Source organism: Perna viridis, chromosome 12 (genome assembly GCF_037379345.1).
Source record: "Perna viridis isolate PV_CMFRI_1.1 ecotype Kerala chromosome 12, ASM3737934v1, whole genome shotgun sequence".
NCBI lineage: Eukaryota > Metazoa > Mollusca > Bivalvia > Mytilida > Mytilidae > Perna > Perna viridis.
This window is the reverse complement of record NC_142456.1, coordinates 23,413,130-23,557,308: the sequence shown is the minus strand read 5'-3', so window position 1 is coordinate 23,557,308 and position 144,179 is coordinate 23,413,130. Positions and strand designations below refer to the sequence as shown.

The following is a 144,179-nucleotide window of genomic DNA, read 5'->3' as shown; positions in this document are numbered from 1 at the left end:
TATTTTTCTTGCCGCATTAGAATCTGTCCATTTGAACCACTAAAAAAAGTCCACTAAAAAATTGGCTGTTGACTTTTGTGACATTTCTGTGTTTAAATCAACCACACAGTTATATGGCAACTCATTTTAGCTATTTATTTGAAAGAAAAACAAAAAATAAAAAAAATATTCATTTTTTCATATATAAGAGGCAATGTATGGAAAATGACTATTTTCAAGTCCTAACCACATACTTAAAATGTGTTGTAACTTGAAAACTATCCTTTATGCAGGAGTATTACTTGCTTTAGGTTACATGAATATAGATATGCTCATCATAAACAGTCAAGATAATAATTTTATTGAACTGATATTATACAAATTCATGAAAACAAAATGCATTTCCAAATTTGGTAAAGATTAACCATAAATGCAAAAAACCAGAGCTACCATAAAAAATCAGGTTCAAAAGTTGGCTAATTCATCTTAAAAGTGTTACCTGCATTGGGGTACTACTTTTTCAGCTGGTAAAGACCACTTGCTGAATATCCAACTTTACTTGAAAAACTGGCTTACTAGGTCTCAGTATCGTATTAATTTTTCCATAGACTTCTATAGTTAAGTGCATATTTTTAGGATTTTTTAAAAAAATATGTAAATTGATTCAATAAAACTTTCACTTATGTAGCATTTCTAAGGACATGTGAAAAAATAATTTCCCGCAAAGAAAATAGGGTGAGTCCACGAAGATGGGACAGAAAAGTAGTCTTGAACTATAAATAGCCATTTTCCCTACTTTCACTTTCGTTTTGCACTCACCAAACCAACCTTTTCAGTGGAACATTTTTATGATATTATGTTAGATTTTCTTTTAAAAAAGTTCTTCATCTTACAGTGTGATGTTTGCTCTATTTTTTAAGTCATTGTTCATGTCTTTTGACAAAACATTAGTTTGTAGAGAGGCAAAAAGAAAATGCACTATATTTTTATGGCATCCATGTTTTGACGTACACCCGCTCAGGGATATGCAATACGATACTGGTACCTATTACTAATAAACATTTCAATATAATCATAAAAGTTGTTGTTTTTCTGCTAGAGTATTCATTTTCATACTGAAAATTCAGAACATCATTGCCCTGCTATAAACATGAGTTTTCTATTAAAATTTTTATATAGGTACCCTATTCCAGGCATGAGACTAATATCTCAGTGTTAGCCAGAAAATATTACTTTTGATAAAAAGCTGCTGCATTAGTCAAACTAAGCAAATTTGTGGTTTATTCTGACATGGTAGATACATGAGCTGTACTATGAGTTCCAAATCATTATTTAATCCCCACTTGTGACTTCCATATATGGAAATATTAATATTCGAACCTCCGTTTTTGTCTTTAACTCAAGGGAGCCTCTTGTTTAAAGTAAAGTATAATGACTGGTACAACCATCTGTTTTAAACTATAGATATGGTCATTTCAATAATAATAAATCCAAAAAAAATTATACCAATATCATAGTTTTAAAAAAATATAGCTTTTCATATGCAGAAAATACAGATTTTAAGCCATTTTGGTACCCCAGGCAGATACAAAAGGACCTCAATATGACAGGAAAGGGACTTTTTCTTTAAAACAGATAGCTATGATGCAAGAAAAATAGTTTATTGGTATAAATATTATAATAACAACTGTCTGCTTTAGATATTTTTTTAAAAAATTCAGTTTTTATATGAAAAAACACCTATATTTTTCTTGCCGCATTAGAATCTGTCCATTTGAACCACTAAAAAAAGTCCACTAAAAAATTGGCTGTTGACTTTTGTGACATTTCTGTGTTTAAATCAACCACACAGTTATATGGCAACTCATTTTAGCTATTTATTTGAAAGAAAAACAAAAAATAAAAAAAATATTCATTTTTTCATATATAAGAGGCAATGTATGGAAAATGACTATTTTCAAGTCCTAACCACATACTTAAAATGTGTTGTAACTTGAAAACTATCCTTTATGCAGGAGTATTACTTGCTTTAGGTTACATGAATATAGATATGCTCATCATAAACAGTCAAGATAATAATTTTATTGAACTGATATTATACAAATTCATGAAAACAAAATGCATTTCCAAATTTGGTAAAGATTAACCATAAATGCAAAAAACCAGAGCTACCATAAAAAATCAGGTTCAAAAGTTGGCTAATTCATCTTAAAAGTGTTACCTGCATTGGGGTACTACTTTTTCAGCTGGTAAAGACCACTTGCTGAATATCCAACTTTACTTGAAAAACTGGCTTACTAGGTCTCAGTATCGTATTAATTTTTCCATAGACTTCTATAGTTAAGTGCATATTTTTAGGATTTTTTAAAAAAATATGTAAATTGATTCAATAAAACTTTCACTTATGTAGCATTTCTAAGGACATGTGAAAAAATAATTTCCCGCAAAGAAAATAGGGTGAGTCCACGAAGATGGGACAGAAAAGTAGTCTTGAACTATAAATAGCCATTTTCCCTACTTTCACTTTCGTTTTGCACTCACCAAACCAACCTTTTCAGTGGAACATTTTTATGATATTATGTTAGATTTTCTTTTAAAAAAGTTCTTCATCTTACAGTGTGATGTTTGCTCTATTTTTTAAGTCATTGTTCATGTCTTTTGACAAAACATTAGTTTGTAGAGAGGCAAAAAGAAAATGCACTATATTTTTATGGCATCCATGTTTTGACGTACACCCGCTCAGGGATATGCAATACGATACTGGTACCTATTACTAATAAACATTTCAATATAATCATAAAAGTTGTTGTTTTTCTGCTAGAGTATTCATTTTCATACTGAAAATTCAGAACATCATTGCCCTGCTATAAACATGAGTTTTCTATTAAAATTTTTATATAGGTACCCTATTCCAGGCATGAGACTAATATCTCAGTGTTAGCCAGAAAATATTACTTTTGATAAAAAGCTGCTGCATTAGTCAAACTAAGCAAATTTGTGGTTTATTCTGACATGGTAGATACATGAGCTGTACTATGAGTTCCAAATCATTATTTAATCCCCACTTGTGACTTCCATATATGGAAATATTAATATTCGAACCTCCGTTTTTGTCTTTAACTCAAGGGAGCCTCTTGTTTAAAGTAAAGTATAATGACTGGTACAACCATCTGTTTTAAACTATAGATATGGTCATTTCAATAATAATAAATCCAAAAAAAATTATACCAATATCATAGTTTTAAAAAAATATAGCTTTTCATATGCAGAAAATACAGATTTTAAGCCATTTTGGTACCCCAGGCAGATACAAAAGGACCTCAATATGACAGGAAAGGGACTTTTTCTTTAAAACAGATAGCTATGATGCAAGAAAAATAGTTTATTGGTATAAATATTATAATAACAACTGTCTGCTTTAGATATTTTTTTAAAAAATTCAGTTTTTATATGAAAAAACACCTATATTTTTCTTGCCGCATTAGAATCTGTCCATTTGAACCACTAAAAAAAGTCCACTAAAAAATTGGCTGTTGACTTTTGTGACATTTCTGTGTTTAAATCAACCACACAGTTATATGGCAACTCATTTTAGCTATTTATTTGAAAGAAAAACAAAAAATAAAAAAAATATTCATTTTTTCATATATAAGAGGCAATGTATGGAAAATGACTATTTTCAAGTCCTAACCACATACTTAAAATGTGTTGTAACTTGAAAACTATCCTTTATGCAGGAGTATTACTTGCTTTAGGTTACATGAATATAGATATGCTCATCATAAACAGTCAAGATAATAATTTTATTGAACTGATATTATACAAATTCATGAAAACAAAATGCATTTCCAAATTTGGTAAAGATTAACCATAAATGCAAAAAACCAGAGCTACCATAAAAAATCAGGTTCAAAAGTTGGCTAATTCATCTTAAAAGTGTTACCTGCATTGGGGTACTACTTTTTCAGCTGGTAAAGACCACTTGCTGAATATCCAACTTTACTTGAAAAACTGGCTTACTAGGTCTCAGTATCGTATTAATTTTTCCATAGACTTCTATAGTTAAGTGCATATTTTTAGGATTTTTTAAAAAAATATGTAAATTGATTCAATAAAACTTTCACTTATGTAGCATTTCTAAGGACATGTGAAAAAATAATTTCCCGCAAAGAAAATAGGGTGAGTCCACGAAGATGGGACAGAAAAGTAGTCTTGAACTATAAATAGCCATTTTCCCTACTTTCACTTTCGTTTTGCACTCACCAAACCAACCTTTTCAGTGGAACATTTTTATGATATTATGTTAGATTTTCTTTTAAAAAAGTTCTTCATCTTACAGTGTGATGTTTGCTCTATTTTTTAAGTCATTGTTCATGTCTTTTGACAAAACATTAGTTTGTAGAGAGGCAAAAAGAAAATGCACTATATTTTTATGGCATCCATGTTTTGACGTACACCCGCTCAGGGATATGCAATACGATACTGGTACCTATTACTAATAAACATTTCAATATAATCATAAAAGTTGTTGTTTTTCTGCTAGAGTATTCATTTTCATACTGAAAATTCAGAACATCATTGCCCTGCTATAAACATGAGTTTTCTATTAAAATTTTTATATAGGTACCCTATTCCAGGCATGAGACTAATATCTCAGTGTTAGCCAGAAAATATTACTTTTGATAAAAAGCTGCTGCATTAGTCAAACTAAGCAAATTTGTGGTTTATTCTGACATGGTAGATACATGAGCTGTACTATGAGTTCCAAATCATTATTTAATCCCCACTTGTGACTTCCATATATGGAAATATTAATATTCGAACCTCCGTTTTTGTCTTTAACTCAAGGGAGCCTCTTGTTTAAAGTAAAGTATAATGACTGGTACAACCATCTGTTTTAAACTATAGATATGGTCATTTCAATAATAATAAATCCAAAAAAAATTATACCAATATCATAGTTTTAAAAAAATATAGCTTTTCATATGCAGAAAATACAGATTTTAAGCCATTTTGGTACCCCAGGCAGATACAAAAGGACCTCAATATGACAGGAAAGGGACTTTTTCTTTAAAACAGATAGCTATGATGCAAGAAAAATAGTTTATTGGTATAAATATTATAATAACAACTGTCTGCTTTAGATATTTTTTTAAAAAATTCAGTTTTTATATGAAAAAACACCTATATTTTTCTTGCCGCATTAGAATCTGTCCATTTGAACCACTAAAAAAAGTCCACTAAAAAATTGGCTGTTGACTTTTGTGACATTTCTGTGTTTAAATCAACCACACAGTTATATGGCAACTCATTTTAGCTATTTATTTGAAAGAAAAACAAAAAATAAAAAAAATATTCATTTTTTCATATATAAGAGGCAATGTATGGAAAATGACTATTTTCAAGTCCTAACCACATACTTAAAATGTGTTGTAACTTGAAAACTATCCTTTATGCAGGAGTATTACTTGCTTTAGGTTACATGAATATAGATATGCTCATCATAAACAGTCAAGATAATAATTTTATTGAACTGATATTATACAAATTCATGAAAACAAAATGCATTTCCAAATTTGGTAAAGATTAACCATAAATGCAAAAAACCAGAGCTACCATAAAAAATCAGGTTCAAAAGTTGGCTAATTCATCTTAAAAGTGTTACCTGCATTGGGGTACTACTTTTTCAGCTGGTAAAGACCACTTGCTGAATATCCAACTTTACTTGAAAAACTGGCTTACTAGGTCTCAGTATCGTATTAATTTTTCCATAGACTTCTATAGTTAAGTGCATATTTTTAGGATTTTTTAAAAAAATATGTAAATTGATTCAATAAAACTTTCACTTATGTAGCATTTCTAAGGACATGTGAAAAAATAATTTCCCGCAAAGAAAATAGGGTGAGTCCACGAAGATGGGACAGAAAAGTAGTCTTGAACTATAAATAGCCATTTTCCCTACTTTCACTTTCGTTTTGCACTCACCAAACCAACCTTTTCAGTGGAACATTTTTATGATATTATGTTAGATTTTCTTTTAAAAAAGTTCTTCATCTTACAGTGTGATGTTTGCTCTATTTTTTAAGTCATTGTTCATGTCTTTTGACAAAACATTAGTTTGTAGAGAGGCAAAAAGAAAATGCACTATATTTTTATGGCATCCATGTTTTGACGTACACCCGCTCAGGGATATGCAATACGATACTGGTACCTATTACTAATAAACATTTCAATATAATCATAAAAGTTGTTGTTTTTCTGCTAGAGTATTCATTTTCATACTGAAAATTCAGAACATCATTGCCCTGCTATAAACATGAGTTTTCTATTAAAATTTTTATATAGGTACCCTATTCCAGGCATGAGACTAATATCTCAGTGTTAGCCAGAAAATATTACTTTTGATAAAAAGCTGCTGCATTAGTCAAACTAAGCAAATTTGTGGTTTATTCTGACATGGTAGATACATGAGCTGTACTATGAGTTCCAAATCATTATTTAATCCCCACTTGTGACTTCCATATATGGAAATATTAATATTCGAACCTCCGTTTTTGTCTTTAACTCAAGGGAGCCTCTTGTTTAAAGTAAAGTATAATGACTGGTACAACCATCTGTTTTAAACTATAGATATGGTCATTTCAATAATAATAAATCCAAAAAAAATTATACCAATATCATAGTTTTAAAAAAATATAGCTTTTCATATGCAGAAAATACAGATTTTAAGCCATTTTGGTACCCCAGGCAGATACAAAAGGACCTCAATATGACAGGAAAGGGACTTTTTCTTTAAAACAGATAGCTATGATGCAAGAAAAATAGTTTATTGGTATAAATATTATAATAACAACTGTCTGCTTTAGATATTTTTTTAAAAAATTCAGTTTTTATATGAAAAAACACCTATATTTTTCTTGCCGCATTAGAATCTGTCCATTTGAACCACTAAAAAAAGTCCACTAAAAAATTGGCTGTTGACTTTTGTGACATTTCTGTGTTTAAATCAACCACACAGTTATATGGCAACTCATTTTAGCTATTTATTTGAAAGAAAAACAAAAAATAAAAAAAATATTCATTTTTTCATATATAAGAGGCAATGTATGGAAAATGACTATTTTCAAGTCCTAACCACATACTTAAAATGTGTTGTAACTTGAAAACTATCCTTTATGCAGGAGTATTACTTGCTTTAGGTTACATGAATATAGATATGCTCATCATAAACAGTCAAGATAATAATTTTATTGAACTGATATTATACAAATTCATGAAAACAAAATGCATTTCCAAATTTGGTAAAGATTAACCATAAATGCAAAAAACCAGAGCTACCATAAAAAATCAGGTTCAAAAGTTGGCTAATTCATCTTAAAAGTGTTACCTGCATTGGGGTACTACTTTTTCAGCTGGTAAAGACCACTTGCTGAATATCCAACTTTACTTGAAAAACTGGCTTACTAGGTCTCAGTATCGTATTAATTTTTCCATAGACTTCTATAGTTAAGTGCATATTTTTAGGATTTTTTAAAAAAATATGTAAATTGATTCAATAAAACTTTCACTTATGTAGCATTTCTAAGGACATGTGAAAAAATAATTTCCCGCAAAGAAAATAGGGTGAGTCCACGAAGATGGGACAGAAAAGTAGTCTTGAACTATAAATAGCCATTTTCCCTACTTTCACTTTCGTTTTGCACTCACCAAACCAACCTTTTCAGTGGAACATTTTTATGATATTATGTTAGATTTTCTTTTAAAAAAGTTCTTCATCTTACAGTGTGATGTTTGCTCTATTTTTTAAGTCATTGTTCATGTCTTTTGACAAAACATTAGTTTGTAGAGAGGCAAAAAGAAAATGCACTATATTTTTATGGCATCCATGTTTTGACGTACACCCGCTCAGGGATATGCAATACGATACTGGTACCTATTACTAATAAACATTTCAATATAATCATAAAAGTTGTTGTTTTTCTGCTAGAGTATTCATTTTCATACTGAAAATTCAGAACATCATTGCCCTGCTATAAACATGAGTTTTCTATTAAAATTTTTATATAGGTACCCTATTCCAGGCATGAGACTAATATCTCAGTGTTAGCCAGAAAATATTACTTTTGATAAAAAGCTGCTGCATTAGTCAAACTAAGCAAATTTGTGGTTTATTCTGACATGGTAGATACATGAGCTGTACTATGAGTTCCAAATCATTATTTAATCCCCACTTGTGACTTCCATATATGGAAATATTAATATTCGAACCTCCGTTTTTGTCTTTAACTCAAGGGAGCCTCTTGTTTAAAGTAAAGTATAATGACTGGTACAACCATCTGTTTTAAACTATAGATATGGTCATTTCAATAATAATAAATCCAAAAAAAATTATACCAATATCATAGTTTTAAAAAAATATAGCTTTTCATATGCAGAAAATACAGATTTTAAGCCATTTTGGTACCCCAGGCAGATACAAAAGGACCTCAATATGACAGGAAAGGGACTTTTTCTTTAAAACAGATAGCTATGATGCAAGAAAAATAGTTTATTGGTATAAATATTATAATAACAACTGTCTGCTTTAGATATTTTTTTAAAAAATTCAGTTTTTATATGAAAAAACACCTATATTTTTCTTGCCGCATTAGAATCTGTCCATTTGAACCACTAAAAAAAGTCCACTAAAAAATTGGCTGTTGACTTTTGTGACATTTCTGTGTTTAAATCAACCACACAGTTATATGGCAACTCATTTTAGCTATTTATTTGAAAGAAAAACAAAAAATAAAAAAAATATTCATTTTTTCATATATAAGAGGCAATGTATGGAAAATGACTATTTTCAAGTCCTAACCACATACTTAAAATGTGTTGTAACTTGAAAACTATCCTTTATGCAGGAGTATTACTTGCTTTAGGTTACATGAATATAGATATGCTCATCATAAACAGTCAAGATAATAATTTTATTGAACTGATATTATACAAATTCATGAAAACAAAATGCATTTCCAAATTTGGTAAAGATTAACCATAAATGCAAAAAACCAGAGCTACCATAAAAAATCAGGTTCAAAAGTTGGCTAATTCATCTTAAAAGTGTTACCTGCATTGGGGTACTACTTTTTCAGCTGGTAAAGACCACTTGCTGAATATCCAACTTTACTTGAAAAACTGGCTTACTAGGTCTCAGTATCGTATTAATTTTTCCATAGACTTCTATAGTTAAGTGCATATTTTTAGGATTTTTTAAAAAAATATGTAAATTGATTCAATAAAACTTTCACTTATGTAGCATTTCTAAGGACATGTGAAAAAATAATTTCCCGCAAAGAAAATAGGGTGAGTCCACGAAGATGGGACAGAAAAGTAGTCTTGAACTATAAATAGCCATTTTCCCTACTTTCACTTTCGTTTTGCACTCACCAAACCAACCTTTTCAGTGGAACATTTTTATGATATTATGTTAGATTTTCTTTTAAAAAAGTTCTTCATCTTACAGTGTGATGTTTGCTCTATTTTTTAAGTCATTGTTCATGTCTTTTGACAAAACATTAGTTTGTAGAGAGGCAAAAAGAAAATGCACTATATTTTTATGGCATCCATGTTTTGACGTACACCCGCTCAGGGATATGCAATACGATACTGGTACCTATTACTAATAAACATTTCAATATAATCATAAAAGTTGTTGTTTTTCTGCTAGAGTATTCATTTTCATACTGAAAATTCAGAACATCATTGCCCTGCTATAAACATGAGTTTTCTATTAAAATTTTTATATAGGTACCCTATTCCAGGCATGAGACTAATATCTCAGTGTTAGCCAGAAAATATTACTTTTGATAAAAAGCTGCTGCATTAGTCAAACTAAGCAAATTTGTGGTTTATTCTGACATGGTAGATACATGAGCTGTACTATGAGTTCCAAATCATTATTTAATCCCCACTTGTGACTTCCATATATGGAAATATTAATATTCGAACCTCCGTTTTTGTCTTTAACTCAAGGGAGCCTCTTGTTTAAAGTAAAGTATAATGACTGGTACAACCATCTGTTTTAAACTATAGATATGGTCATTTCAATAATAATAAATCCAAAAAAAATTATACCAATATCATAGTTTTAAAAAAATATAGCTTTTCATATGCAGAAAATACAGATTTTAAGCCATTTTGGTACCCCAGGCAGATACAAAAGGACCTCAATATGACAGGAAAGGGACTTTTTCTTTAAAACAGATAGCTATGATGCAAGAAAAATAGTTTATTGGTATAAATATTATAATAACAACTGTCTGCTTTAGATATTTTTTTAAAAAATTCAGTTTTTATATGAAAAAACACCTATATTTTTCTTGCCGCATTAGAATCTGTCCATTTGAACCACTAAAAAAAGTCCACTAAAAAATTGGCTGTTGACTTTTGTGACATTTCTGTGTTTAAATCAACCACACAGTTATATGGCAACTCATTTTAGCTATTTATTTGAAAGAAAAACAAAAAATAAAAAAAATATTCATTTTTTCATATATAAGAGGCAATGTATGGAAAATGACTATTTTCAAGTCCTAACCACATACTTAAAATGTGTTGTAACTTGAAAACTATCCTTTATGCAGGAGTATTACTTGCTTTAGGTTACATGAATATAGATATGCTCATCATAAACAGTCAAGATAATAATTTTATTGAACTGATATTATACAAATTCATGAAAACAAAATGCATTTCCAAATTTGGTAAAGATTAACCATAAATGCAAAAAACCAGAGCTACCATAAAAAATCAGGTTCAAAAGTTGGCTAATTCATCTTAAAAGTGTTACCTGCATTGGGGTACTACTTTTTCAGCTGGTAAAGACCACTTGCTGAATATCCAACTTTACTTGAAAAACTGGCTTACTAGGTCTCAGTATCGTATTAATTTTTCCATAGACTTCTATAGTTAAGTGCATATTTTTAGGATTTTTTAAAAAAATATGTAAATTGATTCAATAAAACTTTCACTTATGTAGCATTTCTAAGGACATGTGAAAAAATAATTTCCCGCAAAGAAAATAGGGTGAGTCCACGAAGATGGGACAGAAAAGTAGTCTTGAACTATAAATAGCCATTTTCCCTACTTTCACTTTCGTTTTGCACTCACCAAACCAACCTTTTCAGTGGAACATTTTTATGATATTATGTTAGATTTTCTTTTAAAAAAGTTCTTCATCTTACAGTGTGATGTTTGCTCTATTTTTTAAGTCATTGTTCATGTCTTTTGACAAAACATTAGTTTGTAGAGAGGCAAAAAGAAAATGCACTATATTTTTATGGCATCCATGTTTTGACGTACACCCGCTCAGGGATATGCAATACGATACTGGTACCTATTACTAATAAACATTTCAATATAATCATAAAAGTTGTTGTTTTTCTGCTAGAGTATTCATTTTCATACTGAAAATTCAGAACATCATTGCCCTGCTATAAACATGAGTTTTCTATTAAAATTTTTATATAGGTACCCTATTCCAGGCATGAGACTAATATCTCAGTGTTAGCCAGAAAATATTACTTTTGATAAAAAGCTGCTGCATTAGTCAAACTAAGCAAATTTGTGGTTTATTCTGACATGGTAGATACATGAGCTGTACTATGAGTTCCAAATCATTATTTAATCCCCACTTGTGACTTCCATATATGGAAATATTAATATTCGAACCTCCGTTTTTGTCTTTAACTCAAGGGAGCCTCTTGTTTAAAGTAAAGTATAATGACTGGTACAACCATCTGTTTTAAACTATAGATATGGTCATTTCAATAATAATAAATCCAAAAAAAATTATACCAATATCATAGTTTTAAAAAAATATAGCTTTTCATATGCAGAAAATACAGATTTTAAGCCATTTTGGTACCCCAGGCAGATACAAAAGGACCTCAATATGACAGGAAAGGGACTTTTTCTTTAAAACAGATAGCTATGATGCAAGAAAAATAGTTTATTGGTATAAATATTATAATAACAACTGTCTGCTTTAGATATTTTTTTAAAAAATTCAGTTTTTATATGAAAAAACACCTATATTTTTCTTGCCGCATTAGAATCTGTCCATTTGAACCACTAAAAAAAGTCCACTAAAAAATTGGCTGTTGACTTTTGTGACATTTCTGTGTTTAAATCAACCACACAGTTATATGGCAACTCATTTTAGCTATTTATTTGAAAGAAAAACAAAAAATAAAAAAAATATTCATTTTTTCATATATAAGAGGCAATGTATGGAAAATGACTATTTTCAAGTCCTAACCACATACTTAAAATGTGTTGTAACTTGAAAACTATCCTTTATGCAGGAGTATTACTTGCTTTAGGTTACATGAATATAGATATGCTCATCATAAACAGTCAAGATAATAATTTTATTGAACTGATATTATACAAATTCATGAAAACAAAATGCATTTCCAAATTTGGTAAAGATTAACCATAAATGCAAAAAACCAGAGCTACCATAAAAAATCAGGTTCAAAAGTTGGCTAATTCATCTTAAAAGTGTTACCTGCATTGGGGTACTACTTTTTCAGCTGGTAAAGACCACTTGCTGAATATCCAACTTTACTTGAAAAACTGGCTTACTAGGTCTCAGTATCGTATTAATTTTTCCATAGACTTCTATAGTTAAGTGCATATTTTTAGGATTTTTTAAAAAAATATGTAAATTGATTCAATAAAACTTTCACTTATGTAGCATTTCTAAGGACATGTGAAAAAATAATTTCCCGCAAAGAAAATAGGGTGAGTCCACGAAGATGGGACAGAAAAGTAGTCTTGAACTATAAATAGCCATTTTCCCTACTTTCACTTTCGTTTTGCACTCACCAAACCAACCTTTTCAGTGGAACATTTTTATGATATTATGTTAGATTTTCTTTTAAAAAAGTTCTTCATCTTACAGTGTGATGTTTGCTCTATTTTTTAAGTCATTGTTCATGTCTTTTGACAAAACATTAGTTTGTAGAGAGGCAAAAAGAAAATGCACTATATTTTTATGGCATCCATGTTTTGACGTACACCCGCTCAGGGATATGCAATACGATACTGGTACCTATTACTAATAAACATTTCAATATAATCATAAAAGTTGTTGTTTTTCTGCTAGAGTATTCATTTTCATACTGAAAATTCAGAACATCATTGCCCTGCTATAAACATGAGTTTTCTATTAAAATTTTTATATAGGTACCCTATTCCAGGCATGAGACTAATATCTCAGTGTTAGCCAGAAAATATTACTTTTGATAAAAAGCTGCTGCATTAGTCAAACTAAGCAAATTTGTGGTTTATTCTGACATGGTAGATACATGAGCTGTACTATGAGTTCCAAATCATTATTTAATCCCCACTTGTGACTTCCATATATGGAAATATTAATATTCGAACCTCCGTTTTTGTCTTTAACTCAAGGGAGCCTCTTGTTTAAAGTAAAGTATAATGACTGGTACAACCATCTGTTTTAAACTATAGATATGGTCATTTCAATAATAATAAATCCAAAAAAAATTATACCAATATCATAGTTTTAAAAAAATATAGCTTTTCATATGCAGAAAATACAGATTTTAAGCCATTTTGGTACCCCAGGCAGATACAAAAGGACCTCAATATGACAGGAAAGGGACTTTTTCTTTAAAACAGATAGCTATGATGCAAGAAAAATAGTTTATTGGTATAAATATTATAATAACAACTGTCTGCTTTAGATATTTTTTTAAAAAATTCAGTTTTTATATGAAAAAACACCTATATTTTTCTTGCCGCATTAGAATCTGTCCATTTGAACCACTAAAAAAAGTCCACTAAAAAATTGGCTGTTGACTTTTGTGACATTTCTGTGTTTAAATCAACCACACAGTTATATGGCAACTCATTTTAGCTATTTATTTGAAAGAAAAACAAAAAATAAAAAAAATATTCATTTTTTCATATATAAGAGGCAATGTATGGAAAATGACTATTTTCAAGTCCTAACCACATACTTAAAATGTGTTGTAACTTGAAAACTATCCTTTATGCAGGAGTATTACTTGCTTTAGGTTACATGAATATAGATATGCTCATCATAAACAGTCAAGATAATAATTTTATTGAACTGATATTATACAAATTCATGAAAACAAAATGCATTTCCAAATTTGGTAAAGATTAACCATAAATGCAAAAAACCAGAGCTACCATAAAAAATCAGGTTCAAAAGTTGGCTAATTCATCTTAAAAGTGTTACCTGCATTGGGGTACTACTTTTTCAGCTGGTAAAGACCACTTGCTGAATATCCAACTTTACTTGAAAAACTGGCTTACTAGGTCTCAGTATCGTATTAATTTTTCCATAGACTTCTATAGTTAAGTGCATATTTTTAGGATTTTTTAAAAAAATATGTAAATTGATTCAATAAAACTTTCACTTATGTAGCATTTCTAAGGACATGTGAAAAAATAATTTCCCGCAAAGAAAATAGGGTGAGTCCACGAAGATGGGACAGAAAAGTAGTCTTGAACTATAAATAGCCATTTTCCCTACTTTCACTTTCGTTTTGCACTCACCAAACCAACCTTTTCAGTGGAACATTTTTATGATATTATGTTAGATTTTCTTTTAAAAAAGTTCTTCATCTTACAGTGTGATGTTTGCTCTATTTTTTAAGTCATTGTTCATGTCTTTTGACAAAACATTAGTTTGTAGAGAGGCAAAAAGAAAATGCACTATATTTTTATGGCATCCATGTTTTGACGTACACCCGCTCAGGGATATGCAATACGATACTGGTACCTATTACTAATAAACATTTCAATATAATCATAAAAGTTGTTGTTTTTCTGCTAGAGTATTCATTTTCATACTGAAAATTCAGAACATCATTGCCCTGCTATAAACATGAGTTTTCTATTAAAATTTTTATATAGGTACCCTATTCCAGGCATGAGACTAATATCTCAGTGTTAGCCAGAAAATATTACTTTTGATAAAAAGCTGCTGCATTAGTCAAACTAAGCAAATTTGTGGTTTATTCTGACATGGTAGATACATGAGCTGTACTATGAGTTCCAAATCATTATTTAATCCCCACTTGTGACTTCCATATATGGAAATATTAATATTCGAACCTCCGTTTTTGTCTTTAACTCAAGGGAGCCTCTTGTTTAAAGTAAAGTATAATGACTGGTACAACCATCTGTTTTAAACTATAGATATGGTCATTTCAATAATAATAAATCCAAAAAAAATTATACCAATATCATAGTTTTAAAAAAATATAGCTTTTCATATGCAGAAAATACAGATTTTAAGCCATTTTGGTACCCCAGGCAGATACAAAAGGACCTCAATATGACAGGAAAGGGACTTTTTCTTTAAAACAGATAGCTATGATGCAAGAAAAATAGTTTATTGGTATAAATATTATAATAACAACTGTCTGCTTTAGATATTTTTTTAAAAAATTCAGTTTTTATATGAAAAAACACCTATATTTTTCTTGCCGCATTAGAATCTGTCCATTTGAACCACTAAAAAAAGTCCACTAAAAAATTGGCTGTTGACTTTTGTGACATTTCTGTGTTTAAATCAACCACACAGTTATATGGCAACTCATTTTAGCTATTTATTTGAAAGAAAAACAAAAAATAAAAAAAATATTCATTTTTTCATATATAAGAGGCAATGTATGGAAAATGACTATTTTCAAGTCCTAACCACATACTTAAAATGTGTTGTAACTTGAAAACTATCCTTTATGCAGGAGTATTACTTGCTTTAGGTTACATGAATATAGATATGCTCATCATAAACAGTCAAGATAATAATTTTATTGAACTGATATTATACAAATTCATGAAAACAAAATGCATTTCCAAATTTGGTAAAGATTAACCATAAATGCAAAAAACCAGAGCTACCATAAAAAATCAGGTTCAAAAGTTGGCTAATTCATCTTAAAAGTGTTACCTGCATTGGGGTACTACTTTTTCAGCTGGTAAAGACCACTTGCTGAATATCCAACTTTACTTGAAAAACTGGCTTACTAGGTCTCAGTATCGTATTAATTTTTCCATAGACTTCTATAGTTAAGTGCATATTTTTAGGATTTTTTAAAAAAATATGTAAATTGATTCAATAAAACTTTCACTTATGTAGCATTTCTAAGGACATGTGAAAAAATAATTTCCCGCAAAGAAAATAGGGTGAGTCCACGAAGATGGGACAGAAAAGTAGTCTTGAACTATAAATAGCCATTTTCCCTACTTTCACTTTCGTTTTGCACTCACCAAACCAACCTTTTCAGTGGAACATTTTTATGATATTATGTTAGATTTTCTTTTAAAAAAGTTCTTCATCTTACAGTGTGATGTTTGCTCTATTTTTTAAGTCATTGTTCATGTCTTTTGACAAAACATTAGTTTGTAGAGAGGCAAAAAGAAAATGCACTATATTTTTATGGCATCCATGTTTTGACGTACACCCGCTCAGGGATATGCAATACGATACTGGTACCTATTACTAATAAACATTTCAATATAATCATAAAAGTTGTTGTTTTTCTGCTAGAGTATTCATTTTCATACTGAAAATTCAGAACATCATTGCCCTGCTATAAACATGAGTTTTCTATTAAAATTTTTATATAGGTACCCTATTCCAGGCATGAGACTAATATCTCAGTGTTAGCCAGAAAATATTACTTTTGATAAAAAGCTGCTGCATTAGTCAAACTAAGCAAATTTGTGGTTTATTCTGACATGGTAGATACATGAGCTGTACTATGAGTTCCAAATCATTATTTAATCCCCACTTGTGACTTCCATATATGGAAATATTAATATTCGAACCTCCGTTTTTGTCTTTAACTCAAGGGAGCCTCTTGTTTAAAGTAAAGTATAATGACTGGTACAACCATCTGTTTTAAACTATAGATATGGTCATTTCAATAATAATAAATCCAAAAAAAATTATACCAATATCATAGTTTTAAAAAAATATAGCTTTTCATATGCAGAAAATACAGATTTTAAGCCATTTTGGTACCCCAGGCAGATACAAAAGGACCTCAATATGACAGGAAAGGGACTTTTTCTTTAAAACAGATAGCTATGATGCAAGAAAAATAGTTTATTGGTATAAATATTATAATAACAACTGTCTGCTTTAGATATTTTTTTAAAAAATTCAGTTTTTATATGAAAAAACACCTATATTTTTCTTGCCGCATTAGAATCTGTCCATTTGAACCACTAAAAAAAGTCCACTAAAAAATTGGCTGTTGACTTTTGTGACATTTCTGTGTTTAAATCAACCACACAGTTATATGGCAACTCATTTTAGCTATTTATTTGAAAGAAAAACAAAAAATAAAAAAAATATTCATTTTTTCATATATAAGAGGCAATGTATGGAAAATGACTATTTTCAAGTCCTAACCACATACTTAAAATGTGTTGTAACTTGAAAACTATCCTTTATGCAGGAGTATTACTTGCTTTAGGTTACATGAATATAGATATGCTCATCATAAACAGTCAAGATAATAATTTTATTGAACTGATATTATACAAATTCATGAAAACAAAATGCATTTCCAAATTTGGTAAAGATTAACCATAAATGCAAAAAACCAGAGCTACCATAAAAAATCAGGTTCAAAAGTTGGCTAATTCATCTTAAAAGTGTTACCTGCATTGGGGTACTACTTTTTCAGCTGGTAAAGACCACTTGCTGAATATCCAACTTTACTTGAAAAACTGGCTTACTAGGTCTCAGTATCGTATTAATTTTTCCATAGACTTCTATAGTTAAGTGCATATTTTTAGGATTTTTTAAAAAAATATGTAAATTGATTCAATAAAACTTTCACTTATGTAGCATTTCTAAGGACATGTGAAAAAATAATTTCCCGCAAAGAAAATAGGGTGAGTCCACGAAGATGGGACAGAAAAGTAGTCTTGAACTATAAATAGCCATTTTCCCTACTTTCACTTTCGTTTTGCACTCACCAAACCAACCTTTTCAGTGGAACATTTTTATGATATTATGTTAGATTTTCTTTTAAAAAAGTTCTTCATCTTACAGTGTGATGTTTGCTCTATTTTTTAAGTCATTGTTCATGTCTTTTGACAAAACATTAGTTTGTAGAGAGGCAAAAAGAAAATGCACTATATTTTTATGGCATCCATGTTTTGACGTACACCCGCTCAGGGATATGCAATACGATACTGGTACCTATTACTAATAAACATTTCAATATAATCATAAAAGTTGTTGTTTTTCTGCTAGAGTATTCATTTTCATACTGAAAATTCAGAACATCATTGCCCTGCTATAAACATGAGTTTTCTATTAAAATTTTTATATAGGTACCCTATTCCAGGCATGAGACTAATATCTCAGTGTTAGCCAGAAAATATTACTTTTGATAAAAAGCTGCTGCATTAGTCAAACTAAGCAAATTTGTGGTTTATTCTGACATGGTAGATACATGAGCTGTACTATGAGTTCCAAATCATTATTTAATCCCCACTTGTGACTTCCATATATGGAAATATTAATATTCGAACCTCCGTTTTTGTCTTTAACTCAAGGGAGCCTCTTGTTTAAAGTAAAGTATAATGACTGGTACAACCATCTGTTTTAAACTATAGATATGGTCATTTCAATAATAATAAATCCAAAAAAAATTATACCAATATCATAGTTTTAAAAAAATATAGCTTTTCATATGCAGAAAATACAGATTTTAAGCCATTTTGGTACCCCAGGCAGATACAAAAGGACCTCAATATGACAGGAAAGGGACTTTTTCTTTAAAACAGATAGCTATGATGCAAGAAAAATAGTTTATTGGTATAAATATTATAATAACAACTGTCTGCTTTAGATATTTTTTTAAAAAATTCAGTTTTTATATGAAAAAACACCTATATTTTTCTTGCCGCATTAGAATCTGTCCATTTGAACCACTAAAAAAAGTCCACTAAAAAATTGGCTGTTGACTTTTGTGACATTTCTGTGTTTAAATCAACCACACAGTTATATGGCAACTCATTTTAGCTATTTATTTGAAAGAAAAACAAAAAATAAAAAAAATATTCATTTTTTCATATATAAGAGGCAATGTATGGAAAATGACTATTTTCAAGTCCTAACCACATACTTAAAATGTGTTGTAACTTGAAAACTATCCTTTATGCAGGAGTATTACTTGCTTTAGGTTACATGAATATAGATATGCTCATCATAAACAGTCAAGATAATAATTTTATTGAACTGATATTATACAAATTCATGAAAACAAAATGCATTTCCAAATTTGGTAAAGATTAACCATAAATGCAAAAAACCAGAGCTACCATAAAAAATCAGGTTCAAAAGTTGGCTAATTCATCTTAAAAGTGTTACCTGCATTGGGGTACTACTTTTTCAGCTGGTAAAGACCACTTGCTGAATATCCAACTTTACTTGAAAAACTGGCTTACTAGGTCTCAGTATCGTATTAATTTTTCCATAGACTTCTATAGTTAAGTGCATATTTTTAGGATTTTTTAAAAAAATATGTAAATTGATTCAATAAAACTTTCACTTATGTAGCATTTCTAAGGACATGTGAAAAAATAATTTCCCGCAAAGAAAATAGGGTGAGTCCACGAAGATGGGACAGAAAAGTAGTCTTGAACTATAAATAGCCATTTTCCCTACTTTCACTTTCGTTTTGCACTCACCAAACCAACCTTTTCAGTGGAACATTTTTATGATATTATGTTAGATTTTCTTTTAAAAAAGTTCTTCATCTTACAGTGTGATGTTTGCTCTATTTTTTAAGTCATTGTTCATGTCTTTTGACAAAACATTAGTTTGTAGAGAGGCAAAAAGAAAATGCACTATATTTTTATGGCATCCATGTTTTGACGTACACCCGCTCAGGGATATGCAATACGATACTGGTACCTATTACTAATAAACATTTCAATATAATCATAAAAGTTGTTGTTTTTCTGCTAGAGTATTCATTTTCATACTGAAAATTCAGAACATCATTGCCCTGCTATAAACATGAGTTTTCTATTAAAATTTTTATATAGGTACCCTATTCCAGGCATGAGACTAATATCTCAGTGTTAGCCAGAAAATATTACTTTTGATAAAAAGCTGCTGCATTAGTCAAACTAAGCAAATTTGTGGTTTATTCTGACATGGTAGATACATGAGCTGTACTATGAGTTCCAAATCATTATTTAATCCCCACTTGTGACTTCCATATATGGAAATATTAATATTCGAACCTCCGTTTTTGTCTTTAACTCAAGGGAGCCTCTTGTTTAAAGTAAAGTATAATGACTGGTACAACCATCTGTTTTAAACTATAGATATGGTCATTTCAATAATAATAAATCCAAAAAAAATTATACCAATATCATAGTTTTAAAAAAATATAGCTTTTCATATGCAGAAAATACAGATTTTAAGCCATTTTGGTACCCCAGGCAGATACAAAAGGACCTCAATATGACAGGAAAGGGACTTTTTCTTTAAAACAGATAGCTATGATGCAAGAAAAATAGTTTATTGGTATAAATATTATAATAACAACTGTCTGCTTTAGATATTTTTTTAAAAAATTCAGTTTTTATATGAAAAAACACCTATATTTTTCTTGCCGCATTAGAATCTGTCCATTTGAACCACTAAAAAAAGTCCACTAAAAAATTGGCTGTTGACTTTTGTGACATTTCTGTGTTTAAATCAACCACACAGTTATATGGCAACTCATTTTAGCTATTTATTTGAAAGAAAAACAAAAAATAAAAAAAATATTCATTTTTTCATATATAAGAGGCAATGTATGGAAAATGACTATTTTCAAGTCCTAACCACATACTTAAAATGTGTTGTAACTTGAAAACTATCCTTTATGCAGGAGTATTACTTGCTTTAGGTTACATGAATATAGATATGCTCATCATAAACAGTCAAGATAATAATTTTATTGAACTGATATTATACAAATTCATGAAAACAAAATGCATTTCCAAATTTGGTAAAGATTAACCATAAATGCAAAAAACCAGAGCTACCATAAAAAATCAGGTTCAAAAGTTGGCTAATTCATCTTAAAAGTGTTACCTGCATTGGGGTACTACTTTTTCAGCTGGTAAAGACCACTTGCTGAATATCCAACTTTACTTGAAAAACTGGCTTACTAGGTCTCAGTATCGTATTAATTTTTCCATAGACTTCTATAGTTAAGTGCATATTTTTAGGATTTTTTAAAAAAATATGTAAATTGATTCAATAAAACTTTCACTTATGTAGCATTTCTAAGGACATGTGAAAAAATAATTTCCCGCAAAGAAAATAGGGTGAGTCCACGAAGATGGGACAGAAAAGTAGTCTTGAACTATAAATAGCCATTTTCCCTACTTTCACTTTCGTTTTGCACTCACCAAACCAACCTTTTCAGTGGAACATTTTTATGATATTATGTTAGATTTTCTTTTAAAAAAGTTCTTCATCTTACAGTGTGATGTTTGCTCTATTTTTTAAGTCATTGTTCATGTCTTTTGACAAAACATTAGTTTGTAGAGAGGCAAAAAGAAAATGCACTATATTTTTATGGCATCCATGTTTTGACGTACACCCGCTCAGGGATATGCAATACGATACTGGTACCAATCGAAACTACTCGCGATCGGCTATTTCCGCTATACCGGTTTTTCTTTACAGTGAGGAAAACAGTCTGCGTAATTCCGAATGTTTTATTAATGAAAAAGGAGCTGCAAACCAAAAAGACATCCTCTTTTTTTTTATTAAAAAAAAGGGGAATTATCTTGATTGAAAAAAGAAAATAAAACTATTTCAGAATCATTGTTGGACTTTATAATAAAAGTTTTATTTAACTTTTTACTCCGACTGCTGCTGAAAATAGTTTCGCGCTTGAGCGAGACCAATTTTCTTACTCAACATAAAATCCAAGATTCCAGAATCTGTGATTCGGTTTTGGCATAGACCTGTAAGTAGGTCTCTGGTTTTGGCAAAATTATACAGAAGCGTCAGCATTCGTCAATATCCAAAAAAAACATGGTAGTCTAAACGCGAACACATAACTTGGGGAAAAATATTTCATGATTTGTTGATTACAATCAATTAAGGCTCATTATGGAATGAATTATCGAATTCAAAATGCAAAAAAAAAAAAAACAAAAACAAAAACAAAAACAAAAAAACGACCGACTTTAAGATGATAGCAGAAATTCTGAATTGTACATACATTTGTAAAGCTACTGCCGCGTTCTCGTGGATGATAGTTAATAACTCTAGAAATTCACAATACGACCGAAATTTCATTGTTGCTGTTTTCTTTATATATCTTATTTTATTTAGAACTTGTATTAAACATTAAAATTGATATGCAGATATGGGGCCTATCCATCATAAATTTAGCAGTATTGTCAGAACTAGGTCGCTTCACTTTGATATTATCAAATCGATGATAAAATATTGGTATAGACTAGAAAATTTACAGTCGGACTTTCCATTGCATCAACAGGCCTATGCAGAATCTAAAAATTTGTTTACACAAAATAAACCCTCATGGTATGGATCAATAAAATACATTATGAACATTGTTCAGGATATAAAAGATAGTCTAACAAACATGACTCAATTCTCATTTAAACGAATCTCTACATAGTCCGAATTTCCTCTGACCCTGCAACCCTCCTCTTTTTTATTTGGATATTGATATGTTGGGTCAGAGGAAATTCGGACTAATCTCTACACTAATCCTTTCTCAGCACTATAGAGAGACGTGGGTAAGAAATTTGAGAAAGAACAGTGAAGGCAAACTTAATGTTTATGCTAAAATTAAAAACAATTTTGGGCTAGAGAAATACTTATCTCAAGTAAATTTTGAGCAAAGGAGAAAAATTACAAAGCTGTGCATCTCATCTCATATACTAGAGATAGAAACAGGGCGTTATCATGGTAATCCTAGACAAAATAGATTATGTCGCAGGTGCGGCTCAGGAGAAGTAGACGATGAAGTACATTTTCTTTTTTCATGCTCATCAAATAAAAAAGAGAGAGATATACTATATGAGTTAATAATATCTACATGTCCACATTTTATTAACCTCAGTGATGAAAACAAATTGATATGGATCTTAAATTGTGAAAACTCTATTATTTTATCTGGTTTAAGGGATCTTGTTATATCAAGTGGTGTTTAAATTATAATTTTTCTTTTTTTCTTTTTGTATGTTATTTATTATTATTTTTTCATCTATCATTAATATCTTCCCATATCTTTTTCTGCTTATATTGTAATATGTAATGTAAGAAATTTGGGTAATTCAAAGCCAAGTATATGCAAATTTGATCCTTAATTTTCATACTTGAAGCCTAGAGCACCGTCCCTTGGTGTCCTTTGTCTTAAAGAAACGCAAAAGACTTGCTTCTCTGCACTGGGCACAAGGAGACTTCTAGTGAGAATTATGTCCACTGCATTTATTTATTTTTTTATTTTTTTTAATGCATTATTATCACTATTGCAAATAGATATGCCCTTAAGTGAATATACATTTACATTCTATATTCATATAATAATATGATGATCATAATTATAATCTCCATTATCATAATCCAATTTTGTAAATGAAACTGAGGTGTGCCAGTATGATAACTAAACATTGTGTTGATTACTATGATGTATTACTCATAACGCAAGTAAAAGCTAAAAAAATGTGACAATTATTTAGTTTGTAAATTAACTGTTGATATTATATGTTATTATATATGTTCAATCAAAACTGCTGTATGTAAAAAAAATATATTGTAATCATGCCCTATATGGGCCCTTTATTGGTGAATAAACAGTTCTTCTTCTTCTTCTTCTTCTTCTACATGACCTATTTCGTCAACTCTACGTGGTCGACCAGTCTTAGCCTCACATGGATGTCGGTTTTATATAACTTTTTTTCCTGGAAACTAAATCTGTTTTGATAATTATAAACTGTGAATTTCCTCCATGTGTTGTTAACGTCTGATTGAATGTCTTTACTTTTTACTTTAAGTACCCAAACCTTGAACGAACGCATGCATGCTATGATACCTATCCATATGTGGGTCCTTCCGCCGCCTTTAGCCGCACAATTCAAAACTTGGTATGCGATTCCAATATATTTGACAATTCTAATGTGCGATTCCAGTTGCTTGTGATATGACAACAACGCCTGCAACTCGTTGGATTTCTTATGTTTTTGTTTTATTTTTCGTTTCGTTTCGTTTCGTTTCGTTCCACAGTTTATCGATACCCGTAATATCACTACGAATTTATTATTATAATTTAAAATTTAGAAACGGAATATGAACAAAATCAAAATCAAATATAAAATAACACAGTTATGTAAAGTTTGGATTGTTATCCTGGAATTGTTAATTGTTTATTTTATTGTTTATTAGGCCACAGGTACTGGGAGTCCGGATTTTTTTATTGCTAAAGGCTAAAAACCACTAATTCCACTTCCCATAGGCTTCTATGCTAATTTCACAATATTCAATGGCTTCTCTGGACTTTACCTTAACTTTAACCTGCAGATGACTATATATCAGCATGATTCTACATATGTCAGCTCACAATCCTCAGAATGGCATGTGGGGTTAGCAGACTTGCAGTGCAGTACTGGTCACCGGAAGTGAAGGGTCTATAAATAGCATGGGAAATCCCAGTGTTTTCACAAGATAGGGGTATATTTAAAAATCATTATGGAGATTAGGCTTCACATCACAAGAAGCAAAATGCACCTATAAAATGTACAGAAATGTTTTTCCTTTCAGAAACTCTTTAAATTTTTAAAATAAGATGAGAACTTTTTTCACAGCACTAAGAGGAACAGGGGTAATTTCTGCGTAGGACTATTTTTGCGTACGTTCCAAATGCTCATTGGTTGAATTGGTGGTCTGTAACCTAAAGAGAAAAAGAAAGAAATTATGTGTTACAACAAAAAATAATATTGTACTGATACTATCCATATGAATCTTTCTGATATATGGGGTTCTGTTCTGAAGACATGATTTCGTATTTTTTCTCTTTAAAAAGGACCCTAAGTACATACCTACATGTATTTTGCTATAAACTGCTAGTTGACACTAGTACCCCCTTCATAATACATGAATCTTTATTACGAATCCTAATGAATGATAAATTCTTAATCATTCACAAGCATACATTCGTATTAATTTAGCTTGCCTTGCCGAAAGTAGTAAATTACTCTTTTTAAAACAACACGTAGACCGTGGAATTCGCAGGCATTTGTATCAATTCGAAAAAAGATCAATAGTTTTTTTTTTTTCAGAAGCTGTCAGAATTTAAAAAAAATATTTGAAAATCTACATTGTTACTTAAGTTATGGGAGAAACTTTGAATCATATTTTTTTTCTGTCTGAGCTAAAAAAACAAAATTGCTTAAATTCGCAATTATAATTTTATTATTTAACAAAAAATCATAAGCAACCCTCTCAGTATACAAATGGTCGGTGCCTAATTCATGTACAATCTAAAACCATAAAATTAATATTCATTTAACATGTATATTGACTACAAGAAATCAAGGTTTTTTCTAAAATACTGCCAATATCGCAAACCATCAAATTCAATTACAATAGTACGTGGACTGGGATAATTAAACCCCCCATGCACCCTCCCCTCATTCACCAATTCAAATGTGATTTTCAGGTTCCATAATTCCTATCACTTACCAAGGATTTCTATATAGCTTTTAACTCCTTGCATTTACGAATCAATTTGTCGCTAGATATAAACTGAAGCATTTCTTTATTTTTTCCCACTTTTTATGCCTTGTTGAGGAAAAAATCCAATTATTTTTATTCTTTAACATTCTACTTTCTGTAGAAAGAAATAATTCACATATATAGGACCCAATATCTCAGCTTTCTAGTGGTACCGCAAAATTTGCGACAAAACCACTATCGTATAGAGTATTTATGCTTCAGTAAAATGGCTCATTTGGTATTTTCTGTTAAAAGGTACCCTATTGATTCTTCGGAATTCTTTAATAACTTGTGGCGATGTACAGTCAGAATTTATAAAAAATGGCTAAAAATAGGGATTTTCGATTTCCCCAAAATGGGCTGTAAAATACGACTCTTTGGAAAACGTCTCCGATTTGGTGTCATTCGATAGATATTTTATTATGCTACATCATGAAAACCAAGGCATTCAAGCTAATTTTCTTGAAGGAATTTTCATAGAAAATATAACATATTAGCCCTATACCTTTAGAAGACAGGTCTCAGCATGAAACAAAATGCTCATTCAGAGCATAATTACGCTTTAAATCTTACATTTTTGGTATTTACAATAAAGATACTGATGTATCCAATACATCTGCATGCTCAATACATTTTTTGGCGACAAATCGATTTGTAATTGTGAGGTATAAAGGTCATCATTATGAAGTTGAATGTGTATGTGTGCACGGTGGACCCTCCCCGTCCATTGACTACAGGCATATGGTACTACAACATTCAAAATTTAGATTTTTTAAAGTCTTTTGTAAAATGAGACATGTAACCTATAGAGGAGGTCACCACCCTGGGCACTTTTCAATAAATTTTGAAAACATATGATGAGGGCAAAACTTTTTGTAGGTTTAAAATGGTCTAGATTTGGAGATGGTATGTCAGTGAACTCCTAGAAGACATTTGTTTGTGCATTTGTGTAACATTATAATAATCAGTTTTTTATATCTGTTTTAACAAGGAACTAATATATTTTTGAACTAATTTTTCGGTATGTTTAATTGTTTAGTATTTTTTCCACAGTGGCCAGATTTAAAAGGGGGAGAGTTGTAATCACGCCAAAGAACTTTAACCCCGCCATATTTTTTGCGCCTGTCCCAATGTTCCTTTTTTCATTTTCAGTTTAGGTTTATGTTGCTGAAGAATATGGAGGCAACTCTTTCGCTGTACCTGTGTATAATGTTGTTTTGCAGCCGACCAGCTGCAGCCTGCCCTGTGTTGTCATTCATTTAAGACCCATGGGTGGGCTTGAGCTGACAGTTTTCATTCCGATGGGGTAGTTGTCGCTTTAACATATTCACCATATCCATTCTGGCTACTAGTATATTATAGTGTTTTGCCACCCCCTAATTCATACCTGACAAAGCAAAATTAAAACAATCCTACGGCACGTGCATGGGCTGATATCCATAAAAATTGATGTGGCAAGTTTAAACAAGACACCTCTTTAATGACTGTTGTATAAAAAGTATGATTACATTTTTTAATTAAACAGATAATATGGTTCCAATTTGCGTACGAAATAGTATGATATTTAACATTCTTATTTTTGAAGTAACTCTTTCAGTTTAGCTTGTTTGTCATAAGTTCGCATCATGTCCTTATCGAGCGCCTGAAACGTTGCTTGTTTCTGATAAACAGCTGTTCTATCAGCTTTGTATAACTCGTTATTAAGTCTGCTAGGATCCAGTGTTGTTTTATACCGTTTTATAACCGGAAGTCGCGTAGCAATCCTAACATTAGCATTACTAGTAGGTCTAGGTACAAAGGCCTTGTTAAAAGTATCAGTGAATCTCACTGGTCGAGGAATATAGTTCCGCTTCGCATTTTCAACACCATCGGCTTCTTTTTCCAAAGGAGAAGTTGTCTCGACAGCCCTTTTGAACTGAGCATTATGAATATACCGATCTCGTGAGTCACCCACAAGTGGTTTATAAAAAGCGTAAGTGTTGTCATTACTTTCGTCATTCAGAAACTCTCTGCTGTTTTCTGGTACTCCATTAGGATCCGGACTTCCAGCTGTTACACTGCTCCCTTTGATAAGGTCACTACGCTCGTCTTCCTCTTCTTCAGTATCTAGAACTATATCACTTAAATTGTAGTCGTTAACACTGGTATTCCTTGTGCTGCTTCTACCTCTTTCTGAATTAAAATACTGGTAGTCATTTCCGGAAAAATGTCTTGCTAATCCAAGGTCGGAGTTGCTCCTGTATATCCATTTGGGGTTAGGATTCATGACTCTAAGCAACGATGCATTGGGGTAAGTAAAGTCACGTTTTGTCACAGACTGATATTCCCCACCAGAAAAACTCGCAGTGGTAGCCGCCGGTGCTCTATAGCGTGTTAATGAATTACGTCTCATCGGTTTAATGTTGAAAGTTGACCTTCGCATAAGATCTGAATGCCGCTTGTTCCTGCTCGTGAACCGAGTTCCGACTGCAAAATTGATTTTAGGGGGCTGAACGAATGGCACAGCACTGGAACTTTTCGTTGGGTATTGTTCAAGCATAACACTATCCATTGTTCATAAAGAAAATTTCCACAGTGATTTAATGAAAAAAGAATCGTATGAACTTCAGTTCTGGATCGTGAATAGAGTCAATAAAAGCTGTCTTTCCATTTCTGCACAGTTAATGCAAATATAATACTCCTCTGCATGGATTTGGATGGTAGAGAAAAGAATCAAGTCAGGAAGGATTTCCACACACTATTCCATGTTTAACTTGTCTGGTACCCTATGATTAAACCAGTCTAGTGAACTTGCAGTCATTAAGTAAGATTAAATAAATCTCTGCAGAATGCATTGGTTTTAAAACCGATAATAAAGAAACAATTTGTTTGTTTAACCCACAGTATCAAATTAAAGTGATTAAACTGTTTAACAACCAAACCATTGTAGCCTGTTAAAACTTTCTATTTTCTTTTAAATTTAAAACAAAAAACGAAATAAAAACCGCTTTATTAAACGCGTATTGAATTTCAAGAGATCTATAATATAAAGTTAGTTCATTCTTAATTTTTGTTTGTATTGTTTTAGGACAGTTCATTAAATAAAACATACACAAGTTTCCACCCTTTTAATTTCAGTTTGAGACATGGCCAAACGAAATAAATCCGAGCGATAACATAGAATAAGCATAGCTTTCTTTTTTTGTGTTTCTGCCCTGACCAAGGTTATGTGAAACGACCTTTATCATACCAATCTCTAAATATAACTTTAACTTGACAACTATTCAAGTACAATTATGTCGCTTACAACATGAACTTAAATTTAACCATTCTAAACGAATACTCAGGTCACGTTTTTTTTTTAAAAAACTGAGAAATAAATATACATGTTTGTCAAAATATCAAAATTGTAAATCTCTGCAAGCAAAAATCTTTGAACGGTCGATTAATGCATTCGTTGAACTTCACAGGTTTGAAAAGTGTTACTACTTGTATAAACTACATGCATACTAAAGCAAAGCGATGCAAAACGCAAATGATTGTTTTCATTTTATACATACAATGACACACATTTGTTTCCAGAAAAGCAGAGGACGCTTACCCTACCGGTGCACCTGGTCCGAGTTGCTCATTTACTTTTGTTACTTTGTATGTATGATTTTAGTTACTTTATGTTCTTTATTGTGTATGTCTGTTTTCCATGTCTGGTCTTTGTCCCTGGATTACATTCTTTTGATTACCGCTATAACCTTGGTTCCCTTGATTACTCTTTGTTAAATAATGAAACAAACTTTTGTGTATAAGCCTTTAGGGTAAAATTCTGTGAATGCTACTCGCACCTTGCCAAAAGTTCAATGTGTATCAAACTAATAGCTAAGGTTAAAGCACTCGATCCCCGAATATTACTGAAAGAATTGCCGATGTGTTAAATACGTTTTCCTACACAAGTAAATGTTGATATCTTCAGCATCGCTCCACCCTCTCTAAGAATGGAAGAGTTATCAAGGGAACCAAATTTCCAGCGGAAATCAAAAGAATGTGATCGTAAGACAAAGACCAGACACGGAAAACAGACACACACAGTGCAAAGAACATGAAATAACTAAAATAATAGAAAGTAACAAAAGTAAATGAGCAACTCGGCACCAAAAACTGGGAGCATGGACCAGGTGCACCGATAGAGTAAGCGTCCTCTGCTTTTCTAGAAACACACGGAGAGTTGCTCATAAAAAGTCAAATCCGGGGTAGAAGAAAGAGGACAGGAAAACTATGACCCGTTGAATAAATCAGATTTTGATGGTGCAGATGGATGCACCGTAACGGTCCCCGAGTTAATGATGACGACCATAAAACTTCTGTAGTAATGACTTCAATCTTGTTCCATAACCCTGTTCCATAAGCCTAATTGTAAGTAGTTTAGCGCGATACAAAAAGTCTGCGTAATTACTATAAGCTCTGGCATAACGTATGAGTTGTGACATGAGAACTCCATACTCAGGTTCTTAGGAGTGTTGCCACAGACGAAAGGCTAGTGAACAGTATGGAATGAAAAGTCATCGCGTTTGTCGTATAGTTTGTTCAATAGTTTTCCTTCACCATCTATCTCAAAGTGGAGGTCAAGGTATGAGGCTGTCTTCATAATGTCTGTAGCATCCTTTATCTCAAGTTCTTTGGGGTAGACAATACGTCATCTATATAGCGGAAACTGAGAATAAAGGATCTTCCTAAACGATTTTCCTTCTTTTGGATCAAATTACCTATAGTAAGCCTCATAAAAGTGAAGGTATTGTACAGCAAGTGGAGGAGCACAATTTGTTCCCATGGGAATACCGACCTGGACAAATATGTTGCCGGTAAAAAAATCCTGCATTTCGAAAACATGTTCTGCTGTATATTTGGAAGATGATTTGGAATGTTTTCTTAACAAAGTATGCGGAATCTCTTCCAAGAACTACATATGTATACAATGTATCTAGTTGTACCGTCAATTAAAGTTTTAGGTAAAGGGGGAAACCAATTTCTTGACAGAATATATCATCTGCGAGGATCCAAATTTGCTAGGGGGGGTTGGGGGCATGCTCCCCCAAGAACATTTTGAAATATTAAACCTCAAATCATACATTCTGAGGGTATCTTGAACAATTTTTTCCACAATTCTTAAAAATTGCAATTTTCTAATGGGGTCCTGGATCTGCCACTGACAGTCCGGAACTTGTGGAGATTGTGGATACCGAGATGTACATACGTGTGCATGCAAGTACAATATCAGCTATGGTCAGAGCTATTTTTATACGCCTTATCAATACCTTGGCTATAACACATGTGTACAGAAATCGACTAGTGATAAAGAAGAAAACAGTTCTTACACTAAACCGGAAGAATAAATAAAAAAAATCGTATAAGGTGAGATAAGATAAAATAGTTTTATTCACCAATCATGACTCTTGCGGGAAGACAATAATTAATACAATGATAACAATGATTAAAAAAATAAGCATGAACGTTCCTCTAAGTTCGAAAAAATATTTCTGCTCAAGGGTTGTTCCCCTTTGTATATATTTTATGTGCTCAACACTGCTTTAATAAACTGTTAGTAAATAATTTGTAAATAAGTTTTTTTTTATCTAAATATGCGTTTGTTCGACCTTTCCCAACAAGCCTTAAAATGACCCATAATACTTGTATATTAATAAACAATTCTGGCCTGGGTTTTATAAAAAAAATATCTTGAGTTTAGAATTTCCTCAACTCTTCGATTTCAAGTGATCTATTTGGTCGAAATTTAAATTGAGGAAAAATTTTAGGAAAATCTCAGTTTAAGATGTTTTATGAAACCGGACCCTGACAAGTTAGTAGAACATGTATAATATACAAACTTTTCAATACGATACCTGCTATAAATGTCCATTATAAAATGAATTTGGAACAAGCAAATGTGTCTTTCCATTCAGGACTTCATCTCTCCAAAGTTTTATCAATTGTTTTGTTAAAACCTTTAAAAAAATGAATAATAAATACGTTTTATTAAGAGTCGCAAGAAATACATGATAATAAACATAGGCTCTATTGAGCTTTTGACCGACATAATATAACAACGAAGCATGCAAATAAATAATAAACAATACAAGAGATGCATATATGATAAGAGATGGCAACCATAGCAAAACAAAAATATATAGCACTAAAACCAAAAGCAACTAAAATTAAGGTGTTTCATCTAATTCAAAATCATTTTAAAATTTTTACAATAAAAATTGATCAATGAATATAAATCAGGGTGTATGTTCTTGTAAAACGGACATTTATTAAGAAATGAACTTCATTTCAATGTCATTTTGAATGCAGAAATAGCATATTCTCAAATACCTGCTCAAAGGTTTACTTTCATGCATTTTAAAAATTTTAGAAAAATATTAAAAATAGAAATGTCAGATAAGGAAGCATTGATACATGCATTATCACCGGTACATTACTATTGTCCCCCGGAAAATTTCTTTTCTCTAAATAACATTCTTTGTCAAAGTAGATTGGCCAATGACAGATAAGATTATTGAAAAACGAGCGTGTTTCTATCACTAATGTACTGGGGGTAAAGCATACCAATGTGATAGGAAACCGATAGATATGTTCACGATGTGGTTCGTTGAATATAATGTGAAAACAATAATCATCATTTTCATAAATCATAAGCATATTTTACGTTCAAAATACTCAGTGATATCCAGAATCCCCCAAACCATTTAAAAGGGTGCGATTCCAGAACCTACTAAAATTTAGTTGGATCCAGAATCATCTTAGGGCAAATCGAGATATCCCAATTTTCATAGGACAAATTAGAATTCAAATTTTCCTTAGGAGGATTTCGGATCCTACTGGGTATTCCAATTTTCCCTGTAACATACACATGTACAAAACGAAATGCACGTCCTGCGACTTGTTTGATCTCATGTTTGTTTTTGTACCAACTGGAAGCCAAGGACAGTAATATAAGCTACATATACTGAGAACATATAGATGAAATATTGATGCAATCAGGGGCGGATCCAGGATTTGAGTTTGGGGGAGGGGGCGTGAATTAAATGCCGAGCAAAGCAAGGCAAAAAATATTATGGGGTGAAACTTGTGGTGAAAAAATGTTTTCTTATCGATTTAGGGTGGGGGCGCCTAGTACGCCCGTTACGCCAGTCCTTGGATCCGCGCCTGGCAATAGTTGCTTATATCGAGGGCCCTATCATGATAAATTGACTGCCCACAGGCCAGTGATATTGCTAGAAACATTGATAATGCCATGAGCCTCAAAAAATTACCTCGACATGTATGGCAAGCCAAAGTAGACAAAAACTTCATTTTCTAGGTGTTCGAAGGTGTTTTTCTATTCACCTGCTTTTATGTGTAATTGAATATTATTTTGTTTGTAGACCGTCTCCGATTCTTGATTCAACGTTTTAGCAATAAACTTAGATTCTCATGTCTCTTAGTTAATATTCTATTTCCGACGCTTCTGTATTTATTTTTACCGATAACTAAAATAAAAAAAAATAAAAAATAAAATAAAATAATAATAAATAAAAAAAAAACAGTTTCTGGATAAGACACAGGTGCATACACAAAATTTATTCCACGCGATCAAGTTTTGATGGTCATTATAATCTGACTGACTGTCATTTTACAATATCAGAACGATTTTCATGTTTTTCAAAGACGTTGTTATTTTCTCTTACACCGGGCATGTCCTACAAAGGCGTCGTGCGGTAGATATCTTGCAAAAAGCCAGAACAGTTCACACTTCCGGGTCTGGAGATAACCCCAACCCTTGGATTTTAGTGATTTAGATGGTTTGTACTGTCCGTTTCTACAGTAACATTGTGTTACATGTAAGTGTTAGTTGTTTCTCTACCATTTGTCCTTCGCTATTGCCCTCATTTCCTGTAAAAAAATATTCAATAACAATTTAAGGATGCTTCAGGTGCCATTTCGTAAATTTTTGTGTCTGTTGAAATATGCCTTAACTTTAAATTATTTGTACTAAATTGCAATTTTCCTGTGTAGTTTCTTTTGATATCCACAAATAAAATGCATTAAATACGTGAAATAGGTGTCGTTACATATATTGTGTTGCAAGACTAAAAGTCGACCTAGATAAAGCTCGTATTAATGTACTTATGGTGACTTTAATCCGCGAATGTGCTGTAAGGGTCGATTCTTAATAAATAGGTCTGATCGCAAAGCGAAAGTGGTTAATCAACGGCAAAGAAGACCCGCTTCTTTGACGGACCCAAGCCGTAAAAGAAAAAAAATTTCGAATGTAACGCAAGGATTCTTTTTTAATTCACGTGAAGTGATATAATATGGCGCAAATGTGGTCAGTAATTGTCATCATTTATTTGAAAAATAAACAAGAAATAGATGAAATTAAATGAAAACAATAGACCCTTTTGTGGTAAGTTGGTGAGCATGCTCAATATACACTTCCTCGAGGTAGAGCTTAGGTAGAACAAAAGAATTTTCCTCGCGGAAGTGTATACTGAGCATGCTCTACGCATGCTCATCGACTACCCGAACGTTAGCACAAAAGGGTCTAGTAAGACTTGTAACATGAATCTTCTTTTTTCCTTTGATCTTTTTATGGAATAACATAGAGACGACAAGCATGTACCAAAATGTATGCTCTAAATTGAAGCAACCAAATAATATTGCATGAAAGGTCACATGGGCCTATATAATGCAATGAGGAAACAGCCATGAAATAACCAAAACACTAAAACCAATATTGCATGGGTAAGCTCCGCCTCTTTGGGAAAAGATTACGCCTACAAAAAAGCACACGTACAAATGTCAATTTTATTAGGTTTCATATAATAAATACAAATCTTTAAATCTCTGCAGGTTTTCTTTGCCAGACAGAGAACAAAAATATAATGTCTACTCATTAATTAATAACCCCCCCTTTTTGGGTCCCAAGGTAAAACAATAAAATCTTTTCACTTGCGGATCGTGTGGATAGTAGAAAAGGTATTGTAATCGACTGGTTATGGAGTTTTGAGACTTGTTATATGCCTACATATTGTAGAAAATTGTAAATATGGAAAAATAAATAGATTTTTTTTACATTTGGGCCAAAAAAGGGGGTCCATGCCCCGAATAGTTGTGTTTAAAAGCCTTCAAAAAGACAATTAGCGTAAATCAGTCTAATTCAATTAAAAAATACACACCTGAGAGAGAACCAAATCATCGCTTTCTACATTTTCAATGTCAAGCCAATCTGGTAGAGAGAATGCGTCTGCCATACTGCCTACTGTGCGGGTTATTAGATTTTCCCGCCAAACGTTATTTTTTTCTGCACGGATTGTCATGGGCGTGTCATTCATGTTACAAATCATTTATAGCAACGCCTTCCTCGTTAGCCAAATAAACTTCTCACGCTGCGCGTTCGAAAGTTTATTTGTCTAACTCGGAATACTATGCTATAAATATAACATGTGCTTACCTGTGTATCCGTAATAATTGCTATTTTTAACCTAGGTGAAAGTATTTTTAACCCAGGTGAATGTCCTGTCTGTCATCTTCGGAAGTAATGGCGCAGAGCTATCGATCTTCTTTGATTAAAAAAATGTTGTTTTCACAATATTCTGTAGGTATTATCGATATTTACTGCTTCAATTTCATTACTACTAACTTTTTTTCATTGAATCAGCAAAATTCAGTAGAATCAAAACTAAACAAATTTGGCAGTCCTAGCTGCTTTAACAATTTGACATTTAAGTGAAGTTTGTCATAAGTTGTTGCACGACGTGTTTTTTTAATGTTGTTTCGAATTAATGAAAATACCAAAGCATATGCTAATATAGGTAAATATGAGTCAAGCGCTACTGATTCGACCACAAAGAAAGACAAAGTGACCACTTAAACCCATTTTCGGAAAGCCCCACTCACTGCAGTAAGAAACTGCACAGGCAAATGTGCCACACATGAGAATTATATGGTTTGCATCATATGATTATCATAAGCATTGAGCACCATATGATAATCATATGTTTCAGTTAACATATGATAGTCTCATGGTTATCGTATGATAATCACATGTTTTTTACAAACATGTGATTATGATATGTTTTCAAGCCCATATTATCATATGAGAATCATATGATTATCATATGACTACCACATGATAAATATCATATGATTTTCATATGATTACCATATGATTTTCATATGATTACCATATGATTATTATATGAATCGAGCACCATATGATTACCATATGTAGCACATTTGCCGGTGTAACCGATATAGTCACCGAGCAATAGAGTAAAATTCTAAAGCTTTGATTCATGATGGTAACATTCAAATATTGCTCAAATTACGAATTGTTGTGATGATTTGGAAAATATATTGAACGACAAACTAAAATCATCTGCATTAGTCGACAGATTAGAGAGCATAAACTGTGAAAACAAAAGCCCGGGAATAAGGCGTTAAACACTCATCTGATATTACCAATTTTCTAAAGATGTTCGTAAGCACCAACAAACAATGAACTTGGAATATTACAGAATTAACATCATACGAGACCAGTGTTGTCTTTGATTATCATCCCTTAAATCACATCAAGAAATGCCAAACCACAAAGTAAAAAATCTTCTTATGATAAAGACATGAAAAATATGAATTGAAATATCATTGTAGTCTGTAACAGAGACGTTAACATGGTAACCAACAAGAATGATGACTTCAAAGGTTGTAAGCGAAATTGAGTTGATAGATACTTTGTCAGCTGTACATTTAAATCGTCTACTGAATTGGCAATGCGTCTACTTCCTTTTCCAGAGAAAAATTAAGATCACATTTTTACGTTTCTTCGATTATCAAAATTCAGTAACAAGTTCAGTCCTGTTGAATGTCTCGTGTAAAGCAGAAAGTTTGTTCACAATTGCTCTTTTTAGCCAAGAAGAATTGGAATTCGAAAAAAAAAATGAATTCCTTGGAATTTAACGACTCGGGACAGATCATTACTCCTTCCTCTGTGAATATAAGAACCGAATTATGCATGACACTTTGAATTTGATGTCAAGAAACTGTAAGGGGATGATCACATCTTCATTATACCCAAATCAGTGCCTAGTGAATAACAATATTCACTTGTGTGCTTTACCTGAATACTGGCTTAAATTTTGTAACATTCATTTTCTACAGCAGAAGCATACAGGTTACATACAAGGAATCCATCCATACGTCTTGAATCCAATAACGCATTGCAAGACAATCACTCAGCTCTGTTACGTAAATGCTCTATATGGACGTGTGCAACACCGAACTTTTACTGCTTGAACATGCTCAACGTCATGTTCTTAAGTACATACAAGGGCTGTGGAAACGAACAAGAACTGATGCATGCACTTCCCTTCTTGGAAAGACATCTATTGAGTGTGAAATTGACTAAAAAAGCTGATATTCCTTGGGTTACTGAGTTACCTTTCTTCATGACGTTTGCCGAGGCAGAACAATTATGTGACGTTAGAGCACTCCTTTATAGCTGACATTTATAGACTCTTATGCAAATATGGCCCAATGAATTTCGTTAACGACCTTGTAAGACAAGACATCTTTTCGATCTTACCTCAGTGAAAAATAAATCGTTAAAGATGAAGTTGTCTGACACGAGAAGCAGAATTTAAAAGAATTCCTTGAATTAAACTATTGCTTTTTGTATTTGAAAACTAATCATAATAGTGTTGAATTACACCGTGCCTGGCGTGTAGCTAATCAGCATGAATACTTAACGTAGCACAAGTATGTCGTATTTCTTTTTAGTCGAGAAAAAAACCTTGGGCCACAAAGTGTGAACGACTGTGCCAAAAGTTTGGATATTTCTAAATGATTCCATTATTCATGTTTTAGTATCCTGCACATCTGAATCGCTGCTGCGAGACGAAATCTTTGCGAAATTGTGTCACGTAACATGGACATGGACAATACCACCATAGCTCTAAACATTCTCAGTGTTGTGTGTGTTGAATACATTTATATGATCTGCCAAAGTTATGGACTGTAACTTATAATTCCATCATCCTATTCTATGTCTCCATTGATCAGCTAACTTGTTACATTACGTAACGTATATAAATGATTTTTTCGTAATACATGTATAAAACTGTATATCTTGCTGTTTGCGCAGTTTTCAATGTCACATAAATCTTAAGTCTTTTTTTAATGTAGTAGTTATGTTTTAATCACTTTCATTCAAATTCGGAGATCGAAAATATATACTAAGTGATATAGAGATTCTGACTTCAAGGACGAAGGTTTGAGCATGATTAGGATAGCTATCGATACAATATATATGTAAACGTCTCAGAATGTGACGACTCTATTCGCCACAATGCTCCATCGGATCAAATTGATATAGGGAAAATATGTAAACGTATAGAAAGGGCAGGTGGCCGAGTGGTCTAGGGCGCTGGACTTCGTGCAGGCGGTGTTGACAGTTCTAACATCGTTGGGAATTTTTCAGACCTTTCTATACGTTTACATATATATATATATACATTATTATATATTAATATGATGGAGAAACAACCCTAATTAAAATACAGTTTTTTTGTTTTTAGTACTCTCGACACTTTCTATTGTGTATTTATCATCAACTTAAGAGTTTTCAAAAGTCCTTTTTTTATAATTAGGGAATGCAAGTCATTTGAGAAAGTTGTTCAAAGTGACGTTACCATCAACGTTTACGGTCTCGTTGGGGGAAAGGATGAATAGTTAACACTTTTCTTTCAAACTAAAACAATTTTCAATCAGTAAGTACATAAATGATTTGAAATAAGTTATTTTAAAGTATCCAAGTACTTATAGCAGTCCCAATGAATCAAATATTAGAACTTAAAGTCTTCGGCAGTACATTGCTCCAATCGGACAGTGAACCAGTCTGTCGGGTTGGAGAGTTACTTCCCTTGGCTAAAAAATGTTTCAAAACGAAGTCAAAGTCCAGAATATGAAAAAAGGACTATTACCAGAGTAACGTCATAATTGAGCGTTGAAGTAATTAAGAACAGTTTTAACACAATTTTTAAAGATATTTTACTGTAAGTGTGTACATACTGTGAATTGAGTTCACTGTGTTTATTTCTACATTGATCTTGAACATTCTATATTTAATCAATGTACACGACGATTACAAGGTAGAAAAAGCTGCATATTTAAACTTTTGATCGGTAAAAATACAGTAACGCGTACTTTACATTATTGATAAATAAATGATAAAAAAAACCTATGATATCTATATAAAAATACATTTTTCGCTTACCCAAAAGATAATTGTACAGTACATGTATATAAATACGACTTAACAACATGAACTAATCGATTATGTACAATATAATATAGTTTTTAAAATGGGTTTCAAGCCGATACTTCCCAACAATAATGCTAGCTCCATGATGGACGAATCACAAAACTTCTTTTCGGCTGCGATCAAGTCAGTCAGTTCTACGCTGTCTGTTATGGGGCATAATTCTAATTGCATCGTATTTCCATATTCCTGAGACACGGAACCCGGTACGACACATGCTAGTCGCCTTAACAGTTGCAGACATATGCTCTGCTTTGGGTTATGATATTGGCAGTACTTTATGGTATATATATATATGGACAAATCTTGTCATCTAAAGCATGGTGCAAGGCTCAGAGCTTCGTCACCACATTTTCAAGTATGGCCTCATTTTTCTGGACTACTTTCTTTGCCATTTACTTTTATATTTGCATTTATGGAAGGCAGAAACATATTTTGACAAACAGACGATTATATCTTCTTCATGATACAGCATGGGGAATTCCAGGTATGGCAAATCCTATAATCGACGTGTGAGCCTCTCCTATATATCATAAAAAAATATGTGTACTAATTAAATGTTATTCGATAATGAGAATCATGACGGAAAAAAATTATATATCAATTTTATAATTGTTATGCAAAGCGAAATTTTTAACTGCGTATGACAGCTTAGTTAATCTGAAGGACAGCCTAGCTCTGCACTGGCATTTTTTTAAAAAAGAAAGTGTTTCCTTGCAATATGTTCAAATATGTGAAAAAATGAAATAACAGCCCTATGCCTCTACATAAGGTGGATTATTTCGGGGAATGTAAAATTTTGTAATTTTTGGACAAAAAGATATACGAATTAATAGTCATTACTAATTTTGGCGATTGTTGGTTCTGCTTTTTAAAAGTACTTTAGGTAAGGGTAAACATTTTTCTAAATTTGTTTTGGTTATTTTTGGCGTTTTCAGACAAACCGCTAAAATACGCCGAAATAAGCAACCTAGAAAATTATTAAATTAAATAAGTGGATTTCAGAACCAAAAGTTCCCTTTTTTCAAAATGTTTATATCGGTATAATGAGAATGATTTGTATGTACCGACGAACTTATCTTTAAATGGCATAACCATTTATTGACCACATTGTATTGGTGTATATAAAATTTTGCATATTTTATAATGTTGTTAAATAATTTTTTCTCTCAAATTTTTGATGAGGAAAGTTATGTTATTACTGATTAATGTGTTTAATATCCGGAATAATAACCATGACAACTCTGTCATGTGATGTCCTCGGGAGCAATGACGTCAGTACAGGTGTATGGTGCTGGATCAATACTTTGTCGGAATGGGCATTTTTGCTGGTGATTATTTCTGGGAAAGGATGGAAAGTTCTCATGTACCTCATTATAACTATTCTGTACTTGACAATGAAGATCACTAAATGTTTCAAGGTAAGCCTATTTACACTGCACTATAGAGGTTAACTCGATTTAAGCATATCATCATCTTAGTTTTGGCATTTAAATCAGTCAGACAAGTTTTATATATGAATTGAAAGTTTCACTTTTGATGTTTAATTGAAGTGTGAAACCGTGGACCGTTGTACATTTTAAGGAAGAGCGCATTATATCCAAAATGTGCGACCAATCAATGCCTTTACACGACGACGATGATTCATCAACAAATACAACACCATGTTTAAGCCTATTATCTGGTACAATGATATGCATAGTACATGCTATTACTGCAATATAAAACAGTCAAATAGAACTAAACAGAAACTTATTACGGTTGGTGTTTCTGTTCATCTTTATATGTACGTTATCGGTTGTAAGAGTAATCAAGAGAATCAAGGTAATAGCGGTAATCAAAGAGTAATCAATGGAATCAAATTAATAGCGGTAATCAAAGAGTAATCAAGGGAATCAAGGTAATAGCGGTAATCAAAGAGTAATCAAGGGAATCAAGGTAATAGCGGTAATCAAAAGGATGTAATTCAAAGACCAGACATGGAAAACAGACAGACACAACAAAGAACATAAAGTGACTAAAATCATACATACAAAGTAACAAAAGTAAATTAGCAACTCGGACTCCACTAAAAACTGGGAGCATGGACCAGGTGCACCGGTAGGGTAAGCGTCCTCTGCTTTTCTAGAAACACCCGCCGAGTTGTTTATAAAGTCATGTCCGGGTTAGACGAAAGAGGAAAGGAAGGTTAACGTCATTTCAGGAACCGAGATATGCCCCAATTACTTCAACCAGTTCTAACCTTTCGTCATATTAAAAGAAGTTGAAGATGTAATACTCACCGTATTCTTTGAAGTTTCTATGTGACTAAAAAACGTCCAATATGCAACGATTTGTGAAACCAACTATTGGTATCCAGTGTTTCGTTGTAATATTCGCTCGTCATTGTTCTCCAGTAAATAAGCAAGTGGTGTCCCTTTAATATGTAGTGGTTCTAATGATGATTATATCAAAATCAATTCATCAAATATTACAGCAGGTGTTCTGTGATATGGCGCATATTCCAGTTGATCAAGTATTTGTCAGTGAATCTCTAAAGGTAGTTTCTATTATTTAAGCTTAAAATCATAATACATAAAAATGAATGAGCTTTACTTTTGTAGCAACTAAAAGGAGGGCAGTTAATATGTACTAATAAATGGAGTCAGATATCGAGTGAACTACGGACAGAGGACGAGCTCTTTTGTTTTACATGGCTAATAATTTATTGCTTACGTGTCTGGGATACAACAAGATTTATTTTGGACGCACGTGGTACACAGGTTGATTCCATGGAAACTATTATTTTATCTACAGTCTTATGGTGATAGCGCACAGGCTTTCTGGAACTTCATTCTGTTCTGTGTTTGTAATACACTCATTTTATTTTTCATTCAGAACTAGTTACACATAACCAGTTTTATTTTTTTCATTTGGGCATTGAGGGTTTTTATTTCTTATTCAGAATCAGTTACAGACCACATAACCAGTTTTAGTTTTTCATTTGTGTTTTGCGCTGTTGAGATAAAATTCGCATAGATTGTGCATGGAATTAGAACTTTGCAAGAGTTGTTCTTTATTTGGTCTGATTTAGTTGATATTATCGTGAGATGAATGTATGGTTCTCTCAAATGTACAGATTTGAATACAGAAAAGACTATTGTAGCACAAAAATGTAGCATCTGAAGACTGACAAAAAAAAAATTGTTTATTGCGTGGGTTTTTGTAGACCATGAATCACTTGTATTATAAGCAGTATCAGAAATTAATTTGAAGTAGTAACTAAAATGATGATGTATGACTTACATGGTAAGAAAGTTTCAAATAACTTTGAAAAGCTGGACACAACATTATTGAAGTTTAAAAGAAGATATATTTTAGTGTGCCAATCATATTTATTGTTAAAAATTTTGTTCTATATGTTTTTGTAGATCAACGTATGAAAACTTCGATAAATCATTTTACACCGACGGAAGATAGTTTTCATTTGTTACAGTTCCTCCTACCTATAACATTCTCACTTATGTGTAATTTTACTATTTTATCGTTGACAACCTCTTTTCCGTTCGCTCGGATCTTATATATTACTTCATTGTGACTGAAAAGGCCATGAAGAACATGTTTCTAGGTATAACCCAGCATCAGCAGCATTAGAACCAAATACTTTAGAATTTCAAGATAAAAAATAGTTATATACAAGAAGTAAACAATGCCATGAATGGCTAAACCAGGAACAAAAAGTTCTACAATGTGTTATTTATCAGGAAAAAAGCTGCAATAGTTTAGGAATTTAGAATTTTGTACTATTCATTCAACAACCATATACTGGATTGAGTCATGAGGCTAAAACACTTAAACATGATCATGTTTTGAGAATAAAAAATGCTGAAAAGAGAATTATTAAATAAATAAGAATGTAGAATATAATAAACGTGATTTTTCTGTAAAAACTTTGAATTTTGAATTAAAATTCATTATGTTTTTCATGAACATATGATTATCATATGTTTCCAAGCCAAAATTAACGAATGAGAATAATATGATGATCATGTGACTATCATATATTAAATATCATATGATTGCCATATCATATAGATTGATCACCATACGATTATCATATGTGGCATATTTGGCTGTGTATATAACAAAGAATATCCTTTTGTTTATTTGCATTTAACGTACCAAGGAAATACGCAGAAAAATAATAAACAAGCATGTCCTTCTTCACCATCTCCGCGAAGAACATCCGTCACATTACAAGTGAGCAAAATACTTGTAGCTCTATAATTTTAAGCATTAAGTTATGTTGGTTGTCACTGCGTTAAAATGTGAAATGTGCCATCGCCTATTATCTATACCCAATAGTCCCCATCCTAATTCCTATAGGGTATGTAAGTCTTGTTCTAGTTTCATTTTCTTTACCGGAATTTCCGATGTAGAACGTATTGAAAACCGAAGACCGATCTGTATTTTATTGTTTACTTCCGTGTACTTGAAACGCTGTATTTCAATTAAAAATCTTCTAGTTTATGTTTCTTCTTACTATATCTATCATTTAAAAATATTTATTTGTCATTTTTATCGGTATTTTTTATACAGAAATATTTTTGCCCTTCACTCAATTCAACGCACTCTAAATGACAAATCTCTATGCTTTTGAATGGTAGACTAGGACCCATTCTCGTGAAATCACGGGGACACATGCCGAGACTTACATACCCTATTGAGAATTTCTCAAGGAAAAATTCCCACCCGCCATAGAATCCCCATTGCATTTTTCTTTAACAAGTATTTACATTATAAAATTGAATTTTATATTTGAAAATTCTTCGACATTCAAACTGTTATTTTTTTAATCAAATTTAATACATTTTCATATCAATAAACACTTTAAAAATTAATTTCCCCATCCGCCCGTTACAAAACCCCCATCCCATACAATATCCCAATCTCTCATATATAATTATAGAATGGGCAGTTTTCCCCCAGACAAGTTCTGTATGTACACAAACTTCACCTCGGCCAATCAAATTGTGATAGATATCTACAAAGATTGAAAACGCCGTTGTAGTACAGGCTTATTTGACTGTATTCCTGCTCTCATAATATGAAAAAAGTCAGTGTATAAATTACAATCACGACAGCGAAACAGTAAAAATCAACTATGAAATAAATGTATAGACATAGGCGAGGGATGTTGGTATATTGCCATTACGACCGGTGAAGTTTGAAATTGAAAGTCAAAATAATCACATTTGTCATTTAGTTTTGATTTCAAATAAAAAAATACATCTTTGTATAGGTGAAGGTCTTGGTATAAAGCTGTGGAAGGGGTATCATATGTCACTTTAATTTTAACTTTTTGAGGTACATCAAATGTAAGCATTGCATGAGTTACGATTATTTAGATATGATACACCATCTATATGACGCAAATAAAATTTCAGGATCGACCGGAGTAGTCACCTTTCCTTTTTCTGTAGTTACCCTTGTGAAAACATAGTCTTAATCAAATATAGAGGTGCGTTTATTTTCCTCCTGAAGGTATTTTTATTATGACACGTGTCATCTAAACTCTACAAAAGTATTGGCGATCTGAAATTCTATTACTTTTGTTTTATTCGGTAAAGTTGTCAAAAAAGCCTTTTTTCCTACCTAATACTACATACGCATGTCTTTCAGTCCCCTGTTTTGTATGAAAACATTTGTGAATAAACTCACGCAGTATTGTCATGAGCTTGTGATAACGAAGTGTGTTTCTAGGGGAGTCCGAGTTGATTCTTTACATTTGTTTCTTTGTATGTACTATTGTAACGGTTTAGACGCCTTTCAGTCCGAGTGGCTTATTTGTATTGATTAAAACAAAAAAAGGCCAAACCGAAACATTCATTTGCATAAATCCCTTTGATTTGGTATTTGGTTGATTCAATACAAAGTCAGGATAGGTTCATAACCTTTATATGAATAAATAATCTTCTTTTCAATACAACAATAACATGACAAAATCAGTAGCCTATTCCTCTAAAACCCAATTTGGTCTTAGTATCCTATCAGTACCTGATGTTGGTTTTGAAAATAATTTAAGCCTACAGAAGGTTTTATACAACTCATAGAAGGTTATCTGGTGAGTATACATCTACTAGAAGTTTATTTGGAACTTTGAATCAAATTCTCCCTACGGTATATAATTTCAACCAAGTTGACGGCTAACAGGGAAAACCCCAAAGGAGGATGACTCATCCAAGCATATGGCTAATTTGCATATGTGAGTAGGTATCATACCATTCCTATCTCAGATTTTCTCTGGTGGTTATCACTCATAGTGATACTAAGTCAAGATTGGTATGGTTCTGTTTATGGCTTCGGAAGTGACTGCTCAAGGAGCTATTGAGATTCAGAATCTGCTTGAAGCCGAAAGTAGGCCTCGTTTTATATGCTGATGACGTCACCCCTGACCAATCAGAATAATTCTTACAAACACGTGCAATGTCCCGGTAAAATGTAAACAGGAATGGCGATCGCAACTTGTGTTTTCTCCAGAAAGGAAAATGCAATATTTGCTAATAAAAATATAATACAAATCATACATATAATGATCTCAACATCTGGTAAGGATACTTTCCTAAGGAACCATAATCATAAATAGCGTCAACTAACCGTATCATTTCAACAGGACGTAAAATTAAGCGTTACGACTTGTAAATCTCAATGTAAACAGACCGAAATAGATCGATAAATATTACTAATCAAGTCAAACTTAAGGTAATATCACTTTCCATGACTAATATGACAATCGTAATCGAAATAAATGCATGAGGGGGTTACCAATTTGTAACACTATTTTAGTTACTTTATGTTCTTTGTTGTATTTGTCTGTTTTCTATGTCTGGTCGTTGTTCATGGATGACATTCTTTTGATTTCCGCTAGAATCTAGGTTCCCTCCCCTGATCATTCTTTCAATTGACCAGTTGAACAGAAAACACTCTTTTTTGAAGTTACACACCATCATTATATAGATAGCAGTGATTTACCGATTGTTCCAAATGTAATTTTTTTTTCGATAATTCACACTGTGAAATAAAGTCGGTTATTTCACTTTCACGCTTTCTCCAGCCAACACGTCACAACACGAATATCCGCCGTTCACAAAATTTTAAATTTGTGTTGAAAATACCTATGAATAATGGAGGAAATCTATATAATAAATAGGATAATCAATTGGTTATTCACACTTTCCAATTATCCTATTATTCATGACAATGTAAGAAACTATATATTACAGAATCCGATTCAAAATTGGAAAAAAATTATAAAAATGATCAAAGGTAGTGCATTTTAAACTTGATAATAATACGCGAATGTTTTCCATCCTTGATATATATATTCAAATGACGGTAAAGAAAGGTCAGTGTAATGTTGTCGATCTCCGCGTTACGAATATATGCTACGTGGTTAATAGATGCACTTGTTGTCGTTTTAAAAAAGCTTTTTATGAAATCAATGAATACACATTCAATTTGCATGATTTAGTTCACTTCTTTCGCTTCAGAACCAAAAAAATAAGGTCAAGGTCAGCATTTGACTTGAAAATGTGTCAATACTTTCACTGTAGATAAAAAGTTCAGTGTCATGGATGTTTTGACATTGGGTCGAAATAAGACGAACTAAACTACTTTGGTTTAAAGGCGTTAAATGCTAATTATTCTTTTTGTATTTTGCTTGTACATTGTTAAATTACAGACCAAGATGTATAACTATACATATATTCTTAAGTAAAAGATAAGATTTTCACAATTTGAACAGTAAATTTAGATAACGATTCCCGAAAATCAAACGAAAAAAATGTCATGTTTTTAATATCAATGAATGAATTAAATCAAGTACATACGGGTTGATTTGACAATGCGAAAAACAAACTTGTATAAGTTCCAAAATTCAAGCTTTTTTCGACTTTTCCATTAAAGAGATATTTAAGATTACTTTAATACATAGCATTATAGACAGTGTTAACACGAAAACACAAAGGCAAATAGTTAAGTACTGGTTGCTCAGTAATTCTGGTGAGGGAATAGTTGCAAACGCGCGAACTGGTCCACCGCTTCCATCATGAAGTTTAATTACTGGTAGAAAAATAGTACTACCTACTTGTGGAATAGCGTCCAAGTTAGCAACATTTTCAACACCAACTAAACCGCTTTTTGCAACAAGCCTATGTACTAAATATTCTGTTGATTGACCATAGTCATTCGACGGAGTGTCTACTCCTACTGCCTTAACGACACGGTTGTTGATCAACCACAGAACGGTATCGACATGCCAACCAGGAAAATGAAATGTTGTATGATCATCAAATTTTTCTGTGTTGAAAACTAAATTTTTGTTTGGGTAACGAGAATACCACCCAGAATTCATGACAACAATGGCACCGTCCGGTATTTGACCAAAGTTCGCTTCCCATTCCTTAAGATCTTTAATAGATACTCTGTAGTCGTGGTCTTTTTTTGACTTTTCTTGTACATCAATGATGACGCCGGGCCCTACCAAATCTTTCATTGGAATTTTCTGTATGCGCATCCCACCCTCGGAGAAATGGGAAGGCGAGTCTGTGTGTGTACCCCCATGCTCAGAAGATCCAAAATAATTGCTCTCAAACCTATAATAAACAGATAATATTGTAATGTAATAATCTATCTATAAGCTGAGTTCAAGTAAGCCGTCTCTTCAGGAATTCTTTGCTTCTCATTTTTGCTTGATTATTGCAGTGTCTAGAGTTTCGAATGTCAGTTCACTAATTGTCCACTTGAGCAAAACGACAAGTGTTTAATTACCCACGCAACTATATAATAATATAATTCTTTAGTACAAGTTATTATTCAAAAGTTATTATTTCTCCAAAAGTTTTACTTTTACTTGTAAATATAAATATCGAAGAAACCAAATTTTGTTAAAAAAAAAGCTTTGTCAAGCGCAGCATTATACGACCAATAATGTTGAATCCATCAGTAGCAAATGAGGGTACAGTATTATTTTTTGACGCAGTTCGTGATGGACACAACAACTGGTTTGAACACAATATTGGACAAAAATTAAAATTCAATGGAAATGGGAAAAAATCTGCCAAAAGGGTGCCAATCAAAGACCTTTGCTTCCGATCCCTGTATGTAACGAATCGTAAGAGATTTAAATCTTATTGAAAGTCGCAGGCGTCGATTTTCGGGAGGGATCCGTTAAAATAATTCAGAATCGGATATGGCGCGGTTATCTTTGGTCGAAAACCGTATGAGAGATATCTGAAATCAGAATAAGGTAGGAATCTGCATGAGGGATCTTTTAAAAATCTGGTCAGATATATAGAAAAAAATGGCGATTCAAAAGCTATAGGGCCCTCCGCCACGTATCATAATACAATATGATAATATTGAAAAAAAAATTCGGAAAGGTTTACATAAGTTATCGTAAATACACACACACCAAAAAACAAAAAACAAAAACAAAAACACCAACAAAAAGAAAACGGACACAAACGACAAAGACTACGACAACAGGGTTATATTATTTTTCGCTTGCAATATCTTTGTGTTCATATAAAAAGTGACAAATTAGAACTTATTTTTCATCCATTGATATCAACCATCTGATCAAACTGAACAAACTGAACAAAGTCTAAATTAAATGGTAATTTGTTACTTGTTCTTGTCATTAACAGTTTTGATTTCCGAGCATCGCGATTAATTTTGTAGATAAAAAAATGCCAGAATGTAAAAACAAATGATACTATAATAGTTATAAAATTATTATGAATTCAGAAAATTATGAAGTCTTCTTTTACTAGCTTCTTATATATTGCCTTCCAGAGACCAATATTAGAAAATATATATATATGTCTATTGGTAAAAAAAAATAATGACCCCCAATGCTTAATCAACCAGGAAATTCCATTTTTGCTTGACCTCTACAATTTGTACCATCCCCTGGAAATAAATAATGGCAGGTCCTTTAATGTTAGACTATATGACATTTTGAGGCCATGAAAAGAGGAACACTTTTTGTACTTGTATAATTTCCATATACTTTTCTGTATAAATTCTGTAAAAATGAGAAAAAACTTCAGCCGAACTTGATTGTTTTGCATTTATGCTAGAGCATTACTAACTAGTAAAGTTACGATTTTTTAAAGATAATTATGACTTTGATATTTCTACCGAAATGTGTTAAAAGAGTAATCAAGGGAACCAAGATTCTAGGGGAAATAAAAAATATAATCCAGGGATAAAGACCATATTGGAAAAAACAGACACATACAATAAAGAACATAAAATAACAAAATAATACGTCAAAGCAACAAAAGTTAATGAACATATCCGACTCAAATATAAACTGGGAGCATGGACCATGTGCACCGGTAGGGCAAACGTCCTCTGCTTTTCTAGAAATACCCGCAAAGTTGCTCATAAAAAGTCAGGTCCGGGATAGACGAAAGAGGAAATGAAAACTATGGCACGTTGAACAAATTGGTTCTCATGGTGCAGATAGATGGATACACCGTAACGACACACGAGTCCATGATGATTACTAAACTTCTGTAGTGATGGCTTCAATCTTGTATCAATATATCCTAGTTCCAGAATCTTAATTATAAATAATCTTGTGAGATACAATATGTTTGCGTAGTTACGACAAGCTCTTGGCATAACATACGAGTTGTGATAAGAAAACTCAACAGATGCTGAAGGCATGTTGCCACCAATGAAAGTTGATTATACGGAATGAAGCGTCTAGGTCAAAATATGAGACTGACCTACTAGTAGCTGTAGTATTCTTAATCTCACATTCGTTAAGTAGATGCGATGTATATGATCCCGAAACTAGGATTGTTTAACGATAATACGTGATCTACATAGCGGAAACTGAGATAAAAGTATCTGGCTAAACGATGTTCTTTCCTTTGGATCAGATCACTATAAAGTCAGCTCATATCTTAAAAAGGAGCACATTTATTAAAACGCTTAACATATACAGTTGTAAATAATTGATAGGGTTGAGAGTGAATTGTCCATGATATATTGCTTCAATTAGATATATATATATTGCGTAACTACTGCAGACTGATTGAACCTAAACCACCCACAATACCATCGAACGGTTATATTAATAGACAGTTAAACTATTTCTAAGTTCATCTTTTCCGATTTATAGATAACCGATATCATCCCGACGAAATTTTCAACGGTTAATTCCTGAGTGCCGAGACCATATATTGAAAGATACAATACACAAAGGACGTATTAATATACAAAAAATCTTGTAGCCGAGTAACTCTTGAAAACAACATGGTATGTTTGAGAAAATTGACTAATTTACCCAATTCAACAGTCGCTGTACTAAGATAATCGTAATTGCCATTACCATTAATAGTTTGATGCAACTGATTATAGAAATTTCTAAGTAGAGGACTATCCCTATTCAACACTGGAATATGAATAGACAAAAACAAAATCGTTAAAGAGCATAACACAGCTTCATTGTATTATCAAAACCGTACAATTTCAAACAATGGCATCAATTAGTTATTGCAATTTTGAAATTTAAAACATTTCCGTGCTTTAATGAATAGGTCATTCGAGTTAAAATAATATAAAAAGCTTTTTTTAACTTAGCAATGATTTTTGTGTAAAAAATCCATTTAGTATTTTGTAGCAAATTAGCCTTCATGTAACTCATACAATGTTACAGTTTATCAGTTTTCAGAATGGACAGTGGTTTGTGAAGTGTGGGACGAAACCATGGCTAAACTCTCAAAATTAAAAAAACAATTTTTATTTCTAAGTTGCTTTTTTTGGCGTTGTGTTCACCAAAAATGTATAAAGCAGAGGAGTCGCAACAAATGATAAAGATGTGTACAATCAAATCTTTGATGGTTCCATCAAGAGTATCGTACCTAAAAATAACTTCTCAACACCATTGGGAAATCGGCTTCATTTTTCACCTCTTATCAATAAACGATTTCGAGGAAACAAAACAGATACTGGTTATTAATGCTGCCATTGGTTTGCATTGGACAGATTCCTCTCTGTCGCGGAACCCGGCGAAATTTGGGAACCTAACACAACTACAAGTGGAAGTAAAAGACACGTGGGTTCCTTTGATCTCCCTTCAGAACAATGCTGACGATCTGAAGCCCCTCGGTCTTATTCGATTTTCCTGTGAATATATATAATGACGGATCAATAATTTATACCCCTGGAGGGACCTTGAAGGCTAAATGTGATACATATATATCTAAATTTCCATTTGACACACAAATGTGCAGCTTACAATTTGTCAGCTGGACTTCAGATAACACATTATTTAAATTTTCCAGCTCGAGACCTGAAGTTTATAGGAAACATTTCAAAATAAGTTCTGTCTGGGAACTAACCAACAATTCTGTTGAAGCGATCTATCACGGAGGTTATACCGAATACTGTGTTACTTTAACGTTGAAATGGAGATCGACATACTTCGCTTGGATGATTGTTGTGCCAGCGATGCTACTATGTCTTTTGATTCCAATGGTGTTCCTTCTACCGACTGAATCCAGACAACGCGTGTCATTTTACATGACAGTACTTCTATCTTACGCTGTGTTTTTAACAATGGCTTCATCTTCGATTCCAGCTACATCAAATCCAATGTGTTTTCTCCTAGCACTAATATCAGTGGACTCATAGTTGTAGCCGTCATTGTATCCGGAATTCATTACCATATGATATCGTATAGTCCAGTAACAGTAATGAAATTTGTTTGAAAACTGTTGTCGACAAATTGTCAGCAAAGAAAAGGACGCAGGTGGAAGATCCGCAATCCTCACATGTGGACAACATGTTTCAAATGCTCTAGATAGAATTTTTATTGCATTGGCATACGTTTTGAATTTTTCTATCTATAAGTATGTATTATATACAGATTTTAGAGTCAGGATGACTTACAAAATTGCGTAAAAAAAGCTTTAGTTAAAAAAACACCAGCATGTTATGTATAGAAATAATCATCTTTTCATTCATTGTGGCCTTAACCACTTATTTATTGTATATGGAAAAAAATATTTTAATATACTGTTCTGTTTATTGCAAATTCTTTATTGGTAATAAGAGTTCAGTAAAAAAACTTGGTTACCTCTTTGTCAAACGAAATGATATTATAATTAATTGTGAACATAAAAAAGTACTAACCTTTCCATAAGTACCTTGCATATTTTTTTAAATTCAAAATGGTCCACTGCAAGGCAGAAATGTCAAATGTTCTTGAAGGAATTGGTTTGAATCATGCGACACCCCCATTTGATATTTGTATAAAATATCCATGAAATCTCATTACTGCAGTGCTAGATCCCGTATTTAGACTCAAGTCGACCCGAATGTAACATGGTTATTAAATATAAAGTTTTAATTAACACAAAACTCTATTCCAAATGTCTTTACTACTCATTATAATTTGTTCACAGTTTTAGACATATAGTAGTCTTCTGAATAGAATGGTGACTTAAGCATGGTTTCTATCTTATAAGGAGTATAGATTTACATTGATCTACATTTGTATGGCAGACATATTTCATGCACCTCAGGGCAAGAACAATTATAGCAACGGCCCATAAGTAGGCATGTCAACCCACCCGGACACACTATTCTGATTTCGAGTTGTCGCCCAGTCTACACTTTATCTCTAACGTCACTCAAATAATCTTCAAATTTATCTTTGTATAACAAGAGACCGTTATTTATCTCACGAAATTTTACCTTCGCCATTGAAGGACTTGACGGACTACTCAGTGATGGACCAGTGCAAATGGATTACCACTGGAACACGGGAAGGCAATCATACCATAATTGAATAGAATCGGCTCTGATTTACTCTATTCCGAAAATACTCCCCCCGCTTATTAAAAGAAATTAATACTTACCAAATGTCTTGAGTTAAGTTTTCCCTCTTTAAGATAGTGAAATTGAAGGTTGGTATTCCAGGCCAATATATAGTAGATGAGTTTAATTCATGTGTCAGGTCAACTACTGTAAAGTCCAATGAGTAAACACATTGTACAGCTTTAATGACAATAAATACCCACTGCTGAATCATTGTAGACATAATTGTCTCAGTAGATTTAAGTAGCAGTCTCTATCAAAATATTACAGGAGGCGATTCATGCATGTCAAAAACGCACAAAATCATTTCTATTTATTATTTAGAACCAGTTACAAACCGCATTACCTGAGTGTGTCACTCGGTTGTTGCACATTCAAGATTAAAATTATAAGGACTGTGAATTTTCATTCAGTAGATTTAAGTACCAGTCTGTATAAAAATCAGACAGGCGGTGATTATTGCATTTCAAAGACTCACTGAATTCGCATTTATCTATTATTTAGAAACATTTACACACCAAATACTTGCCTTAGTTTGTAACTCGGTTGTTGCACTTTCAAGATAAAAAATATATCGATTTTGTATGAAATTGACACTTAGTGAAAGTTATTGTTCTTAATTTGGTTTGATTTGGGTGATTTTAGTGGAAGATGAATGTATAGTTTACTCTGAAATACAGATCTTAATTAGGGAAATGGCTATTGTTACGTGAAAATATAGCATATGTAACCGAAAAAGCATCGTTTGTTCGGTGCTTTTTTTAACACCATGAAACACAGATTCAAGTTCTAACTTTAAATTCAATTTTTGAAATTTAAAATTTGAGTTTAATGTCCGATATATTTATTTACTGGATCAAAAATTTAAAAAAAAACGGTTACGGGCAATGAACACCACTAAGTATATTTTTCATCGATGGTTTAATTTACATATGTTAAATGATACTGTTTAAAATTTAATTGAATTTATGTACCGTAAATCATTTCAGAATGTTATTGGGTACATTTGAGGACTAAAATCAGACGATTCATACATATGTTAAGTACTTCTCTGTTTAGAAATCATGCAAAATGTGTATAAGGCGTGGCATATGTAGACAAAAATGCAAATTTTATTGCTTCTTCCGAGTATTTATACCTAATAACCCACAGAAATGATCATCAAAGTGTTTGTAAAGTTTTAAGATATTGGTAGCTCAAATTTAGTTTAAAATGCATTAAGGAAAAATGGCAGCAAACTTTTCAAGGATTTTTTCCCTTATATAAGCAGTCCACAAATATCTACGTCACAGATGATTCAGGATTAATCAAATAGGTTTTCAGTTGTTACGACGTAATTATAAACACATTCCTCTATACGGAGCTCAAGTTTTTACCTTTTTCCTTTTCCAACATAGGAATATATAAATTGGAAATTATTGTAGGGAACATCTTTAAGCTATTTTTACAAATAAAATATTATTAAGTTCTAACTAATCATTACGCATCTTTTAAGGATGGGTTGGGAAGGGAAATTCGGGATGGGTCAAGGATTTTTAGGTCGTACAGAAATAGGAATGATCACAATCGACGCAGGAGGGATAAGATATTTCATTTCATCATTCATTTTCCTCTTCGCCATTTAAGGCCGTTCAGAGTCGGTAATGGTCGCATTACACTTGGGAGGGGTCCCAATTTCATTTCAAAATTCATTTCCTTATTCGTCGTTTTAGGTCACACAGAGTTGTGAATGGTCGCATTCGATTCGGGAGGGGTCAGATATTTCATTTCAACATTGATTTCATTAATCGGAAATTTGGATCGCAAAGAGTTGGGAATGGTCGCAATCGACTTGGGGTGGGACAGAGATTCTATTCCGAAATTCATTTCCTTTTTCAACATTCATTTTCTTATTCGTCATTTTAGGTCACACAGATTCGGGAATGGTCGCAATCAACACAGTATGGGACAGAGATCTAATTTCAAAACTAATTTCTTTATTTGCCATTTTAGGTCATACAGAATTGGGAATGGTCGCAATCAACTCGGGAGGGATCAGAGATCGATCTCAATTCAACAATCATTTCCTTTTTCAACATTGATTTCATTTTTCAACAATCATTCGTCATTTATCATTTCCATATTCGTTATTTGGGTCGCAATCGACTCGGGAGGTGTGATAGGACAGTGGTTAGACATTCTTGATTAAATGATGTTAGTCTTTGAGAAGAGGAGGAGAGTGTATGGACATTTTGAGACTTTATAACTGATATTTTATTATGTGAACATTTGATTAAATTAATATGTATAAGGGGTAAAACAACTATACAAAACATGAGAACAGGTACAAAATAACTCCCAATACATAATGAAATTCCAATGTGGACTAGAGATAATGAAACAAATATTAACCACATACTTGTACAAATCAAAAAGGTGTTATATGTACATATGACATACCTGTATACATAAACAAGAATACAACCACTAAGATGACAAGGGTACATAAGGAAAAATGGGGTTGAAGAGGTTCAAATACAGAGGGTACTATTAATGACACATAAAAAGTGGGGAAATAAACATGATAAATTAATCATAACATAGACATGAACAGGGGGTTTGACCAATACATAGTTGTTTTACATGATCGTTAGTATATATAGGGAGATAGGGAACTTAGAAAAGAGGACTAAGGAGGACTTATTAAAGAGAGAACTTAAGAGATTTAAGTTCAAGAGGGTTCGCCCTCAAGAATGGAGGCTTCTGACTATATCTCTCTTCTTATTGTTTGTACATTGCTATTGTATTGTGATGGCTGAATAATAAAAGTATCAGTCGAACGTGTGCTTATTGATCACGGCCATGTCCTATCACATTTGTTTGTTTATACCATAAATGACATCTTTGTTTGTATTGATACTCGTTTAAGAGTAAAAAGGGCATCATTTTTGTGTCCTTAAAGTGGTTAAAGTGTTAACCACCTGAGCTCATTTGAAAGCTTAAAGGTTAAAAAACTTAGAATTTTATTAAGTACAATATTTAGTAAAATGGTCAATTGTAGGTAAAATGGAAGAAAAAAAATGGTTTAAAGAATTTCAAGGATTTTTTTTAAGAATAAGGTTGTATTTTATATCGCCATGGACATGAAATAGTTCAAATATATTACTATGGGCTCATTTGAAAGTTAATATATTGTTTCAATGGACTTGAGTAGAAGAGAAATGGAAGTTCCCTGGACAAATTCATTCATGCATTCATGACCATTGTAGATGTAAGAATTGGAAATCATATCCTCTGACATTCATCTACCAATTTCTAGAATAAATAAAAATAACATTTGATTTTGATACACTGGTATAATCTGACTTGCTTTAAATAAAAAAAAGTAAAGTTTAAGACACTTGGGTTTCTTATCCTTCAGAATGCTTTGATGATGTGAATTCTCTCTGATTGATCTTGATCATCTATGTGAATATTTGTCACAATGTTCCCCCATTTTATTAGTTCATCTAACAATTCATGTGAAAAACCTTTCAAAGCCTCGTTGGAGTACTTAAGTACTTGAAAATATAGCTTTTGAACTTTCCTTTTTGCAATCTTAATTGTGTAAATTTCTAATACAAAACAACGTACTCGTGTAAAGTTAAAAAAATCTGTCTCTGTAGAGATCATTGGAACATTGGTAGATAGTTTCTGAGGTCTTATGGGCGATATCATGTTAAAATTAAGAAAAAATGATGAATTGAATTGTGGTGACAAATATGTAAATTAGAGGTAAAATACTTTACTTTATCCGTGAATAAGATGCTATACGTAACAGTTTTATCAGCGTTGGTCGGTTTTTCTGTAAATGAATTAAGAATTAAACACGGACTCTTTTAACAAAGTACTTGTATGTCAGGATTGCTACAATGTGTTCACGTAAGATTGCCGCCCGCTTATTCTTAAAGTTCTTTTTTTTATATTTAGCTTTATGCGATTTGTGTACTGTTTTTCTTATCATATATTTTCATTTCTGTTTCATGTTTTACAGTTTGACCATGTTATCAGATTTTGAAATCTCTGTATTTTTCAACCATTTTGATGCTTTGGTATTTATGTCGATATATCAAAAATTGATTTTCCCTCACAATTATTTTTTGTTTATGTTTGTATGTTTCCGTGTTGTTGTTAGTTGATGGCTACCTGCTTATAAAATGTATACGGAAAAGAAGGCACGTGATCAAAACAATTGAATATTACCCAGATCTAAATACAGCAGGAGACTTAGAATGTTGAAAAATAATTGCTAATACTAATGAGGTGTTAAGGGATGATGAGATAATTCTATAATTTGCTATATATCTGCCATAATGTTCGTTCAAAGAAATAAAACTGAAGTTGGAGACGTCTTCGTCAGTTGATTTGTCATTAGCGTCTTTTATTTTTTTTTATAAATTGAGCCTTATTCTACTTTCATTATACGGCGGATGTGATGTTGCGAGAAAACATAGGCCATGCGGTCTTCGGTACATGTAATCATGAAATTATAGTAAAACCCGTTTAAACCGACCCGCTTTTGGACTGTAAGGTTAGTTCGGTTTATACAAGCATTCGGTTTACCATGGCTCAAGAAACATTTAAACTCATATGAAGTGCCTTTAATAAGTGTCTATATTGGACAAGTATTTGGTTTATTCAGGATTCGATTTGGTCATATTTCACTGTAGTTACTTGAAAGAAAAAAGTATATTGATTTATTAACTACTTTAGATTAAACTAGAAAAATTGTGAGCACTAACCCCCACTCCCCTATTTTTTAACATGCACGTTTTGACCGCCATTTCGATTTGTATCACAATTAAAATAGGAGGGGCACAATCGGGCTATATAATAAAGACATTATGTGGTATATGAGTAGTAACGAGGAACACATGGGTACCCTTTTGTCCTCATATTAATAAATGACAAAATCGATGTTTTGCTGTGGGAAGTCCCAAAATTTCTTTGGATCGAAATCTAAATTGGAACATGTAATACAAATTCTGTTAGAAATTCATTTAATTCCTTTTAAGTAGTATAGTAGGGGTAACGGAATAGAGACCCACAACTGACAAAGTCCATGCTTATCTATATGAAACCTCCTAATTGAATTGAATCAAGATACACAATAGGAACATGTAATAAAGATTCTGTGAAAGTTGCATTTAATTTTATTTAGTGGTAAAGGAGGAGTAACGGATAAGAGATGGGTCCCCATGTCCCCGTATTCACATATGACAAAGTCCGTGTTTTGCTATGTAAAAAAAACGATCAAAAACAGAAATAGAAGTTGCACAATGGGAACATGTAATGAGGTTCTGAGAACGTTTCATTCAATCTCATTTAGTGGTATATCAGGATTAACGAATAAGAGATGGGTCCCCTTTGTCAACATATAAAGAAATGACAAAGTTAATGTTTTGCTATGTGAAACCCGAAAACTGCTTCGGATCAAAATATAAAATTGGAGGAGCACGATTGGAAAATTGAAAAAAAATGTTCTGTGAAAGTTTCATTCAATTACATTCGGTGGTATAAGAAGAGTTAAGGGTAAGGATAACAAAAAAAATTACCGAACACTAATCCGATCCATAATCAAGTCCAAAATGGATATCATACATCACCCGAGTAGCTGGTACCGCAATGATTCTGATTTAGTACAGGTATTTCAAACGAAATGGTGGGTTAAATCTAGATATTACCGCGAGCCAACCCTCCCTCTTCCATTGTGAATAAAAGATTGGTCCGTCCTGTATAACGGAACTACATATCACCCACTTTGCAAGTTGGTGTATAACAAAAAATACATTTCATTTCTGCAACAACCATGCCTATGTGGTGTCTCTCTAAAACGCTTATGTTTTTATGATAGGTCAATATATAGATACATACATAATATATTCATAATAATGATCTCTGCAATTAAAGCATTCAACTAAAATATATTAGTCGTTGAAATGAAATAGTGTTATTAAATGGGTATTCATTGCGCCTCGGGCAAATACAGATAACCTCAACCAAATACGACTGTACTTGGACTTTATACAAGATTAAGATGAAAATACCCATTTAATGACACCTTCATTAACTCACGTGTTTAAACACTGTACACATATTAGTTAAATTAATTTTTTTTTATTAGACCACTAAAAAAAAACCCAATAACCCTGTTGAGCTAAAGCATCATAGCGATAGATATCTAGAACTAGCATGTCCTTCATGTCTTCGCCATTGTGAGCATTTCTATCAGAAACCTTAACGGCAATGGCTGGCATCTGACCAGACTCCATGTTTTTGTTTTGTCTTGTTTTGTTTTGTGTTTTGTCTTTTGTCTTTTGTTCAATTTTTTGTTGGCTTCAATCGTTGTCAATTATGTAATCCATAGTTCAATCTTTCAAATTGATAGTTATGTCACAGTCTGTATCAAACTATTGTCGCCACTATTTCTATTGTATATAAACACATTATTATAGGATAAAACATTGTTTTTCCACATTTTATCGATGTGAAAAATCGGACCATTCACTCACAAAACAAATAAAAGTCGAAAGAACTTTATGTTAGGTTTGTGAGTGATAGTCCTATTTAACAAATAAATATATTCTGGAAAATCAATGTTTAATTCTCATAATTTCAATCCCTGATTATCTGAAATATATTAATAGTTTTTAAGCATATTAACGGTTTCATCTTTTGTAGAAACGATGGTAGAATGTTGTTTACGATAAGTACATGAAATGTACACCGTTGTGAAAAATATCATCACTGAGGTCGTAAAAAGGTGACCAACCAATCACAATACGTGAAAAAGGAATATGTTAATTATATGGAAATTATTAAATAATACTGAATATTGAATTGACCCCATCAAATATGAAATATAATCTGTGTGACCCTAATTTTAACTATCGATTAATATACAATTGAGTAACAGAAAACTTTCTTTGTAAAAACGTTTATGATTCTGCAGTGAAATTTTGTTTGCGAATATATGATTTTTAATGTAGTTTCATGTAGCAGTTTGATGTAGATTAAGTATCTCTTTTTAATAAATTACGTCCTGGAAGTTTGTACTTGAAGGGATTATCAACAGAGAAAACTTGAACTTTGAACAACTAATATTACAGTCTCGTCAAATAAATGAAAAAAGTGCGTAGCATTATTGATAGATTGATTGAGCTTCAATCTTCTTAGGCATTTGTAGCTGATCGGCTTTGTCCACAACAAAATGCTTCAAATATTTCGTATAAGATACTGTTTCGATTTCATATATACGTTATACATAATAAAAGTCACAGACGAAACTATTAATGATGGCAAGTTGACCTGCAAAAATTAATGAAAAACAGAGTTTTAGATTTGTCCTTTATATGAAATTACGAGCATTGTTTACAAATGTGCGTATTTATCAGACGTCGGGGTTTATGTATAGGATCGCATAAAACACAAAGTAAATAGTGCAATGATAGGAAATCTGCGGTTTATCTAAAAGAAATGTTCTGGTTGTCCTGGAGATATAAATGTGATAAAAAAACAATAAATCATAAGTTGTCTATTGGTGTTGTTTAAAAAAAATGGGTATTTACAACAACTGCAGTACTTTACATTCTAGCCAAACAAATAAGCTGCTGTAATTACGTCTCTGAGTTCTACACTGTCAATTATAGGCGGTCTTATCATCATTGCATCCTACTCCCTTATACCAGAGATTGAGAACCCCATTAGGTATATGCTTGTTGCCTTAAACATTGCAGACATGTACTGCTTTTGGACATAACATAGGAAGTGTTAACTGGTATATTCATAAAGAACCGTTAAACTGTACGTTATGTACAGAACAAAGTTTTATTACTACATTTTTCTGGACTACATTCATTGCAATATATTTGCTTATGTGTGTAATTTGTAGCAGGCGAAACTTTCTGACAACACGCCGACTGTATCTTCTGCATGGTTGTACCAGGTAGATCGAATACATACATACAATGACGGCTTACGATGAACTTTGTGCACCTTAAGCTCATGCTAAAATTATTTCCTTCGTTAAAATCTTTGTTCCTTAAATTGTGAGCTTTGGACTCGGACTTATATATTGTTTAATTCTATCCTACTTACTTTTCGATTCGATTTCGATCAAAGCATCAAAACAATGGAGACACAAGATATAAAAACAATCCACATATATAATGTAGACAATAGAATAAAATACAATGATATATATATATATAAAAAAATAATAAACGCTTGCAATATGAATTCCAGCATAAAAACCGATAGTGGCATCAGGTGCTTTGAAGGTTAGGATGCTCTGCCTGGCAAATTGCAAGTGTCAGGTTTTGGGATTATCAATCCAGGATAAATAGATCAAATATGTCATGAGGAGTTACTCATTTAAACACGTGTACAATATCGAAGTAAGCCATATATATTATAGAGGATTTGTCTGACCTGAAATATATCAGATTTTATCTATCATATCTATAAAAGTTTGCAGTATTATAAATTAGTACCTAAAGCACTAAGGCTTCATTCATTTAATTACACATGTTAGAACCTCTCGATGATGAATTTGGCTTCCCGTTCCGATATTTTTGGTTTTGAGTACTTCTTGTATACAAAATATTATTGGATTAAGATCTTTCTATATATTTGATTATAATGCTGCTGCTGTTATTTCTTAACAGACGTATACAGCAAAGCCAATTTAGCAATATATAGGATTGGTATGTTTGTATATAATGAAAGTGAACCATTTTTTTTTTTTTTTTGTACACTTTGTATATTCTTAGATTTGTCTTAATAGATTGAATAATAATTTTAATGATTTAGAAAATAAATATTTGATTTGCGATAATTCTTTTTATAAAAGAAATAGAATATATTTCACTATCTAAATAAAAATATTTTCCCGAAAGACCAATGATTTTGTTTTGTCTGCATTTTTAGATCGATTTAAAGAAAATTCAAAGTGAAAATGTTTTACTACTTAAAACAGATTTACTACTTTCTGCTTAACAATTATTATCGAGCATGACACAAAGCATATGCCACTAAAATTCTCGAGGAAAATGTTTACAGTATTTGTATTTACATGATCAATTACTTCAGCAGCAGCCCTTTCTCATGTCCTCGGAAGCAATTTTGTTAGTAAAGGTGTATGGTGCTGTATAGATTATTCATCTGATCATGCATTTATGTGGATGATTATTTCTGGGAAAGGATGGGAGGTCCTTATGTACTTCATCATCACAATACTATACTGGACAATGAAAATAACAAAATATTATGGGGCAAGTATACAGTTGCTAAAACATCATTCGATTTACTTTAAGTGTGTACAAAGGGCACTTATCAATGTTTCAAACTATTTATTTGACATATGAACCATTAAAAGAGAAATTATATAATTATTATTCAATTATCTTTAAAAAAAAAGATTAAGTAGGTTCAATGCCCGAAAGTGTTATTAGAAGAAACAATAAGCCGACGCAAGGTCCTTAAGTGATAATTGCCCCCTTTCGATTTAATTATTCTAGCTTATTACTGTAATTTGAGAGTGAGATGATGTCCAGGTGATTTACTAAAACTTTGTTCTTAGAAAAAAAATGTACGTCTCGAATTGAATTAATACAAAATTCCTATTAAAGTGATTTCAAAGAATCAAAACTGAGAAAAGTACTGGTTGCTTGGTAAAAGTCAATAGATGAAGACAAAAATAAGAAGAATCAGATGTGCCAATTAGTAGCATAGTTTGCTTACACTTTTTGTCAGTGAAGAAGACGGACATGTCAAATTGATTTTATATGAATTGATCTTATCAAACACCACTTCGTTTTAAAATCATACCTTGGCATATTTGTTACTGGTTGTTTCAGAGTTCTTTTCGTTTGTCTATATGATGTATTCCATGGAGAGAATTTGATGTATTATTGAGTGAGTTTTATGATGTGTTTGTTTTTAAAGCTACTTTTGACCTTACATTAAAGGGGTAGTTAAGGTCTTATTAAACTAGTTAAACCCAATCACATGTGTCATGCGTCTGTCCACAAGCAGGAAATGTTAGTCATTAATGTGTCTTTTTTGCCGACCAATGGCATGCATTTATAAGAGTATTGAAACATCTTCCAATCAGATTTACATTTATATACAAGTGTATTCATCTATGCTAAGAGTATTCATACTAAAAAGTACAACAATACATAAAAACTGATGCCAATATGATACAACACCAAGTCGAGACATCTTTAAAACGGACGCATGATTAGAATAACACCACTTAACGTATGGTGCAACAGCTTTTTTACTTTTCCTTCATTGTTCGAAGGCAAAAAAATACATACCTTGAACCACGACTACCAAAATCACTACTGCTAGAGATATACCCTCAAGCTAAATGGACTTCGTCTACTATATATATATATATATATAGAAAGGTCTGAAAAATTCCCAACGATGTTAGAACTGTCAAATTTGCGATGCAGTTTTTGGGCGTTCCCTCCGAGGTATGGAGCCCAAACTTCAAATGAATTTTAAATTATTTTAAGTTTTTTTTATATATATATTTGTTCTTGATTTGCCTTAAAAAGCTCTTTTATTCATCAAAGCATATTGACATTCAATACAATACTGACCACGGGACATTTTCAACAACTTTTTCCAACTTAACTTCAGTTCCGTTCAAGCCAAAACGACAACTAGTTAAACACAACGAAACTGAAATGCCAACAACTACAAATCACTTTAAAGAATGCGCAATGACGTCCAGCAGATAATCAGCATTCAAAGAATAAAACCATAGAACTCAGAACTACCAATCGCTTGTTGGGTGGTACACATTTTCAAGAATATGATACAGAACCGACATTCTAAAATATTTTTCGTCCTTAGAGTAATTTGAATGACTATATACAGTACTAACCTACGGTGTATAATTTTATAATTTTATAATTTTTTTTTGTAAATTCTTTTTTAGTAATATAATTCATTTGTTGTTTTCGTATTTGGAGGACTAATTGCGATAAGCGAGACTTTTAAAATATACAGAGGAAAATGTTTACAAAATGCTGGAATTTTAAATCGACAACATATTTGTTGGTGAGGTGGACGTGTTTTTCAACAAACGATCGGCATTCGGGAACAAATTGTGCTCCTTTACCTGCTGACCTATTTCTTCATTTTTATGAGGCTGACTTTATAGCTGATCTGATCCGAAAGAAAGAAGATCGTTTTGGCTAGATCCTTTAATCTCAGTTTCCGCTATATAGATGACGTATTATCTTTAAACAATCCTAATTTCGGGGATTTGATACATCGCATCTATCCCAAAGAACTTGAGATAAAGGATACTAAAGACACTGTGAAGTCAGCCTCATATCTTGACCTACATATAGAAATCGATGGTAAAGGAAAACTATTGACCAAACTTTACGTGATGACTTTTCATTCAAAATTGTCAACTTTCCTTTCATCTGTGGCAACATCCCTTCAGCACCTGTGTATGGAGTGTTCATATCACAACTCATACGTTATGACAGAGCTTGACGAAACTACGCAGACTTTTTGCATCGCGCTAGAACTCTAACAAATAGGCTCCTGGAACAGGGTTATGTTGCTACAAGATTGAAGTCATCACTACAGAAGTTTTATGGTCGTCATCATGAACTCGTGGATCGTTATGATGTATCTATCTGCACCATGAAAACTGATTTATTCAACGGGTCATAGTTTTCCTTTCCTCGTTTGTCTACCCCGGACTTGACTTTTTATGAGCAACTCGGCGGGTTTTTCTAGAAAAGCAAAGGACGCTTACCCTACCGGTGCACCTGGTCCATGCTCCTACTTTTAGTGGAGTCCGAGTTGCTTATTCATGCTTTTGTTACTTTGTATGTATGATTTTAGTTCTGGTCTTTGTCCCTGGATTACATTCTTTTGATTACCGCTATAACATTGGTTCCCTTGATTATTCTTTCCCCTTTCGTCAACAGTTCAAGCCTATGAAGTATTTATAACACAGTTGACCCATTACTGTCGTGTACATGATTTGTACACTGATTATCCAGCGAAAACTGTCAATTAAGCTAGTAAGACAATGGCATGTTCAGTCGTTGTTGCTCCTATCTTGATTTACATTACAATTTGTATAACCGGAATAATCTCGCAGATGACACATGACGCTTTTTTTTCACTAGATTTAACGTATTATCAGATTATTTGACACTTACAGAGATTTACTGACTTGCAATGTAACGGGGACGCTGGTGAAGAAAGACAAGCTAATAAAATATATTATAACGACAATATAACCCCTCCCGAGTATCTTCTCAATCTTCAGTTTTTGTTTATGTATTTTGTGCTGTAATCTGTATGTTTTTTCACGTGTTTGCGATTCTGATGCCTGTTAATTGTTTCTGTGTTTTTGCTTTTGTATTTTATTCATGCATAACAAAGAAAACTGTGCAAAATTGAGCCAAAAAGGTGTTAGTTTTCCTAACTTGGAAAGAATTGTCAAGGGAACCAAGATTCTAGCGGAAATCTAAGGAATGTAATCCAGGGACAAAGACCAGGCACGGGAAACAGACACACAGAAATAAAGATCATATAATAACCAAAATAAGACGTAAAAAGCATCAAACGTAAATGAGCATCTCGGACTCCCCTAAAAACTCGGAGCATGGACCAACAAGTAAAAAACACTTGGTTTCATTGAATTTATCTTCGCAGGACATTTTGGCTACATCCTTAGACAACTCAAATGTTGGAACCATTTAAGTCTATTGTATCATAACAACTTTTGACAAAACATTTAGTTAGTTAAACCATGCGCCCAATATGTCGAGAATACACAGATTACTCCAGCCACCAATGCTGCAAGAAATGCTTAAAAGTTACTTAGAAGAAAAGATACTTTCTTTGTGATGTCAGTTTGACACGTAAATATAAAAACAGCGTATAACTCTTTTTGTCTGGGTGAAGTCATCGTTTTTTACACAAGACAATGCTGATAAGTGTCTTTTAATTGATTAAGCTTAAATTTTCACCATGTAATAGGACCGGAGTTGGAACCTGGTATAAACGAATCTGCCACTTTGTGACAATCAAAATTGCACCCTGACTTACCCATATGTATTATACTAGTATCAAAACTTTTGCTATTTCCTATTTATACATTCAAATCATATAAAAATCTGTAAACATATAACAATCAACTATTCAATTTCAGGCATTACGAGCAGGACACACATCTTACGTCAATATGTCAGATGTGGAATGAACTACGAACAGAGGACGAATTTTTCTGTTTTACGTGGCTAATAATATACTGTCTACGTTTATGGGGTACGACAAGATTCATTTTGGACCTAGTTTGTGTTAAGATTTCTGCCGATAATTCATTGGAAACAGCATTATTCTATTTACAATCTTATGGTGATAGTGCACAGCCTTTCTGGAACCTCATTCTATTTTGTATCTGTAATAAAACAGTGCGTTCTCGCATTCAACATCATCGGAATCGTGAAACATTCTTCAGAATGCTAACAGTTATATCGTTTAAGTTGTAATAATCAATGAAATAGACCAAATGCTCATAAAAATGTAGTTTTTATACGGTGTCTTACCTTTTTAGTTATTATGGTTATTTACCGGATCATCCTTAACTTAAAAAAATGTTATTCTGTATTGGGGTACACATATATATAACTAAGATGGTCCACTATGCCCCCACTCATAATCATGATTTTCAGGTACCTTTTGCGAATCATTTCTTATATTTAATAATATTTTGCAGATATTTGTTTCAGTTCAAGCTTATATTTCTATTATGATAATAACTTATATCTATTCACATTTCAAAACGAAAGTCTAAGAGGTTAACTGTAGGCGCTGATTAGCGAAGTCAGATCGTTCGACGCATCGTTTATCATATTAGACAAGTTGGTAAAATTACTTCATCATATTCTTATTATAAACAAAGGCAAAAATTTATCCCTCGATAAGTCTTCTAATGAAAATTAAAGCCACTGTGGGCCGATAGAGACCCACTTCCGGAATTTATCGCATGCCTCGTCGTCATTGTTTGGAAGCTTTATCACACCCTTTTCTAGTCATTTCCGGAAAATTAAAAATTGTTTACAAACATGTTTCCTAATGAATACCCACAGCAGGTCGATTAGGGTGCACTTCCGGAATTTATCGCATGCTTCTTTGGCATTCATTGGAAGCTTTATCATACCCTTTTCCAATCATTTCCGAATTTTTTTTAAAAATATTTACAAAGATGGACACAATAGAGGTAGTTCCAAGATATTTGATATTATTTTGGAGTATATGATCAACTGATCTGCATATAGTATTTATCACATAATATACTTAATAAACCCCAATCCTGTGATCATTACTCGAGCCCGACGGTTCTGGGGCTGATAATATGACCTCGGGCTGATAAGTGCATATAATAATGAACGCTGCTAAAGTACGTAATAATCTATATTTATTAATTACGTATACATTATGAAACATCTTAGTTTAAACATATTTATTCAAGTATATAAGCACAAGCAAATACTGTCTACACATTTACATACAAACTCATGGTAGGATTCGGAAAGAAGCTAGATAGCTTATACAAAGTTCCGTGTCCTTAAGAGTAAACTTGCAAGAATATTCTTATACATAAGATGCATGTGGAATGATTTTCATAATTGACTAGTAAATAAGACAAACGAATAGAAAAAACAGAAATGGAATTACAAAATTAGTGTAGAGATGCAGTACATGGAAGTCAAGCATTTATAAACCTATTACTTTTGATAATAAACTTTTGAACTTTAAGAAAAACTTCTACATTTTGTTCAGCATTTAGAATATTTGAGCCATACAACAATACATTTACAGTAATAGGTACATCAAGTGCCATAGAAAATATGATTTCATTTCGTAATAAAGTATATTTGGGACAAAAGAGCAAAATATGGGAAGTTGATTCGACATGACCAGAGGTGCAATTAGAGATATTAACAAGGTTACGACTGAACAGATGTTCGTAAAGTGAAGCACTGTTTATTCGCAGTCTGGCATGTAATATTTGCCGTGTACCAATAAAGTAAAGATTCGGGCATTTTATCAAATGCTATTAAACTTATTTCTAAAAATGTTAGTGGAACTAGAACTCCTGGTCCTCTGAGGAAATTTGTTCCACAGTTTAACTGTTGCTGGCAGAAAGTATTCAGAATAGAAGTTAGTTCTCGTGCGAATTTCTAATATATTTTGTGATTGTCTAGTATAATGTCCATGCAAGGAATCAACCGAGTTTGGAATTAACGATTGCAAATACTCTGGAGTTTCTTGTTGATAATCTTATATAATAATATGAGTCTATGTTTTTCCCTTCTGTCCGAAAGTTTTTCCCTTCCCGTTTCCTTATAAAGTTTATTGATAGATGTTAATTTGGTCCCTCCCGTCACAATTCGCATAGCTTCTATCTAAACATGTTCCATCTTGTTAACTAAGGACGTTGTCGAATTGTCCCAGATATCATCACCATATTCTAAAATTGGCCGAATAAATGAAAAATACATTTTCTCTAAGGTGATTCTGTCATGAATGAAACGCATCTGTCGTAAAATATTAATCTTACTATAAGCCTTTTTACTATGTAATCAATGTGGTCCTGCCAAGAACCATTATTTGAAAAAATGAAAGATCTTGTGTTTTTTTTTTTTTTTTGTTTTTTTTTTTTTTTTGTTTTTTTTTTGTTTTGTTTTGTTTTGTTTGTTTGTTTGTTTGTTTTCTTTTTTTTATCGTGTGTAGTTATGTGACTCTATGTCCAAATTTGACTACTTTAGCGACCTCATGTGACTTCTCAGTTGATGGAACATTACTCTCAAACGAAACTCTTTCTTCATTTTGATCTTCATGTAAGGATAGTAAAATCGAGAATGACTCGGTAATTATGGGCGGAACGAAATGCCAAGTTCAATATCAGATCCATATATAGTGGGCAACTTTGAACGTTTCTGGTTCTTGTGCCAACGACTCTTCCTTATCATTATTTTAGGTTAAGTGTTACTATTCACTTTTCATTCAAAGTACATTGTTTTATTCAAAATTAACTTCATCTTAATCTCAATATTTTATTTTATTTTGTTTTATTTAATTATTGAAATTTGATTAAGAATTAAGCGTAATTGGACTTCTAAATATAATATTTTTAACTACTGATGTTGTTTTACGTTATTACAGTTCGAGTTTTGGATTTGTATTTTGAAGGACTTTTTCTTGTTATTATATCTTCATAGTTTAATGTTTAAATTCTAAATTTTGTCAATTGTTCATTATATGTATTTATCAATTAAAAAAAAGAATTCATCAATTAAAGTCTACTGCTAATTACTATTTCGAATTATTATTTTAGCTGCCCAGGAACCGTTACCGGATACCAACCAAATTGTGACAGTGTGAGCTTTCTCTGGTAAGCCAAAAAAAAAAGCATGGTCTCGTGTAAAACCAGTTGACACATATACCGGTGAAAAGTCACAATAATTGTGGTATATGGTCCAAAAATCCTTCTTTTTGTGACTCAGTCGTTCGAAAATCTTTGTAATCCTCCTTTTGAAAAAGGGTTACCGTCGATATATCCAACAGAGCTCGAGAAAAAGGATATATATGTATACTACAGAAAAAAATCGTGTTCTGCATTTGTGATGGGAAATACATCTCTAATTTGACAACAATGGCTATCTCAGCAGTAAAACTTATGATAAAATAGTCGACGTTAATTTAAATATTATCGATTTTTCTTACCTGTGCTGCAATATACCTTCATCACCTGTATATGGTTTTTATATTTCACAATTGATTCACTATGCTAGATTAGGTACGATACACTTGATTTCACTGAACGTCATAAATATCAGCGTAACAGACTCCTAAATCAGGGGTAGGAGGAAATACGTCTTAAAGGGTCTCTTACAAAATGCATTTTTAGATAAAATTCCGTAGTTAAAAAAATACTCAGTTCCTTTTAAAACAATGAGTAATGATTGTTGTTTTTTTGCTGATATGACCGTAGATTTACCGATTAGCGTTCCAATGCTTTTTAATCATCACTGATATATACAAACCACAGTGGAAGAGGGGGGTTTAGCGAGCAGTAAAATCTGGATTCAATCCATCATTTTGTTTAAATTGCCTTGACCAAGTCGGGCTCATTGTGGTTCCAGCTGCTTCGGTGGTATATCTATTTTGCCAGATTTAGTTTGGGCTTGATTTTACTATGAATCGGATTATTGTTCGGTAATTTTGTTGTTAACATTATTGAATCATTAAGAAGTATTTACGATCGGATTGATAAATGCAGGCAGGGACTTTGATAAGGAATCAATAATAAAAATAATAATTAGGTTGAGTTTTAGGGGTACTGGCATAACTTTTAAGAGTTAAGATAAGCCTAAGCTGTAAAGAAATTATCGACACAAAATTTCAAAAGGAATTAACATCTTAGAATTGGCAACTGCATAATAAAAATCAGATCAACAATAAACTTTTCCCCTTTTAGCCCCTTATTCCCAAAAGGGGTGGGGTAAAAACCTCCAAAAACTATAGGGTCCTTCTTCGTGTCCATAGGAACAATGCATTAAGATTCCAAAGAAGATTATATATCTTACTCAAGTCCCCCCCCCACCACCAAAAAAAACTAAAACTACGGCTACCAATGATGACAAGTACGACGACGACGACAGGTGATACTATTGTACGAACGCTCACTTCGTTTAATCGCTTTAACAATTTAGATACATGCAAATCCTAATTGTTATGATACTGCACATTCAAACATTAATTGTCATTCTACTTATGTTAACAAAATAACATACTAAAAGTGCGCACCGAAAAAAAAAAACATTAAAAATACAATCAGATTTTATTTCAAATTATTTATCAGCCCAGTTATACTATTTAAAAAAAGATTATGGTTTCAACAAGAGGTATGAAAGAAAGACGGCCTCATCCGTTGCCTGGTATAAAATGGTCCGAAAATGACAACAGATGGTCACACTGTAGTGTAGACTGTAGTGTCCCCAGATTGGAATCTTAGCAGGCTCACATCTGATATGGATAGTGCCCCATCAATTTCAATTAAAAGTACCCCAATCACACATTCAGTCGGAAGACCATCTATTCCAGTACAAAAAAAACAATCATGCGTTCAGTCTGCAGACCATCTATTCCAGTACAAAAAGTACCTAATCACACGTTCAATCTGCAAGACCATCTATTCCAGTACAAAAAGTATCCAATCACACGTTCAGTCAGCTGACCATCTATTCCAATACAAAAAGTACCCAATCACACGTTCAGTCTGCAGACCATCTATTCCAGTACAAAAAGTATCCAATCACACGTTCAGTCAGCTGACCATCTATTCCAGTACAAAAAGTACCCAATCACACGTTCAGTCTGCAGACCATCTATTCCAGTACAAAAAGTACCTAATCACACGTTCAATCAGCAGACCATCTATTCCAGTACAAAAAGTACCCAATCACACGTCAGTCAGCAGACCATCTATTCCAGTACAAAAAATATCCAATCACACGTTCAGTATGCAGACCATCTATTCCAGTACAAAAAGTACCCATTCACATGTTCAATCAGCAGATCAACTATTCCAGTACAACAATTGTGACCATATCAAAATAATCAAACTATATTCCATCAATTTAAATTATATATTTGACTACAACAATGACGAACAACAATGTAATATATCAAAATGTGGTATTAAAAAAACATGCAACATTCTTATAAGCGACTCTTTCTTCACTAGTACTCTTACGAACAAAACCTTTCACACAAAATGTCACGATGACTTAATTGCAAAACAACAAACTTAATGTATGGATTATAATGCAACTTATGTGGTCTAGTGACACACATGAACGATTAAACAAACGAATGTGCGGTCATCGTTCGGGAATTAATACGACCTAATTCCCGACAGTTTATCAACATTTTAATCAAAAAGATCATTCAATGCTCTCTATGAAAGTTCGCTATCCATCATCCAACGAACAGTTCCGTTCTACGTAAAAACTATCGTAGGGAAAGAGAGGAATACTGGACATGCAGAATTGACACGCGGTAATACCATATGGGTGCAATAAGAACATACAAAGTATAGGAAACATTTCAAGCCAATATAACAATAAAAAAGTGTGATGAATTTATTTGACAAAAAACCAAGACGGGAAACGAGTCATGGTCGTCGCCACTATACGTCACCTAAGATATATGATTTCTACATGGATTGTCTTCTTTTATACAAAAACCTCTTGGACTTCATCACATTCGAACCAAACTCTATACCTCTCACTCTACTACACTCTCTTTACAAAACAAGTCTCGTCACACCCATTTCTGATTGATTGGTTGATTGTTGGGGTTTAACGCCCGAGCAGCAATATTTCAGCTATATTCAGGCGATGAACATGAAGCGGAAGATAAAATGAACATGAAATGATGATGAAATGAAAAACAGGATGGGTCACGAGGATAATAGGGTCGACAAATTTTGATTGTCACTAGAAATAGGGAGAGGTGGGTAGGGTCGGTCAATGTAGCTTCCTGTGGCGGAGCCCTATGGTTCCTACTTCGAGAGGACACCACAGTAGGGTCTTTCAACGTGCGAGGAATGTAGCATCTTTCCCAACACGGTGCACCACTATGGTTTGCGGTCAGGTTTTCAGTATTATAGCCTGACAACGCCAGCATGTAACACGCCAGGATTACCCCATTCCACCACCTGGGGCACACGACCCAGTTGCTCTCTGGACAGAGCGCCCTAGCCCCCGGCAAGGGTTCTGAGCACCCACCAGGGGCGTAGCTGCCTATACGAAAATACGCAGTTGCATACTTTCGGAAAATGTAAAAAAAAAATAAAAACACATATTTTAAAGATGAAATAAAGGTTATTTATCACATATGCATACCATGAACGTAGTATAGGCTCTGAAAAACTGGCTCCAAAATGGTTAAAATTCAGGAGTTTCCTTCAGGGCTTTGCCTTGTCGGACTCACTGGGGGCCTTGAGCGACCCCCCCCCCCCCCAAGCCCCTCGCCGTACTTTTGCGTGCAACTAAAACAGGCCTAGCTACGCCCCTGAGCACTATTTAGTCGCCTTTTACGACAAGCTTAGCGCTGCTCCAGGCCTATTCTTTTGACACCCAGACCAGCACGGGGCCACCCGTTTCTGAACCTACATTATCTCTATACACACTTGATGTCATCATTTCATGGTGTATCCACCTACACCATGAAAACTGATTTATTCAACGGATCATAGTTTCTCTTTTCTCGTTTGTCTACCCCGGACTTAACTCTTTATGAGCAACTCGGCGGGTTTTTCTAGAAAAGCAGAGGACACTTACCCTACCGGTGCACCTGGTCCGTGCTCCCAGTTTTTAGTGGAGTCCGAGTTGCTCATTTGTTTTTGTTACTTTGTATGTATGATTTTAGTTATTTTATGTTCTTTGTTGTGTATGTCTGGTCTTTGTCCCTGGATAACATTCTTTTGATTACTGCTTTAACATTGGTTCCCTTGATTACTGTACTATACATGACAATACGTTGTCGTTCCAGCAGACAAAGCCCCAAACAACATTGTTTTTGTCTGCAAAACGTATAATATCAAATGTTTAGTATCAAAGGTAGACATAGAAGAAAATATCAACTTCTATACTCACAGTTGTCAAAAATGGTCTCTAGTGCTAGTGTTACCACAACACTTATTACTCCCGTAGACGTAGTGACATTAATTCAATGTGGATTTGAAAAATTCGAAAGATCTTTTGGAGACCCTCAATACAAGATTATTTTCAGAATAGAATAGCATTAAAACCTATGATTTTTAACACTGAATACTTCTATTCCTCATACTCAGTTAAAATTCCGACTCAAAAACATTCTACGAAAAAAAAAGTACACGTTGATATATTTATATAGTTCTTGGTAGAGATTTCTCATACTTTGTAAACAATAATTCCAAATCATCTTCCAAATACACAGACGATGTTTTCAAAATTGTGAAATTTGTCCAGTGTGGTGGACGCGTTTTTAAACAAAAGGTCTGCATTCCAATAGGAACAAATTGTTCTCCTCTACTTGTTGACCTATTCCACCACTCCTAAGAGGCTGACTTTATAGCTGATCTGATCCGAAAAAAGAACATCGTTCAGCTAGATCTTTTAATTTCAGTTTCCGCTATATAGATGACGCATTATCTTTAAACAATCTTAATTTCGGGGATTTGATACATCGCATCTACCAAAAAGAACTTGAGATAAAGGATACTAAAGACACTGTGAAGTCAGCCTCATATATCTTGACCTACACTTAGAAATTGATGGTAAAGGAAAACTATTGACCAAACTTTACGACAAACGTGATGACTTTTCATTCAGAATTGACAACTTTCCTTTCATCTGTGGCAACATACCATTAGCACCTGTGTACTAGTGTCTGGGACTAGCCAAATAATCAATAATTGGTGATATTGTTCAGTATTTCAATATCGATTTTTGTTGAGTAAATGAGCAACTCAGACTCCACTAGAAGCGTGGACCAGGTGCACAGGTAGGGTAAACAACCTCTGTTTTGCTAGAAACACCTGCCGAGTTGCTCATAAAATGTCAAGTTTTTGGTAGACGAAAGACGACACTGTAACGATCCACAATGTCATGATGACACCCATTTAACTTCTGTAATGATGACTTCAATCTTGTAGCAACATAACCCTGTTCCAAAAGCCTAATTGTAAGACGTCGAGCACAATACAAAAAGTCTGCATAGTCACAGCAAGTCTGGCATTGAAATTGAGTTGTGGTATAAAAAATACTCCATACACAGGTACTGATAGGATTTTTTCCGCACGTAAAGATGTCCTAGCGATTTCACGGAGACCGTTAATTCGATTCATACCAAACTTGGCTCAAAAATCAAGCATGCTCAGGGGATGTTCATGTCACTTCCGGCATTTCAAAATGCTGCCGATTTCAAAATGGCCGCCAAAACAAAACCCGGAAAAATGAAAAAAATTCTATAAAATTAGTGGAACTAGTTAATCAAGTGAAAATGACTCAGAAGGCTGCGTATTTCCAAAAGAAGAACGAAGTTGACTGCAACTTTTATTAACATGTTAAAAGCGAGGATCTCAAAAAAATATATATTCATATATATATAGTATCCTTTCATGTAAAAATAACATTAAATCAATATCCAGCTTGACATAGGTACATGTATGTGTATGTCCAGTTAACCCGCATAGTGGTATGATTAATTGTCCCATTCAATTGTTCATGTACAAGTATTTCTTGACATTTATTTGTCCATTTCAATTTTTAATTTAAAGGCAAAAACTGATAAAAATGTCAATTTTTTTTCCTGAAATTTGTACCAAATATAGATATTGAAATACTGAACATTTTATCAATTTACAATAATCACCAAACTGCTTTCATTTTGTAAATAATAGGCAAAAAATGATAGAAATGTCAAAAACGACACTATCATGGGCCATAACTCTAAGAAAAGGTCAACAAATTTTTCTGAAATCTGTACCAAAAAAAAAAAAATGAAAAACCAAACATTTTATCAATCATATTAATAATCTGCTTCCATTGTCTGAGTAAGAGGCAAAAACTTATAACAAGGTCAAAAAAGACTCTTTCAAGAACCATAACTTTAATGACTGATTATTGGGGTTTAACACCCGAGCAGCAATATTTTAGCTATATTCTGGCAAACCATAACTTTAAGAAGCTAAACAGATTTTACTGAGATTTGTACCAAAAATAGAAACTGAAATACTTAATTTATCAAATTACTATCATTAACAATGTGCATTCATTTTCTAAATACATGTAAAAGGAAATACCGATAAAAAAGTCAAAAATGAAACTTTCAGGGGCCATAACTTAAAGAAGGGTCAAAAACTTTTTTCTGAAATTTGCACCAAATACATATGTATATATAATGAAATACTGAATATTTTATCAATTTACATTAATCATCAATCCTCTTTGTTTTCTATATAACAGGAAAAACTGCCAAACAAAGGTAATACTAGCAAAAAAAGGGCATTAACTCAAAAATTAGTAAATGGATTATCTACAAATTAAAGTCTGAAGATAGATCTTTTTGAGCCATAGAGCCTAAGATGTCTCAGATTTCTTCTATCTGTTATGATTTTTGAGATATAAATAAATATGGCGATACCCCTTCTACCTTTAGTGACATAGACCATATATTTTGGCAAGGGGCCATAATGAATACTATTTTGTGAGAAGACATGCCAAAGATGATTGTAATCAAGTTTTATCAAACTCTGTCCAGCTGTTTCAGAGGAAAAGATTATAAGGAAAATTCAACGGTGGACGACAGTTTGCAATGATGACGAAAACAACGAAGTCATCAACGACAGATGCCAAGTGATGATAAAAGCTCACATGGCCTTTTAGGTCAAGGGAAGTTAATAAATTATTATAGTTGTATTAAAAGCCAAATACCAAATTTGGTCATATTGAAAATCTACCAACCCATATGTAGTCAAAATCATTGTTTTTAAACATAATGCAGGTTGGTTGAATGGATGAAGGTAACAAAATGATTTCAATTTACCAACCACATGTTAAATGAAGCTATAATAATACAAACAGATTCTATATTATGATCTAAACTAATCATCAACTATAATTACAGTGTCAGTAATCTTGTGAGCATCTTAATGAGAAATGTTTGCTATACTTACATTTGAACAACATTCTATCTTTTTTGCATTAAATTCAACTTGTAATTTTGAATTGTGCTCTACTAAAAAAGATCTTTGTGTTTCCAATTTCTGGAACTGAGTAGTAAGTTCGTTAATGAGAGCTAATGCTTTTCTAATTATACTTATTTTTGTTGCATATTCATTGTTTTTTTTCCGTGAATTAGGCAGACCTTCAAATATGACCTGCTGTAAATTATTGAAATTATGTTTCAGGTCAGCACGTCTCTGCCTCTCAACAAAGTTGTGTTTCATTATCCTCCGCATATGTGGCTGCTTATTTTTCAAATTTCTGCATCCTTTCTCTAATCGTTTGAAAGTTATATTTGCTAATTTTTTTGCATTGCTTTCGTCCAATTCTGGTTGATTATTTTCAAAAAACGTCCATCCTGTTTGAAGCATCTTTTTTTCTGAAAAATCTTCCTCAACATCAATTTCAAACTCATTCTCATCATGAGATTTGAAAAATTCACTTTCTCTTCCAACTTTGTTAGTAACATAGACACTAGACGACCCCAACTTCAAGTAATTTGATTCAATCTTTCTTTTAGCACATTCCTTTTGGGTTACATGGTAACTATTTTTTTCATTTGTCTTATCAATAAGCCATTTAACATATCTATCAACGTCCTTGACCTGTCTTTTGGATTCTGCTGTTGACTTATCAATGCTCCAAAATGGCTGAAGGCAGTACATATGTTCAGTATAGATGTTTAACCCTGTCAGTCCCTTGCTTTCTCTTTTCTCATTTGACAACCTTTTTCTCTCTTCAGTGTTACACTTGTTTACAACTCTATATCTAACTTCTGGTATATGACAATCCAATACTTTATTCTGAACTGTTTTTGCTCCCCTGTTTTTTCTTCTCTTGTAAGATCTACATGTTCTTGCATTTCTTCCAAACGACCTCGAAAAATCCATATCATATCCATTGCCCACATCTACGTCCTTAGATTTGGCATCTCTGTTGCTATTTATAGTTTGTATAATTACACGACAATCATCACCATCATCTTTATAAAAATATAAAAAAAGTCAAGTATTTAAAGAAATATTTGATTTTACATTTCCTATCAACTAAACAATGAAAAAAAAAAAAAGTTTTCGTCAAATTTCAAGGTAATTGCAAAGTTTTAACTAATTGTCAAATGAAGTTCAATGAAACAGGAAGTTGATATCCAAAAGCAACTTAAATTGCATACAGTGTATACACATCTATATAAAGCAACATGCATTAAAATCAATCTAAAGTGAAAGCTGAAAAATTTTTTAACCAAATTTTCACAATTATTCTATAATAGTGAAAAAATATAAAGTCCTAAAAACCAGGAATTTAAAACAAGCAATAACCAAAATCACTAACAACTTACGTCCCATCAATATGAGACCACGTACCAAATTAGAAATTAATCTATTGTAAAATAGTGGGGAACCGTTACATTAAAGTGAGACAAAGGCCATCTGATTCATTGCATGGTCTACTAGATACTGATAACCAACACACCATTATGTCACAGACATTTCACACGTGCATTCAAAGTGATTAAGATAAAGGTCAAATTAGAGTCATACAGAACGACCTACATTCCTTAATTTTAGCCCGATAAATCAAATAAATTAACTTGCCATATTACATCTATTCACGAGGTGTCGATGTGATAATAACATGATTTGAACTGGCATAGTCATTGGTAATAGATAGAGAATGTGATTCCAATATACCTACATTCTATCTTTTTTGCATTAAATTCAACTTGTAATTTTGAATTGTGCTCTATTAACTACGATCTTTGTGTTTCCAATTTCTGGAACTGAGTAGTAAGTTCGTTAATGAGAGCTAATGCTTTCCTAATTATACTTATTTTTGTTGCATATTCATTGTTTTTTTTCTGTGACCTTCAAATATGATCTGCTGCAAATTATTGAAATTATGTTTCAGGTCAGCACGTCTCTGCCTCTCAACAAAGTTGTGTTTCATTATCCTCCGCATATGTGGCTGCTTATTTTTCAAATTTCTGCATCCTTTCTCTAATCGTTGAAAGTTATATTTGTTAATTTTTTTTACACAGAGAGAAATTCTAATGATTCCAATATACCACTCACTCCTTGATTTGGGTATAAAATGATGCTATCCAGGTGTTGATTTCACAAAAAGTGGTAGGTGTAAAGTTGATGGTAAGTAATGACGTCACAACTTAAAATAGCATTGTGACGTCATAGTTTACGATCAATTTCACACTTACCACTTTTTGTGAAACCGACGCCTGGGTTCTGTGTGAAAGATCACAATCAAAATCAAACCATGTTGAAATTTGTCAAGAAATTAGCAATGTATATAAAGGACAATCAAGAGTTTATAAATACTGCTTTTAGGTCATTTATTAGCCTCTAATAGCTTAACAAAGAGGACCATGGTCTGTACAAAGAATTATTTCTTAACCTTTCTTTAAAAGATCACAGAGACCAAATTTAAAATCAAACCCCACTAATACTGGTCATTAGATAAGCAATTTATAGAAAAGCAGAAGACGCTTACCCTAGCAGTGCACCTAGTCCATGCTGCCAGTTTTTAGTGGAGTCTGAGTTGCTCATTTGCTTTTGTTACTTTGTATGTATGATTTTAGTTACTTTATGTTCTTTGTTGTGTATGTCTGTTTTCCATGTCTGGTCTTTGTCTCTGGATTACATTCTTTTGATTACCACTATAACCTTGGTTCCCTTGATTATTCTTGTACAGACATTTAATGAGGAAGGAACAGAATAATAGATTTTCACATTTCCTGACCAGTGGAAGAAAAGTAGTTCTAGTCTCTAGAGAAATGGAAGTTATCATGCAGTGACTGGCCAAAAAAGAAAAAAAAAATTGTTTGTTGAGTGATTGATCTCATTGTCTATAACATCTCATTTGTTGAAATCCACTTTGTGACATTTCTGATGTTGTTCTCCAGTAACAACTGTTGATGTCTTAGACAGATGACAGCTAGAATTTCCACCTTGCCACAAATGTCAACAGACTTTAAAGTTTTCGTTTTGAAAAAAAAAAATCATAAGAAACAGAATCTTCCACTCAAAGCTTGATGATAACGAATTTCTCACATCAGGAGAAATAAATTTTCACACTTTTAATATTTCGTTAATTCTCTATTCTAAAACTATGAAAATCAATTTCTCCCCATGTGAGGAATTTCCATAATCAACTAGCTTTTGTTATAGTTTCTATATGTCACCATAAAGTCATAGAATTGTAAATTTTGTATGCTTTGATATATATTAACAAAAAAAAAAAAAAACATGCAAAAGGGCTGTAATTGCAAATATTAAAACTGGCCTAATAGTACATGTGTACATATTCATAATTTGAATGCAGTTGGATTTTTTTCAATATCACAAGAAATATTATAGATAAAATCTCAAATTGCTGAACTTGAATAAAACCCTTATTTATAGCTTATGAAACTTTTCAGCGTACTGTTAATATTCTTGGCCTAGGAAAAACCTGGCATGCACTAGCTAGGTGGGGAGTCCGTCTTGATTTACTTCTAATTGGATTCTATAGTGAAATTTTCTTGATTGAATTTTTGATCTTTACCTTATTTCTCATCTTTATTTCAATTACCCCCCAAATTTTTTGCATAGTAACCATGGTTACTGTTAATGATTTATAGTGATATTTAAAACCTTTGAGCGCCACCTCCAGGAGAAATAACTACCTTGGTGTTTCTGGTCTCACTAACCACTTCCGGGTCAAATGCCCACCCCCATATGAAGTACCAAAAACACACTGAACCTAGACATATGCATTGTAAGTGCATTATTTGTGTGTATTATGATTAAAAGTAGTCAAAATAAAGCTGAGAATGTGTACTTTAAAATCATATATGTAACTAACTACAAAAGTGTATGAATATTGTTTACATGTGTGAGGAATTTGCCTCCATGCTGTCAGTTAGCAGAACAGGTAAAAATGTGGATTTTCAGTATTATTTATTCAAGTAAATTTTGTGAAGAATTTCTACTATCATCGTACCATTAGCATAATGATTTTGGAAGCCTTATTTTCCAAGCTTCGCAACTGTATGCAACTTTAAGATGTCATTTGTCCTGGGAATTCACAGTGAGACTTTGAAAATTACTTTTTTAACATGTAAAGTAATGGAAACGTTAGAAGTGGTTAGTGAGACCTCTAGCAAACAATTAAGGAAAAATATGTTTTCCACCTTCTAAGATATTTTAAGAAAATAAAAAATTATATCCAAAATACTTACCATCAATGACTATAGGAACATCACCACCACTAACTTTACAACTGTTTTGGTCATACTCACAATCCAGCAAGTGTTTTGCTGAAACAAACATTGTAAATTTTAACAATCAACTTGTAGTCATATTTATCATATAGATCGCAGTGTTTTATCGAATGTTCCCAGTGTAATAAATTTCGATAATTCACACTGTGAAATAAATTTGGTAATTTCACTCTTGCACTTTCTCCCGCCAAAAACGTAACAACTTTGATATCAATCCGCCAATCACAGAATTTAAAATTAATATTGAAATTATCAATTAATTATGAAGAAAATCTACATAATAAATAGGATAATCAATTGGTTATCGTAAATAACCAAAATATTATCACTCGTGCGAAGAACGGTTGAGGATTTAACTCACACTTGTTAAATCTAGGCATTCTTTGGCACTTGTGAAAATATTTTGGTTATTCACTCTATCCAATAAATTATCCTATTATCCCCTCCACCGCTAAAAAAAAAGTTAAGTGTAAAAGTCTCATAACTCCTGTAAAATTTGTAGAATTTAAAACTATATAAAATAGTGACTAACAATCCTACAAAATTTGAACAAAATCGGTCAAGCAGTTTCTGAGAAGTTGCATCCACAAATGTGACCAGATGGACAGACAGACAGATACCAGTATTTCTATGTTTTCTTCATAGTAGTGACAGGGACAAAATACGGCTGAACTAAAAAAAACTTTTAAACATTTATAAATAAAACTGAGAAAAATATATTTGTTGTACATAAAAACTTAATTTTTCACAAATGATACCACTAGAAATTTTCTCAACCCACTTTGCTCAAGTCTTTATTCTATTTATAAACATCCACAACCTGAAATGTTGGACCTCCTCATAATCTAAAGGAAGTCAACACCAGAATGATATTGAAGGTCAGTAGCAACATAATAAGTAAGGCTGAGAGAATATTATAAAGTTAAGAAAACTTACCCATCTTATCTCCATCAGAAAATGCTATCCCACAAGCACACTCCAACTTATACTCATCACAAACAATATAATCACTGAGTTCTGCAGTTTGATGACTATCATGGGCAAACACCATGTGTTTAATATGTGACATACAACAAAAGGAACGGAATCCACATCTCGGGCAAGCAGGCAAATTTCTTGAACATACAAAAAAAGGTTTATTAATTAAGTAATAGATAATGGGAAGCATCACTTTTATGTTTAATTTCAATTAAGGATAACAGATAATGGTAATTATTCTATTTGTTCACTTCAATCTGTCCCAAAAACATCCTCTAATTTCAATGTCAATGATTTCTAATTTACACATTAATACAGCCTCTTACCAAATTTCTACCAGTCCATTTTATCATTGTTTAACCAAGAGCTGGCCATTTATGTTGATATTTAATATAGCATAAATTACCAACCAATGGTGAAGCAATGATCAAATACAGTTTCAGTGATTTATTTCTTAATCCTATCCAATGTAAATACATTGAACTATCTGTCATTTTCACTAAGAAAATTTGGAATACAGTGCTATCAGTGATCACCAGATTGTCTTTCTCTTATGTTCATACAAACACTATACTTCCATGACATATTCTATTTCCATACCTAAAATGCAGATTTAGAAATGTTATCTTATCCCAACACTCAATACATGTCATTCCAATGAGATTAGATGGGAGATCGTAACCTAAGCAGTAAGTTATTTCACTTGGCTCTATCAAACTAGTAACAGGAAGCTGTTGTCTGGAGACTGGATCACTCAAACTCTTTGCCACACTAGCAATACTGGGGCTCAAAACTGGAGGTTGTCTTCTTCCATAAATGTTTATTTCCCTGTCAGAGCATCCAGTACTCAGATTTAATATAGGTGTTTGTTGATTCTCCTCTTCATCATTGTCCTCCGAATCGATTATTAAGCCTTGTATAAAATTTTGCTTGTTATTGTTATTAGTTACACTTGGTACAATTTGGTGCTCATTTACATTGTTTAAACCACATACATCAAAATATTCACTCCTTTCATTGGTTTCATCACATATAATATGATGTCTTCTATTTCCACTATTTTTGCCATTTTGATCAGCTGTATTTTGATGCTGTTGTGAAGCCATTGGACTCTGTATAGGAAGGTGATGAAAACTGTTCTGACTAGTTATCTCCCTTGAGCACAAAGAATTGGGGGATATTTTTGTGAGTCTTTGTAAAGTTAATGTCTGATTATGGCTAGATAGTGAACTAAAGATGGCATTAGATTTAATGACATAAATTTTTACACCTTTAGACTTCTTCATCTTCCCTGCAAAGCTTGTATTCCCAGAAGGAGTAGACTGGTTCCCTCCAAGGCCTGTGGTTCCAGAATGTATAGGTTTACTTTTGTCTGAACATGACACAGAGAGCTGGCCTCCACTGTCTGCTTTCTTACTTACACTGTTATCATTATTATAACTATTATATGTTCTTTTTCTTGGTTTTGCCCTTCTGATGCATCTTTTTGGTCTGTCTTCAAAATCTGTATTAAGCAATTCATGTTGTGTTTGTAATTTGATGGTAGAACCATGTGAAGCTTTTGGCTTTAATCCTAGAAGGAACATATATAAATCAACTGAAAACTTCAAATACATTTGTATTTATCAATATAAAAAAAATAAATCTGAGATTGTTTTAAGATTGTGTATTCAACTGATTCTTCTTCTGGTTATATTAAAACAAATCCATTTTCAAGAGAATTGACTCTTTTAGCCAATTGCACAATCAGTGATTGGGGCCATGTATCATTTATTATATTCCAGACAAAAATGTTATGCAAGTGCATCTACAAAAAGAGAAGTTTGGAACATTTTCTTACCATGAGCATATGTGTAGCATCTAAAAAAATATATGTATTATTTTCCTTTTCAGCCCGCTTTATAAATATATTAAGCATTTTCTTAACACCTTAGAAATAACACAGTGACTGTTGATTATATAATACCTCAGTAAACGTCATATAAAACTTACAGCTAACTAATTAAAAAGAGGGTGACATGACACAAGCGGCTACAAAGAGCCTCAACAACTCACTTGTTTAAATTTTTTGCCTTTTAATGGCAATTACTTTAACAAGGAGTTGTCTGACAAATTTGACCACAAGAAGACTTTGGTAGAACTTATCATAGATCATCTTTCTTTTCATTTATTATAATTTTAAAGATATTGGCCGAATACTTCCATTCAAGGGCAATAACTCTAACAAGGAGTCATCCTTTTTTCAGGCCTTATTACAAGGATCATTTCAGCAACTGAAAGTTTCTTTCTATCCATCATAATTTCATAATTTTCAATATTTGGCTAATAAACTAATAAATAAAAACAAAAAAAAAACAACCTACATTTTTCATCTTTCAAGGGCAATAACTATAACAATGTGTCATCCAACAACTTTGATCCATGCAGACATTTTTAGGCCTTTTAATAAAAATTATTTAGGCAATATAAAGAATTTTAATAAACCTAACAGTTTTGGAGATATATGAGAAAAACTTCTGGCTGACCTCTTGGTTCTATTTTAGGTAACAGCTACCATGTTTTTGGACAGATCAAAAATTTCCACATCAGATCTATGCAGAATATCCAAAGAATGATCATACGAAGTTTGGTTCTTATTGGTCTTTTTAGTTTCAGAGAAGATTTTTGAAAGGAACAACATCAAAAAGTTTGGAAAAAATGTTGACTGCAATAATTCCAACATGGCTTACCAGATTAAAATCAAAAATGTAACCAGATGTAGATCTCATCATGCCAAACCTGTTTACCCTCATCAGAATTCGGCTAAACATAATGGAGATATTGGTGAAAAACAAAAAACTTCTGTCTGACCCCTATGTTCTATTGTAGTAACAACTCCCATGTTTTTAAAGGGATCAAAAATCCCTACACAGTTCTATGTAGAATACTCTAAAAAAAACTTTCATACAAAGTTTTATAGACGAGGAGCTTTAAAAAAGTTAATGATGGACAGCGACAACCATGGACACCAAGTGGAAGCAAAAGCTCACATGGCCTTCCTCCAGGTGAGCTCAAACTGGGAAAGAGCTTGAATAATGAAGTTATAAAGAACAACACAAGACTGAGTTTTATGAAGGTATCTTAATGACAGCATATACCCCAGGAGAGGTAAATGGCCTAAGTAAAGGAAGTAAGTAAATATTAAATCCCAGAAGATGAAATCTTATCCCTAATCCTCCTAAAAGCTAAAAGATGATTTTTGAATGCAGACATGATACAACCCATCATTAGCAAGAATTAAATTTGAAAAGTTGGCTGTGGTATATGGATGAATCCTAGCAAAGTTGATTCAGATAAACAGAGTGATGGAAGCTAATTGAAATAAATTGGCTTTATCACATACCTTTGATATGTTTGCGCTTGTATCTATTCGCCATTTTACCATTAGTTCTTGCGCAACTCTCTGTAAAATAGAACAATATCAATTACATGTCTAGACCAGCAATTATGTAATTAGCCTTCTACTAGCAATATTTAACAAAGAGAACTTAAGGTTTTCTTTCAATAAGTCATATCTGCACAGAAAAAAAATGGAATTTCCACCACTTTTTTTTTGTCATGCAAATTGCTTGCAGCTATTTATTTGATAAGTGATTGCTTAACCACGAAGAGTTACAGATTAAGTTCAAATATTGTTCCAGTTTCGTAATTTTTTGGCCGGATAATGGCCCTTGGTCTTGGAAAATTTTTGCATCCACTTTGAGTTTTAATACTTTTTTGGTCATGCTCATAGAGATGGTTATTATGTATTAGATGAATTTTTTTAATATGACAAGTTACTAATCAAGTTCAAATTCTGTTGTTATTTTTTTTAGTTGAGTCATTGTCCTTGAAGTTGGAAAAATAATGCAAAATCTCAGTTTTCCACTCATTCCATTAACAAATTAAGCATATGTACATTCAATACTCATCAACAAATTTTGCTGGTGGCAAGAGACATTGTACTGCCATGTAATACTCTCAGAATGTTTATTACTAAAAAATATGGGTAAACATTCATAGTAAAAATTGGTTAAATGTGCAAAAATGAGGGTAGATATACATGTATGTATATGAATATATTAATTTTGAAAGTATTTGTGCATTGCAGTATTTAAATGTAGCAGTTTATTCAGAATTAATCTAACGAATGCAACCATTGAAACAATCCTGAAGTTTATTATGTATATGACTAAGAGTAAGTATTCAGTGTTAGAAGCTAGAAAATCTTGTGTAGTTGTTGTATGATGGGCAATAAGCCATCATTTAGTATTATATAAATAGCAGTGTTTTATCAAATATTCCCAGTGTAATAAATTTTGATGATTAACACTGTGAAATAAATACGGTAATTTCAGTCTCGAAATTTCTCCCTCCAAAACGTCACAATTATTATATCAATCTGCCGTTCACAAAATTTGAAATTTATGTTGGAAATAGCAACAAATAATTGATGAAATCTGTCTAATAAATAGGATAAGAAATTGGTCATCGCGAATAACCAAAATATGATCACTCATGCCAACAACGCAGCAAGATTTAACTCGTGTGTGGAACAAGTTCCGCACACTCATTAAATTTAGACGTTCTTTGGCACTCATGATAATATTTTGGTTATTCACTCCTTCCCATTGATTATCCTATTAGTATTCAGGTTTAATTAAAAATAAAAGACTGAAGTCTTCAAAGTCACTAATCATCAAATACTCACTGTCACTGATTTTGGCATACTTTAAACATTCAAAATGGTACAAATGCGATCTGCTCTAAAATCAGGTGACTACTGCTAGAATCTTAGTTCCCTTGATATGATTGCGTACTCTTTCGTAACTTGATGACCTGACAGTTTTAAATCATCCGGAACAAGATTAAACAACTGGCAATGGTTGTATATGAGATCCGGGTCCTCAGGTAATATATATGATCTTCATATAGTTGATAGTAAGGAAAGCTTTTTTTTCACCAGAAACTAGGTAATATTACATAAATTCAATGCTAACCAATCATTTTCTCTTTGAATGTAAACTTCCCATTCTAATACAAGCAAAATTTGAAACTCCCAAAAAAACATATACATAGACATGTTTATGATATGTTTTAAAAGAGGTTCTATGTAGAATACTCTAAAAAACATTCATACAAAGTTTTATTGACAAAGAGTTTTAAAAAATGTTAACAACAATGGACAGCAACAACCATGGACAACAAGTGAAAGCAATAGCTGACATGGACTTCCTCCAGGTGAGCTTAAACTGAGAAAGAGCTTGAATAATATATGTTAATAAATGTGTAATTTCATATTGACCCTGTTATAGGTTAGAGGTCTGTCATATTGGTCGAGGCAGTCGTATTGGTCCCAAGGCATCGCCGGGGCCAAAACGGCTGTCAAGGCCAATATGATTGATTGAAACCTATAACAGGGTCAATATGAAATTACATATTTATTGACAATTTTATTAACCAACTCAACTAGATTACTTGTAGAACAGTTGTTTTCGTGTTTTACTCAAAACATGTAGGTTTATTTGCATTATTCAGTCTTACATACCATTTTTGTATAAAATGGAAGTTTTTTTTCGTGTTCCTGCAGCTTTTAGTCCTAGTGATCAAAATGGCGATGTCAAACGACCGGAAGTTATGATGCCGTATTGGCCCTGGTTTGATCCATATTGGCCCGGTATAGATGCCCGGTTTAAATTCATATCAACTGGTCAGTCTTTGACATATTTTTGAACGTATTTTGGGTAGTTGGTTAATAAGGAAGTTATAAAGAACAACACAAGACTGAGTTGTATGGAGGTATCTTAATGACAGCATATACCCCAGGAGGAGTAAATGGCCTAAGTAAAGGAAGTAAGTAAATATTAAATCCCAGTTGATGAAATCTCATCCCTAATCCTCCTAAAAGCTAAAAAAATGGTTTCTGAATGTGCATGGTACAACCCATCAAGTATTAAAATTGAAAATTTGCTGTGGTATATGCAGGACTCCTGGCAAAGATAATTCAGATAAAAAGATGGTAGTTAATTGAAATAGACTGGCTTTATCACATACCTTTGCTATCTTTGCTCTTTGATCTATTCACCATTTTACCATTAGTTCTTGAACCACGGTCTGTACAATAGAACAACATCAATCACATGTCTTGACCAGCATAATTGTCATGTTTGCAATTACATGTAGTTCAAAAACTGTGCAAGGAGATAGCCGGACAGGCTATAATCATGTGTAATCTGGATGGACAGATGGACGGATAGGGGTAAATTAATATACCCCCAGACTGTTTGTTGCGGGGGCATAAAAAAAATCTATAGCCTCCCCACGCTTCCCTACCCTCTACTCCTTGTTTAAATAAACCGTTAATCCTCAAATTAAAAAAAAATCACCTGGCTTTTTCTTGCGTCTCCATGCATCACATGATGAACATCCTTTACATACTGCCTCCTCTAACCATAAAGGTAATTTTTTATTTTTTCTTCGAGCTGACATTTTATCTATAACACCTACAATCAATATATACAGTAAGTTTTATAAAACAGAGATTGAAAAAGTTCCTAGCATTTAACAGGGCAGGAAACTCACTCAAATTCTAGTCTTGGGCTGGCGGACAGGCTACTATTTCTAAATCTGCATTTAAACCTTTCACACTGAGAGTATACAAATACAAAAATGTATATATTTACAATCATCTGGCCTGGATTGCCACAACACTTTAAAAAATACTTTTTCTAAACTTCCACTGTACATTTGTAACTCCTATCAAAGTCTTTGAAATTGATGATGTCAAAATCAGTTAGGAAATTTCTCAGACTAAAGTAATTTTTCAAGATTTGTGGCGCTGGGCTTATACATGTAGTTCTTGAAGTTTATCATACAATGTAAACATAAAATCAACCCAAACTGAAGTTTAGTCAACCTTTTCTTCATATGCAAAGTAATTCTTGTTGGAAAAATTATTACTGTTTAAGGAAAATCAGTTGGGAAATGTGACATACATGTACCGGTAGACACAAAAAATGATGATACAGTAGAATCTGTCTAAACCATTTCTGCTGTGGCCATGTATTCAAAAGAGCATTGGTGCAAATTGCAATAAAAACATATTTCAGCATTTTTAACAGGCAACTTATAACAATCCTACAAAGCTTGAACAAAATCAGTGAAGCAGTTTCCCAGGAACAGACACACAGACACTTTGATCACTACATGTATATGCCCCCAGCTTTTTAAGTAGGGGATATACATGTTAGAATTGTATTACCATTTTATTTACCTGATGAATTTCTTAAGGTAATTAACTGGACAATTAGTATATTGATTTATAACTTTCTGTCATTCCATAGGTATTTTGATTTGTGTCTGATAGAAAGTTTAAATTTCCTTGTCTATTGTCCATGTTGTTCAGTTACATTTCATCAGGTAAAGGTACATTTTAATTAAACCAACTTGAAGGAAGACCAAATCTATTCCCTGAAGTTGACTAGGTTACACACTGTAATTTCATAACAACATGACTTATATAATTCTTATTCATTCATATATTTGGTATTGCCAAAAAAACATGTAACAGTACATTATTTTCTAAACATCATTATACAATAGTATGCTTACTTTTTTTGTTAGAACCCTGTTCTGTGGTGTTCATGAAACTTGGTAAGCATACATCTTCCAAATTACTACCCAAATGATTGTGCTCTTCAAGTCTTGGACTGCCATCATCAAAGGTATAAAGTGGTTGGTTCTTTGTTATTTCTTCTGATGCTTCATTGAACAAGGCTTGGAAATCACATTCATTCTGATTCATTAGATTGCCTTGAGCATGCTCAGTTTCTTCTAAACCCACTTCATCCCCACTGCGGTATTCATCAACAATATCAATTTCAACTTTACCATTGACCCCTTCATGTTCAACATAACAAAATGAAGTGTTGGGGTAAACATCATAATTGTCATTATCTTCCTTTTTTATCGCCACTGAAGAAGTTTCTATATGATCACTGCCATACAAAACTTCGTACTTCATAAAATTTTGTGACATTTGATTTTCCTCAGGAATTTCATGTTTAATTGCATTAGTTTGATAGCAAGACTTATCTTCATTGCCAGAGCAGTCATGATCAGTCTTGCCGGAGCAGTCATTATCAGTCTTAGGCTTGTCTTTAACGTTATCTTTAAGTTTGTTTACATGTATGCAGTTTTCGTCTTTAGTGACATTTGACATATCTGAACTATGATTTTTCTTTGAAAGCATAACATTAACATCACAATTGCTATGATTATCTTCATTGCTTAAAATACAATTATCTTCAATATCACCAGAAGTTCCATGGCTATTTTTAAGGTCACCAGAATCTGCTTCATCAGTATATTCAGGTTCAATATCTGATACCTCATCACATGATAAATTCATACCTGTAATATCTTCAATTTCGTCGTCCTTATCATCATCACTTGAAAAACTTATTTCAACAATATCATTGTCTAATTGAAGTTCATTTTCTACTGGCAAATCAAAATCTTCAGCACTGTCAAAACTCTTTGCATTTTGACCAGTCATGTTTTCAAATTGCCAATCAGAGTCACCCATTTCATAGAGATTCCCGCCTACCATTTCCTGACCAATCAAATTCTTGGTTTATTTGATTTTCACCTCAGCTTGAGAAGGCAGTACAGTCTCCATGGTTAGATTTTATCTAGGATATTCATCACAATTTTATGGCTGCGTTTTTATACCTAGATCGAAGTAAGAAAATGAAGTTGCTGAATCATATTTGAGATAACAGTTTGACACAGATATTACATAGTGTGAAACCCTTTTTTTTGTTGTTGTTCTTGTCACTGAATCAGTAAACAACTTTCCATTTCAGTTTGCCAAAATGAAATTTCACTAGTCAGCATGATTTGCAACCTTTTAACATTGAAAAAACAAATCAGAATGGCAGAATGTTCAGGCAAATTCACCAGGTAAATTAGACTGTATTGACCAGGGTCATTTAACAACCCCAGTCAGGAAATTAACACCTACATTTACCAAATGCAATTTTTACTTGCATTTGGCAAGTTGGCTGGTTAAGGTTTCACATACTGTATTAAGATTATTAACATTGATAAACGTTCCAAGTACTTGATTACAGAAAAACTTTTACTATTGATCAGCACCTTTTTTACCCCATTCGGTAATTCTTTCATAGATATAGTTATAAATTACAGCACAACTTTGATGCTTTGATTCCATACACATTGAGTTTTATAGTTGTTTCCAAAAAGGCTTCAAGTCTTTACAGCTTGTTCTGGCACTAGCTTGGCCTAGCTTGGTGATAAAACATTGTCGTACAATATCATAAAGATTCATAATACGATTATAGTAGTTATACTTGTTTTTTTCAAAGATTTTATATATTTTCTTGTTTTTAAATTGTGTGTTTTTGACCCCTTACTCCAAAAATTCAATACTAAACCACCCACTTGTGGTTTGGAACCTAGCTTGTTGTAATTTGGTATCCTAACCCATTGAATAATATTGACTATGAAATGATATGGACAATGAGGACCTCAGTGACAACACCAGTGCCATTCCATTATACAACCACATTTTTTCGTGATCACATGAAAATTAATCCACCTTCCCATGTCGGTTTGGGACCTAAAATGTAAAATGTAAATTTCTTTTCTGGTATTCAATGTTAAAGCTAAGAGTCTAACATCAGCAGCCCCATCCTATTACTGGTATACAGTATGTACAGATAAAGACTATACATGTCTAGAAAGTCAAGGTTAATCAAATGCCTATATGTGTCTTAGCTTCACAAAAAAAACTATTGAAATAATGTTGATATAGGCTAAAAACCACTAATTCCACTTCCCATAGGCTTCTATGCTAATTTCACAATATTCAATGGCTTCTCTGGACTTTACCTTAACTTTAACCTGCAGATGACTATATATCAGCATGATTCTACATATGTCAGCTCACAATCCTCAGAATGGCATGTGGGGTTAGCAGACTTGCAGTGCAGTACTGGTCACCGGAAGTGAAGGGTCTATAAATAGCATGGGAAATCCCAGTGTTTTCACAAGATAGGGGTATATTTAAAAATCATTATGGAGATTAGGCTTCACATCACAAGAAGCAAAATGCACCTATAAAATGTACAGAAATGTTTTTCCTTTCAGAAACTGTTTAAATTTTTAAAATAAGATGAGAACTTTTTTCACAGCACTATGAGGAACAGGGGTAATTTCTGCGTAGGACTATTTTTGCGTACGTTCCAAATGCTCATTGGTTGAATTGGTGGTCTGTAACCTAAAGAGTCACTTTTTGTCTTAGAAAAAATAAATAACTATACAGGTATCTTCCTACACACATACTGAATGCATTTGCAAAGTTTCAGTGAAATGTGACAAGCACTTTTTTAAATATTTGATCTTTAAATATAGGGTAACCAAGTTGTGCGAGCAAAAAAGTGAAAATATTCTACCATACTGAAATGCATTAAATATTTGCAAAGAACTTTTTCTGACTTTTCAAATAAAAAATATCAATCACAACTTGTTTTTTAACAATATTAATGAAGAAATAGTTTTAAAAGTAATCATTTTCTGAGAAATTGGTCTATTTTTAAAAATTTATTTCTGACATGCCTCCCCCTTTTTCTTGATCACATGTCAAAAATCCTAAATCTTTAAATTTTCACAAAAGGTGATATATTTGGCTTTAAATTTGTAAATACAGTGTTTTCACATTAAAACATGACCAGTAAAGGGCACCTAAAGCAAAAAAAGTGCTCAATAATGGATTTTCCATGTTGCCATAGGGGAATGCTTATATGGGCTTAACCGCAGTAATGAAAGTGAGTTTTTCCTCATTTCTAACCTAATTTTTGCTCAAATCTACACAAAACTTGATTTCAAGTGCTTATTACTACCATATTTAGGTAAATATAGCCCTCAAAGTTTAATATTTGATATTTTTACTAAATTTTCTACACTTTTTACAAGATAGGACATAAAAATCAGCCAAAAAGACCAATTTTCCATAATTTGGACCTATAACTTAAAAAAATGCATATTTTGAAGGATTTTTGTAGTGTATTCCTCTCATGGCAAAGTTAACAAGATCTTCAAGTAGTTTAAAGCTATTTCAAGAAACTTTTCATTTTGCCATGGCTTCATCTTAAGGCTAAAAACCACTAATTCCACTTCCCATAGGCTTCTATGCTAATTTCACAATATTCAATGGCTTCTCTGGACTTTACCTTAACTTTAACCTGCAGATGACTATATATCAGCATGATTCTACATATGTCAGCTCACAATCCTCAGAATGGCATGTGGGGTTAGCAGACTTGCAGTGCAGTACTGGTCACCGGAAGTGAAGGGTCTATAAATAGCATGGGAAATCCCAGTGTTTTCACAAGATAGGGGTATATTTAAAAATCATTATGGAGATTAGGCTTCACATCACAAGAAGCAAAATGCACCTATAAAATGTACAGAAATGTTTTTCCTTTCAGAAACTGTTTAAATTTTTAAAATAAGATGAGAACTTTTTTCACAGCACTATGAGGAACAGGGGTAATTTCTGCGTAGGACTATTTTTGCGTACGTTCCAAATGCTCATTGGTTGAATTGGTGGTCTGTAACCTATACCCATCATGTTATATGTATAGACAAATAATACACATCAGAAGAAGAATTCATCCAAATTTGAAATTTACTTAATTTGATCTTAGAAAGGTTATCGTGTGTGACATGAATGTAATGTATTAAAAAGAGTTGACATACAAAATGTTTTGTCAAATAAAGCCTTTAATACAGGCAAATACCAGTATATTAAACATATATGCCAATTCTTTAACACCTCAAGCTGGGTGTTTTTTGAGAAAACGATTCAGAAATAGGAGAGTTATTAATGATGTGTCAACACTTAACTGTGATTTAGTTTAATCTGTTTGGGAAATAAATCCATTGAGTAACAACTGTAAAACATCATAACTTTTTCATCTTTTAAGATAATTGAAAAATTCTTTTGGTCCCCTATACTGCCAATAAAGGTCTTTTTATCCTTCGAAATTTTTAAATAAATATTGTATGTATGATGTTCTGATCTGAATAAAGCTATCTATCTATCTATTCAGTAATTAGACTATGAGCATAAAATCTAAATAATAATTTTATATGAAAATGGAGGTTTACATATAAATATCTTTTCAAATTTATTTCAAGTAAAAGAGTTATAAATTACATACTAAATATGAAATATTTTAGAGAACCGAAATTGGATATACATGTAAAATAACAAAGTCATAATGTTTTGAAAATTGGGATTCTAATAATGAAATTGTAAATTTAGTTGTTTATTTGCCACCCAATTTGACAATTAAAGCTGCATTAGCTGCCAAATTTGTTCAGTTCTGATTCTACTGAATTTTACTGATTCAATTTAATAAGTTTGTAGTAATGCAATTGAAGCAATAAATATCGATAATTACGTTTTTTAAATCAAAGAAGATCGATAGCTCTGATCTAATTATTTTCCGCCATTACTTCCGAGGACTGACGACAGGGTTAGCAATACTTGAACCTGGGTAAAAAAAATAACAATAACTGATACACAGGTATGCACGTGTTTTGTTTACTTTTCATTTTATGCATTTCTAGATTTTTTTTTTTAAATAATGACTATTACTGATCATATTTGTGCCACATTATATCACAATACATAAATTTCAAAAGGATCCTTGCATTATATTCAAACTTTTTTCTTTTACCGCTTGAGTCTGTCGGTCTTCCTTGCCATTGATTAACCAATTTCTCTTTGCAATCAGTTTTTTTAAAGAAGCCACCCTTACAGCACATGCACGGATTAAGGTCACCAGAAGTCACATGCATAAAAATTTATCTGGGCCGATTTTTTGTCTTGCAAGACAATAAATATATACACACCTATTTCATGTATTTAATGCAATTTATTTGTGGATATCAAATGAAAGTATACAGGAAAAGTACATTTAGCAGAAATAATTCAAAGTTAAGGCATATTTCAACAGAATAAAAAATTTACGAAAATGACAGCTAATGCAGCTTTAATAATATGCAAGTCAGTGAAGGATGAGATTGAAAAACTGTAGTCTAGAAAAAGAAAATTTTGAATACATGTACACATCTATTGGTAGCAAACAGGTGTAACGATTTCGCCTATAGTAATTATGTAATTATCTTCCTTGAATACATACAGAACCAAAAATCGATAATAAAAGTCGTTGTAAGTTATAATAATATAAAATAATGTATGTTTATAGTTTCTTTAGGTAAAAACTACTTATTAAAAGCTTCAGTAGTTTTATAAAGTTTTATAATAAATAAATATTTGGTGTTTTACTAATTGTTCAATACCAAATGGAAAAAAAAATGATTTCTACATATAAATATTTTTACAAGAAATTTTTGTATTGTCTTGGAACGACCAGTAGCTAAAGTATGACTCACTTTTAACACATGATTTCTTAATGAAATAAGTGTTACTTGAACTTTTAGGAAGTCACTGTGACAATACTCCAATAGAGTAAAATCTGACAAACTCTTTTATTTTTCAGAAGCTCCTTTACTACTAAAACATGAATTATAAATAGGAAACATGTTTATTTAAATAACACCACAGCGTGTTCTTTTCTTGTCTTTTCTTTTGTCCTTCATATCCAAATTCAAGGTGAAGGTTAAAATATAGAACTGTGTTGCCGGACTTACAAAGTACATGTCTTGAAATGTAAGTAATAGATTTAAATACGGGTGTTTTTGGTGCTTATTAGGGAATAAATAAGTGCAATAGTTAAACTACAATTAATTTTGCTAGCTAAATATGCATTTAATATATTTTTGATACTCATTTAATTTACAACTGTTGAAATGTTTTGATGTGACATTGTTATGTTTGCATATACATTATGTTGAATTTATATAAAGTATAAAAACTATAGTATTCTCTCTATATACTGCCATAACTCGATACCCTGTGATCGAACTTGTTAACTAAGAGTGTCTACATATAACAGAGCAACTGACTCATTTTGCAGCCATCGTCAATTAATCAATGGTCTGAATTGAGAATTGGGAAAGCATAGTCGTTGTTGGTGGTTTTTGAGGTCATTGCATTGTCTAAATTAGACATTTTCAGATAACAGCAGGGGACGGAAGAATCCAAGCCCGACCCTCCTGCTACACAGGAGTCAGGAAGCAATAAGTATATACAACAACCAATCTCCTTTGATTTCGATAGCATCGCTAAGGAAGCAAATGTGCAAAGTAAAAAAGCATATTCTACCATATTAACCCACTTCATTCCAGCAGTTATTTTGAACATTGAACGCATATATTGGTATCTGCACAATTACTTCAGCCTTCGGCCTTTCTGGTTACTTTAAAGAAAAGGTATGGTCGACTCGCCACCTACAAATTTAAGACTTTTTGTTAACGATATTCCAATATTTTTCCATTGTCGCCTATATAAGTGCCACGGTTATATACTAGTGGGGCTGCATCTTTGATAGTGGAGCAAGCCCCTGTGGTTGAAGAGAGCTATCAACTATCCTGTTTACATATAGCAACTTAATATTTCCCCCTTTTTTAAATTAAAAAGGAAGTTTATATATACATTGTATATATATTCAAGACTTGATATTTTTTCTCGCGTACACAATTAATGTATAACCATATATTTTTTTAATTTACTTGATCGTCGACCTATAGTACCATTTCTTGTTAATTTTATTTTGACAAGCATTTTCAGTACCTCAATGGTCTGTTACTGCATGTCTGATTATCGGCAAAAAAATCCCGAAGCATCGGCAGTGGGAGAACTAAAGCTCTAGCAATATGAACTACCAAAAAAAACAAAACAAAAACAAAACAAAAACAAACAAACAAACAAACAAACGGGAATGACATATCAGCTGCTCCGTAAGGGTAAGCATATCCTACTCCGCCCGTGGCACTCGCCAGAGTGCATTCCTTTTTTTCTGTCACCACTTGTTAATTTTGCATGCATTTTAAACAATTTCTAGCAAATTTCTAGTCGTCGCCTAGCTTTGTCACAGGGTTAAGTTCGGTAAGCAGGGACGGATTCAGGCGATGGCGTGGCGGGCGTGCGCCCCCACCCCCACCCCCACCCCCACCCCCAAAGCGTGGGTTGTCAGGGGTAGATTTAGGCGGTTTTAGGTTGAATTTTTCATTCGATTATTTTACCACAAAAGATATCTATAAGAATATTTCAAAAATTTAACCTGAAAAAAAAATTTTCGCCTTGCCCCGTTCGGCGAAATTTTAACTATGCCCCCCCGCCCCCAATCTAAAATCCTGGATCCGCCCCTGGTAAGGACCCCTTTTGGCTTCATAATTTGGGCATTTTGGAAAATTTGATTAAAGCTGATTTCTGGTTAGTAGTAGTATAGTAAAATGGTCGCAAACACTGAATATAAGATGTTTTTGATGAGATTTATGACGTTATTCTAGAAATAACAGTGTGCATTTTAATATGTAACTTTTACAAGAAACCTTTAACTTTTAACATTTCTGCGATTTTTAAGATGGTTTTTGTATCAAGAAAACGACATATCTTGGAGATGTACAAGCAATAAAACAAATTGTAATGCGAGAGTTTGAACAGATGCGGAACAGATGCTGACCATGAGTCCAAAGTTATATCACTACCGCTTAAAAATCCTATTTAAAAATGCACCCATATGAAATGCACATGTTAAAATATCATGCGCCCATTTGAAATGTCAGTGCGCCCAAATGCAATGCATCGAGTCCGACATGCTGAACCATTTCAAATGTGACAGCTCGCGAAAGCTACTCCCTCAGTATTTCCAAATTTATTCTGACTCCAGCCACTATAGCTAGTTGTTCTAATTAATATTCCATATGTGTTATTGTCAGAGAAGCAATACTGTATTCTAAATATTTTAAATTTGCAACAACAAAAAAAAAATTACAAAAAAAATCATGATAAAACTAATTGCATGCATAATTTACCAGTTGTAGAAGTTTTCACAGACTTTATTTATATAATATACAGCGCTAAATATTTGACCAAAACTTTTCACAATATACAAGTACCAATCCAGGCGACCATGGGAAAAGCTCACATGCATTAGCCAAATGATTGGTAATTTCGACGTCTGTTATTAAAAAGATCTCAGAGCCTATGTTATTTGTTGACTTGTACACTAATTTACCTTTTACTAATTACATAGTCCTATCTGTATTTTAGTTAACGATGCATCCGTCTATGTAGTCATGCTTAAAATGACCAAATCGAGATTTTTAACTATTGCAAAGTGCATGTTAATTTCATAAACAATTGATACAATTTGTATTTGAAATTATATAAGTCTCTGCATGATAATCGGCAAAAATCCCGAAGCGTCAGGGGTAGGATGATTCAAATTCATGAAAATTCAAATGTGTGGCCTAAACGTGAACACACACATAGAACTAAAGCTCTAGCAATATGATTTATCACAAAAAAAAACCACACACACAGACAATAAAAAAAACGAAAACAAAACGGGAGTGACATCAGGTGCACTGTATGGGTAAGCATGTCCAGCTCCACCGGCGGCACCCGCCATAGTGCAAGTGAGTATAATCCGGTAATAATCTAGAAACAATGATGAATGAGAAATAACAGTACATTTTGTGTGTTTTTGATATGCATGAATCGTCTTTTATCTGAGTTATATTGAGACTGCTCTAAAAATGTGAATGTGTTTTTTTGGGCAAAATTTTACTTCCAAATACTCTGAAAAATAACAACGACGTAAAAATCGGGAGGAGATAGATGACTATGGCCAGCCAAAGTGGACCAAAAAATTAGCATTTTCTAATATTAAAAAATGATTTTTTAATATTACAAATTCATTTTCTAATATTACAAATTTCTTTTATCACAAAACACTTCAATTGAATTTCGAATATTAAAAAACGATTTTTTAATATAAGAAATTGGTTTTCTAATATTAGAAAATGGATTTTTCCTATTCAGTTGCTATTTTTTAATATCAGAAAATCATTTTGTAAAATTAAAAAATGTGACTGATTTTCTAATATTACAAATTCATTTTCTAATATTACAAATTCAATTTGTAATATTACAAAATGTGTGGTATTTTATAATATTACTAAATCAGGAATTTGTAGTATTAGAAAATGAATTTTTAATATTACAAAATGAATTTCTAATATTAAAAAATCTTTTATAATATAAAAAAAAAATGATTTTGTAGTATTAAAAAAAAAAAATTCATTTTCTAATATCATAAAATATTGATTTTTGTCCACTTGGTTATCCATACCTATGGCTAGCCAAGGTGGACAAAAACAAGTATTTTCTAATATAAAAAAAATGATTTTTTTTTTAATATTACAAATTCATTTTCTAAAATTACAAATTAGATTTCTAGTATCACAAAACTCTTTTTTAATATTAAATAATCCATGGAATTTCTAATATTAAAACACAATTTTTTAATATTAGAAATTGATTTTCTAATATTAGAAAATGGATTCATCGTATTTCTAATATTAGAAAATCATTTTGTAATATTAAAGAATGTGACTGATTTTGCAATATTACAAAGTGATTTTCTAATACTACAAATTCTTTTTGTAATTTTACAAATTCATTTTCTAATATTACATATTCAATTTGTAATATTACAAAATGTGTGATGTTTTATGATATTACTAAATCAGGAATTTGTAATATTAGGAAATGAATTTTTAATATTACAAAATCTTTTCTAATATCAAAAAATGACTTTGTAATATTAAAAAAGCATGTTTTCTAATATTACAAAGTAAGTGTTTTCTAATATTAAAAAAATGATTTATTAATATTACAAATTCATTTTCTAATATTACATATTCAATTCAATATCTTGACCTACACTTAGAAATCGATGGTAAAGGAAAACTATTGACCAAACTTTACGACAAAGGTGATGACTTTTCATTCAGAATTGTCAACTTTCCTTTCATCTGTGGCAACATCCCTTCGGCTCCTGCGTATGGAGTGTTCATATCAAAACTCATACGTTATGCCAGAGCTTGCCGAAACTACGCAGACTTTTTGTATCGCGCTAGAACTCTAACAAATAGGCTTCTGGAACAGGGTTATGTTGCTACAAGATTGAAGTCATCACTACAGAAGTTTTATGGTCGTCATCATGAAGTCGTGGATCGTTATGGTGTATCCATCAGCATCATGAAAACATATTTATTCAACGGGTCATAGTTTTCCTTTCCTCGTTTGTCTACCCCGGACTTGACTTTTTATGAGCAACTCGGCGGGTGTTTCTAGAAAAGCAGAGGACGCTTACCCTACCGGTGCACCTGGTCCATGCTTCTAGTTTTTAGTGGAGTCCGAGTTGCTCATTTACTTTTGTTGCTTTGTATGTATGGTTTTGGTTACTTTATGTTCTTTGTTGTGTATGTCTGTTTTCCATGTCTGGTCTTTGTCCCTGGATTACATTCTTTTGATTACCGCTATAACCGTGGTTCCCTTGATTACTCTTTAATATTACAAAATTAATTTCTAATACTAAAAAATCTTTTCTAATATTAAAAAATGATTTTGTAATATTACAAATTCATTTTCTAATATTACAAAATATTGATTTTTGTCCACTTTGACTTGCCATATATTCCTTATTATATATATTTCTGTATTTGACAAATAGATGAACACCTTACCGTCATATAATATTCCCGCCACTGGCTATTGACACTTCATAGATTTTGAATTTCCCTCCCAACAATCCCGGAATAAATATCAATCATTTAGTTATTCGCTCATCTGTTCATTAACCTTTCCTTTACCACAATTGTTCAGATAAATGTGGCGGATATTTCAAAATTTTATGCTGCCTGTTAATGTTATTTTGTTTGATATTCTCAAATGTACATATTTTGTCATGTATGTGTCTTGTTCATATTTATATTGGGTTGTATGAACTTGTAATATATTTCTTAATTTCACGTCATCCAAATTTAAATAAAATCTTGCATGTTTTTGAGCGAATTATTCAGTCTTGCCGTAAATTAAAAATTGGAAATGGCTTACTACGAGTTTATATTTCAATTAAGCATGATATCGGGACATTTTTAATTTTTCATTAAGGTGTTGCGTGTAAACCAACAAAGAACCTGAACAATACACTAACCGTTGCACTGTAATGACGTCATTAGTGTTTTTATGAGATTTTTGAAAAAATACAAATTGAAGGTCATGTGCCATTAAAATTGTGACTTTAAATTAATGGGTTCAATGTCACCAATTTACATTCACAATTTATAATTAAATAGATTTGAAGTCTCTACTTTTATGTTATTGGCATTATTTTCAATGCTCATTCTTTTGTTTATTCAGCCATTTAGAAATAATTTACTGCTGTACATGTGTAAGTGACAAGCTATCATCAATCCAGCCGTCTGATCTTTTGGTTTTGGTGCAATTACCAATATTTAGTGAAATTTATAATTTTCTCATTTCAGGTAATGTGAAAATTATTAGACGCAAATCCATCATGATAATGTAGCGCATTGTGTACAACTTCAAACTCAACAAGCTATGAGATAAGTCCATTACAAAAAATTACCAAATATCACAATTATAGCAATATTTCAAGTGTTATGAGTTTTTTACATGCCCAACTATATTTTTTAGATAGCTACACGTTCTTAGTATTAGAATGCAAATAAAATAATCTTACGTTTTACTTCCTATCTATCAATTTTTATGACCAACATTTATTTTTTGAAGTAAGGAGGTGATCAACAATATTCTATCCCTGCAAATAGCCAGCGATCACATATTTTTTTTATCTTCAAAATGTTTATATTTTATGTCTGTAAAACATATATGTTTATAAGAAAAAATGAATTCAGTGATTTTTATTAATATTGATTTATGTATTAATTTCTGGGAATTTTTTTAGGCAAAAAATTAGCCCCAATGGCTGGATAAAATTTTAACAAATGTAAGTTGTAGGATTTATTATTTTATTCACCTTCAAGAAGTGTATGCTTAACAAATAACAACAATAAAGGCCTTTCATAGTGGTTTCAATTTGCGTACATTCTGCATATATACTACACAATCTGAAGGAAGTGGGAATTCACTATAGAACAAAATTCCACATTTTGGACCCCCATTGAGCTTTCCCTATAAAAATTTAATGATAAAACCCATTTACCTCAATGTAGCACCATATTTCCAAAAAGGGGTTAGACAAAAACCTCCAAAAACTATACGCCTCTTTTTCATGTCCCTATTAACAATGTGTTAAATTTCACAAAGATCAAATAAGTTATAATTATTGAAATTATTGTAAATAAACTTAAGTTAATGGATGCCAATGATGATGACAGGGTGATACATGTACCATAATACATGTACCACCAAATTTTACCTTTGCTGTTGTGTGAAAACGTAAGATTTGTGGCAGGATTTCGATTAATACTACTACATTTACCGTGAAAAATACTGAACAATTGAAAATTTACACTAAAAATCTCACATGAGACAATTGGCAAGAATCTCCAACATGCACTAATCCAATGGTTTACAAAGAAGTTAAATTTTAACATTATTTTAAGAAACTGTCCAAGTAGAGATGATATAAACTGTACATGTAGTTAGAACAGGGCATTAAATTTTATCCAAATACATTTTTCATTCCACTGTAATTTGACACACATTGTGAGGGATTATGTCCCAAAACTGAAGAGTTATTTCCCTATTTTTAAAATTTCTTTTGCTTTCAATGCACTTAACATCATACCTTTTCAGTAAATCACAAACATGACTTATAATGATATCTAAAGGATAACTTTTTTTTGGAAATAAAATTTGGTATATGCCACTGCCTCCAGTTTACCATGGATACCCTCTTTACATTTTAAGTAGTACTCCAGCTAAGAATCATGCAAAATGTGATTCATGGGTAAAAAGCCCACATATTTCTATTTTTGATATTTTTTTTTGAACAGCCATAGTAAACAGAAATTTACATTCAGTTCTTCATATAACCGGTGCTCTTAGGAAATAAAAATAGTATAGAATGCACTGTAGATTTCAAAATTAAGGGAGATAACTCTGTAAATGACACTCAAATGCAAAAGAATCTATTGAAATTTCAATGTTTATTATCTCCTAAGAGCAGGCAGATTTGAATGAATAATTACACAATTCATAGCATAGGCCCATAAAACAACTTAATTAAAAAAATAGAAATATGTAGCCTTTTTTGTGGTGTATCACATTTTTTAGATCTTGCATGATTCTTACAAAGACTGTTACTTAACAACTTTTACAATCAATAATTAATAACATCTTAACTACATGAAGGTTTACTACTACTTTGTAATTTCTGTAAACTATTTGTAAGACGACTATTTGTATTTTGTAAGTGTGCTATTCTTTTTTCTAAAGTACTCATTTCTTTATGGAGATAACCAATGTAATTCACAGCATGCTGTAAAATGTATAGTTGATTATTATTTGTATATCCTTTGGTCTCTAAGCTTTCAAGTCAATCTGTCTAAAGAATCTTGAATGTTTTCTAAGAACTGTGTCTGTAATTTCTCACCATATTTTACTTTGACCTTGAAAGAGGATTGTGAAGGACTTACAACCTGCAGTGTCACTGCCTTTCCATCCATTTCTGTTGTGAATGTTTTGTTTGTTTGTTGACAATAATCATGAGTTTTCCAAATATTAAATAAATCATTGTTTACACCTTTGTCCAAACTTTTGAGTTCTTCCTTAGTGTCTACTTGGTTCTTTCTTTTTCTGGAAGAAATCTGCTTCCAAGACTTAATGGTTGGGCTATACAGTGATTTTCTGAAATTGAAGTTACATTCTTTCTCTGACACTTTCTGTTCTTCCGAAGTCATTTCCGTTGACCTCCTTGATTTTTTACAAGCTTCTTGATCCTTTTCATCTAAATCTACAATATCAGAAGAGGAATCATTTTCAGTTTCCATGGCAACATGTACCACTTCCTTCCCATCAGAGATATCACCAACATTTTCATTGCATGACACCTGACTCAAAGATACTAATCCCTCATCAAGGCCAAAATTGGAATCTGTCTTTTTTGAAGGAGGATGAACCAATACAAGGCCAATGGCTGAGCAAACACCAAGATTCTCTTCACTCTTCACCAGATCTGCATTGACAGACTGTACCAGTGTACCACCTAGATAAAATTATGAACAATGTACATTATTAAAGATGCTTGCAGTAAAACTCTTTTCAATGCCATAGACACAGAAAAATAAATATTTAAAATTAAAGTTTAAATTTAAATTCATATTAAGGAAAAACCATTTGATGCTTGCAATTAGCAGATTTTGAAATAAATAAACTGGCCCCCAAAAAAATGATTGATTGATTGATTGTTCGGGTTTAACGTCCGAGCAGCAATATTTCAGCTATATTCAGACGATGAACATGAAATGGATGATAAAATGAACCTGAAATGATGATGAAATGAAATAAAGGACGGGACACAAGGACAGTAGGGTCGACAAATTCTGATTGCCACTAGAAAAAGGAAGAGATGGGTAAGGTCGGGCAATTTAGCCTCCTGTGACAGAGCGCAGTGGTTCCTACTCCTATCGAATACCACAGCAGGGTTCTTTAACATGCGAGGAACGTGGCATCTTTCCCAACATGGTGCACCACTATGGTTTGCGGTCAGGTTTTCCGTATTATAGCCTGACAACCCCAGCATGTAAGAAGCCAGGGGTACCCCATTCCACCACCTGGGGCACACATCCCAGTTGCTCTGTGGGCAGAGCGCCCTAGCCCCCGGCTAGGGTTCTGAGCACTATTTAGTCGCCTTTTACGACAAGCTTAGCACTGCTGCAGGCCTATTCTTTTGACACCCAGACCTGCACGGGTCCCAAAAAAAATGAAAATAAATAATACATGGCCGATATGATTTTGTAAGCATACATTAATGCAAAAAAAAACAAAAAAAAAAAAACCAACTTGATATTTTCTTGTATTGAGTATAAAATTAAGTGTTTATTTAAGAAATAATTCATGGAGGGGGTAAATTTGTACTAATTTTAACATGGGTATGGCATTTATATTCGATTATTTAACACAGAGTGAGCGAGTACAAATCTACTCCCGGAAGGAATTATTTCTATTCTAATATGACAAATAATTTCCCTAGGCAAACCCAAATAACAGCTGTTTTGTTTACCCACCCCCACCCCGCATGAAAGTTGGATTAATTAAGAAATAAACCACATATCCAAGTAAACCATCTATTGAATAAGTATCATTATCAGTACAAGTCTAGTATTAGATAACCTCTCAGCCGTTTTTAAATGAGTGTTTTGTCTCCAATCGACAACAAAATAAAAGAGACAAGGCACAGGTGCTAAAGGTGGGGTAGTACTGACATACAATATACTGTTTGACGATATGAAGACGTCATATTAGCATTTTTTGTATTGACTGACATTAAATTGTTTGTTAATGTTAAAATTTAACTATTTGTTTAGAATCAATAGAATCATCACTTAAAATACATGCATTCGACTAATTTAAAAAAAAAATTATACTCTGCTCTCTATTAATGGAATACATATAATAATCTGGGGGTGGGGGGGGGGGGGGTTGTCTGACATTTCTCCTTATATGTAATTTGATTTTTTTACTTACAGCTTATTGCAGGTTAATAATCATAAAAAAAACACTCATTGTAATTGTGTAAATATCTATTGAAAAAATTTTGTCGGCATTTAAGAAATGGGTACCTTCTGAAATATTGGCATTGAAGAAAGTCACCATTATTGGTATGTCAAGTTTGTTAGAAATCAGCCTAAAGATAAATTAAGAAAGTCTTTACTAGTTACTGGACTGCAAAATAAACAATGATAAAAACTTCCTTGGAATTTAGGGATAATATTTTTTATACACTGGGGATGTACTTACAGTATCTACAATACCAGCACAACACATGTAAATGTGTAATGCTTCTATAAATACATGTATGCTGAAAGCAAGAATTCTCAAACAATGATTAGAATGTTTAAGGTAGTAGACCAGGGTAAGGGACACAACTCCTACAAATCACTGGAACATTTGTATTCACCTTTTTACATCAATCTCATGTAAGCATCAAAGTAACATGGACTGATTTCATGCTGATTCAAAGGAAAGCTTGAAAGGCTCAGGTGAAATTGAATATGATACAAACATATCACTGATTTCAAGAGTGATGTCCCTTATCCTAGGAGTACCTCCTTAAATAAGGTAGCTTTTGTTTTTGATGATGAAACTTTCTTGTGATTTTTCTTCATATTGCACATTTCATCATCCACATTCTTAATACTCCATTTCCCTGTAGAGAAAGGTACAAACACATGCACATGTATATTTTATGTACAATTTACATTGACACAACATCCAAAATGACCATATATGGATAAATGCTACCAGGTACAAACTGCTATTCCTAACATCCATGTAGATGAATATGTAGCACTTAAAAAACTCCAAAAAAAAAGTATGGTCAATTTCAATCTGTATTGACAATTGTGTACATGCAGATAAAATGAAATGAACACAGTAAGAGTTGTTTTTTATAAAGTAACAAGCAAAAGCTTCTTTGCTTATCTCAAGATATGATGATTCATGCATCCCCTTCCTGGTTTCAAACAGACCTAAACTTAAATAGTTGTAGAATCTGTATCATCTTATAATTTTCATGAGTACCAGTATATACTAGACAATCAAAATTCTGGTACATGTACATGGGCTTGCTTGTTTTTTAGTACATGTATGCTAACAATTCCAGGAATCTACAAAATGTACATGTATATACATGTATGATATAAACATGATAAAATTGTCTAGATTTTAATAAGTCTCTTAAACTTTAAAATATTGTTCACTTTAAAACTTAGTCCTCAAGGTCTCCTTCTAATTCAAAATTAAAAGCTTCAATGGCCTCTAATTCATTTTGACAAATTAATACTTGACTACCATCCATGTAAATATAATGTAAATCCCTGAATCATATTCCCACCTTAAATAACAATACTTTTTTTTTTCATTTATGAAAAATAGTGCATGTATTTCTGGTTTCTGAATTGAAAATACAAAGGAATCTTTCATTGACTGGAAATGCTCTTGATATTTATTGTATTTGAAGACAATATTGTCTTTTGCAGATATACATGTACATGTAAACTGTGTACAAGTACAGGTATTTACAAAAAAAACCATTGCAATTTTTCTTCCATTCATAGTCGTACATGTATTGAAGTCAAACTGAAATAAAAAAAAACAAACACAAAAACAAAACAAAACACAAGCTAGTCCGATACCATACATTGAACTTTAATAATCACCAAACACTCAGTATATGTAAATAAAACTGATGCAGCATTAATTTAAAATCTTAATGGTTTTGTTTGTAATGTCAGTTTTTGGATTCTGCGATTTACATAAGCATATTCCCCTAAATGTTTAGATCCATATATATTTACCTGCTTTAACCATATTCCTTTTTGTCTCTGCAGCACACTTCTCACCAGACATCTTTCCATGTTGACAGCACCATACTGATGCCAACAAAATAAAATTGAAAATTCATACATTTTGTTCATGTACAATGCACACTGCATGTGGGCATGTTCAATTTTTCTGAAATGTCTGTTTCTTTTTCAAGTGTGTTGATAGCCTACCATAGTTAACTTCAAAATGAAAAAACTGAAGACAATGACAAGAAAAGAAGGATATATTTTCAATCTTAATACTGGTACCCTATAGCTTAACTGAACTTAATCATCTGCATTTTGGAGACCCCTCTTTTAAATCAACTAAATCAAGAACAATAACTCTTGCTATTTTCATAATTAATGTACATATTTATACTTTTAGTCTCACAAGTGAACTAAGTAAATGATAAACTTAAGACTGGGTATGTGGTCTGTAATTGTTTCTGAATTGCAAATAAAATTGAATTTTGTGGGTTTTTGATATCCATGTACATGTACATGTATAATTTTCCTGCCTGATACATAGAGAATAATATATGGCAAAATTTCGATCACATGCTGTATAAACCACAAGATACCAATATCAGACCTGAGGCTGGTATTGGTCTAGTGGTGAGAGGGCACGCAATATTGCTTTTGTCATGTATTGTTCTTTATATCATACATGTACAAATAATTGTTTATTTTAAAAGGTCCAAAGAAGATATTTTGTCAAACCAAATACCTGCTTGTGCAATTGACAAAGTGCATATCAGAATAGGGTATCCAAATAATTGCAATGAAATTTTGACAGACAAAGTGATCTAAATATACATGTACATGTACTATCCACATGTTGAATGGGGTCTTAAAAAGTTAAATTTTGTATCAGTCCAGATAATGGAAAAGGTAAGCTGTCCATACTCTGTACAATGTATTACCATTCAGGGAATGAAAATCATTTAAAGCTGTTACTTGCCTCTTGTAGAAACTCTATCTGGTGCATAGGTTCTCTTTCTATTGGCATTACCATGCACTGTAAATGATGCCTTTCTTGGGTAAATCCTTAAATATTCAACTACTGCAACTTCCTCTTTAGGCACAGCACCTCCTCCAAAATAGGAAACCCTCCTCTATCTTTCTTTGATACTGAATAAATTTGAATGAGGACTGAAAGAGAACTATCTGAAGGCTGGGGGTCCATGGCAACAAATACTCTTTTCTTGTTCTTTCTTTTAGGAAAACAAAAAATTCCATCTCTTTTAAACACAACCCTTTTCTGCCCATCTGGATTTGTTAGGAAATATGATACACTGATTGTCCCTTTATTGGAGCACCAAGGTCCACTGTCATCAGGGAAACTACTCTGGTTCCCCAGACAATATTTATCAGAATTCTTCTCATTTCTTATAACAAAATATACATTGTTTTTCGCCCTAGTTGGAATGCAATCTGAACAATCTTTAAATTTAGAATTTGTGAGAATTTTGAATATTTCATTAGTTTCAAGAAATGCTTTGTTGAAGGTGCCATTAGCATCTGGATGCTCGAGTATGTTGCCCACTGGATCTTCCTTTGAAGTCTCATCACCACCAACTATGACAGTTACTTCAGAGCTTCCAATATCTTTCTCTTTTACAGTTGTTTTCAATGAATGCTCATTAATATTAACCATGACAGTGTCTTTACAGCTTTCAATATCTTTCTCATTTCCATTAGGTTCTTGCATGGCTTGCGACAAGGCTTCCACTGCCTCTTCAATTTCATTGGGTAATGATTTGCTCTTTCTAGAATTGCCATGGGGAGACAACCCAGGAAATACACCAAGATATTCAACACCATTACCTAACCAAGTTATCCTTCTCTGATATGTCAAATCTTTCTTTAATTTTGAATAGTACCTAAATACTTCAAGAACACTACCATCTGCAGGTTGTGGATTAACTTGAGTAAAGCCTTTCTTCCCACAACTTTTGAATTGTGCACAGAACACGCCCCTTCTTTTGAACACAATTCGGAGCTGACCATTATGGCCTAAAATGTAATAACTTTTTGCCGTTGTTCCTTTATCTGATTGCCATGAACCACAATCATCTGGAAAACTACTGTTTTCCTTCAAGTCGCTTTCCATCATTTTCTTCATTTTTTATTACAAAATAAACATTGTTTTTTATACCTCTAGGAATACTATTCAAAGATTCTGAATAATTGTGTGTTGTCAACAGCTTAAGAAGCTTGTCTACAGGTAAAAATCTTTTTTCTAATTGCTCTATTGATAGAGGATGAATAAAAATTGGCGAAATTTCACCATGTGCTTGACCTTCACAACCAATGTCACTATTGTCATGACCTTGAATACTAGATTCAACATTGCTGGGCATGAATTCTCTTGATGTTTTTATTACCTTAGCAGTTTCCTGTTTTATATTGCCAAGTACTTTTCTTTTTTTGATAGTTCCATCTAGTTTCCAAGGTGAGGGACATATGCCTAGATATTCCACAATAGCGACTTTCTCTTTGTACAAATTACAAGATCCTAGCCAAGTAACACGTCTTTTAGATGAAGAATCTCTTTGTGAAGATTGTATAATTCCTTATTAGCTCTAAGATGCTTGAACCTTCAGGCTGGGGTTCTATAGGAACAAAACTATTTTTCCCATCTTTTTTATGCATTTTACAATATCGACCACCCCTTTTACGCAGAAGCATAATTGCCCCACTTGTCTGGACTAAATAGTAAGATTTAGTAGTAAAACCCTTCTCAGGCATCCATGGCCCACAATCATCAAAAAAATTGCATTTTCCATCACCAAGACCAAAATTCTTATCATATTTGAACACATAATACACATTACTTTTGATTCCCTTGGGGATGTTTTGGAGTGCCACAGAAAAATTGAATGTTGTCAAAAGTTTGATGACATTGTCAACTGTGACAAAACTGCTATCTAAAGTTCCAGTGGGTGTATTGCGGGTTTGGTAAGTGTCTGTAAGTTTACACTAAACACCTTCATACTGGATTAAAGGACTCTCATCAGTTTTGGCATAGGTAATGGGGGATTGAGTTGTAACTTTTGGATGTTAATTGTAGGGATCAGATTCTACACTATCAGTATTGTTACATGTATATGCAGCTGAAGTTATTGCTGTAAATTCTTGTTTGTTTCTTTCAATATTTAACTGATTGTTCATTACTATCACAACTGATGGTCCCTCTTTTTGACCCATTGAAATATCACTTAAATAGGCAGGACAGGTTGATGAGTCCATAGTTTCCTTCATCATAATCTTTGGGTCAATTTATCATGAAGTCAGCTTCTGTAGGGTTCAGTCAACATGTGCTTGGTTGTTGGGGCATAACCTAAAAATGCAATACTACATTTAAGTAAAAGTATAATGGCCTCAAGATCAGGTTAGTGTATTTAGTTTTTGTGTGTGCTCTTCTAGTTAATTTGTGTTATTTATTTAGTTACGTCTTTTTTGTCTAGACTCTGTCCCTGGATTATGAATTCAGTAACCTCTAAAGGGACATGTATATATGTAGCATCACATGGCTCTGATGCTATAATTTTTACCAAGATGTTATCCAAAAAGTTTCTCATAGGGTCCAATACAAATGTGATAATACATGTGTTTATTATTTTTTAGATGCAAGATGCAACATTTGTTTGTATATGTACATGTTGTCTATTGAAATTCAGGGGTTACCAGGATTCTATCTGTAAATCTTAGTGAGAACACTGATGACTTTCAAATTCCTTGTTCTAATCAGGGTTTCTATGCTCTTACTTTTATTATGCATGTACAATGTATTTTTGTTACTGTAAGTAATCAGGGAACCAAGATTCTAGCCGAAATTGAAAGAATGTTCTCCAGGGATTAATATTAATTAAGACCAGAAATAGAAATCAGACAAACACAGCAAAGAATATTAAATAACCAAAATAATACATACAATGTAACAAAAGTAAATGAGCAACTCCAACTCCACTAACAATGAAGAGCATGGACTAGGTGCTCCAATAGAGTAAGGGTCTTCTGCTTTTCTAGAAACAATGTATCAAAACTGCTATCTGCAAAATGTATATGTGTGTTGTCACTATCCTATAAATATTCAACTCATTTACCTCACTAGGTCTAGAAAATTTCCTTTAAAAGCATAAATATTTCTGATGTTTCCAAATCAGGGGTGCAAATTGGGTCTCTATTGTTAAAAAAACAATCCAGGATGAAATAAAAAGGTAAAATAAAGAGGAAGGATGCAAGTGGTAGAAGAATCCGGATGAACATTTTTGCTTTGCAAGTGCAATATTTTTATTTATATTTAAGCAGCAAGCAAAATCAATATTTCTATTTGAAAATCTGTCTTGTTAATTAATGATTTTTTTTAATAAATGAATAACTTGAACAATTTTTTTCCCGAAATTCCAACCCCATACCCCCTTTCCTCTCACTCTCAAAATGGTCAATAACTTTATAGTACTGCACAATACTGTACAGTTTTTATCCCTTAAGGGCATCCCTAGCAATATCCATTTCAGTTTTGGCCTGTCAGATCAATCTGTACAGATACCGGAAATATTACAGTTCTCAATGGATGGTGGGAATATTTTACATATATCATGTGACGTAAACAAAATGCAGACGACAGCTGCAAATTCCAAACAAGAAAATGATTGCCTTTCCTATCTTAGACAAGCTATGCTGGATGCAAGTCGTTCCGGCCCCAAACCTGTCCGGCCCAAAGTCGTTCCGGCCCCAGTTTTTTATTGTATATATTTAACAATACAGATAACAATTTAGCATGATATCACAATGTAATATATATGCACTATACAAAACATAGCACAGGTATTAAAGCAAGTTTTTTTTCTGATATCTATTATAGTAATTTAATACAGAAACAATCAAGCATGATCTATTACAATTCACATACTTATCACAAAATGTCACAATTGTCATTAAATGACTATAACACACGTTCACATTTTCATTAAATAACTATCACACACTTTCACATTGTCATTAAATAACTAGCACACACTTTCACATTGTCATTAAATAACTATCACACATTTTACTCGTCGTCGCTGTCGGATTCAATTGGTTCTCCATCTGCTTCTGGTATTGGTACGGTATACATGTTACCAATCTCTCTTAGAAATTCGGATGTCTTGATGGTTTTCTGTTCTAGTTGGTCCCAGAGGTCTGTCAATCTACCCTGAGTTGTTTTGTACGTTGCCCGTTGGTACCGTTTTTTCCATGGTCATGAACTGGAGCACGTAACAACTGCGAAATATCTAGGTGTTTCTATAACATCAGATATGAAGTGGAACCAGCACATATCAAACATCTGCAAGAAAGCAAACAACACCTTGAGCTTCTTGAGACGAAATCTTAACATCAGAAATGCCAACATTAAGGAGAAAGCTTACTAGTCATTAGTTAGACCAACCATGGAATACGCATGCACAACCTGGGACTCATACTTGAAAGAGGACAAACACCGGATTGAAATGGTCCAGCGTAGAGCGGCCACATATGTATCGAACAGATACCACAACACTTCTTCAGTTACCAACATGCTAGAAGATCTAAAATGGACAACACTAGAAGAACGTAGGAGAAGAGCTAGACTCGTACTAATGTACAAACTGGCAAATGGTCTGGTGAAAATCGACGCGACCAACAGATTGAGCAGTCCAGCAAGACTCAGTCGAAATATGGGCCTACACTCCTACCAATTACCATCATGCAACACAGTACTGAGGAAAGAGTCATTCTACCCAAGAACCATCCGGGACTGGAATGCTCTGCCCACTGACATTGCCTCTGCCAAGAGTCTTGAATCTTTCAAGGCTCATTTACTTTAATAAATTAATCAAGTTGTTTTTACTTGCACAGTTAATTGTACAGCACACTTTGTTAATTTTTCTTTTAATGCTACTTAAAGTAAAATAGGGCATTGCGCACTAAAAGTGACAGTGACAGTATCATCAGTAATTGATGGCGGTTGCGAACTGGTAGAAGTAGAAGTTGTACAGCATGTTCTTCAACTAGACGTACGGTCAGGTTCACTTGCTTGGCTTCCTTCATTAAGGCTGGTACCAATTTGTAGAATTGAAGTTTACACCCAGATGCTTTTGCGTTGAAATGGCGGTGCCATCCTGTAATGAAAAAAAGTGGATAATAAACAAATTGCAAAGGAATACAAATGAACATTTATTTACAAATGTATTCAAATATGATAAAATGTTTCAACTATAAATACATTCATTCTAATAAATATTAATTCTTTTGCAACTTATTACATGTGCTATTATTTCTAGTATATTTGATTTACTCGTTCATTGATATTTTGTTATAAAACATAAAAGCGTACCTTCACAGTGTAAGCGAACCCGTCGCTGCTTACTAGCTTCTTGGCCTGGCGTTTGGTACCCGTCTCTACTATCTCGTACATAACTTGCTGTTCTGGTACATCCTGGTCTGAAGGAACTGCATCTTCGATGTCACTAAAAAATAAATAAATATAATGAAAATTGATATCATCGGAAATAAAAACAAGTATATGAGTAATTCATTGACTAATTGGTAAAATTAAATATTTTTATTTTGGGGACGGAACGACTTTTAAAATGAGGCCGGATCGACTTGGGGCCGGAACGACTTGGGGACGGAACGACTGGAAAACGCTATGCTTCGATTTTGATAATACAATCGGAGTTATATTTTTTTCCAAGGTGGGTTAGGTTCTTGACAACAGCAACAGTGGAACAGCGGAGATACACGTACATACTCCACGAGTTTCCCAAAGTTTTTAAAAACATAACATTCACTTCTTTAATTAAAATAAGTAAAAAAAAAATAGAAACAGACTTAAAAACTATCAGAAAAGATGAATTTATTGTTACTGAAACGTAATCTTAACCTATATTTTTTTATTTGTTTGATTGAAGGAAATGATGAATTTTCTCCGTAAGGACAGTCACTTTTTGTTACTTCCAGGACATGACTTTTTTTTTCATTAGTATATTGTGGAACCTTAAGGGAAATTTAGAAAGTACACGTAATAACTGTATAGCTCACACCGCTTCACGGCACTCGCTGTAATAATTTTTAATGTATCAGTGGTCCTTTCAGTATTCAGATCTTTATATTTTAGCTAACCTTACATTAAAATCCCAATAAAATCAACCAAATCAAGAGGGATAACTATTGCGAAGTGTCAATTTCATACACAATATTTGTACTTCTTATAGGAAAGTGCAAGAACCAAATGAAAAATTACGTTATATGACTGTTTATATAGTTTGTAAAGTTCTGTTTCTGAACAGAAATTAAAGTCAACTACAAAAATATAAGTGTTAGGATGGCACCAAATCAGAAAAGAGCTTGTCGGACAACCTCTAGCACTACTGGAGTAACACAAATCTAAACTTAAGTGAATACCCAAAACCAACACCTTTCTTTTGTTTTCACAGTACAAAAATTAAGAGAGTTAACTTTACTTTGGCGTTGCAAATACAGTATATCAAGTGTTTTCTGTTTAAAAGAAATCATAAATTTGCCAGTCATTCGACGACTGAGGGGCAGACAACTCTAATCCAAATACCGGAAGAATACCTGTGGTTTGCGAAACGAAATAAATCGAAACAAAACGAAATGGGTCTAAACGAAATGAAGCAAATTGAAACGGAATTGAATCGAAGAAGCTAAACAAAACGAAGTAACGAATCGAATTATCTTCATCTCAAAATCAAAGATAAAAAACCGAGAAAAAAATGGCGAAAGAGGGCAAGGTAACAGAAGTTTTGTTAATCATTTTAATTATTCACGGGAAATTATTTAATTTTGCCGATTATTAAAAGCACATGATTGTAAGAAGATTATGGATGGAAGGACATTTTTCATTTCTTGACATTGGAAGTGTATGCATGTTTGTATACATATAGTTATAATGTCCGTGTACACGCTCTTTCGCATATACACGTAACTAAATTTATCCATAAACTCATATATATGGATTCGTTTTGGATTGCGACCATATATATAATTATATCTATTTTTTTCAATACACACATTAAAGAATCTTCAAAGCAGTTGAAATATGACTGTGTTCATAAATATTGTGATGGACTGAGGTGGTTGATATGATGGCGAAAGCCCGGACAATTTCATTTATAAAAAAATGTCTTTAGTTTTTTAAGTAATCAAGGGAACCAAGGCTATAGCGGCAATCAAAAGAATGAAATCCAGGGACAAAGATCAGACATGGAAAACAGACACACACAACAAAGAACATACAGCAACCAAAGTCATACATACAAAGCAACAAAAGCAAATTAGCAAATGTAATCCAGAGACAAAGACCAGACATGGAAAACAGACATGCACAACAAAGAACATAATTAGTAACTAAAATCATACATACAAAGTAACAAAAGCAAATGAGCAACTTGGACTCCACTAAAAACTGGGAGCATGGACCAGGTTCACCGATAGGGTTAAACAATTAATCAAACCATAGTATACATTGTATTTTCAACCGGCAGCGTGTCAATAGTTACAAAATATATGCTCATTTCCGTGTCTAGTCTAACTACAATTAATTAGAACTGAAATTTTAAGTAAGATGCATACAGGAACTTAGTCCAGCTAGAATTCGAACGTTGATAATAATAGTAATAAAAAAATGACATATTCCAGAAACACAGCTAGACTGGACTGAGAAAATTGACACGTTATAATCCCCGTGCACCCCCTACTCATCAACCAAAATATGATTTTCAGATACCCTTATACCTAACAAGAATGAATAATTTTGTCGCCGAAAAAAGAAACTGAAGCGATTTTGTAATTTTGGTCACTTTTTGTAACTCGCTGAGGCAAAATTTTTTTATTTTTTTTTTACTCTTCTAACTTCTACTTTAGAAATAATTTGATATATTAAGGTCCTACGAGGTAGCCGAATATCTCAGCTTTCCAGTCGAACAAAAAAAAATAAATAGAAGTAGTAACAGTTAAAATTGAACCCTTACCCCAATGAAAATTCGCTTACTCAAAATATGCCAAAAAATAGGATTTTAGAATTTCGTATACAAATTCACATATATTCGACTCTACAAGTTATTGCTCGACTAAAACGTCTGCAATTTGCTACATAAGAAAAATCGCGATCATAAGTTTACGTAAATAATTTTCAACAAAGTTTAAAATAATACCCCCATCCCTCAAAAACTGGCCCCGGTATCTGACAAATTCTCATACCTACAATGTTAAACTTACATTTTAGGCATTCAGAATTAAGATGATGATATATCCAGGGCAGGGATGGCCCATGTTCTTCGTTACAAAAATAACAAAATAAATTTGTGATCGCACCGGACTTTGTTGTTCCGTTGTTTCGTTTTGGTTTATTTCGTTTCGTTTCGGTCCATTTCTTTTCGTTTCCTTTTTTCGGTCCCCCAGTTTACCGGTACTCATCCAAAATTTCTCATTACGATCCCCTGTCTTAAACAAACCCAACAGAAAAAACACGGGTGTTACTTTTATGGAAAAGATGAATAAAGTATGTGACCACAGTCAATTTTATACAAATGCTAACGCTAAAGTTGAGACGACATTCTCTAGTGCAGATCTATCATCGATACAAAACAAGTTGAAAAAAGTGAACTATGTATGCCCCAAGTCTCCTTTACCTAACCTGAATGGTAAGACTAAGAAGCCCACCTTATTTCCCCAAATTCTTGAAGTTTATTCCACAAGTGAAGAACAATTTAATCAACAAAATCCTTTAGGATTTGTTGGTCATAATGAAAGTGACTCCCTCTTAAGTGCATGCCAGTTCAGTACCCCAGAAGCTTGTGAAGAGGTCGAAATGCAGAATGACTACACATCTTGTGGCTATGCTACTGCTAATGGCTTCAGCATATTATCAAATGATGACTGTCAGGTGGAATGCAAAGAATCAAATTTGTGCTATAATATGAATGGGACACATGTTGATTTACATAAAAATAATTCGCCAGTTTGTGTAAAAACTGAACCTTTTGATCTGTCAACTTGTGTTTCTACATCAAAGCATAACTTAATTCCAGAACCAAACATTAAAACAGAGCCATCATTTAATATGGACTTTGAATCTTCAAGCACGAAAGAGAAAGATATGACAGTTACTGTAAAAATGGATGCTGACAATAATGTTCTTTCAAGTACTGACCCAATGGAGCTTACAGACCAATTTACTAACAAATCTGAAACTGAATACCCTTCCAACACTTGTACAACAAACTTGATAATTGATGACAATGAATGTGAAATTGGTATGCTTCCTTTTGTGATGGAGAAGTCTTCAAATTTATTTGGTAAGTTACAGTGTATTTCTGAGGAAGATTTTTGAGTGTGAGCATGTACAGTGTAAGCAACATGTTCCAAGTATACATGTATGTTGATGTACACATGTTATACAATATATATATATATATATATATATAAATGTTCCTCTACCTTGGTAGATCATTTGTCTGCCATTATGATACATCTTATAGGGTTTTATATATGTTTGATAAAGACACTGTGACTCCACTGTGAAGAGTGGAGAAAATGAAATTAGTGTTGATTGAAGTGTACTTGAGAAATTATATTAAATGGTGTGTCCAAACAAATGTCTATTATAATCATAGTAAGTTACAAATTTTATAATATCTAAAACACTGAGTCTTCATTCCTTGTATTGCACAGTAATACATGTACACAGTACATTTGTAGAACCTCTTTGTAATAGATTTAAGTATTTCTTGTTAATAAACAGTTTTTGGATTTAGATACAAATATATTTCTATATCTGCTACTGATGAGAGGTTATTCCTTGAAACATTAGTACAATATATCAAAATTAGAAATATTTTAATATTATTGGTATTTAAATTGTACAAATGTAATTATCAATAACCACTGTGTTTTTAATGCTGATGAAGGGTATAAATTATCTGAAATATTAATTGTAATTTTTACTCAGAATTCATGTGACTTCTGAGTCTTATAGTTACCATCTGATGTCAGTCAAAAAGACATCCATTTTATAACTGCCTTAAAAGTAATTGCGCCGCCAAAGAGATTTGGCAGAAGAATATCAAAATGTATCAAATTGATTATTTCGTATTAATACACTGCCTTTTATTTACAGTACATGTGTATGATTGAAATTATATTTTCCATACCAGTAATTGATTGTCGAAGAAAAGTTAAAATATGTATATGTATATAGAAGTTTGAACTATATTGATCAATGCCTTTGATATCCATATAGATTCCATGTGATTGGCTAAGTTTAAACCTAAAAATAGACTGTCAAGATCACACATAGAGAAACAAAATGAAAACGAAGTGAAAAGGAAAAAAAATGGCAAGGAAATTTAAAAACAATTTTTAATCTTCAGTGTTATGTGGATGTGTGGTTTTAGTAGTGGTGAAAGCATTGATCCCATTGTAAATAATCAATCTTTATGGAAATATTGAAAGAACAGATTGCCATCAGCAGATTATGATTAGAGTCTTTAAAAGTTTTTAAAATACTTATAAATATCTCATGAGGGTCAGTGCCGTCAGCACTTTGATTTACAACCAGTTGATGATGTTGAACATGTTTAGAGGTTTGTATTTTATTTATACATGTAGGTTTCATAATAAATAAAAGTTGGATATAACATGTTATCAACTTGTTATTTAAGGAGGTAGACCTAGGGTAAGGGACACAACCCTTACAAATCATTGGAACGTTTGTATTCAGCATTTTACATCAATGTCATGTAAGCATCAAAGTAACTTTAGATTAATTTTATTCTGTGTCAAATGAAAGCTTGATAGCCTTTGGTGAAATTGAATATGATACAAACATATCACTGACTTCATGAGTTATGTCCCTTACCCCAGGTCTACAACCTTAATTTTACCATTATAACAAATGAGTTTTAGTAGTTTGTTTTGATTTTGAAATTGAATAAAGCAAATTGAGTTTTTGTAATATTCAACTTTCATTAGTTATAAAAAGTTTTTTTTTTCAACAATTCTTTTGGAATATTTTGGTAGGTTGATGTACTGTATCTGCTTTAACTTTTAGCATTTTGTCCTTTTACCTGTTCTAATGTTGTCACCAATTGTGTTGTGATAACAATTTTAGAAATGTCACAATGTTACTTTTGACCAATCTGGTTTTATAGAAAGTGATACAAAATGGCATGAAAACCAATCCCAATGGTAATTTTTTCAAATCACTAGTTTGTGTCACATCCTCCATGTTGTGATATCACAAATATCAGCTGTTCAAGAAGTACATGTGTGCATGTACATTTGTAATAGAAAGGTCTGAAAAATTCCCAATGATGTTAGAACTGTCAAATTTGCAAAGACCTTTCTATATGTTTATATATCTTCCCTGTATCAATGTTAAATTTGCCATTATGTAATTGTATGGACCGCCCAAGTGTTTTCAAATTAAGAACATGACATCACAATTTAAGAAATTGTACATGTACATGTATGGTTTGTCTTTTCTTACATGTGAATGATCCAAAGTAAACTATATACATGTATATGTAAAAAGTATGATATAATAATAAGTTGTAGTTTCCTCAGGTCAATTGCAATATACATTGTATATGGACCGATTGGTCATCCCAAAAAATTCAATAGACCTCAGGTGCGGTTTGGTCCATTAAATGTTTTGGGAGTGACCAACCTGTCTAATATATTGCCATGTGACCATTCAAGCATCATGAACTCTTTGCTAAATATGCTAAATATACCTGTCATGTATACATGGGTATATATTTATTGTATATTGTATTAACTGTTCAGGAGATATGACATGGACAGTACATATATATAATGTTCAATGTAATATATACATGTACACAGATACATGTACATGTACATTGTACATGGAGGTCAAGGCATTAGATTATGATGTACATGTCATATTGCATTTGCATGTGTGTTCCCTTTTTCCCTTGAAATCTGAAATGTTGGGAGTATAAGCATTCACCATATCAATTATGTTTTATCTTCCATAGATAGACAAGTGCATCAACAGAACAGTGCAAGGGAATTTTTTCATGGCAACAGAAATAATGAAAACCGTCCTTATATCATACCTGTATCCATGTACCAAGCTGGTGACATTATGGAACCATCAATGACTGCGCAGAAAATTAAAGTTAGAACTGTATTTTATAAAAAAACTAACTCAGAAACAACTGTAAAAATAAGAGCTCATGTTTGTTCAATTTGTGGGAGAATGTTTGCATACCAACGTGCTTTACGAAAACATATCCAGTCTCGTCATCCAGAAACAGAAAATGCATATGAAGGTAGAGTTTATTATTTCAAGACATTTAACCATCAAATGGACTGTCTTGTACTCTCTTGAGTGGGAGAGGTCATAGGATTCATCCCCCCAAGTCAAATCAATGACTTTAAATTTGATAGTCACTGCTTCTCCACTTTATATACATATGTATAATGGATATTTACAGAGGACAAAATCCTCCTAATTGTATTTAATGTTAATTTAAGTAGTAGCTTGGAAACACTGAGGGCCATATTTCAGTCTGACAGGAAGTCATGTCTGTCAGAGCTTCCAATAGGAAGTTAAATAAAAATCAAAATAAAACTGGTACAAATATACCACAAAAGAGTTCAGTACAGTTCTTCATCTCTTAGGTTGATTGAAGCCAGAGATGATTGAATGGTTTTCTCCAAAACACATATCTGGATTGAAAAATAAACACTGTTTGTTTGGTGTGTGTTTCTACACTATAAATCACCTCCTACATTAATATTTATATTGATTGGTTCCTTACCCAACCTTAGCCAGCTTGAGTCAGGATACATGTACATTTATATCGTGATTTTAATGTACATGTATGTTTGTCAGTGTGTTTATGTATATTTTATGTATTTCATGTCAGTCTGTCACATTCAAAGTTTAAGAATTACTTAGAATCACATATCCAAATCTTTTTCATCAGCATCAAGAATCAATTTTTTTTTGCCTTTAGAAATTAATACTTTAAACTAGAAATTTATTTCAGATGACACACAGAATGAAACAAAGCTGCCAAATGTACAACCAAAACAGTGTTTTTCTGTAGAAAAGGCCCAACCAGGATTAACTGCGGCTTGCTCTATATGTGGGGAATTATTCAAAAACAAATATAGATTAGGGCTACATAGAAAATTTCACAGTGGTAAAACCCTTCATGAATGTTGCTTATGCAACATGGCTTTTGACTCCAGATACTTATTGTTACGACATACTAAATCAAGGCATGGTAAGTTTTATACAAGTGTAGTTTATTATACCTCCCCAATTAAACATGCTGGTGGTGCATTGGAATCGCCTTGTCCAAACAACAAAATTTTTTTTCACAAAAAAATCTTGGCTCTGACTGGACAGATTAATTTCAATTTTGGTATGCAGCCATATATATAGATAAGACATTGTATGCGATTTTGTTGTCTGATATCAAGTTCCAGTTTTGTGGGACTTTCCCATTTTTTTACTGTATGGAATGATAGGGAAAATTTTCTTCACAAGATCTAGAATCTCAGCTCCCATTGGATGGATATTTTTTTTTTCAGATTGTGCATGTTGCTTTATATAGTGATGCATACAATGTGAATGATTTTAGTTGTTGTCCTACATGTACATGTTTATTTTAACTTCCTGTTTCCTATATATGGCTTACCTTTTTTTCACTAAATGGAATGAAAAAATATTGCTTAAGGTAAGGGACGTTACTCTTAAAAATCATTGGAACGTTTGTATTCAAAATTTTACGTCAGTGTCATATAAGCATCAAGGTAATTTGGATTGATTTCATTCTGTATCAAATGAAATCTTGATAGGCTTTGGTGAAATTGAATATGATACAAACATACATGTATCACTGATTTTAAGAGTTCTGCCTCTTACGCCTACCTCCTTAAATGTAACGTAATGAAGAAGATATGAATCATAGCATTTTGGTATTAATGAACTTATAAATAACTGAGGCTATCCCTTAAACTCTTTTATTGTAAATTCTGAAACTATTGTGCATAAATTACAGTAATGATTGAGGTGAATGTTTTTGAGGAAAATTGAATTATATTATTTTGACATCTGAGAAACACTTAGGAGCAACAGTGGCAAACATTCCATAACGTGAAGTTCAGATGCATTTTGTTTGCAATTTTAAGGAAAACAACTACCCCTATCATTTAAAATTGGAACCAATTTATTCAATTTCAGGTACGAAGCCTTTATCTTCAAATGTTGAAATAGCTTTTCAAAAAGTAGACACATTTTCATTAGAAGAGCAACAAAACATACATGTAAGATCTGAGGAAGGATTGACGACCAAATGTCAATTAGTTCAAGATACTCAAGTTGATAGTGAGGACAAATACAATTGTGGCTCATGTAGTAAAACATTTTCACTGAAACGTTCATTATTTCGACATGTTGCTGCGAAGCACGGTAAGTCAGTGATTTTCTGACCCTTATTTGGTTATTTTGAGGGTCGTGCTTATTGAGGAATAAGGGGCTAAAAAGAGATAATTTCATTATTCTGGTCGAAAATTTAATAACAATTAAAATTCACAGCTGTATTGAGTCTGAAGGTGTGAATTACTTGTCCTAACTTTCCTTGGTTTGACCTTTTTTAGTCCTTTCTAGTAAAACCAATAGCTTACAACTTGAAAATCATAAGGGGTAGATCGAAACTTTTAATTGTTGAAATGATCTTTATATGCTCAATATACCTGAAAATGCCACATATGGTCAAGGTGGTGTGAAGACTCCTTATTATTGCCTCCAGATGCAGAGGTTCCTCAGAAAAAAAAGGGTGCCAGCCAGGGTTCCTCAGAAAAAGGGGGGTGCTTAGGACATTATTTGCCATTTTTTTTGTCTATCTTACTCATAAACATGACCAATTTTTCAATTAAAAGGGGTACCAGCCCCCAGAACCCCTCTGTGTTTAGTTCAAAACTTGAAAATAAATCTACAGAAATAAACTTTTAATTGATGAATGGTCCTTATAGCAAGGGCTAAGGCTACTATACATCTTTGTAATTCAAAGATTTCAAGTTATTTGACAATTCCTTTTTATTGCCCTTGAAATGTAAACAAAAGTATATTTTTTTATCATGTGAGTGTATCAGTCTTTCAAGAGGCTGTAGTCTTGTAATAGTGATGTATTAGTCCAAAGAGGTAGTGTTAATAAGACAAAATAAGTCAAAATAGCCCAAATACCTAAATTACTTTAAACAAAAGTTTGCTTACAATTTCTGTTTTGATTTTAGATGTGATGTGTATCAACTATGAAAGAAAAAGAAGTTTGGACTGTAGAACAGTCACAGATGTATGCAGAATGTCAACTAAAATCCTTGGACAGACATGCACGGAATGTAAAAAAGTCATCATCCATTTAGGACATTTTAAGTTAGTGGTATTAATATTTTTTGCGTTTTTCATTTGACAGAAATATGATTTACTTCCATTGACCCTTTCACATATACATGTAGTACTATATTTAAGAAAAACTTACTGGTCATAACTTTAGTAGCAATGTTAAAAAGGAATTTTCTGTATATATTTTATTTTTTCTGAGGACGTAAGGCAGTGGGAAAAGGAAGCACATGTATAAGTATACATGTACATAAATTATATGTGTAAGCATAGTGGTTAATTAATCTATGGTCTAGGATTGTTATCAGACATACACTACATAAAGTGTCACTAAAATGGAATTCATTGATGACAAAAACTTTCATGGAGGTCTTCAGCTTTTATACCACCTGTATAGTAAAAAAATGGAGAAATTCACATGGTGGAAACCTCTTTTCCACCATTTTGCGGAAATTTGTTGGAACCCAAAGTATATCAGATCCTTAATTTTCCATTTTTCATTATGATTTTTTGACTACTCTTCCATTTAATTCCTATCCATAGCATTTAAGTACCAGTCTTTATAAAATTCAGGCACTGTTTAAGATACAGATGATTCATGGTCTACAAAGGCCCACCAAATAAACAATATATATATATGCTATATTTTTACATACCAGTAATGATAGTCCTTTCTATATTTAGATATGTATTTTAGAGAAAACCATACATTTATCTCCCACTAAAATCAACCAAATAGACAATTTACATGTTCGTGATTTTTTTTCTTACAAATGAGACAGGTGAATGACTGTCTGGTTTTCTGGTTTGTAACTGTTTGTGAATTAGAAATAAAAGTGAATTTGGTGGGTTTTTGGCATGTATGAATCATCTCCTGTCTGATTATTGTAGAAAGCATGTGAGTTTTTAAGTAGAAAGTTCACATTAATAGTATTCCAATAATCTTAAATTGTCCTGTGCTCGTGCTTGTCACATGGCTCACAAAAAAACATAAAACACTCCTCTGTTATTTAAAATAATTCAAGATCAGTTTCATTCATTACAACCATTTCTGAACACTTCTTGTGTCATTTGATTTTTGCCACTAATATACATGTACTTTAATGCTTTTTACTGTTACAAAAAGATTATCCCGTTTAGCTCATCTAGTGCAAAGAGCCATATGAGCTATTGCCATTACTAGGCATCTGTTGCATCATCATCCATTGTTGTCATTGACATTTTTTCAAAACTCTTCTCTAAAACTATTGGACAAAAAGGTTTCTGGAACAGGGTAATGTTGCTACAAGATCGAAATCATCACTACAGATGTTTTATGGTCGTCATCATGGGATCGTGGATAGTTATTATGTATCCATCTGCACCATTCCTTTTCTATTTCGTCTACCCCGTACTTTACTTTTTATGAGCAACTCAGCAGGTATTTATTTAAAAGCAGAGGACCCTCATCCTACCAGTGCACCTGGTCCATGCTCCCAGTTTTTAGTGGAGTTCGAGTTGCTTATTTGGTTTTGTTACTTTGTATGTATGATTTCAGTTTTTTTCATGTTCTTTGTTGTGTATGTAAAACAGTTTTTGCATATACATGTATCTCCAATAAAGGTGCACTGATCATTGATTATTGATCATTGGGAGAGCTTAGATATGATGATAGATTTCAACATGTAAATATCAATTCCTTCATATTTTAAAAAGTTATCAAGGGAACCCTGATTCTTAAAAATATGAAGATTTTGTCTTTCTCGTTCTTTTCAAGGACATCTTTTCTCTTGTCTGATCAGACTATCTATCAATCTGTTGACAATTTGTTCTATTCTAACTTTGTATGATTCTGTTTGTTGTTGTTGGCTAGGGTTGGACAGGCCTCAAGTCATTATGTGATGATGAATGCACACATTTACATAAGATATGATAATATCCATACCAGGTAATGGAGGCATTTGGGCAATACAGTATTGTAGGGCAACCCTGCCATTGATCATCGGTCAATGTTAATACAATATACATCAGTTCTGAAATTTTGATTGATTCCAACACTTATCCCCAAAACCGTTAGGTTTAGCCAAATTCTGACTTAGGGTAAAAGTTCAGTTTGATTTAGATGTATCTGTGATCAAATTTTTGTGTTAATCTGTAGGGCCATGTTGAAGTTTTAATGTTTTTTTTTCACTCTTTTTAATGTTATTTCTTCCGAAAATCTTCGCAGAAAGAACAAGATTAAATGAAATCTGATATGATTGTTTCTTTGGTATAATTTTTATTCACTTGAACAAAAACAGGATGTTTGTCATCAAGCCAGGTGAGCAATTTAAGCTCTTTACAGCTTTTTTTTTATTACAGACAACTCATGAAATGTTCAGTTTGTGGCTATCGTACCAACTGTTGCCGTGCGTTTACAGATCACATGATAATAACTCAAAGTAAAAGAAATCCCATTGCATATTTGGGTTACTGTCAACGCCCAAGGTTTCTTCTGAAATGTTTATGTGGAAAAATTAATGAAGATGATGAAATGGGTGAGAGAAAGTTATTATACGACCTTTGAATAATATTGCAGCAAGATGCTGGGATGTCAAATTCTAAATAGTTATTAAATGTGAAAATCTGTTTTTATATGGTAATTTAAAGAACAATGTTTTGTTATTATAATTCTTTCCACTTGCATGCTTACTTACTAAAACTAGACTAGCAACGGCCATGCATAATTTTCATATATATCTCGTTTCGTTTTCATCTTTAATGTATTTTTATATTACTTGAGTATATAGAGGCAACTTTTTCGCTGTGTATGTGTATAATGTTGTTTTGGGGCCAGCTGCCGCCTGCCCTGAGGGATGAGGATTTCCTTGTCATTCATTGAAAACCAATGTGTGGCCTTAGGGTGACGTTTTCATCATCAATGGTTTGTTGTCTTTTTGACATATTCACCATATCTATTATAATAAAAATTTTAACAATGAAAAAAAGAGAAAGAAAGGAGAAGTACACAAAAAAAAAAAAAAGAAAAATCTTGATTTATGTAATTAAACAATGAAGGGCTTCAATATAAGTACCGGTAGGTATCTAAGGGGTTCCAGGGCCAAAAAAAAGGTCTATTAGCTTATTTCATATAGTAAATAGCACAAACCTGCTTGGAACCCTAAAAATGTTATATTCACCTTGGGTATTACTTGGCAAATATTAAATGTTCTTGAGTTGATAAATCATGAGAACAACTTATATCCAAGTAATTATGGTATTATAATGTACACCTATATACTGATAGAGATATAACTGATATTTTAATATGGGTCTTGTCAAGTGACTCACTGTTTATTTGTCGCTTAACAGGGGCGAATTCAGGTTGGGGCGTGACAGGCATGAATCCTCTTAAAATTTGCAAAGCATTGGTTGTCAGGGGTAGATTTAGGCAGTTTTAGGTTGAGACTTTAAATTCTTGCTAATTTTACCTCAAATGATATCTACATTGCACCTGCTCTTGAAGAATATTTAAAAAAATTAAGTGCAATAAATTTGAAAAACCTAGAAATTTTAACTATGCCCCCCCCCCAATCTAAAATCCTGGATCCGCCCCTGCTTACATTATTCACAAATTAATCCTCTCGGTGATGGATTTGGCTTCCTCTTTCCATAGTTTCGGTACTGAGTACTTTTTGTATACTGTAATATTTTGATTATACTCTTCCTACATATTTGATTTTAATGCTGCTGATGTGAGGTTACTCCTTGAAACACGTGTACAGCATATCGAAAATTACAACATATAAAACTGGTATCTTTTGTATTCAAGGTGCATAATATTCTAATGTTGGCTCCGCCACAGGAGGCTAAATTGCCCGACCCTACCCACCTCTCCCTATTTCCAGTGGCAATCAAAATTTCTCGCCCCCATTGTCCTTGTGTCCCGTCCCATTTTTCATTTCATCATCATTTCATGTTCATTTTATCATCCCTTTCATGTTCATGGCCTGAATATAGCTGAAATATTGCTGCTCGGGCGTTAAACCCCAACAAACAAACAAACAAAACTATAAACAGAAGCATTTAGGTTAGTTGGTACAATCTATCTGTATGTCAAGATATCATAGTGTTCCTTTTGATGAGAGAATGCTTTATCTGTTTCACAATATTTTCTAGTAGACTCTTTTGTGGTAAGTTTACACTTCCGAGAGGCAGGGCTTGGGAAAAACAAATGAATTTTCCTATTGGAAGTGTATAATGAACATGCTTCATTCTTGCTCATCGCCTTTTCAGAGCAGAAAAGGGTTTTATTATTAATTTCACATTAGCCACTCTCCAAAATACTATGTGCTTTGAAATTAATATGTTTATATATTTTATTGTTAATTTGTTTTGATATTATATATAACTTTTTTTTCCAGCACAACATATAACATTGTGCAAAAAAGGTGAAAAGAGTGGTAAGTAAAAGAGGAATACTTTATTTTATAAAAGTACCTTTAACCTTAACCTTGTAGCTTCAGAACTGGCCTTGAAAATCAGAAATGACTAAACACGCTGCAATTTTATTTTCAGTTAAATGATATTTTAATGTTGTATTATATGGTATTTACATGTATACAATAAATAACCCTATAACATAACTTTTTCCATTTCAAAATGAGTTAAGGGAATGACCATTTGATTTTGAGGTGGGTGGGGGTGGCAGATTATAACAGAGTATTTATTTTCAAACTTTGCGATTTAGAAAGTTTATTTTTATGACATTGATCAGTATAATATGGAAGCCAGATTTTTTTTTTATTTTCTAAGTACATTTTGTTGTTAAGGAAAGAAAATTTTTTTCAAAATTTTTTTCAAGCCAGGATATTAATTACAAAAACTGCCACCCCACTCTCAGAATCGAAAGGAGTTTTATCTGATGCAGTCAAAATTTTTTGAAGGGAAAATGTTATAAGAAGGTAGACCCAGGGAAGCTTGAAAGGCTTTGGTGAAATTGAATACGATACAAACTTATCAAGCTGATTTTCCTAACCTGGGTCTACCTCCTTAAATCACAGTAACAGATAATTGATATATTTCAGCAAAAGTGATAGGTTACTATTCAGTAAGATTAGACAGCTGGGTTGAAAATGATGAGGAAATTGAAAAAAATGACTTATCAGGTATGTATTCAAATGATAAATTTAAGAAAAAAAAATAGAGAAAATGGGGATTTCAGGCTATTATTTGTTAATTTGTACCACAGAAATGCATGAGATTAAAACAGATTTTGAACAAAAGGGTGTTTAAACCTCTGAAGAATTTTCTTTTACCTATTTAAACAATAAGATTCTATTTCAAAGGTTACCTCAGAACTACAGAAAAAGGGGGGTTCCAGGCTATTATTTGTTAAATCTGCTTTAGCTGTCATTTCGTAATTTTTTTTTCCTGTTTAAATTTGGCTTTACTTTAAATTATTTCTACTAAATTGTACTTTTTATGTATAATTTCATTGATATCCACAAAAACAAAATGCATTACATACATGAAATAGGTGTTAATACATTTATTGTCTTGCAAGACAAAAAGTTGACCTAGATAAATTTGTATGCATGTAACTTTTGGTGACCTTGATTCGCACATGTGCTCTAAGGGTCGATTCGTTAAAAAAAAATCTGATTGAAAAGCAAAAGTGGTTAATCAACTTCAATGAAGACCAACAGACTCTAGCCGTAAAACAAAAGTTTGAATATAACAAAGGATCCTTCTGTAATTTATGAATTTTGATATAATGTGGCACAAATATAGTCAGTAATCGTCATTATTCATTTGAAAACTAATCAAGAAGTAAACAAGACACATGCTTACCTGTGTATCCGTTTTTGTTATGTTTTTTACCAGGGCAAAAGCTTTTTTTTAACTTAGGTGAATGTCCTGTCGGCAATCAATAGCAAAAAATAATTAAAGGTATAGATCTCCTTGGATTAAAAAAAAACGTTGTTTTCTCAATATTTAGTAGGTATTATCAGCATCAATGGCTTCAATTGCATTGAATCAGCAAAATTCAGTAGGATCAAAACTGAACAAATTTGGAACCTAATGCAGCTTCAATTTTTACAATAGTAAAGCATTAAATTAAAGATTTCAAACAAAGGAGGTTCAACCCCCAAAGCCACTGCTTTAATTATTTAAACAGAAAGTTTCTATTTTTATTTTTAATTGAAGCAATGTGTTTTTATTAATCAATTTCAGTTATTTGTTATAACCATGTACCTTTATTCCTGTAAATACCATGATAATTTTGATGGTTAATAGGTATGGAACCACTTGTGTCCAGTAAAGTACAAACTCCTTTAACTGTAGAAGAACTGGTGGAAGAAAGAATGGCAGAAATCTCACACAGGGCCCGGTTGATTCGAAGGGCCATTGAACAGGTGATATATTATTCATAGCTCTTGATAGGTTCATGAAAATTGTAGACTCTTGTAATACTCAAATAAACACTTATCAAATGATTTGGTACTATCAAACAAAAAAAACCCATTTTTTAAAATAGTTTTCTGAAGTTATAAACATTATCATGATGGTATTAGTAATAAAGACACTCAATTTTTTCATTCAAAAAGAAATTATTGTGTTATTTCCAATCAAAGAAGGTTACATTTGTATGTATAAAAAATACTGAAGTCTATGTTAAAACTAGTGGTGTGCAGAGATAAAATTTTGAAAAAGGGGGAGGAGTTCTAGGAAAAAGGGGATTCCAGGCTTATATATGCTCATTATTGCCCAAATAATGTGCAACATTAAACAAATATTCAAACTAAAGAGGGGTTCATTATGTAAGTTATGAGAAAACATAAAATTAACCAAAAATAAAGTCCATGGTAACAGAACAATGGCAACAAGACATTGATTCCCTGTCAGAATGGGTAAAGGCTGTGAGGTCTTTAGTTTTGAAACATATGAAAGTTTTAAGTAGGTCAGTGAGTGTCAACATGATACATCAGTTTTCTAAGACCCTGATGTAGCCAAAACATTGTCTACTATACATGACAAATGTGTTGTACCAGCAGACAAAGCCAAAACATTGTTTTTGTCTGCAAAGCATATGACATCAATTTCAGAGGTAGACGTAGAAAATAATAGCAGTAATAAGGCCTATACTGCTACCACACTCTCCAAAGAACAGATAATCGAAAATTAGAAATCTGTACTATCCTCTTGTCTCTCTCTCTACCAACGACAACGATTGTGATCTACTGTCTATACTGGATTCATAAACTCCACAAGAATCTATACAAACAATGCTCCATAGCTGGAACTGTAAAGTGTACCACCAAAACTCTTTCAAAACTTTTAACTTCTATACAAAAAGCTGTCAAAAAGGGGTCCCCAGTCTTGCCATAGCACTTGTTACTCCCTAGTGGTATTAATTCATTGTGAATCCTGAAATATTCGAAAGATCTTCTGAAAACCCTCAATTCAAGATAATAATCAGAATACAATAGCATTAAAACTGATGGGTTTTCAACTCTTTATACTCTTATTCCCCATACTCAGTTAAAATACAAAAACATACATGGTTGTTACTCCAAAAAAGACCGTACACCTAGAAACAACTATGTAGGTCTTGGTAGAGATTCCTCATACTTTGTAAAAAAAAATATTCGATATCGTTTTCCAGATATACCGAAGTTTGTCCAGTGTGGTGGACGCGTTTATCAACAAACGGTCAGCATTTCATTGGAAACAATTTGTGCTCCTCTACTTGCTGACCTATTCTTTCACTCTTATGAGGCTGATTATAAAGCTGATCTGATCCAAAAGAAGGAACATCTTTTAGCTAGATCCCTTTACTTCAGTTTCTGCCATATAGAAAACGTATAAACAATCCTAGTTTCGGGGATTTGATACATCACATCTACCCCCAAAGAACTTGAGATAAAGGACACTACTGACACTGCGAAGTCAGCCTCATATCTTGACCTACACTTAAAGATTGGTTATAAAGGAAAACTATTAACCAAACTTTGCGGCAAACGTGATGAATTTCATTCCATAGTGTCAACTTTCCTTTCATTTGTTGCAACATTTCTTCAGCCCCTATGTATGGAGTCTTCATATCACAACTCATATATTATACCATAGCATTCCTAAACTAAAAGACAGTAGTTTTTCGCATATATCTCTAAAAATGTTAGGTTTAGCCAAATTCTTTCAACATATGAAATGATCCTTATTATTAGGACAATAAAAGTCATCAAGGATAAAAGTTGTCAGACACTCCTTGTAAGAGTTATTATAGGGGAAAGATGACGTTTTTTTTTTCAGTTTTCAGCCAATACCTTGAAAACCATGATACATAGAAAAAAACTTTCAATTGCTGAAATGATTTTTATGATAAATCCTACCAAAGTCTTCTTGAGTCAATATTGTTGGAAAACCTCTTGTTAAGTGTATTGCCCTTGAAAGGTGAAGTTCAACTAGGTGAGTGATTCAGGCTTCCGGGAGCCTCTTGTTTAAAACATATGATACACATGTCTATGAGTGTTTTTGCTTGTATGAGAACAGGAAGTTAACATTAAAAGATGAAATGGTCGGTAAGCATTAAATTTATGTCATTTTACCCAGTTTCCGATTCAAATCTATGCTTACGTTACATATTGATTACATATAAGTCGTATATAAAATCAGGACACCGATATCTATATACAGCCATTGTCAGTCTTTGATTTTATTATGTATACATCATTTTCTAAATTATCAAGTCTGCAGTAAATCTTTTTAGAAACCATTTGTTCTTATGTTATTTAGGGAATTGACATTTTGAGCCAGAGCATAGCAACAGAGGTGAGTGTTTTTTTAAATATAAAAGCATTGTTCATTATTACTGGAATTATTCGGTGTGTCTTTTTATACCTCCATTTGAAAAGCAGGATATATAAAGTGATTGTGCCATCCAAGTTCTTGCTTGTAAGTCCTTTTAAACCACTGAATGGACTTTGATGTGCAAATCATTTTTTGTTTTGTATTTAAATGTCTTTTTAGGTTTCCTGATATAAAATATGAACTTTGTCATTGGTCAACCATGGTGAGACCATTCTCTTATTTTCAACTCCTATATACATCAGATGGAATTCAATGAAATTTTAAGACATTCCATGTGAATTTTGCTCAGTTTTACAATATTCTTGATGTGAAAAATACTGCATGTGCATTCTTGGGTCTGGCCTGGGCTGTTAAGAAATTAAGGACCAAAAATAGTCAGAACCAAGCATTGTCATAATGTCCAGACAATTACTTTAATCAATGTAAATCGATCCCTTTGAAATTGTACCAAAAGTGTCATATGTGTATCACAAAGTGAGGCTGAGTCTGATATTTTTGGGTTGTAACTCAAAACGTTTAAGAATCAATGGCCACAAAGCTTGGCATATTTTAAGAAAAAAATTACTGTTAGTGAATAAATATCTTTATGGATTGCCATACCACCAAAGGAAGGCATGAATTTATTTTGGGGGCTATTACTTGAAATATTTATAAATTAAGGACCATAAAAAGGCCTAAAAAGCATTTTGGATGTCTGAACAATAACTTGATTAATTGTGAAGGGTGTCTTTAAAATGGTAGTATGTACTGTAGGTACCATACTATAAAAGGAACGTTAGAATTAATTTTGGGTGTTGTGACTTAAAATGATAAGAGAAAAGGCGCAAAGAGGAAACAGAAGCTAGCATATTTCCTAATATACATAAAATAACTTGAGTGATAGTGTATTTATCTTTTTGAAATTGTACCAAAGGTATCATAACCCAAATCAAGTCATAAATTGACTTTGAGGAATGTGTGCTAACACCACTTTGATTTAATGTGCTAATAAATGCAATCATAATTGTTCAATTATTTTAAGGATTTTTTTTTGTTTTGGTTTTAAGGGATAGATCATGAGGCCAATTCAATGGATAGAAGGACTTGATCAACAGAGAGTACAACAGGACAAAATTTGATGCTTGTTTAGAGCAGATAAAACCCTCGAAACATAAATATATCATACTTATTGTGCAATATCACACAATTAGTCAGTAAACAATACCTTTAACTTTGTACTGTGCTCTTTTTGTGTGAACTATTTATGTGATTATCATGAAGCTGTGCAGGCATGGGTGCATCATAGATTTGGCATTATGTGACACATAATTTAGTTTTTTTTGTAGAATTTTGTTACTATATTACTTTCTAAAATAAAAAAAAAAACATTTTTGTTTTTATTATTTTATCTTATTTTTTTCTTAAACTTAACACTTTTTGACAGAATGGTTGAGTGTGGATAATAGTTGAATGTTGTAAGATTCAGGCGATGATCATTTTAATCCAGATCTCAGAGGTTAAGTTAATGGTGTGAAGAAATATGCAACAAATTCATGCGTTCATTTCTGAACGGCCTTTCTAATATATTTCTTACCTACATATATATAGAGAGAAATTGGTCAATAGTGTTAAGAATTCTGCAATTTATTTTTAGAAGATTTATTATACAATCTGTTCACTTTTATGACTTTATCACCGTATTGAATTAATTTCGAATATTACAGTAGCTCGTTAACATTCATTAGCAGTAGTTTGTCATCATATTTCACATTCATTTAAATAAGTTTGTCGTCATATTCTCAATAACTCATAATATAATATTGGATGGAAGTCATGACGACATAAATTATTTATCGCTTTTTTGAAACTTAATACAAATTATCAACAGAAAAAAAGTAGAACTTCTTGACACACAAATATTCCAATTCTTAGATAAAACTTCGAAATTCATTATTGTGCCGTAATGATTTCCAACATGAAGCGTATCGTTTGTTTTGTCATAATGTACAGCCCAAAGATTTTACAATCTATCAGCCTTAGGAAGTATCGTCTTGTATCTCTGTCCATCTGGTTAAAGTACTACTGCCTTGCGGTTGCCATTAGAGGCCATGTACACGTTAGAGATGTTATCGACTGTTACATCGAGTGGACTGTAAATCACCTCCTTATTACTGATATCCCACAAGGTGTCACCTTTCATTGTATAACAAGTGACGGTATGGATTCTCGATCTGATCTTGAGATATATTTTGTCCTTGTGGATCGTGCAGTAGTACCAACCATCGTCAGATGTATCTTTGATTAATGTGGTGTTCGTGTTGTTTGATAGGTCTACTGATAAGACACCTTTGGTGATAACGCAGCAGAAGAATGACCCTCTGTAATACTCTAATTCTACATATCTACCTATATTGTTTTGGTATCAATATTTATTATCAACACACCGACATCAGTGGAAGCAGCTGCAGTGGTGTTATATACAGTGACATCATGGGGACCACTAGGTATTGATATTGTCTTCTCTGTTTGTCCATCTGCTTCCACCAATATAAGTCTGTTATTGTTACTATCTGCCACAACAATTATCTTATTCTGCAGAATTTTAATTCTACGAATAATTACACTTTCCAGTTTAAATTTGGAATTCGATGATAACCTAATGTTTTCAATAGGGACAGTTCGCCTTACAGGTATTGTTGTGATTTGTACCTTTGCCTCATCCAGATCTGTGAATCGTATAGTAGTATTTTGTCACCGAAATTTTTCCTAACGTAGACATTTCCGGGTAATTAAGGAGGTAACCTCATTCGAATTACATTTCAGCTCAACTCTCTCTAACCGACCAGTTTGTGTTGTATGCTTTAACGATTCTTTTTCTTCCTCTAATTCAGTTTCAATGTGTTTTGTCATCAAGAAGGTTTGCAGATCAGAGCTATATTCCTTGACACTGTGAACTTCTTGTTGGAACTGTTTTAATTTGTCAGTCTTCAGCTGTAGCTCTGAAATTGTTGATTCGTAGTTGGATGCTTGACTTTGTTCAGCTGTTTGTAACTCCATTAGTAGATTCTTTTCAAGCAAATTAAGATAAGTTATGATCGTTTCTTTAAAGTTACTTATGGTTTTAATCTGAACCGTGCATTTAAAAAAAAAAATAGCCGAACGTTTGGACAAGATGGAACGCTTGATAACATAAAAATATTATAGTTATATACAATATATGTGTACTTATACACCCTGAAGCGGTTAACAATATTTTTTGTGTATGTACTCTGCTCGTAAATTTTGTATATCTTAGGTAAACTATGTATATGATTATCATGAAATTGTGCAGGGAACTTGTCATTGGTGCATCATATATTTTGCAACATGTGACATACTATTTTTGTTGTTTTTGTTGGCATTTTTGTCATCAATTTTCTTACTTTTTTAATAAAAAAACTATTATGTTTATTTTTAATATTATTTTTTCTTAATTTTGTTTCTTAAACTAAACACTTTCATCAACAGTAAAACATAAACACAACACTCGCATTTAAATCACATTTCAGCTCAACTCTCTCTAACCGACCAGTTTGTGTTGCATGCTTTAAAGATTCTTTTTCTTTCTCTAATTCGATTTCTATATGTTTTGTCATCACGAAGGTTTGCAGATCAGAGCTATATTCCTTGACACTGTGAACTTCTTGTTGGAACTGTTTCAATTTGTCAGTCTTCAGCTGTAGCTCTGAAATTGTTGATTCGTAGTTGGATGCTTGACTTTGTTCAGCTGTTTGTAACTCCATAAGTAGATTCTTTTCAAGCAAATTAAGATAAGTTATGATCGTTTCTTTAAAGTTACTGATGGTTTTAATAATTTGCTCCTTTTGGTCTGCAAGTGAATTAATGTTGCTTCGGCGGTCTTTGATTATTTCTGTTATATTTTGTATGATTTTTTGAAGACTTTCTTCTATGGTTTGTAAGAGTGATGACGACTTATCCGAGTCGATTACCTCTTTAAGCACCTGTATTCAAGAACATTTGTTGTGATTCCCAGTTTCTGTAATACAGCCAGGGCAGCATAATGCGCCATGATGAGTACAGGAGAATGTGTATTTCATCATTTTCACAATAGCTTTTTATATGTAGCATTTTTGGGGGTAATTTCTGGTAGTTTTCGATGCTTATCAAAGTATGATGTTTGGTGGCTTTGAGAATATTGTGAGATGATGAACAATCATCACAAAATTTCTCTTCGCATTCCGGACACCATTTTACAGCAGTAGTTACCTTATCCTTTCCGTCATATAAGTCACAAGTATTAAGATCGACTGATGTCGCCATTTATTCATTTATTCTGCAATAACACGAAGATTGGATTTAATCATAAATCATAAAATCGTGTCAACTAACGTAACATTTTAAAGCCCTTTGATGAACTGATTTGATTTATTTTTATTTCAAAGAACAATCGAGCTGTATGCATAAATTTGTATATTTAATTAGTATTTTAAATGTTTGATATGAATCCTACATTTTTTTTTACAAATTCATCATAATGTACCTTCAAAGATAAACACACTTTAAAATAAAAATGTTTGAGGACTTCGATCAGAACTTGAACAATTAAAGAAAACCCCAAACAATACTTCAATTTATACTGCAACCGTTCTATTTGAGCAGTCAAAATTCAGTGATCGTATAATCACAGGAGGAATACGGTCACTGACTGAACATTACTTTCAGTTGTATATTGTGTTGAAGTTGCCAGGATGTCGGCCGTTTCGAATAAAAAAAAAACCATCTTCTTCTTCTTGAAAACGTTATTTTTCTTAAAGATTTTGTTGCAGTATAAAAATATCTACTGCAACAAAATTAAAATTGACATTAAAGTTAGACATAGGAATAATTTGCACTATGTTAGTAGTTTTTCTTTTCAAATATCAGAATTGTTTAAGCAGTGGTTACCTTGCAAATTCCTTTCTTATACCATTGACGCAGGTTATACCGAGAAGGAAGTAAATTGTTTGCTCGATAATGATCCGGATATTTTTGTATAGGCTAAAAACCACTAATTCCACTTTCCATAGGCTTCTATGCTAATTTCACAATATTCAATGGCTTCTCTGGACTTTACCTTAACTTTAACCTGCAGAGGACTATATATCAGCATGATTCTACATATGTCAGCTCACAATCCTCAGAATGGCATGTGGGGTTAGCAGACTTGCAGTGCAGTACTGGTCACCGGAAGTGAAGGGTCTATAAATAGCATGGGAAATCCCAGTGTTTTCACAAGATAGGGGTATATTTAAAAATCATTATGGAGATTAGGCTTCACATTACAAGAAGCAAAATGCACCTATAAAATGTACAGAAATGTTTTTCCTTTCAGAAACTGTTTAAATTTTTTAAATAAGATGAGAACTTTTTTCACAGCACTATGAGGAAGAGGGATAATTTCTGCGTTGGACTATTTTTGCGTACGTTCCAAATGCTCATTGGTTGAATTGATGGTCTGTAACCTATATCACAATGGGTTTAAAGGATAGAAGGTTCAACGGCGCGATAATTCGAATATACTTTTTGATTTCTAAATATGTATATGCAAATAAAATTCCTAAAATGAAATGGAATCCGACCTAGAAAACGCTTACAGGTTCGAGGAAAATGACCCTAAGTATTTAATAACTGAATTAAAAAAAAGAAATACAATTTTAATAGATAGTTATAAATAATGTAAAATGAATAAAACAATTGAGAAGTCAAGCCGCAATTAACAGGGCGTAACGGTGGTTACTCATTTAGTACAAGATATCATTGTTAATCGAAAAAAGATAATAGATAACACATGTCAATATACTATCAACGAAATTAACTATACACTTGACAAAAATTAAATGATTTTCTAAGGATAAATCTAAGAATGATATGCACACATATGTGACTGAACAAATTTTAAAATCCAACATCAAGTGTGGTAGGAAAGCTGTCTAATAGAAACTCATCATTTAATATATTACTTATTATTGTCTGAGTTACTATAATTAATTTTATTTTCTAATTGAACCTACAATCTGCTCCCTGGTTTTTTTTATTATGTTAGATATATCTTTGGGTAGGATGTTCTAGTATTTCTATTCGTGGGTAGTAGTTTTTTTTTTTTAAATATTATGAGTTTTGAACAGCATTCAATGTGGAACTAAAATGTCAAGATGGATGCATACTTGTAAGCAGTACAGCCTGCAGATAATACTGTATCCATGATGTTTATTTTCGATTTTTATACTTTTAATTTTTCGTTCTGGCACTTTGCAAACTAATTTTGTTCTAATTCAAAGTCTTATTTTACTCTTTGAATCATATTGATATTTTTTTAAAAAATTTAATTCATCATATAGAGTTTGAAAACAATTGAGTCAGTTAAGTTGAATTAATGTAAAGATGTGTTGTTATAGTGAGTACCTATAATGAACTTAAATGGTCATTGGTGTATTGTTATATAAAAATGTGTATTATCATGTGTTGATGGGTTAAATTTGATTTTTATGGTATAATATAAGGGTAGATAATAAAACTGGCAGTTTCACATACATAATGTTATCCCAAGTTAACATCAAAACTACGTCTACCGGAATGAAAATCAGTATATTAACTACAGTCGAACTTCACTCGCTCGAACTCGGATGGCTCGAACACCCGGGATTTCTCGAACACAATTCAAAGTACCAAAATTTTCTCCTATATAATCAATATAAATAACCTTGGATTTCTCGAACTTCGATTTCTCGAACACTCGAACTGACTAGTCGGTCCGTTCGGTAATAAATCTTAGAGAATAACCCTCACTAACTCGAACTCGTCAGCAATTTTGTCAGCTTGGGTAATAAAAGGTGTGAAAAACTGAAACCCTATGATTAATCAGTGTCATTTTAGTTAATTACAGGTAAAATTTAAGTCATCACTAATTAGGTAGTTTTGATCTTTAACATAACACTGATTGAAGTTCGAGAATGTTCCGAAGTCGGTATGATAAAAGCATGAAAGAAAATCGGATGAAAACAAATTATTGACCAAGGAACTCGAACTCTGAACGTTTTTAAAAGCGAACACAGCATTTTTAATGTCCACAAATCAACATAATATTCCAAAAGCGAACGAAAAAGATCTACGAACTAACAAAACTTCGTAGGAAGTAGGCAATTTCTAACGATAAAGAAATTGGTCGAACTCGGACCGGCACCGAAAACAATTCGGAAGTATACGAACTTCAATTTCTCGAACTCCCGATAACTCATTTCAGTTTTCATTTCAATGGTCCCTTGGAGTTCGAGCTACCGAGGTTTGACTAAATGGTTCAAGTTGATTGAACGATAAATATAAAGACTGAAATGTCTATAAATCATGTGATTTAATCACGTCAACTTGATTCAACATTGTGATATTGTTTATTGGGTGTATAAAAAGGCTAGTTTGAAATAAAAGCAAGTCTATGGAAGAATATGAAACAAATATATCAAAAGTTCAAAGACATGGCAATACATTGCTATCCAAATTGTCATTTCCTTACCAAAAATGACATTGTTTATCAAAATACTGCATTGCTAAATGATAGCCAGTTTCAAATTGAATGGTAGAAATTTGTAGCTAATTACATGATTATCTGTCCTTAAATTGGTCATTTGCAGTGTATTTAAATAAAAATTAAACTGACAGGATAAATCATGTTATTTCTTATTTCTGATTGCGAAACAACACTGATTATGTAGTGTGGTCTCTGTTTCATCAGCTGTCTAATTCTTAGGTACACTGACACTGAATGGTCATTGTGACATGGCTCAAAACAATATGAAATGGCCTAAAACGACATTGAATGGCTGAGAATAATACGAAATGACTCAAAGTAATATGGAATGGTTCAAAGCAATATGGAACAGTTGAAAGCAATATGAAATGGCTCGGGATAATATGAAATTTGCTCCAAGCATTATGGAATGGTCGAAAACAGCATGATATTGCTGAAATCAATGTATTTTTGTTGATAATATTTTCCTTTTTTTTTCATGATTTATTAACAATGAGTTACAAGTACAACCTACTATGATAAATTTTGGAAAATTGTATGTTTATTTTTGGTGTTTTTACGATACATCATTTCACTTTTTTAGAATACAACATGAGTGAATGTAGAGTCATTATTTGTATTTTATGACAAATTAGTGCAAAGATGTTGTATCAATAAGACACTAAAATAGGCCAGATACACAGACTAAATTATTTCACATGATTTTCACAGGAATTGAACAAATAAACTAAGTGAAAGAGCTCACATGAAATTCGGGTGAATGGAGCCTTCACGTGAAATTCACACGAAATGTTCACATGAAATTCGTGTTTAGTGAATTTCACATGAAAATCATGTTAATTTCATCTGAATTTCACATGAATTTCACGCGAAAAATATTTGCCTGTGTACTTATATAACTTAAAACAAAAGTTTTCCTACATTTTTTTTGTTTCCAGAGGAAATGTGTATAAACTATGAAAGAAAGATAAGTTAGTTCTCTCAGAAGAACGCTTTCAATCTTTGGACAGACATAAACTGAATTTAAAATAAAAATCATCCAGTTGGGACTTATTAAGTAAGCGGTACTGATATTTTCTGCATCATTCCTTTATAGACATATTGCTTATTTCAATCCATTTTTTTTCATACATACCGTATTATATGTTTTAAAACACTATGGGGACTTACTGGTAATAACTTATATATCAACATTAAAAGATATCCATTTTTTGAGGACCTTAGACAATGAGAAAAGGAAAAAGTGTTATTTTATTATTCACATTTGAAATTAATTGTGTCATTTTATGCTGCAAGTTCTTAATTTGTAGAGTTCGGGTTGCACATTTACTTTTGTTTCGTTGTACATGATTTTTTGGTTATGTCTATACTTTGTTGTGTCTGTCTATTTTCCCCGTCTACTCGTTATGTTTGGATTATATTCTTTAAATAACCGTTCGAATCCTGCCTTCTTTAGTTTCTTGTCTAATAAATTATCCAATTAATATCTGTTAGTAAGTGATTTCACAAACATATAATTGTCATATGTTTTTCAGCCAAAAATACTATATTAGAATCATATGATAATCAAATGACTATCATATGTTCAATATCATATGATTGTCATATGATTACCATATGAATATCATATGAATCGAGCACCATATGATTATCATATGTGGCACATTTGGCTGTGTATGTATCTGTTTTCAATGTTCCTGGATTACATTCTTTAGATTTCCGCCTGAATCTTGGTTCCCTTGATTTCTCTTTCGTACAATGTCTGATATTAACTGAGACATGGACTTAAAATTACACAATTTGTTTACTATATCTCTGGTGGCAATTTGATGCTGCCCATTTGTGTAGAAATATACCGGAAATTATGAACCGTTATGGAAGCGGGAGAATAAACGCGCAATAAAACCTTATTTAACCCATCTGTCATTTTGAAATGTCTGTACCAAGTCAGGACCATTGCGGTGACTTTCCACCTTCCTGGTTTTTGCCCTGATTTTACCATTTGACAAGAAACAAAAAGACAGTACAGATTACTTTCAAGGTCTTTCCCTTTTTACACAGGCGGAAAACAAAAAGTGAAGTAAAAAAACAGGGCATATGAAAGTCATATACACCTTAGGGTTGTGATTTATGAACAGTGAAGTTGGAATACCAATGTAGATGATATTACCAAAAACGTTTTAGCTAGGATGACTTTTTAAAAGAAAAATTGAAATTTAACCTTAAAAGGAAACACCTAAAACTATTTATATTTCTTTTATTAGAATAGTAATGGAAAATGCTGATGTCATATGGGATAATATGACCGACATCTTCGGTTTGAACATTTACACAATTAAGAAGCCCGAAGTGTTACGAGTGGAATTAATGTCATCCAAAACTGTTGCTAATTGCTAAAACGGGATAGGAAACGTAACAATAACAAACTGGTGAAATGTCATGAAATGTTTTCAAAGAATAATCAAGGGAACCAAAGTTATAGCGGTAATCAAAAGAATGTAATCCAAGGACAAAGACCAGACATGGAAAACAGACATACACAACAAAGAACATGAAGTAACTAAAATCATGCATAGAAAGTAACAAAAGCAAATGAGCAACTCGGACTCCACTAACAACTGGGAGCATTGACCAGGTGCACCGGTAGGGCAAGCGTCCTCTGCTTTTCTAGAAACACCCGCCGAGTTGCTCTTAAATAGTCAAGTCCGGGGTAAACTATGACACGCTGAATAAATCAGTTTTCTTGGCGCAGATGGATACATCATAACGATTCACGAGTTCATGATGACGACCATAAAACTTCTGTAGTGATAATTTCAATCTTTTAGCAACATAACCCTGTTCCAGAAGCCTATTTGTTAGAATTCTAGCGCGATACAAAAAGTCTGCGTAGTTTCGGCAAGCTCTGGCATACTGTATGAGTTGTGATGTGAACACTCCATGCGCAGGTGCTGAAGGGGTGTTGCCACAGATGAAAGGAAAGTTGACAATTCTGAATGAAATGCCATCACGTTTGTCGGAAAGTTTGGTCAATAGTTTTCCTTTACCATCCATTTCTAAGTGTACATCAAGATATGAAGCTGAAAATCACAGAGTGCGTATGCTGATGACAACGACTAAACTGCTTCACGGTGTTGAACTTCCGTTGTATTCTATTCGGCTCCACGGGCATTGAATTTATGTAGGTTAAAACAAACCTATTCGTAATGATATATATGTCACGAGATACGACAACTTTTGCACTGCTTATCTGACCATTCAAGTTTTGATGCATCCAAGAGAGTAGTGTATTTGAAAAAAAGGAATGATTTTGTCTATCGGCCTTTATGATAGTGTTTTCCCGTCTCTATTCTTTTGATTTAAGATGTGTCTAAATATTCGATCGTTTAATGGTATGGCGCTGTCATCGTCTCCGCTGTATGCGTCGTAATCATATGTAGAAACTTCGTTTTTTTGTCGGGTTGTATACAATTAAGTTGATTGATCCCTATGGAATTCATAACAAGGTTGCACACCATAAAGGAAAGGTTGGAATTGATTTAAAAATTATTCTATACCAAAAAGGTCAGGTTGTGATTTATGCTATGAATTGAAACAATTATTGATAAAGGGTCCAAATAAAAAAAATCCTGATGTCTAGACGATAACTTGA

General features: G+C 32.6%; 5 protein-coding genes and 1 pseudogene across 17 annotated transcripts; 2 read left to right on the top strand and 4 right to left on the bottom strand.

Annotated features, from left to right (window-relative positions):
• Positions 1-45,024: 45,024 nt before the first annotated feature.
• Positions 45,025-53,363, bottom strand: LOC148601751 (uncharacterized). 2 transcript variants are annotated; one of them, XM_088555996.1, is made up of 2 exons: positions 53,057-53,363; positions 45,025-47,770 (listed from the first exon to the last, which is right to left on the bottom strand). In XM_088555996.1, the coding sequence occupies exons 1-2, from the start codon at positions 53,236-53,238 to the stop codon at positions 47,053-47,055; spliced, it is 900 nt and encodes a 299-aa protein (XP_088412122.1). In that variant the 5' UTR covers positions 53,239-53,363; the 3' UTR covers positions 45,025-47,052. The 2 variants fall into 2 exon arrangements, with proteins under 2 accessions (XP_088412122.1, XP_088412123.1); XM_088555997.1 differs by lacking the exon at positions 53,057-53,363 and adding an exon at positions 52,329-52,579.
• Positions 53,364-58,621: 5,258 nt separating this feature from the next.
• LOC148601750 (G protein-coupled receptor 157-like) lies at positions 58,622-66,574 on the top strand (annotated as a pseudogene).
• Positions 66,575-67,485: 911 nt separating this feature from the next.
• LOC148601749 (uncharacterized) lies at positions 67,486-96,569 on the bottom strand. 5 transcript variants are annotated; one of them, XM_088556093.1, is made up of 10 exons: positions 96,470-96,552; positions 94,628-94,719; positions 89,748-90,869; positions 88,523-88,639; positions 88,191-88,250; positions 85,501-85,560; positions 82,719-83,691; positions 82,077-82,255; positions 81,099-81,176; positions 67,486-77,846 (listed from the first exon to the last, which is right to left on the bottom strand). In XM_088556093.1, the coding sequence occupies exons 3-10, from the start codon at positions 90,745-90,747 to the stop codon at positions 76,789-76,791; spliced, it is 3,525 nt and encodes a 1,174-aa protein (XP_088412219.1). In that variant the 5' UTR covers positions 90,748-90,869; positions 94,628-94,719; positions 96,470-96,552; the 3' UTR covers positions 67,486-76,788. The 5 variants fall into 5 exon arrangements, with proteins under 5 accessions (XP_088412219.1, XP_088412218.1, XP_088412220.1 ...); XM_088556092.1 differs by having other exon boundaries at positions 96,457-96,548; XM_088556094.1 differs by lacking the exon at positions 94,628-94,719 and having other exon boundaries at positions 96,470-96,569.
• On the top strand, positions 96,440-134,369 carry LOC148601747 (uncharacterized). Of its 8 annotated transcripts, none has more exons than XM_088556100.1 (12): positions 96,440-96,563; positions 117,803-118,069; positions 120,776-121,072; positions 121,796-122,035; positions 122,998-123,225; positions 124,050-124,188; positions 126,496-126,671; positions 128,538-128,576; positions 129,201-129,281; positions 130,414-130,532; positions 132,913-132,948; positions 134,034-134,369. In XM_088556100.1, the coding sequence occupies exons 2-12, from the start codon at positions 117,835-117,837 to the stop codon at positions 134,037-134,039; spliced, it is 1,596 nt and encodes a 531-aa protein (XP_088412226.1). In that variant the 5' UTR covers positions 96,440-96,563; positions 117,803-117,834; the 3' UTR covers positions 134,040-134,369. The 8 variants fall into 8 exon arrangements, 6 of the variants coding, with proteins under 6 accessions (XP_088412226.1, XP_088412222.1, XP_088412223.1 ...); XM_088556099.1 differs by lacking the exon at positions 96,440-96,563 and adding an exon at positions 117,178-117,273; XM_088556101.1 differs by lacking the exon at positions 96,440-96,563 and adding an exon at positions 117,207-117,273 and having other exon boundaries at positions 117,918-118,069.
• LOC148601748 (uncharacterized) lies at positions 102,181-108,816 on the bottom strand. Its single transcript, XM_088556102.1, has 3 exons — positions 108,682-108,816; positions 107,712-107,786; positions 102,181-104,398 (listed from the first exon to the last, which is right to left on the bottom strand). Exons 2-3 carry the CDS (start codon positions 107,761-107,763, stop codon positions 103,725-103,727), a joined length of 726 nt encoding a protein of 241 aa, XP_088412228.1. The 5' UTR covers positions 107,764-107,786; positions 108,682-108,816; the 3' UTR covers positions 102,181-103,724.
• A 47-nt stretch (positions 134,370-134,416) lies between the features above and the next one.
• On the bottom strand, positions 134,417-136,960 carry LOC148601746 (uncharacterized). Its single transcript, XM_088556103.1, has 2 exons — positions 136,497-136,960; positions 134,417-136,032 (listed from the first exon to the last, which is right to left on the bottom strand). The coding sequence occupies exons 1-2, from the start codon at positions 136,746-136,748 to the stop codon at positions 135,733-135,735; spliced, it is 552 nt and encodes a 183-aa protein (XP_088412229.1). The 5' UTR covers positions 136,749-136,960; the 3' UTR covers positions 134,417-135,732.
• Between the last annotated feature and the right edge of the window lie 7,219 nt (positions 136,961-144,179).

Excerpts from the sequence above, each read along its gene's own strand:
- LOC148601751 (XM_088555996.1), bottom strand. The coding sequence starts at position 53,238 with ATGTCTACAATGATTCAGCAGTGGGTATTTATTGTCATTAAAGCTGTA. Across the intron at positions 47,771-53,056 it reads AACTTAACTCAAGACATTTG|GTTTGAGAGCAATTATTTTG; the intron begins GTAAGTATTAAT and ends TGTTTATTATAG.
- LOC148601749 (XM_088556094.1), bottom strand. The coding sequence starts at position 90,747 with ATGGTAGGCGGGAATCTCTATGAAATGGGTGACTCTGATTGGCAATTT. Across the intron at positions 88,640-89,747 it reads ACAGGGTTCTAACAAAAAAA|GTGTTATAGATAAAATGTCA; the intron begins GTAAGCATACTA and ends TATTGATTGTAG. Across the intron at positions 88,251-88,522 it reads GAGACGCAAGAAAAAGCCAG|ACCGTGGTTCAAGAACTAAT; the intron begins GTGATTTTTTTT and ends TCTATTGTACAG.
- LOC148601748 (XM_088556102.1), bottom strand. The coding sequence starts at position 107,763 with ATGTCTGGTGAGAAGTGTGCTGCAGAGACAAAAAGGAATATGGTTAAA. Across the intron at positions 104,399-107,711 it reads AAGGAATATGGTTAAAGCAG|GTGGTACACTGGTACAGTCT; the intron begins GTAAATATATAT and ends AATTTTATCTAG.
- LOC148601746 (XM_088556103.1), bottom strand. The coding sequence starts at position 136,748 with ATGGAGTTACAAACAGCTGAACAAAGTCAAGCATCCAACTACGAATCA. Across the intron at positions 136,033-136,496 it reads AGCTGAAATGTGATTTAAAT|AATCTACTAATGGAGTTACA; the intron begins GCGAGTGTTGTG and ends TTGCTTGAAAAG.
- LOC148601747 (XM_088556098.1), top strand. The coding sequence starts at position 117,256 with ATGGAAAAGATGAATAAAGTATGTGACCACAGTCAATTTTATACAAAT. Across the intron at positions 118,070-120,775 it reads GAAGTCTTCAAATTTATTTG|ATAGACAAGTGCATCAACAG; the intron begins GTAAGTTACAGT and ends TATCTTCCATAG. Across the intron at positions 123,226-124,049 it reads ACATGTTGCTGCGAAGCACG|ATGTGATGTGTATCAACTAT; the intron begins GTAAGTCAGTGA and ends TTTTGATTTTAG.